A 144,179-nucleotide genomic window follows, 5' to 3' on the forward strand; every position below is an offset into this window, starting at 1 on the left:
TGTGATCCATGTCTTCTGTAATCTAAGATGGGGTCTACTCTCCTAAGCAGGTGTTGTCTCCACTATGGAGGACTGTTCCTATCATCGTCTTCAGGATCACTTGGGTCTGTCACAGAAAAATGAAAGCACAACAGGTCTGCGGCCTGTGGTGCACTGGACCAATTCTACACTAGTTATGGTAGACATGATTCTGTTTGGTATTATCGATTTGGTAACTGTTTGTCTTTAAACCATCTGCCAACATTTTGTTGGGTGAGCTCTGCCCTGAAACTCTGCAACTGGAACTTATATATATACATACATACATACATACATACATACATACATACATACATACATACAGTGAGTAAACAGTATAAAAATATATGATATGTTGATATCAATATTATAGTATATCAACAATTAATATAAAGTATAATAATAATATTGATAATATAATCTATCAATAATGATATCAATTTGATACCCAACTGTGCAGTTGATAACATGGCATACAACCGTTGGTTGATGCAATATAGTTGGCCTGGAACGAGACCTATGTTTGATGCAACACTTGGAGGATCATCCATACAAGTTGTCTTACAGGAGACAAGTATTGAATTTTTTTGTTGTAATTTATGTATTATGAGTACGTAATCTATACAGTGGCTTCAGAAAGTATTCACACCCCTTGACTTTTTCTACATTTTGTTGTGTTACAAAGTGGGATTAAAATGGATTGAATTGTCATTTTTTTGTCAACAATCTACACAAAATTCTTCTGTCAGTGGAAGAACAATTCTAACATTTGTAAAAACTTTATGAGAAAGAAAACACTAATATATCTTGGTTAGATACATATTCAACCCCCTGAGTCAATACATGTTTAGAAACACCTTTGGCAGCGATTACAGCTGTGAGTCTTTCTTGGCAAGTCTAAGAAGTTTCCACACCTGGATTGTGCAACATTAGCCCATTTATTATTTTCAAAATCTTTCAAGCTCTGTCAAATTAGTTGTTGACCATTGCTAGACAACCATTGTCAGGTGTTGCCATAGATTTTCAAGTGGATTTCAGTCAACACTGTAACTCAGCCACTTAGGAACATTCAGTGTCTTCTTGGTAAGCAACTCCAGTGTAGATTTGGCCTTGTGTTTTAGGTTATTGTCCTGCTGAAAGGTGAATTCATCTCCCAGTGTCTGGTGGAAAGCAGACTGAAACAGATTTTCCTCCAGGATTTTGCTTGTGCTTAGCTCCATTCCGTTCATTTTTTTTATCCTGAAAAACTCCCCAGTCTTTAACGATTACAAGCATACCCATAACATGATGCAGCCACCGCTATGCTTGAAAATATGGAGAGTGGTACACAGTAATGTATTGGATTTGCCCCAAACATAACGCTTTGTATTCAGGACAAAAAGTGAACTGCTTTGCCACATGGTTTGTACTTTTATTTTAGTGCTTTGTTACAAACAGGATGCATGTTTAGGAATATTTGTATTCTGTACAGGCTTCCTTCTTTTCACTCTGTTAATTAGGTTAGTATTGTGGAGTAACTACAATGTTGTTGATCCATCCTCAGTTTTCTCCTATCACAGCCATTAAACTTTGTAACTGTTTTAAAGTCACTATTGACCTCATGGTGAAATCCCTGAGCGGTTTCCTTGCTCTCCGGCAACTGAGTTAGGAAGGACACCTGTATCCTTGTAGTGACTGGGTGTATTGATACACCATCCAAACTTTCATTATTAACTTCACCATGCTCAAGGGATATTCAATCTCTGCTTTTGATTTTGTTTTTTACCCATCTACCAATAGGTGCCCTTCTTTGGGAGGCGTTTGAAAACCTTCCTGGTCTTTGTGGTTGAATCTGTGTTTGAAATTCACTGCTAGACAGATAATTATATGTGTGGGGTTCAGAGATGAGGTAGTCATTCTAAAATCATGTTAAACAGTAGTATTGCACACAGAGTGAGTTCATGCTTATTATGTGACTGGTTGAGCACATTTTTATTCCTGAACTTATTTAGGCTTGCCATAACAAAGGGGTTGAATACATAATGACTCAAGACATTTTAGCTTTTCATTTGTAAAAAATCGAAAAACATAATTTCACTTTGACATGGGATGTTGTGTGTAGGCCAATCTGAAGTTAAGTCAATACTTGCTTTGAACAAATATTACAAATAAATATTTAAAAAAGGTATTTTCCTACCCTTTAATTCTGCAATGTTGCCCTGAGTCAACAAATTACATTTTAGGCTGGGGGTACAAAAGATTATGATTGGATTATCATTTGTAAGCCCCAAACCTCAAAAAACAAGAGCTAAAAAAATGTTTTGGATGAAAAACAAAAAGGCCTGCAGTATATGGTACTGTAGTGTTTATAGCTTAATGTGATTATTTCAATAATGTCAGCAGTTTGTTAGGAAGTGTGCAATTGCATTTCTGTTAGTACATATATACATGGTACACTCTTAGGAAAAAAAGTTATATCTAGAATCTAAAAGGGTTCTTTGGCTGTCCCCATAGGAGAACACTTTGAAGAACCCTTTTTGGTTTCAGGTAGAACCATTTCCTCAGAGGGTTCCATGTAGAGCCCTTTCCACAGAGGTTTCTACCTGGAACCAAAAAGGGTTCTCCTATGGAGACAGCCAAAGAACCCTTTTGGAACCCTTTTTTCTAAGCGTGTATGTACTACCACCACTTATAGGTAACTGCCAAAATAATGGAAACACTTGAGTAAATGAGGAATACAAAGTATTTTGAAAGCAGGTGCTTTCACACAGGTGTGGTTCCTGAGTTAATTAAGCAATTAATATCCCATCACGCTTAGGGTCATGTATTAAAATACTGAGCAGGCCATTATTTTGGCTACCATGGCTATGCCCCCATAGGATGACAATGGACATTAGTAGTCACTGAATGGTTTGATGAGCATGAAAATTATGTAAACCATATGCCAAGCTGTCTCAGTCACCAGATCTCAACCCAATTGAACACTTATGGGAGATTATGAAGCGGCACATGAGACAGCATTTTACACCACCATCAATAAAACACCAAATTATATTTATTGTGGAAGAATGGTGTTGCATCCCTCCAATAGAGTTCTAGACACTTATAGAATCTATTCCAAGATGCATTTAAACTGTTCTGGCTCGTGGTGGCCCAAAGCCCTATTAAGACACTTTATGTTGGTTTTTCCTTTATTTTGGCAGTTACCTGTACATCAATTTGAATTTATTCATTTCTGATTGTCTGCAGAATGAGAAGTCCTCAACTTTCACCAGCTATGTCTTAATCTCAACAGTAAGTACAGATGCTGTTGATATTTATTCACTCCTATTTATTTCCCTTACGGTCTGTTGTAATAATAATTGATTTTCATGTACGTTTACTTTCTTAACCCCTGTATTATGTACAGGCCTGGGTGAATTACTTCATAGCTTGGGAATCAAAGGAATTTCAAAAATGATTGTTCCGAGAGAACGGGTCTGGATACCAGATATAGGTATCCAAGAAGAGTGAGTACCATTCATAAGTCTCAGCAATATTTCAGCAGTCAACACATTTTCACTATGGATAGATTTCCCCCCCCCCTTCTGTTTCCTTAAAATGAAATGACTTTGGAATAGCTTTGTAATTATACTATAACATGATAACAAAAGTGATCCTTCTCTACTTCATCATTAGCCTTTATGTACAGTCCATCAATGAAATACCGTTTATCGAAGAGTTTCCACAATTTGTATGTTTGATAAGGGGTCAAATAACACTAAAAGTGCTCATACTACACAGTATATACTACATAACATAGCATGCCAATAAAACACCTGTCGTTGCTGTATCTTTCATTGCTGTCGTAGAACAACGACGAGACAGCCTACAGGGAGGAGGTGAGAGCCCTGGTGGAGCGGTACAAGGAACATTAAACTCTCCCTCAACAAAACGAAGGAGCTGATCGTGGAGATGGCCGAGAGAGATCGCACCCATCCACATGGATGGGGCCGCAGTAGGGCGGATGAAAAGCTTCAAGTTCTTCAGCGTGGATATCACTGAGGACCTGAAATGGTCCCTCCACACCGACACTGTGGTGAAGAAGGCGCAACAGTGCCTCTTCAACCTCATGAGGCTGAAGAAATTCAGCTTGTCCCCTAAGACCCTTAAGAACTTCTACAGATGCACCATTGAGAGCATTCTGTCGGGCTGTATCACTGCCTGGTATGGCAACTTCACCACCCACAACCGCAGGGCTCTCCAGAGGGTGGTGTGGTCAGCCCAACACTTCACTGAGGGCACACTGCCTACCCTCCAGGACATCTACAACACCTGGTGTCATAGGAAGGTCAAGAGGATAATCAAGGACCTCAGCCACCCGAGCCACAACCTAGTCATCCGCTACCATCTAGCAGGCGGAGACAGTACAGGTGCATCAAAGTTGGGACCGAGAGACTAAAAAACAACTTCTTTCTCCAGGCCATCAGACTACTAAACAGTTATCACTAGACGGCCTCCGCCCAGTACCTTGCCATGCACCTAGCCGGCTACCACAGGGTACTCTACCCTGCACCTTAGAGACTGCTTCCCTAAGTACATAGTCATTGAACACTGGTCACTTAAATTATGTTTCATAATGTGTATTGGTCAAAAATTGTTTGTGGTTAGAAACAGATAAGATTAACATTCCTGCAACATTATTTTGTTAACTTAATTTCTCAGATAAAATTAACTCGCTTTATAAGTACTGTATTATCAACATAGCTCATCCATTCAACTACTGCTGTACATACATTTTCCCTACATATATTGTTCATACTGTCTACACACCAGGTCTTTATATTCCAGACTCTGACATTGCCCTTTTCGATATTGCTCGATCTGATATCTTAATTTCTTGTTTCTTTTTGTGTATTAGTTTTGTCCTGCTAGATATTTACTGCATTGCTGGAGCTAGAAACACAAGCATCTTGCAGCACTTGCTTTAACGTACTGTTCTGGAGACGCAGGTGCAGTTGGGAGTTTGATATAAACGAACATGGCGTGATACAAAACAAGCAAAGGGTCTGACATGAAAACAGAAACAATACTGCCTGGTAAGAAAAACTACAGAGTGACAGATATAGGGGAAGTAATCAGGCTAGTGATAAAGTCCAGGTGTGCCTAATGATGGGGCGCAGGTGTGCATAATAATGGTTGTCAGGTGTGCATAATGATGGGTTGCCAGGACCGGTGGTTAGTAAACTGGCAGCGTCGAGCGCCGGAGCGGGAGTAGACGTTACACGACCGCTAATCTGTGTACGGGACAAATACACTTTGGTTGGATTATATGTAGTTGATTGTCAACCATAGAAACCATGATGATATACTGATAAAATGTATCATTCACCTAGCCTTTGTAGGGAACAAACAATGAGCATTGGAGCTGAATACGAAAACCCTATGTCTCTGTGTGTTTAATGTGCTGTTTCAGGGGAACAATACAAAGCTGCTTTTATGAAAAATCTGTTTGGTGTCCTTTGAAACCGGATCTCAGTCTGGAACAGGATGAACAACATTTTTTGCCTTCGCACTGTCCCACTGAACTATATTTCTGAACTTGACTTGACCAATTTCCCCATTAGATGTTTTATATAATGTTGTAACTTTGTAAATCTTTTAATTTTGGGTCCTTCAAAGTAGCTGAAGAGGTCCATCAGCCACTCCTTGGGCTACAATACCTATTTTGCCAATTGGCCTGGACCCCTTTTACTGCCGATATGGAGTCCCGCCGATCCCTCACGACTGGTCTACCGACATAATCCGCCCGAGGGGGTTTTCAACAAGCTCCTCCATCGTGACGTCCCCTGAATGCCCATCTGCTAGCCGCGGCCCGCTAGCTGTTCAGAGCATATCGGACTGTTAGCTGAAGAGGTCCATCAGCCAATTTTCTTGGGCTACAATACCTATTTTGCCAATTGGCCTGGACCCTTTTACTACACGGAGCCCTGCCGATCCATCACGACTGGTCTGCCGACGTAACCGCCCGAGGGGACTACAACTGACTCTTCCGTCGCGATGTCCCCCTAAGGCCCTTCTGCTAGCCCCGGCTAGCTGTCTGAATCGCCGTGTCTCCAGCCCGCCTAGCTACTCCCTAGACTCCATGATCACTCGGCTACGCATACCTCTCCCTAATGTCAATATGCCTTGTCCATCACTGTTTTGGTTAGTGATTATTGTTTTGTTTCACTGTAGAGCCTCCAGCCCTGCTCAATATGCCTTAGCTAACCCTTTTGTTCCACCTCCCACACATGCAGTGACCTCACCTGGTTTAAATGGTGTCTCTAGAGACAATACCTATCTCATCGTCACTCAACGTCACTCATCCTACCATACCCTTGTCTGTACATTATGCCTTGGATCTATTCTTCCATGCCCAGAAACCTGCTCCTTTTACTCTCTGTTCCGAACGCACTAGACGACCAGTTCTTATAGCCTTTAGCCGTACCCTTATCCTACTCCTCCTCTGTTCCTCTGGTGATGTAGAGGTTAATCCATGCCCTGCAGTGCCTAGCTCCACTCCCATTCCCCAGGTGCTCTCATTTGTTGACATCTGTAACTGTAAAAGCCTTGGTTTCATGCATGTTAACATTAGAAGCCTCCTCCCTAAGTTTGTTTCATTCACTGCTTTAGCACACTCTGCCAACCCGGATGTCCTAGCCGTGTCTGAATCCTGGTTTAGGAAGGCCACCAAAAACCCTGAAATTTCCATCCCTAACTACAACATTTTCAGACAAGATAGAACTGCCAAAGGGGGCGGAGCTGCAATCTACTGTTATACTATCCAGGTCTGTGCCCAAACAATTTGAGCTTCTATTTAAAAAAATACACCTTTCCAGAAACAAGTCTCTCACCGTTGCCACTTGCTGTAGACCACCTTCTGCCCCCAGCTGTGCCCTGGACACCATATGTGAATTGATTGCCCCCCATCCATCTTCAGAGCTCGTGCTGTTAGGTGACCGAAACTGGAACATACTTAACACCCCGGCGGTCCTACAATCTAAGATAGATGCCCTCAATCTCACACAAATTATCAATGAACCTACCAGGTACAACCCCAAATCCGTAAACACGAGCACCCTCATAGATATCATCCTAACCAACCTGCCCTCCAAATACACCTCTGCTGTCTTCAACCAGGATCTCAGCGATCACTGCCTCATTGCCTGCGTCAGTAATGGGTCTGCGGTCAAACGAAAACCCCTCATCACTGTCAAACGCTCCCTAAAACACTTCAGCTAGCAGGCCTTCCTAATCGACCTGGTCTGGGTATCCTGGAAGAATATTGACCTCATTCCGTCAGTAGAGGATGCCTGGTTATTCTTTAAAAGTGCTTTCCTCACCATCTTAAATAAGCATGCCCCATTCAAAAAAAATTGAACCAGGAACAGATATAGCCCTTGGTTCACTCCAGACCTGACTGCCCTTGACCAGCCCAAAAACGTCATGTGGCGTACTGCATTAGCATCAAATAGCCCCCGCGATATGCAACTTTTCAATGAAATTAGGAACCAATATACACAGATAGTTAGGAAAGCAAAGGCTAGCTTTTTCAAACAGAAATTTGCATCCTGTAGCACAAACTCCAAAATGTTCTGGGACACTGTAAAGTCCATGGAGAATAAGAGCACCTCCTCCCAGCTGCCCACTGCACTGAGGCTAGGAAACACTGTCACCACCGATAAATCCATGATAATTGAGAATTTCAATAAAAAAAATTATACGGCTGGCCATGCTTTCCACCTGACTACCCCTACCCCGGTCAACAGCCCTGCACCCCCCCACAGCAACTTGCCCAAGCTTCCCCATTTCTCCTTCACCCAAATCCAGGTAGCCGATGTTCTGAAAGAGCTGCAAAATCTGGACGCCTACAAATCAGCCGGGCTAGACAATCTGGACCCTCTCTTTCTAAAATGAATCGCCGCAATTCTTGCAACCCCTATTACTAGCCTGTTCAACCTCTCTTTTGTATCATCTGAGATCCCCAAAGATTGGAAATCTGCCGCGGTCATCCCCCTCTTCAAAGGGGGAGACACTCTAGACCCAAACTGTTACAGACCTATATCTATCCTACCCTGCCTTTCTAAGGTCTTCGAAGGCCAAGTTAACAAACAGATCACCAACCATTTTGAATCCCACCGTACCTTTTCTACTATGCAATCTGGTTTCCGAGCTGGTCAGGGGTGCACCTCAGCCATGCTCAAGGTCCTAAACGTTATCATAACCGCCGTCGATAAGAGACAATACTGTGCAGCTGTATTCATCGACCTGGCCAAGGCTTTCGACTCTGTCAATCACCACATTCTTATCGGCAGACTCAACAGCCTTGGTTTCTCAAATGACCGCCTCGCCTGGTTCACCAACTACTTCTCAGACAGAGTTCAGTGTATCAAATCGGAGGGCCTGTTGTCCGGACCTCTGGCAGTCTCTATGTGGGTGCCACAGGGTTCATTTCTCGGGCCGACTCTTTTCTCTGTATACATCAATGATGTCGCTCTTGCTGCTGGTGATTCTCTGATCCACCTCTACGCAGATGACACCATTCTGTATACTTCTGGCCCTTCTTTGGACACTGTGTTAACTAATCTCCAGATGAGCTTCAATGCCATACAACTCTCCTTCCGTGGCCTCCAACTGCTCTTAAATGCAAGTAAAACTAAATGCATGCTCTTCAACCGATCGCTGCCCGCACCTGCCCGCCCGTCCAGCATCACTACTCTGGACGGTTCTGACTTAGAATATGTGGACAACTACAAATACCTAGGTGTCTGGTTAGATTGTAAACTCTCCTTCCAGACTCACATTAAGTATCTCCAATCCAAAATTACATCTAGAATCGGCTTCCTATTTCGCAACAAAGCATCCTTCACTCAGGCTGCCAAACATACCCTCGTAAAACTGACCATCCTACCAATCCTTGACTTCGGCGATGTCATTTACAAAATAGCCTCCAACACTCTACTCAGCAAATTGGATGCAGTCTATCACAGTGCCATCCATTTCATCACCAAAGCCCCATATACTACCCACCACTGCGACCTGTATGCTCTCGTTGGCTGGCCCTCGCTTCATATTCGTCACCAAACCCACTGGCTCCAGGTCATCTATAGGTCTTTGCTAGGTAAAGCCCCGCCTTATCGCAGCTCACTGGTCACCATAGCAGCACCCACCCATAGCACGCGCTCCAGCAGGTATATTTCACTGGTCACCCCCAATGCCAATTCCTCCTTTGGCTGCCTTTCCTTCCAGTTCTCTGCTGCCAATGACTGAAACGAATTGCGAAAATCACTGAAGCTGGAGACTTATATCTCCCTCACTAACTTTAAGCACCAGCTGTCAGAGCAGCTCACAGATCACTGCACCTGTACATAGCCCATCTGTAAATTGTATCTCTACTTGCACATTCATCTTCTGCACATCTATCATTCCAGTGTTTAATTGCTAAATTGTAATTATTTCACCACTATGGCCTATTTATTGCCTTACCTCCCTTATTTTACCTAATTTGCACACACTGTATATATACTTTTCTATTATGTTATTGACTGTAAGTTTGTTTATTCCATGTGTAACTCTGTGTTGTTGTTTGTCGCACTGCTTTGCTTTATCTTGGCCAGGTCGCAGTTGTAAATGAGAACTTGTTCTCAACTGGCCTACCTGGTTAAATAAAGGTGAAATAAAAAAAATTAAAAAACAAGCTTTGATGTTATTCAGAAGTAACATATCTTCCTTGTTAAAGAAAGTAAATTCTTACAGTGGCCAAATACTGATATATCTTTGTCTGCACTTTCAGCATCTCTGATACAAGTAGTACCGTGTTGAGCCCATATGTCCAGGTGCATAATAATTGGTTAGCTCAAGTGATTGACCAGCGCCGGCTAACCACTTCCTGCAAGATGTATCTTTATAGGTTCCCCCTTGACACCCAGAGCTGCAGCATCACCTTTAAGTCCATGATACACAGAGGTACCCCCCCCCCCCCCCTCACACGTGTCTTCGTACCTTAGCCTCTTTCATCAACTCCTTTTTCTCATCTCCTTTTCAGAGGGCTGTACTATACACACATGTAACATCAACAAAATATTTTATCTCTTCAGCATCAGAAATAAATTTGACGGCATTCGCCAGAACCACTGCAGTGAACCACATAACTACACTGGATGAATGGGACTTCCTGGGCATTGCTATGACTGAGGAAAAACTAAATTATGGTGGTGATGAAAAATGACATCAGCTAATACACAAGGTATTAATTGAGGCAAATGACAGCATGATTTTTAAATAGAATGACTGTTGTTATGTTAGGACTATTTCATAATTTACAAGAGACTAATACAAACTGAAGGGATCACACTTGTCCCTTTCATAATTATAATGAGTATTTTTGATAAGTATTTTTTTGTACAGTCGTGGCCAAAAGTTTTGAGAATGACACAAATATTAATTTTCACAAAGTCTGCTGCCTCAGTTTGTATGATGGCAATTTGCATATACTCCAGAATGTTATGAAGAGTGATCAGATGAATTGCAATTAATTGCAAATTCCCTCTTTGCCATGCAAATGAACTGAATCCCCCCCAAAAACATTTCCAATGCATTTCAGCCTTGCCACAAAAGGACCAGCTGACATCATGTCAGTGATTTTCTCGTTAACACAGGTGTGAGTGTTGACGACGACAAGGCTGGAGATCACTCTGTCACGCTGATTGAGTTCGAATAACAGACTGGAAGCTTCAAAAGGAGGGTGGTGCTTGGAATCATTGTTTCCTCTGTCAAACATGGTTACCTGCAAGGAAACACGTGCCGTCATCATTCCTTTGCACAAAAAGGGCTTCACAGGCAAGGATATTGCTGCCAGTAAGATTGCACCTAAATCAACAGTTTATCGGATCATCAAGAACTTCAAGGAGAGCGGTTCAATTGTTGTGAAGAAGGCTTCATGGCGCCCAAGAAAGTCCAGCAAGCGCCAGGACCATCTCCTAAAGTTGATTCAGCTGCGGGATCGGGGCACCACCAGTGTGTTGGAAGGTTTTCTTGCCGTTTCTGGAGTCAAATCATGTGCAGTTGCAAACCGTAATCTGGCTTTTTTTATGGCGGTTTTGGAGCAGTGGCTTCTTCCATGCTGAGCGGCCATTCAGGTTATGTCGATTATAGGACTTGTTTTACTGTGGATATAGATACTTTTGTACCTGTTTCCTCCATCTTCACAAGGTCCTTTGCTGCTGTTCTGGAATTGATTTGCACTTTTCTCACCGAAGTACGTTCATCTCTAGGAGACAGAACGAGTCTCCTTCCTGAGCGGTATGACGGCTGCATGGTCCCATGGTGTTTATACTTGCGTACTATTGTTTGTACAGATGAACGTGGTACCTTCAGGCATTTGGAAATTGCTCCCAAGGATGGCTGATTTCTTTTGGTCTTGGCTGATTTCTTTTGATTTTCCCATGATGTCAAGCAAAGAGGCACTGAGTTTGAAGGTAGGCCTTGCAATACATCCACAGGTACACCTCCAATTGACTCAAAATATGTCAATTAGCCTATCAGGAGCTTCTAAAGCCATGACATCATTTTCTGGAATTTTCCAAGCTATTTAAAGGCACAGTCAACATTACATTACATTTACATTTTAGTCATTTAGCAGACGCTCTTATCCAGAGCGATTTACAGTAGTGAATGCATACATTTCATTTCATGCATTTAAATAAAAACAACATTTGTACTGGCCCCCCGTGGGAATCTAACCCACAACCCTGGCGTTGCACACACCATGCTCTACCAACTGAGCCACAGGGAAGACCAACTTAGTCAACTTAGTGTATGTAAACTTCTGACCCACTGGAATTGTGATACAGTGAAATAATCTGTCTGTAAACAATTGTTGGAAAAATTACCTGTGTCATGCACAAAGTAGATGTCCTAACTGACTTGCCAAAACTCTAGTTTGTTAACAAGAGATTTGTGCCGTGGTTAAACTATTTTGAATGACTCTACTGGTATCCCAGAATTCATTAACAGGTATTAAGATAGATGAAAGAGAAATTAAGATATCCCAATTGGCAGATGATGCCACAACATTTTTTTAAACCATTTGCAAGTTTCTCTAGCCCTTGATGTAATTATGACTTTTTCAAAGATCTCAGGTTTAAATCTGAATTTGAAGTGACATTTTAGCATTGAAAGGTACTGATATCACCGACGCTTGCAGTATTCCAATCAAAGACACTAACTTATTAAGGGATAAAAATTACAAAAGAAAAGGAGAGAAGAACCTTAATCTTTGCCCAGTTGTCTCAGCTTTAAAAATATATGTTTAACTCATGGTTAGGCAGAGATTTGTCCATTTGAGGAAGAGTTTTGCTGACTAAGGCTTGTCTAGAGCCTCTTATGCATTCTCTTGTCCTGATAGTCCCAAATCTATTTGCTCCCAATTAGATGGAAAAAATAAACCTCACAAAGGGAAAACTATGTTCTTACAAACAATGTGTGAGGGCGTAACATGTTGGACTTCACTACTTTTAACCAAGTCTTAGAAATGTATTGGATAAAGCGTTAATTTAACGACCCAAACAGCTTTTGGTTGACAATACCAAATCTTATTTTCAATACATTTGGTGATTTAAGTTTCCTTTTGCAGTGTCCTTATGCGGTTGAAAAACGTCCTGTTAAATTGGCTGATTTCCACAAACAAATGCTTAATTGTTGGTCCCTTCTATACAAACATAATTTCCCCCCTCATTAGTATGTTATATGGAATAGTCTTGTCATAAAATATAAAAACAAGTCACTGTTTTTGGAACATTTGTTAAGGAAGGACATTTTACTTGTGGGCCAGCTGCTCAACTCCAATGGACATCTCTATATGTACAATCACTTTTTGAAAATGTATCAGCTCCCTGTCTCACCAAAGGAATATGAAATGGTGTGAAAAGCAATACCAGATGGTGATCTAACACTTGAAACAAACTAGGGTCAATACAGATCCATCACCTGTAAATTCAACCATAGTAATTAACAGTTTCTCCATTATTGATAAGAATGTTGATAATGAATTCATTATTGAAGCTTTTTACAACAGTGATTATTATTATTATTTTTTTCTTTTTTTTCTTTTCTCCCAATAGCATAATGTTGGTGGGACTTGCAATGTGTTGTAAATTGGCCAAAATAACTCGTATATATATTACCCCTCCAATGAAAGTATTTGTAAATATATGAGAAATGTCAATCTGGGACAGAATCACTTGGGCATTTATATTCCTATGTGACTATGTTCTGGGTGGATCTTCAGCTGGACTTGGTAGGGACGTCCATCTGCAAGTGATTGTCTTTTTGATGTTGATAGTCCAAGATTCTCCACTAGAAGTATGTGATGAATTTGATTCTAATTATTGCTAAATATTACATCCATAAAATGCATTTTTTTAAAGAAAAAACATATATTTTAAGGTAGATTTAAATAATTACTTTGCCACATTGAATACTATGCTCTGTAAGAATAAGAAGGTAATGAAATAAATTGATACTCGTTTAAGCTTTTCAAATTGATTTGTCTGTAAAATTTGTCTTTGTTTCTGTTTTGTGTTTATCTGTTTGTGATTTGTGTTACCATTTTTAAGAAGGATGTATAGATTTTTGTAACACATTTGTATCCTTCAAAACGTATGGAATTTCAACAAAATTATAATAATATAAAATACTAAGGTACTGTAAATCACCGGTATGGAAGTGCCATGAAAAGTCTTTCCAGAGTTTCTAAACCCAGAAGCGCAACATCGCGAGACTTCCGGGAACGCTTGCGAAACAGACCAGCCCAAGGTTTGGGGTTTGGGAAGTCAATGAGAGAAGTGAAATTGTTTTATTTTCTCGAAATCTAAAGGCACGACCTACATTCGAGCCAATGTCTTAAGTAGCTGAACGTATTACTCCAACCTCAGAGTGACAAACTGATACGTTTTCATTTTCGTTATCAAACAACTTTATATACAAGGTTATATAAAAAAGGTTGCTGTATCGAATCCCCGAGCTGACAAGGTAAAAATCTGTCGTTCTGCCCCTGAAAAAGCTAGTTGACCCACTGTTCCTAGGCCGTCATTGCAAATAAGAATGTTCTTAACTGACTTGTCTAGTTAAAAAAAATATATATATTATACATGCCTTTGATTTGACGGCTTGCACATGCGCAGTACGGCGCGAGAGACCGTTAGACCCAATGACGTGTTTCTACGCATGATCTTAGCTAACCAACTTCGCCATGACATCGCCTACAGGTGTGATCGGGAATTTCAGTTTTAGCCTATCTTTGGTGTTCCTCATAATAAGAACGTGACATCTTTGACCGGGATCTGAAGCATCCGGTATGTATTATATGACCAGAGAGGAAGCATAGAAGGCAAATCTGTCTCCCTCCAGCAGGTGGCATTTTTTCGCCTACCAATGAGTGTCGAATTTGGCCAACCTAAAAATGAATGGCTTAGTGGATCCATAAGGTTTATTTGACCGAATAGAAGTTTCGTAATGCTTAAGTTGTTACGAGTGTACTGATATAAGTGACATGACATCGCGGCAACTTTGCGAAAAATCACTTTATATAGGCGTTGTCTCGAAACAGCTATGCATATTCATAGCATGACGAGTCTAGTTTATGCCGCATTCAAAACAAATAGGAACTCGGAAAATACGAGGTCAAATCATGACGTCGGCGCTCTAGAAAGCGGCACGAGTTCGAATTCAGAGTTGGATGACCAGTCGGATTTCGTTTTTTTTCCCCAAGTTGCCAGTTCTTTTGAACGCACGGAAGTCAGAGATTTACGAGTTCCCAGTTAGTTTTGAACGCGGCAGAAGCATATCTCTCCATTTAATACAGGCATTTGACGTCAACTATAGTCATCGAATTTTAAAAATATGATTACAATAATCACATGTATCCACCAATGCAAAGAAAATAGGCCGCTAGACAGCCCACCGTGCCGCTTTATGGACATCGTCTCAATCGTTAGGGCGGAGAGACCTGTCTCTTGTCAGTATATCCATAATCTTTGATATGACTCACTGTGGCGTTCAGAATTGTCGTCTCGTGACCTAGTAAATACTAGATAAAACCCTAAAATTATTTTTAAAATGTCATTTTAACCATAACCACATGCCTAACTTTAAATTAAGACCAAAAGCACATTTTTTGTTTCATACATTTTTACGATGTATTCATTACGCCAATTCTGTTGCAAAACATTTCTTTAACGGAAGCAAACGCAACGAATCGGAGGAGGGTCCTACCTTGATTTGTCCAATAGAAACTCTCGTTTTGCAACTGTTTGGGTAATGATTACACCCCTGTTGTGCACACAGTCATTGAATGTGCATGAGATAGTATGTAAAGTGTATTGGCGGAGGATGTTTATTTTCTGCACGAGTTATTTATTATTGACATTCGCTGTCTTTTGGCTTGAAATTTAGTTTTCTGGTTTAATTACCCTGAAAAAGATTCACTGAACGCAGGTGCGTGTTGTTTACATCTTACTTTGACTTTGTTAATACTGTTGCAAGTGCTTAAACACTGTCTAGAGATGATAAACGTAACTAGATAACCAGTTCAACGCTCATACTAAATCTAGCTACAGTACACATTATCGTACTAGCTACAGTAACGTTAGGCTGGAGAATGTGTCTCTAGACAGTGCTAGCTACTTACTGCTGTAACTCAGTTAGCTCGCTAAACAACCTGCCCTATTGTTAGCCAACTAATGTTAGCTAGCGTAATTGACGTTATCTAGTGAGTGCAATACATTTATGCCACATAGCAGCAGATATAATGGCCTTACCCAACTACTCAAGACAATGCATCACTTGTGTGATGGCATGGAATAGTTAGCAGTGCTAGCTAGCTATTTGCTTTCTCACAAGGTGTTCTGCATTTTTCCTGACAGAAACTAGATTTGTATAAAAGCGGTATCTATGAAAGTGAAACATTATGTGATTGGTAGGACACATTTTTGTCAATAATTTGATTTAGGATTTGCCATTACTGTATCTTCCAGGTTGTGATCTCCAGTATTGGTGCCCATCATGGCAGGAGGCATCACAGAGACCGGGGAGCTCTACTCCCCGTATGTGAGTATCAGTATTAGACCCTGCAGTGTTATGCTCATTCTCTTGTTTCATGTCAGGTATTTGGTGTGCATTTTTTTATTTTACAATATTTTTGTAAAATGTCACTCCTAACAAATGTCACTCCATATACGAACTTATACATACAAACAACAACTTCCAGACACACACAAACAATGACTACATCTCATCTGCCCAGACCCGCATGCTCACACCCCCATCCTTAGTGCCTGTATTATTGTTTGCCACTTGGCCTGAAATTGTATCAATTTGTTTTTCTCTGTTGCCCATGCCTTTTCAATATTTACATAAATAATTCGATTTAAAAAAAAAAATGTGTTAATGATTGACGTATTGATTTGATTTACAAGTCTTCAGATAAAGTTTTTTGAAATTTGAGTGATGAGAAGAGAATTGTCCAGCCTATTGGGTGTCTCACTACATCCCCCTATGTCATGTCTTAAAATATGCAGACAGAAGGATTAAAAGTAAGTTTACATTGTAATACTTATGACAATCAACTTTCTAGCTCCGCCCACAACTTCCAGACTTTATATAATTCCCAGAAAGCATGGATTATTGAGTCATTATTAGTTTTACACTTAAGACATGACTCTGCCATTGTGCTGTAGAATTTGTGAATTTAGTCTCTAGTGTATATATATTGTATATATTAGTTTATACTGGATTAAGTGTAAATGTTAGTTAACTGTAATGTCGTTAGTGATATTCCAACTTTCCCTCCATCTTGTTCCATCATCAGTTATTTTTTACATCATTGTTCCAATATTTCTTTTTCTGAAGAGATTGTCAGTTGGATGTGGTCTCTGACAGGTTTTTATATCTTCCCTATCATATGAACATAATTTTCTTACTCAAATAAGATTCCCTCAAGGTTGCTCTGATGTCGAAAAAAAATTTCAAATCAACATTTTCTGATGTGTAACTTTTAAGTGTGCTGTAAATTCTGAAGAGAGGTTGACAAATGTATAATGGATAGCAAATGCTGAAAAATGATCTAGGCTAAATTAGTTCAAGTTACCTGTATGAGTCCAAAGTCCACACAATATGTGACAAAATTATTTAAAATAGTGATGTGCACCTACTCTCGTATAGATTACATTTTTATCCCTAAAATGTTCATGAATTCTGCCTCTTGTACAATCGGACCCATAGCACTTTCAGATCACGCCGTTGTCCGCATCCGCTTTGACCTCTGTAAAAACATCCCGAGATCAAAGAGCTGGAAATTTAACACCTCCATGCTATCAAATGAAGCATTCCATACATTTGGTCACTACATGGATAGACAACTACACACAAGACAAAGACTCCTGTTTCTCCGGCCAAATGTGAGACGCTGCCAAAGCCACCCTAAGAGGTCATCTGATTGTATATGATTCCTCAGAGAAAAAAGCAATGAAAGCACACAGGTTAGAGCTTGAGAAGGAACTGGAAGTACATAAACAAGCTCCAGTCAGCGCCTCCTGGATTCAACTTAAAGCAGCTAAAGCAAAACTAAACTTGGACTATACTCGGAGAGATATTGCATACCAATCATGGCCATCTGAACAGAAGATGACGAGGTCACATATGATCCAAATAAGATACATTTAACGTTTCATAATTTTTACTACAAATGTATATGCTTCTGAAAGGGCACATTCAGATGCAGAACTCCATTCCTTCCTAGAGGGAATCTCGCTACCAAAACTGAGACGAACCAAGAAGATCTCAACTCCCCTTTCACTCCCGAGGAGGTCTTAGCGGCAGTTATCTTCATGCCACCTAACAAATCCCCAGGCCCAAACAGATTTCCCAGAGTTCCACAAAGCTTTTTGGCCACTACAAAATAATTACCATACTGCTCGACAAGACTAAACACTCTTCTTCCCAAAATAATAAGTGTACCAAACTGGATTTATTAGAAACAGGTACTCTTCTGATAACATTCGCCGTCTTTTTGATATTATAGAGTAACTAAACGCACGGAAGACCCTTGTACTGCTGGCTTCACTGGATGCTGAGAAAGCATCGGGCTCCCGAGTGGGATATGGCACAAGACAAGGATGCTCGCTGTCCCCTCTCTCTAAGCGGGTGATGTCTTACGCTACATATCCAATCCTGAGAAATTCCTCCCTTCCATTTCAGACACAATTTCTCAGTACGGCAAGTTTTCAGGATGTAAGATCAATTTGAATAAATCCATTGTTTGCCCTCTCAATCTTACCAGCTCTATGAAGACACTCTGCCTGTTCCAATGGAAGACACAGGCTTTCAATACCTTGGAATCTTTGTAACATCAGATCTGAATTGCCTTTTCAACTACCACTCCTGGATCGAATCAAGAATGACCTCCGAACCTGGATCTCCCTCCCAATTAGCTTAGTCAGCAGAATCAATGTTATCATATCAACATACTCCCTAGATTGAACTATTTATTTCAGATGCTTCCATGCTATCTCAGTTTCATTTTTCAAAACAACCAACCAACGCATCACTATTGTTCAAAAGTTTGAACGAAAAGCACTTTTTTTTTTGTCCATTTAAAATGACATCAAATTGATCAGAAATACAGTGTAGATATTATTAATGTTGTAAATGGCTATTGTAGCTGGAAATGGCTGATTTTTAATGGAATATCTACATCGGCATACAGAGGCACATTTTTATCAGCAACCATCATTCCTGTGTTCCAATGGCACATTATTAGCTAATCCAAGTTTATAATTTTAGAAGGCTAGTTGATCATTAGAAAACCCTTTTACAATTATGTTAGCACAGCTGAAAACTGTTGTCCTGATTTAAAGAAGCAATAAAACTGGTTATCTTTAGACTAGTTGAGTATCTGGAGCATCAGCATTTGTGGGTTTGATTACAGGCTTAAAATGGCTCTAACCAGAATATAAAGAGGAGGGTGAGGCCCCGGTGCACACCTGAGCAAGAGGACAAGTACATTAGTGTGTCTAGTTTGAAAAACGGACGCCTCACAAGTCCTCAACTGGCAACTTCATTAAATGGTACCAACAAAACACCAGTCTCAACGTCAACAGTGAAGAGGCGACTCCGGGATGCTGGCCTTCGAGGCAGAAAAAATACAAGGACATTTCTAAGTGACCCAAAACATTTGAACGGTTGTGTATATGGGGCAATAAAAAACCTAGAATCAAGTTCTCCACGCTATCGAAACCTGAATCTAAGGGTGGTCTTGCCCTTCCCTGCCTTTAAATCAAATTGGATTTGTCACATGTGCCGAATACAACCTTACAGTGAAATGCTTACTTACAAGCCCTTAACCAACAATGCACTTTTAAGAAAAATACCCCCCCAAAAATAATAAATAAAAGTAACAAATAATCAAAGAGCAGCAGTAAAATAACAATAGCGAGGCTATATACAGGGGGTACCGGTTAGTCTAGGTAATTGAGATATGTACATGTAGGTATAGTTATGAAAGTGACTATGCATAGATAAGAGTAGGAGCAGTGTAAAGGGTGGGGGGGGCAGTGCAATTAGTCTGAATAGCCGTTTGAGATGTGCAGGAGTCTTATGGCTTGGGGGTAGAAGCTGTTTAGAAGCCTCTTGGACCTAGACTTGGCACTCCGGTACCACTTGCCATGCGGTAGCAGAGAAAACAGTCTATGACTAGGGTGGCTGGAGTCTTTGACAATTTTTAGGGCCTTCCTCTGACACCGCCTGGTATAGAGGTCCTGGATGGCAGGAAGCTTGGCCCCAGTGATGTACTGGGCTGTAAGCACTACCCTCTGTAGTGCCTTGCAGTCGGAGGCCGAGCAGTTGCCATACCAGGCAGTGATGCAACCTGGCAGGATGCTCTCAATGGTGCAGCTGTAGAACTTTTTGAGGATCTGAGGACCCATACCAAATCTTTTCACTCTCCTGAGGGTAGTGGTTTTGTCGTGCCCTCTTCACGACTGTCTTGGTGTGCTTGGACCATGTTAGTTTGTTGATGTGGATGCAAGGAACTTGACGCTCTCAACCTGCTCCACTACAGCCCCGTCGATGAGAAGGGGGGCGTGCTCGGTCCTCCTTTTCCTGTAGTCCACAATCATCTCCTTTGTTTTGATCATGTTGAGGGAGAGGTTGTTGTCCTTACGTTACATGGTCAGGTCTCTGACCTCCTCCCTATAGGTTGTCTCATCATTGTCGGTGATGAGGCCATACTGCTGTTGTGTCATCGGCAAACCTAATGATGGTGTTGGAGTCGTGCCTGGCCGTGCAGTCATGAGTGACCAGGGAGTACAGAGGGGACTGAGCATGCACCCCTGAAGGGCCCCCGTGTTGAGGATCAGCGTGGGGGATGTGTTGTTACATAATATTACCACCTGGGGGCGGCCCATCAGGAAGTCCAGGATCCAGTTGCAGAGGGTGGTGTTTAGTCCCAGGGTCCTTAGCTTAGTGATGCGCTTTGAGGGCACTATGGTGTTGAACGCTGAGCTGTAGTCAATGAACAGCATTCTCACATAAGTGTTCCTTTTGTCCAAGTGTGAAAGGGCAGTGTGGAGTGCAATAGAGATTGCATCATCTGTTGGAGGTATGCAAATTGGAGTGGGTCTAGGGTTTCTGGGATAATGGTGTTGACGTGAGCCATGACCAGCCTTTCAAAGCACTTCATGGCTGCAGACCTGAGGTGCTATGGGTTGGCAGTCCCGTGTGGCTCAGTTGGTAGAGCATGGTGTTTGCAACGCCAGGGTTGTGGGTTTGATTCCCACGGGGGACCAGTATGGAGAATAAAAATACAAATAAAAAGTATGCATTCACTACTGTAAGTCGCTCTGGATAAGCGCGTCTGCTAAATGACTAAAATGTAAATGTAGTCATTTAGGCAGGTTACCTTGGTGTTCTTGGGCACAGGGACTATGGTGGTCTGCTTGAAACATGTTGGTATTACAGACTCAGACAGGGAGAGGTTGAAAATGTAATTGAAGACACTTGCCAGTTGGCCAGCGCATGCTCGGCGTACACATCCTGGTAATCCGTATGGCCCTGCGGCATTGTGAATGTTGACCTGTTTAAAGGTCTTTCTCGCATCGGCTGTGAAGTGCGTGATCACACAGTCGTCCGGAACAGCTGATGCTCTCATGCATGTTTCAGTGTTTCTTGCCTCGAAGCGAGCATAGAAGTAATTTAGCTCGTCTCGTAGGTTTGTGTCACTGGGCAGCTCGGCTGTTCTTCCCTTTTTAGTCTGTAATAGTTTGCAAGCCCTGCCACATCTGATGAGCGTCGGAGCCGGTATAGTACGATTCGATCTTAGTCCTGTATTGACGCTTTGCCTGTTTGATGGTTCGTCGGAGGGCATAGCAGGATTTCTTATAAGCTTCCAGGTTAGAGTCCCGCTCCTTGAAAGCAGAAGCTCTACCCTTAGCTCAGTGCGGATGTTGCCTGTAATCCATGGCTTCTGATTGGGGTATGTACGTACAGTCACCGTGGGGATGTCATCGATGCACTTATTGATGAAGCCAGTGACTGATGTGGTGTACTCCTCAATCTCATTGGAAGAATCCCGGAACATATTCCAGTCTGTGCTAGCACAACAGTCCTGTAGTTTAGCATCTACTAAGACCACTTTTTTTTATAGACTGAGTCACTGGTGCTTCCTGCTTTTATTTTTTCTTGTAAGCAGGAATCAGGAGGATAAAATTATGGTCAGATTTTCCAAATGAAGGGCAAGAGAGAGCTTTGTATGCGTATCTGTGTGTGGATTAAAGGTGGTCTAGAGTTTATTTTTTTTATTTTTTTCTCTCTCTGGTTGCACATTTAACATGCTGGTAGAAATTAGGTAAAATGGATTTAAGTTTACCTGCATTAAAGTCCCTGGCCACTAGGAGCGCCACCTCTGGGTGAGCGTTTTCCTGTTTGCTTATGGCGGTATACAGCTCATTGAGTGCTGTCTTAGTGCCAGCATCGGTCTGTGGTGGTATGTAGACAGCTACAAAAAAATACAGATAGTGTGGTCTACAGCTTATCATGAGATACTCTACCTCAGGCAATCAAAATCTAGAGACTTCCTTAGATATCGTGCACCAGCTTTTGTTTACAAATATACATAGACCGCCACCCCTTGTCTTACCAGAGGCTTCTGTTCTATCCTGCCGATACAGTGTATAACCCACCAGCTGAATGTTATTCATGTCGTCGTTCATCCACGACTCGGTGAAACATAAGATATTACAGTTTTTAATGTCCCGTTGGTAGGATATACGTGCTTTTAGTTCGTCCAATGAATTATCCAGCAATTGTACGTTGGCCAATAGGAGGCAGATTAGCCACTCTTCGGCGGATCCTCACAAGGCACCCCGATCTCATTCCGCTATACCTCTTCTGTCTTTCTCCTGCAAATGACGGGGATGAGGGTATGTTCGGGTGTCTGGAGTAAATCCCTCTCGTCCGACTCATTAAAGAAAAATTATTCATCCAATTCAAGGCGAGTAATCACTGTACTGATGTCCAGAAGCTCTTTTTGGTCGTACGAGACGGTAGCAGCAACATTATGTACAATTGTACTACTGGTCTGACCAAATCAGCAACATGTTAACATGGATCACAGACAGAGAAGACTCAATGTGGATTCAGATAGAGGCCCAATCCCGTGGTTCATTTCTCCTAAGCTCAATTATATTCATTAATGACTTTAGTGATGTGGGGAACATACCCAAAACCTTTGCTTTACAACACCCTACTAGCATGGAAGGACTGCAAGGAATACCTTGGCATTTCCTCCCAGATATGCTCTCACTTGCCTATAGTAAACAACCCAGACTCGCCAAAGCCCAGAGTGATGCAACTTTCATCTTTGGCATACTCTCAGGACCTATTCAGACCTGTCATCAGAACGCAACTACACTGAAATCCTTTCAAGAGCTCTGCAGGGAATTCGATGTGCACATTTTTTGTTGTTGATATCTTCAAATTAGACACTTAATTTCCTCATTCTCTTCCAAGGGGAGGTTTAGAGCTCATCTCAATTAAGTTGAGACCCTTCTTGCTACAGCACAATCCATCAAAGGCAAAATCTCCAATATCTATAAATTCCTATACGAGAGTGTGGGTTCCTCCTTACTCTTAAAATAATCTGTGAAAAGGACCTTTGTCTGATTATCAGTGAGTTATGAGCAGAGGTTTGCGACAGGGTATACTGGTCCTCTACTAATATAAAAATGAAAGTATATAATTACACATTTTTGTTCAAATTGTATTACACCCCAGTGAGACTCCATAGAATGAATACAGAGTTTTCCTTATTGTAAAATATGTACCTCTGTTGGTAGAACTTATATGCATGTATTTTGGAGTTATGGAGAGATCTGGTCATCTATACATACTACTGCATGTACAGTTTGATATGAACTCGTGTCTCTATCTTAATGTTCAGCAGGACTTTGTTCTTGATCCAGACAGAGAGAATTTGTTTAAGACTATCACATACTTTGCTATAAAATGTATTCTCCTGCTGGGGGCTTCTAATTCCTCCCCTGCATTTTAAAATGTGGCTTGACCAGATTGTTGACTTTCTTCCTCTTGAAAAGCTCACTTACGACCTCCGCAAGAGACAACCCAAGTTTGATAGACTCTGGTCTCCACTACTCAACTATATTTCAAACTGGACAGAGTGAATGGGGTGATTTAAGGTGTGTGTGTGTGTGTACAGGAAGTGTAAGTTGCTCTAAAGCTAATTATTTACTTGTTGTCTCCGCTACAGCTGGAAATGTCTAACACGATTACTGATAGTGCTGCTGCAAATTTGTTTGTTTGATATTTTATTCTATAATTTGTCTGCCACATCTGTGAATATGGAATGTGCTCTTGTTTTTCAAATCAACAAACAAAACTTAATACATCTTTAAATTATACAATAGTGATGTAGAGCAGAAATGTTGTGGGGAGCACGTGCGGTGGTTACTCATCTAGTCAGGACACTGAAAAGAGGAAGAAGGAATGCTTAGGCAGTGAAAAAGGCTACCACTGATGAACTTTGATGACCCAAACCATAAATTCTGTTTAGCAAAGCATTATTGTGAGGCCTGTCTAGGTATGTCACAAGTTTCTGCAGGGACTGATATCAGCATGGCTGTGTCTGCTTCAGCTGTTTTAAGGCTAGTTGTCTTGTGGTTAAAGTGCCCCTTCTAGATGAAATATTAACGGACTGAAGGAATGGATAGGGATAAGGGCTTTTTAGTGATCTGACCTTCTGTTCACTGGTCTATCTGTATGTCACGGTGTCAGCCCTACGTCTTTACTGCTAGATGGGACTGTAATAGTCCACAGCTGAGGACAGTGTTTGAATAAGATCAAGATAATGTCTTCAGTTGACCAGTGCGTTGCAACTTGGCAATGTGAGGTCAACATGTTGTTCTTTACACCCGTGCTAAACTGTCGCATGATTTCCAGGGTTCAAACTTCACTCCGTTGACCAGAGTGTGGTGTTACGTTAAGTGAAGGGAGGATAATGTCCAGTAAACAGGATCGTCCAGACGTACTGGCCTCATGTGGACCCCCAAGACAACGACCCCCTCTAATAGAGCACTCCCTTGGTCTAACTTCTTGTTCTGTGTCTTTGCAGGTGGGCTTGGTGTACATGTTTAATCTGATCGTGGGCACGGGGGCACTGACGATGCCCAAGGCCTTTGCCCAAGCAGGTTGGGCGGTCAGCCTGGCGCTCATCTCCTTCCTGGCGTTTATGAGGCGAGTTCCTCGTAGGCTCACTGCCTTTCCATTCATTTCCACAACTGTTGCCTTTCATCCACTTCCCCAGCTCTCACTTTAGTTTAAGCACACCATAGCACAAGAGTAATTCACCATATTTAATCCTTATCCTCCACACCTTGACCTCCCTATCATATGGGATGCCACTGATGAGGCGTGTCAGTAATCTTGCAGGGAACAACCAGAACAGGAGGAGTTGCAGATGAGTTGATGCAGCGTGTCAGTCAGCAGGAGGAAGTTGATGATGTAGGATGTGTTTCATTAGGGTAGTATATGAGGAAAAAGGGGAGACAGTGGACACACAGAGATGCAGATCAGAGGTCAATACTTTAGCTTTGTGATGTGGATTTAAATATACACTGTGCCTTTTAACAGTTTCATGTTTTTATATTGCTTTGTTTTTAGATGGTTGAGATCTAGAGATCCAATTTTATCACCAAGGATAGTGTGCAGTTAGGCAAGGTCACAAACTACAACAAATACAACACAATGATATTCTATGACAGTTGTTGACAATGGATCATACAATTCTACATTTGTATAACATTGTTATGCTCAGTTCATAATATGTGTAGTCTCTTTAGGGCTAGTTTTTGTCATCTGAATATATTTTTCTGAACCCACTTTGTTTAATTTTCATCAGTTACATGACCACTACGTTTGTGATCGAGGCCATGGCAGCGGCCAACGCTCAGCTGCGCTGGAAGAGGAGGGAGCAGGAAGAGGCGAGTTAGCAGATATAAATAACCAACAGGTGGAAGTAATGGAGGAAGAGTGATAGTCGACACTCAAACATACTGTCTTTTCCAGTGACCCCCTACTCATCAAGTGAAGGCCCAGATTCACTAGTTCACTACCCCTTAAACCTCAACACCTTTACAGGAAGAGTAACCTCAAGGTGCTCAATAGACCATTAAAGAATAATATGGGGAATGGAGCGCTTGCCACTCCCACAAATCTGTGATTAAACAAGCCTTGTAGTGTCCTCTACTGACTCACTGGGGGGGCAATTTAGTTTTGAATCATTGTTACTTTAGTCATTTTAAATACTAGGGGAAAGTCATCTCGTGCAGAGATTGATGGAACTGGTGGAGTTCATTATATTTTTTACAGAAAAGCAGCAAGTCATTTTGCCTAATGCCCAAGGTTTCCACTGGAGGAGTTATGAGCGTAAGGACATTGGGTCTGGCTTTGACAGAGCCCCAAACCCCATGGCCTTGATTCATGGCTCACTTAGTCTTCCTCCAACATTTCCTCCCACATAATGGGAAGAAGGGAGGCACAGAGTGGGAATGTTTACCCTTGAACATTCTTTATTTCTTTCCGCTCGAATGAAGCACATAAAAAAAATTAAGCCGTTCCTTTAAAGTGATATACTGGCCGACATTTTCTGAGAAAGTCCCATAAAAGTGTATTAGTTTGATTTTGGGGGGGACTGACTCAGCATCTCTCGGATGTGACGGAGAAATAGGATAGATCTGCTCTTTTCACTCAGCCAAGGCCACTTCTGTCACTTTGATGATAGATGCTTCGTTTCTGTTGCTGGCATATTCTCTTCCAGTGAGCCACCCACTTCTTAGTCTCTCCCACACCCTTCCCAACCAACTGTAGCTGCTGTTGTTAATTCAACTGATAATGACATCCTCAATGTCGATTGGTAATTGAGCATTAATTAATATAAATCTGTAGTGAATTTGGTAGATGAAGAGTTATGGGAGGGTGTCAGATAGGCGCTCATATCTATTGTATATGAGGGGGAAAGCTCCCTCATCCTCCCCGGCATATTCCAGCTGTTCCAGACAATTTCCAGATGCTGCTCCCCTCCACGTCACATGTCCAGTAAATAAAACACAGTGTTAATAGGTTGTAAACTGACTGTTGTTGGCACTGAGCAATAGATTAGGAGTGAAGTCAGTGTTGGGTGGAGGCAGGCTGGTTATCCTCTTTCCATCACCCTCATCTTCAGGTCCAAGACAGCGACTCCACCTCTGATTATTCGGATGATGATGTCCAGGGACGATCAGAGCCAGAGATGAAGCCCATTTTGTCAGTCCGTGAGTATAGTGTTCCCCTCATCCCTCCTGAAGACTAGACACACTGCTTAGGTCGTGTTAAGAATGTGTTGAAAATAAGGTACACTACATGGCCAAAAGTATGTGGACATCTGCTCGTCAAACATCTCATTCAAAATCATGGGCATTAATATGGAGTTGGTCCCCCCTTTGCTGCTATAATACCCTCCACTCTTTTGGGAAGGCTTTACACTAGATGTTGGAACATTGTTACAGGGACTTGCTTCCTTTCAGCCATAAGCATTAGTGAGGTCGGGCACGGATGTTGGGAGATTAGGCCTGACTCAGTCATTCCAATTCATTTCAAAGGTGTTTGATGGGGTTGAGGTCAGGGCTCTGTGCAGGCCAGTCAAGTTCTTCCACACCGATCTCGACAAAGCATTTCTGTATGGACCTTGCTTTGTGCATTTGGGGGCATTGTCCTGCTGAAACAGGATTGGGCCTTCCCCAAACTGTTGCCACAAAGTTAGAAGCACAGAATCATCTTGAATTTTATTGTATGCTGTAGCGTCAATATTTCCCTTCACTGGAACTAAGGGGCCTAGACTACTGAACCACAGCCCCAGACCATTATTTCTCCTCCACCAAACTTTACAGTTGGCACTATGCATTCGGGCAGGTAGCGTTCTCCTGGCATCCGCCAAACCCAGATTCGTCTGTCGGACTGCCAGATGGTGAAGTGTGATTCATCACTCCAGAGAACGCGTTTCCACTGCTCCAGAGTCCAATGTCGGCAAGCTTTACACCACTCCAGCCGACGCTTGGCATTGCGCATGGTGATGTTAGGCTTGTGTGCGGCTGCTCGACCATGGAAACCCATTTCGTGAAGCTCCCAACGAACAGTTCTTGTGCTGACGTTGCTTCCAGAAGCAGTTTGGAACTCCGAAGTGAGTGTTGCCACCAAGGACGGACTATTTTTACACGCAATGAGCTTCAGCACTCGGCGGTCCTGTTCTGTGATCTTGTGTGACCTACCACTTCGTGGCTGAGCCGTTGTTGCTCCTAGACGTTTCCACTTCACAATAACAGCACTTGCAGTTGACCGGGGCAGCTCTAGAAGGGCAGAAATTTGACAAACTGACATGTTGGAAAGGTGGCATCCTATGACGGCGCCATGTTGAGAATGGACACCCTTCAAATTTGTGGATTTGGCTATTTCAGCCATGCTAACAGGTGTCTAAAATCGAGCACAAAGCTCGATTATAGAAGAGCTCAGTATGAGCCATTCTAGTGCCAATGTTTGTCTATGGCGATTGCATGGCTTTGTGCTTGATTTTAGACACCTGTTAGCATGGCTGAAATAGCCAAATCCACTAATTTGATGGGTGTCCACATACTTCTGGCCATGTAGTGTATATGTGAAAACATTGAGTCTTGTGGAGGATTCGGAATTCTCTTTTTTGTCGTCCCTCCTTTTTGAAGGTCTCAAATCTTAAGCATATGTTGATTATGACATAATCAGATCAATCATAAATTGTATGTATCCTCCATATGTCATTGGTTAATGTCAATGTTTTATAGAATGAATGACATCAGAATCACTCGGATTGGAATGACTCACCACTGCGTTCTCATGTCCATGCATTATCACAGAGCGAACAGGAGGAGGACACGTTGATCACTTTGACATTGTGGAGAGGGTAGAGATGGGTCAAATGGCCTCCATGTTCTTCAACAAAGGTAAGAGCCTATCCTCATTCAGTACTTTGAGTGAGGGGATATGATGAACCCACACTCCGTTATTGAATGAAGTGTTGCTGATGCAGCTATGTGCAGGGCATGGTAAAACCTGTCCTCCTTGTCTAACAACTATGGAGGAGTCTTGAAGGTTGTGTGGGATAATTTGGAGACAGTTTCTTAACCTTTTAAATGGGAATCATTGTTAGGTTCTAAAAGTGAGGCTGTTAGCTCTCTAATGGGGTGCAATTGTACACTGAGTGCGCAAAACATTAGGAACATCTTCCTAATAGTGAGTTGCACCCCCTTTTGTCCTACAAGGTGTTGAAAGCGTTCCACAGGGTTCCTGGCCCGTGTTGACTCCAATGCTTCCCACAGTTGTGTCAAGTTGGCTGGTAGTAGATCTCTACTAGTAGCTCGTTCCATCTCATCCCACAGATGCTCAATTGGATTGAGATCTGGTGACTGGGTAGGCCACTGCAGTAAGCTGAATTCACTGTCATGTTCGTGGAACCATTCCTGGACAATCCTAACCTTGTGCCATTGGGTATTATCCTGATAATAAAAAATTCATTTGCAGATGGGTACACTGCTGCCATGAAGGGATGCACCTGACTGGGAATAATGTTCAGATATCTTGTGGCATTCAAATGTTCCTCCATTTTTATCAAGGGGCCCAATGTATGCCATGCAACACACCCCACACCCTTATACTACCACAACCACCACCAGCCTGCAATGTTGATACACGGCATGATGGATGCATGTACTCGTGGTTTTCTCCATTCCCTAGTCTTCCCATCACCAAGAACCAGGGTTCTTCAGATCAGGCAATGTTTTTCCAATTTTCCAGTGTCCATTGTTTTTGCTCCTTAGCCCACTGCAACCGCAGTTTCTTGTTTTTTGCTGAAAGAAGTGGAACTTTAAGGTCGTTGGCTGCCATACCCCATTTATGTCAAGGTACGACTAGTTGTGCATTCTTTTATGAGTCTTTGGGCACCAATGTTGTACTGGACTAACTGTAGCCCGTCTGTTGCGCTGTACAATTTGTCAGCCTCCTTTGTCCTCTTTCATCAATGACCCGTTTTCGACCACTGGCCTACCGTTGGCTGGATGTCGTTTGGGTGGTGGATCATTCTTGACTCTCACAGGAAACTGTTGAGCATGAAAAACCCAGCAGCGTTGCAGTTCTTGATACATACCAGCTGCGCCTGGCACCTACTACCGAACCCCATTCAAAGGCACTTAAATATTTTGTCTTGCCCATTCACCCCCTGAATGGCACACATACACAATCTGTGTCTCAAGGCTTAAAAATCCTTCTTTAACCTGTCTCCTCCCCTTCATCTACACTGGTTGAAGTGGATTTACAGGTGACGTCAATAAGACTGACCAGGTGAAAGCGATGATCCCTATGTCATGGAAACGGCAGGTGTTCCTAATGTTTGGTACCCTCAGTGTATATGGCTAAATGGTTGTATTTCCCAGGCCATCACACTGCTGCTGTTTTAGTCTCCCCAGCGGTGTGTGTGGGCCTCCTGCAGGCTGCACTAGCGGCGGTGAACATGTTAAAGCCTGAGTGATGAGCTAATTGAAAGCAGAATCATGTTCACCTTGAACCAGAAACAGAACACCCTTGCTGATTTACATTACTCACCAACGTCAGAGTAGACACTCCTCGGTGTGCTGGGCCCGCTCACTACCCCCTCCCCACCCTCTCCTCCTCTGCTGGCAGGTCGGGCTGTTTCTCAAGTAGTATTAACCAGGTAGGTGACTCAACAGTCTGCAGCATACATGCCTGCAGCGCCAATACTTCAACAGCATCGCTTTTGTCATCTCTGATGATAAAAAGGTCAAACCGTTCTGCTTCACTCTGACAATGTCACCTGTGTGCAGATCTCTTCCTGTGTTGAGATCCGGCTCTGGCCACTAGGTGGTGCACTTGGCACACTCGCACACAAAATGATTCACTGACTCACACAAAGCCAGGCAGGCATGCAACATGCTGTTAGAGAAGCAGTGTGTTGTTCCCTTGTGGAACACTCTGGCTGCAGTCTCTTTTTTCCTCTTTCTCTCAGCCCTATTAAAGTTGATGTGTTAAAACACTCTTTGGTGATGACCTCTCCCTGTGTGTGTGGACTGTCTGGTGTGTTGTCCTCGGCTGCGGGTGAGGCGCCACAAGGAAGTATCGATCGGTGGCAGAGATAAGAGTCCCCTCTATCTCTCTGTGTGATGTGGGAGTGCTGCCCAGTGACTCTAATCAGAAATGAATTAGATAGGCACTGGGCCCAGCGCGCATGAGAGAGGAGTGAGAGATGCAGCTCTTTGTCTCAGCTCAATGGCACTCCAGCATAATGGAAGTCTCATTTGTCTCTCTACCCAGATCTCCGCTGATATGAACTCTTCTTTGTGTAATTAGTGCTGGGAGGTAATATAAGATTAGTGGTATGTCTGATCAGGGAGTTTTACTGGTGTGGTAAAGCTGTCATGCATTAAAACAATCTCTTGTATTTTTTTGGTTGAGGGATTGGTTAGTGGAGTGTTATTGAATGTGTTGTTGGAGTTAATGGGCTTGGTTGTGTGAGTGAAGGGCTGAGGCCTGTATTGGGGAAGGGCAGCTCACAGAGCCAATCAGCTGGCCTCTTGAATCCTTACTACCTCGGGCCGGTTTTGGTTATTGATGGGACTGTTCGACCGCACTGGGCACCACTGGCAGGAAAGGCACTTTTTCACATGATGCGCAGATTTGGTGTGGATGTGTGGGGGAATAATATTTCTTTTTCAATGTTTATTTTTTTTTCTTCTCTTTCCCGCTTCATGTATTTGAAAAATAATCACCATGAAAGGGCATTCGACTTCCTCCTGAGCTAAAATTGTCGTAGCAGCAGAGCAAGCTTGGAATAAGACCGTGGGTATCGGCCCCGCCGGTACTGACAGGAATTTTGATGGGGGCTGGTTTATCAGCGGAGCAGCGAGGAGAGTGTAGTGTTACTGTAACCTTCCCCATCCACAATTTGCAAGTTGATTAGAAGACGACTTTGGCTAAATCACAAAGGGGGGTGAACAACAGAGGCTGGTCTGTGTGTTCCTGTGCCCATCTCAGCCCACCGTCCCTCTAGGTAGAAAAGGCAGTAGAAGTGATGTATGGGGATATGGATGATGTATGGGGATATGGCAAACAGAGGGAGAAAGTACAGGCTCTATAACATGCACCACCCTTGACTTATCGAGACCATGGAGAGGAATACTAATCCAGTCTCCTTTATTACAAACCCCAGCTTTAATGAGTACCTAACACCGATGCATACATAAAAAAAAAAAAAAACTTGAATGACTTTTCTTAAATGTCATACTTGTATGCTATGAGGGGCACTGACAAACGCAAAATGGGGAGCAGCGCTGCCACTTAGAAGATAAATGGACATGTTTATGTCCGCCATTTCCCCCCCTCTCACCACCCCAATTACATAAGCCTCAACTAAAATAGTTTTCAATTCTCTATTGTATATGAACATAAAGGATGTGCTTTCCTTTTCAGAGGGCCTGCTGCTATTACTGCTCAACTCTATGATTACCCCAAGATCCCGATCAATATCCCAAGTTTTAGCACAAAGAATACATCTCACTCAATAAAAGCCCATTGGGTTTTCAAAATCAAACCTAAGGAAAGTAATTTCTGTTGCATCCAACAAACCACCTTTAGTTGTCAGGCTCTTGCATTCACATTCATGCCTGATGAAGCTCCACGATAGCAGAGCGGAGACCAGTACAGCTGTGGCTTCCAGCGTGGTTGGCATTCAACAAAATGGCTGTGGATGTTGGAAGGAAGCAACTTCCTAATGTACCTCTTCTTCTGGGAACCACTCCTTCCTCCTCCAGACCCAGCTAGAGAGGCTATCAGGGCCTCTGTCAGTCTGCAACAGTAGGGTGATGGATAGTGACGTGTGTCCGTGCCGCTAGGGGACTGAGTGGAGCTCCTAGGTGAAGAGTCATTTGCAGCAGAAGCGTGTGAGCCTCTGGCCATGGGTAATGGGGAGGTATTAATGACAGAGCCTGGCAGGGCAGCATCCTCTTGGTCATGCTGGGTCCTCACCCATCTATCGCTCACTGACAGGGGCAGCACAGGCAGCCCTGATTCCCCCTATCTGAGGCAAAAGCTCTAACAGGCTTTCTTTCCATAGCGCCAGATGGAGACATGCAGGAATGGTAGAGAGTACTGTACAGTGCTAACCTTTGAAAGTGGGGTTGTCGGAAAGGAGGTGAAAATGGAATGTGTACAATTGATGCAGAGAGAATCGAGTCCCCCCCCACCAACCTGTGAGATACTTTCATACTGTAATCAGTGTGCAGATCAATACTGATAGGTACAGTATAGTGTAATCACACACACTGGCGTCTTCTTGAGTTATCAATGTTTATTTTCCCCAGCCTGTGTTTTATGACCTCAGTGCACCACTGCACAATGATGTGATCAGATGGTCCTGGAAGAGAATAAACACAACCTGGCTACCAAAGTGCCCTTTGGTTCCCTCTCCCACAGTACTTTAGCACCACATTATCCTCAATGGAAGTAAGATGAGTGGTGGTGCTAGCTAGGTAAATGTTTGCTGTCATCGCCCTTTCCCACAGAATTTACCTGCTGTTAGATGGAGAGACTAACTCAAACAGGGCTGCAGCAACTTACTGTAGTAACTGTAATATAGCTTCATATCATAATGCAGTCTACTGTAAGTGTCCATCCAACCCTGTCATAAAACGGGTGATAACTGTTTTACAACTACATGGGCTTACCTGTCTGTTGGACCAACTAGTCCTCTTCCATGTCCCTTTTCTTGTTTCCCTCAGCTCGGCTGTGTGATGGGCAGCAGAAGGTTGCCATTCATCCCTTTACTCTCAGATCAGATGAATCAATTTAGCCCTGTAAAACTATAAACCCCTTACTTTTTATTGATTTTTAATGGACTCCACACTCTAATTTCCCTGTCAGTAATGAATTGGCTGCCAGGGCCAGTAGGACGCAGGAGCCTCCCACATGAGAACTCCAGTGTATGATGGATGCCTGGCACACCATGGCTATCGGTCTCCCGTTGTTGAAAGCTCTCAATCTCCGCTCGTTGCGCCAGCTTGGATGGGCCAGTAGTGCGAGGTGGGTGTGGGGGAGGTAATGAGGAGAATTTTCATCATGAAGTGATTACTTTCTTAATTAGTGTGATTAATATTCTTCCGGAGGAGCGGAGAAATGTGCTGCTGCAGTTGTGGCTGCCATCCCGGAGGGAGAAGCAGGAGATTGATGGAGGAGTGGAGGTGTAGAGATGGAGGAGATTGCCTCTGATGGAGACTGCACGTTCAGCTGTTGAAGTTTGACACAAGTTGCATTGACCATGTTTCATAATCAGGCATCTGACGGCTGTTAAAGATGAGGAATGTGTTAGCTAAGCTATCCCTGCATGTGTGTAGGCAGATTCTCTTGGAGATATGATGAATTGATAACAATGTCATATACACTAGAAATATATAATCTATGACATTTTATGTATAGATCCAGGTATAATCTGCTCATGTTTTAACTCTTTGGTTTTGTCTTTCAGTTGGTGTCAACATGTTCTACATCTGCATGGTAGTCTACCTGTATGGAGACCTGGCCATCTATGCTGCTGCTGTACCCATATCACTAATGGAAGTAGCCTGGTAAGACCAGCCAGCCAGCTTGCTGCTGATTCATTACATTCATGGGTTTCTTATTTGGGGGTATGATTTCAAGCAACTTTATGACTACTGTGGGTGCAGCTGACTTTCCCAAGTATTTGGAGCATTTACTTTTGGCAGGACAAAGCATATCCCTTTCTCTCAGTTCTGTTTTTGTCTCTGCACTTTGGCTGTTCCCTGATCTCCTGTCTCAGTAAAACTTTCTGATGAGGGGGCCTTTAGCCTTCCTGACCTCCCACCAGTGCTCTTGGCATTTACTTTTTGTTGACTGGCTCCCAGACAGGTTTTTATTACAAGTCCCCTCCACTGGCCCGGTGGGCTGGGTGACATCACATATTCCATATTGTTCCATTCTCAGACGGTATGACTTAGCCTGCAGATCTAAGGGAGACTCTTCTCTAGAGAAACTATTGTCCTGGTGTGAGACCACCTTAACCGTCAGGATCACAATTCAATTTGGTGTAGCTTTATGACAGAAAGATGATTGACTTTCTCATGGTGTACCAAAAAGTACAATTTCAACCAAAGACCCCCACCCCAAAAACTAAAGCGCGCTCCCATTTTGTCCAAATGACGTTAGAATATCAGTGACTTTTTTTAAGGGTTCAGTGAGACCTGGGAGTGCCATATAGGGGTTTCTTATGAACATAATGTGGTGAGGATGCGATCCTTAAACTTATAGAGATACTTAGTTTTTAAAGGTGAAGGTGAGTGAATACATTTCAATTCAAGATTACAATTTAACCACTTACCACATCAGAGGAAGTTCTATTAACATACCAACCTAATAGCATGAAAAATATACGTTTGTCCCCCTCTGACTCAGCGGGGTCGAAATGCCCCGTGGTAACTTTCTAGCTAAAATGTGAGGTGGAACAGACACTTAAAAAGGAATTACCCTATGGCACAGACCGGAGCTCCCCGCCCGACTGGCTCTGCCACTGAGGAGAGCCAGGCGATTGAGATCGCAGAGCGGTATCTCTTTGTAAAGCCTTGCCACAGCAGACTTCTCGGTGGCAGAGGCAGATTCTAATAATTATGTCCCATAATTGATGCTCAGTCTGCCGCACCTTGTTGGCAGCACTGAAAGAGTTTTGTGATTGCCTCAGAATGACAATGTGTAATTTTCCACCAGGAAGACTGGATCATCACTTCAGCTCAGTAAAGTCTTGTGCAGTGATATAACTTTTACTGATACTTTTCTTATACTCTAACCGCTCCGAGGTAGTAGGAACTGACCTCCCTGATAATCTAACCGCTCCGAGGTAGTAGGAACTGACCTCCCTGATAATCTAACCGCTCCGAGGTAGTAGGAACTGACCTCCCTGATAATCTAACCGCTCCGAGGTAGTAGGAACTGACAAGTCTGCAAAGTTTTATTAAATATGACAGGGCAGAATTACTCTTATCATTGTTTCATGTTCTTTTGCAACACTGTAAACTAGTCTTTCCTGTCGTATGTTATTCTTGGACTGATTTAATCTGATCATGAAGGGATCTGTAATGATCACCAGTCTGTCTGTTCTCTCTGTAGTGGTAACCACTCATGCAGTGCTGGCAGTGTGAAGTACGACGACACCGACTTGTGCTGGGGGCCTGTCACCAGGAAAGATGCCTACAAGGTGTTTCTGGTGAGTACGTACTGCACCCCTGTTTCTCACCCCTGTCCCAAAGGCCCCTGGAGGACACATGGTGTACCACACCTCTCTCTGTCAGCCCCTGCCATTGTGACTGAGCCCCAATGTGCCAACCCCTGTCTGTGTAAGTGTCAGCCTCAGCCCAGAGAGCCCCTTCCAGTTCGGTCTCCCTCTCACACCTCCCCTCCTGCAACCCTTAGCAAGTGTGTGTGCCCTTGAAGTCTTAAGAGAGCGAAACTCCTGTGATTTCCACTTTTGCTTTAACTTTGCCGGCCGACAGTGATAGATGTGCTGATCTCCTCCTGTATTATTTCCCCCCTCCACTGTTCTCCCTCCACCCTCACTCCTCCCTCCACCCTCACTCATTTTCAACAGAACGAGCATACCCAAACAATTCTCCAATAAATGCATTGTTGTTTTTTATCTCGTCTGGGATAAGCCTCTTACATCATGTCAACGAATTGAAATTATGCTGATTTATAATCTCCTCCTGTATTTTTTTGTTTACCTTGCAGTTTCACAAAGTTTCCTTTTAGGGAAAGGGACATTTCCACCTCTGTGTTAATTTATCTAAGTGATTGCTTCTTATTATAGTAGATGTTGAGATGATGTCTGCTTGGTAATATGTTTAAAAAAATGTACCGTATCTGACAAAGTCAACTGTTCTCTGGTGTTTCTTGAAGAAGTTGTCTCCTGTTATTAGTTTTGGTCTCTCCTGCTTACAGGCATTTGGACTTCTAGGGGCTTAGTTGTATTTTCTCCCATTTTCTTCTCCATGAAACCTTATTAGATTTCTTCCCGTGGTGGACTTGTCCTTAAATAAATGATTGGGCTTTGATAAAACATTCATCATTTTCTGTTAGCACACAGGGAGTGGAGTGTCTTCCTGCTCCTCAGCCCCCCTTTGTCTTTGATGTGCCTGGGTCAAATGCTCTGGCCCCTTAGCCACTGCCCACCACTCCCCATGATCACTTTAAATAATTGATTGACTATTCCTTTTAAGCCTAGCCACTCTCCATATACTGCTCTGTCCTGCCCAATGAAAATACCTCTCCTCTCCCACCTATGCTATGCCTGCTTATGCCCTCTGACACATCTCTGCCCCACCCCAAAGACCAAGGTGCCCTTCGTCCAAATGATGAGTCTATCTAGGCACAATGTCCGCAACATCTTTGCCATCTGAAGTCATTATGCAGCAGAGTATTTTCCTTTTTCCTTTTTCTTTACAACGTCCATATCATTTCACTGGAAGGCTTCAAGCTCCAAACTAAGTGACCTGCTTTATCAGCCTACTGCCAGTCTCTTTATGAACTGAGTGAGTCAGAGGGTGCTTTAGTATTGACTCCTATTATATGCTTAATCAGACTTTGGAAAACATTGGAACAGTTGTCAGAAAGGCTGACAATACGGCATTGGGAAATGCTTCATTATTTTGTTTTGGTTTAGCTAAAGAATTGAAATGAGCCTATTCATATATTATGCCGTCCCATTCTTTGAGTGTTTTGAAAAAGGCATTTCAAAAAGAACCATAATTACAATTCCTAATTACTTTTTTTGTTTTGGTTATGCAATTAGTTTGACTTAGTCTTGAGCCTCTAAGAGGGTGTAGGCATTAGCAAACACACTGCGTTCAATATGTTAGCATTAGTTGCTGCTCAGTTGTTGTATACCAATGGAATTGCTCAAAGCTGGTCTTTGAACTATGTTCAGGAGGTTCTCTGTGTTTCAGTGGTCATTCTATCTGTTAATGGCCTTTCTCTCCTGTCCTCATCAACCACATTTCTCTCCTCACCATCACATCTTCTCAACCTCAATCGAGTAGTCTCTCCTGGCAACAGATTGTCAGTTAATCCTCCATTTGAACCTTGACTAGGCATTTGTAGCTCCCAGTTCTATAGGTGTCATTGATAAGGGGCTTTAATCCCATGCTATGGTATTATCCGTTTCCTAAGGGATTTTACTGTGGTAACTGCTCTGTGTACCATACTTATTCATCTTAAATAATCAATAGTGTGTGTGTATGTTGTGGTTTTGTGCTAAGCACTAATGCAACCTGAACTTCCTCAGTTGGGTGCGTATTTGGTCTGCCTGGGCTGCCGTACTGTGTAGGGCACCACTGGCTGCCACAGGGGGAGTGGGATTGATGTCGGACACATTAGTCCAGCCACAGCGTTATTAGGGTTTAGAAATGGAAGCGAGGAAAGATTAAAGGGCAGCCCGATTACAGCATAGCGGCGCACAGCTGTAATCCCCGTGTGGGTGGCTGTTTGAGAGAGAAGGAAAGAGAGAGTGAAAGAAAAGGAAAGAGCATGATATAGAGAACTCAGGCTAATGTCACAGACAGAAGTAGGGTGGATGGAGCGGTTTCTCCAGGGGGCCTTCTACCCTCTGCACCCTCAAGAATGGACTGTTGTCCATACAGACAGGCTTAAGAGCTTTTTTTTCACCTGCCCTGTACTGTGTTGGTCTGAAAGTCACAACCCTGGGCGTTGCGTGTTTCGGGCCACCGGCCTCATCAGACCAGGTTTTTATAGATGCCACCCACATATCAGTGGTCTGCCCGGCCAGACCGTTCTAATCGTCATCAACTGAGCCACAAGCTAGTCTTATTCTAGATCTCATTGGTCGATTTGAATGTCCCTTTATCAGAACAAGATACAAGACACATTTCAGTTGAAGGCATTGTTGTACAACTGACTAGGTTCCCTTAAATGACAAACTGTGGACACCTGCTCGTCGAACATAATCATTCCAAAATCATGGTCTGCGGACTTCTGCACGCGGCGGTCCCATTCTGTGAACTTGTGTGGCCTACCACTTTGCGGCTGAGTAATTGTTGCTCTTAGACGTTTCCACTTCACAATAATAGCACTTACAGTTGACCAGGGCAGCACTAACAGGGCAGAATTTTGACGTACTGATTTGTTGGAAAGGTGGCATCCTATGACGGTGCCACGTTGAAAGTCGCTGAACTCTTGAGTACGGGCCATTTTACTGCCAATGTTTGTCCATGGATGTGTGCTCGATTTTATTACACCTGTCAGCAACAGGTGTGGTTGAAATAGCCGAATCGAGTAATTTGAAGGGGTGTCCACATACTTTTGTCTGTGTGTGTGTGTGTATATATATATTTACATTTAAGTCATTTAGCAGACGCTCTTATCCAGAGCGACTTACAAATTGGTGCATTCACCTTATGATATCCAGTGGAACAACCACTTTACAATAGTGCATCTAAATCTTTTAAGGGGGGGGGGGGGGGGGGTTAGAAGGATTACTTTATCCTATCCTAGGTATTCCTTAAAGAGGTTGGGTTTCAGGTGTCTCCGGAAGGTGGTGACTGACTCCGCTGTCCTGGCGTCGTGAGGGAGCTTGTTCCACCATTGGGGTGCCAGAGCAGCGAACAGTTTTGACTGGGCTGAGCGGGAACTGTGCTTCCTCAGAGGTAGGGGGGCCAGCAGGCCAGAGGTGGATGAACGCAGTGCCCTTGTTTGGGTGTAGGGCCTGATCAGAGCCTGAAGGTACGGAGGTGCCGTTCCCTTCACAGCTCCGTAGGCAATCACCATGGTCTTGTAGCGGATGCGAGCTTCAACTGGAAGCCAGTGGAGAAAGCGGAGGAGCGGGGTGACGTGAGAGAACTTGGGAAGGTTGAACACCAGACGGGCTATATATAGTGTACCTCACATTATGCTTGTAGATCTCTCATTTCATTTGACATTTTTTTTTCTCAGACAGTTGCCCCACGGTGGTTGCAGCAGTGTTTGTTGTGCTTGGACTACAGATTGTGGGTTATTTTTTGTATGTGACAGAACAGCTGTCCCAGTTCAGAAAAGTAGTTCTGCTCTACTAGCAGACCCACAAGGCTCTGAGGATCAGCACAGAGAAGGGGAGAGAGGTGAGAAAAACACTGACCAATTCAAGGATCGTCTATTATATAGGAGGGACTATTTTGATAACCGCTGTCAATAGATTTCTTCAGCTTATCTGAACAATTGTGAAGAAGCTACCGTCTTCACAGCCGGTCTAGGGCTGGGAATTTCCAGGGACCTCACGATGTTATCACGATACTTAGGTGCCGATATATGTATTTCAATTCGATAATGCTGCAGAGAGACGAGAGCATGAGAAAATGAGTTTTGATCAGTCATGGAAATAAGTGCTGAAAACATGTTGGCTCACTATTTAAAAAGATGGAGAACAAGCTGTAGGATGAAAAATACCGGAGTTTTGACTCAAGTACAGCCGACTTGCTCGAGCTAATGCTACCAAGCCACAAAAGTGTGTGTGTGTGTGAGATATATATATATATATATCACACACACAGTTGAAGTCGGAAGTTTACATACACTTTAGCCAAATACATTTAACCTCAGTTTTTCACAATTCCTGATATTTAATCCTAGTAAAAATTCCCTGTCTTAGGTCAGTTAGGATCACCACTTTATTTTAAGAATGTGAAATGTCAGGATAATATTTGAGAGAATGATATACTTCAGCTTGTATTTCTTTCATCACATTCCCAGTGGGTCAGAAGTTTGCATACACTCAATTAGTATTTGGTAGCATTGCCTTTACATTGTTTAACTTGGGTCAAATGTTTCAGGTAGCCTTCCACAGGTTTCCCACAATAAGTTGGGTGAATTTTGTCCTATTCCTCCTGACAAAGGTGGTGTAACTGAGTCAGGTTTGTAGACCTCCTTGCTCGCACACGCTTTTTCAGTTCTGCCCACAAATCTTCTTTAGGATTGAGGTCGGGGCTTTGTGATGGCCACTCCAATACCTTGACTTTGTTGTCCTTAAGCCATTTTGCCACAACTTTGGAAGTATGCTTGGGGTCATTGTCCATTTGGAAGACCCATTTGCGACCAAGCTTTAAAACCTGTTGTCTATAGCCGTTCCACTAGCGGAACGCCTAGCCAACATCCAATGGAACAGCAGGGTGCGAAATACAAAACATAAAAAATCGAATAATTTCAATTCCTCAAACATACGACTATTTTACACCATTTTAAAGATGCACTTCTCCTTAATGTAACCACATTGTACGATTTCAAAAAGGCTTTATAGCGAAAGCAAAACATTAGATTATGTTAGAGTACATAGACAAAAATAACCACACAGCCATTTTCCAAGCAAGGAGATATGTCACAAAAACCCAAAACACAGCTAACCTTTGACGATCTTCATCAGATGACACTCCTAGGACATGTTACACAATACATGTATGTTTTGTTCGATCAAGTTCATATTTATATACAAAAACAGCATTTTACATTGGCACGGGATGTTCAGAAAATGTATTCCCATCAAAACTCCTGGTGAATGTGCACATCAATTTACAAAAATACTCATGATAAACGTTGACAAAATACATAACAATTATTTTAAGAATTATAGATACAGTACTCCTTTATGCAACCGCTGTGTCAGATTTTAAAATTGCTTTTCGGCGAAAGCACATTTTTCAATATTCTGAGTACATAGCTTGCCATCAAAGCAAGCTATACAGACACCCGCCAAGTTCTGGGGTCACCTAAACTCAGAATTAGTATTATAAATAGTCTCTTACCTTTGCTGATCTTTGTCAGAATGCACTCCCAGGACTGCTACTTCCACAATAAATGTTTTTTTTGTTGTTCAAAATAATCCATATTTATGTCCAAATACCTCCGTTTTGTTCGTGCGTTCAGGTCACTATCCAAAGGCATAACGCGCAAGCGGAATTCGAGACACAAAAAGTCAAAATGTTCCATTACCGTTCTTAGAAGCATGTCAAACGTTGTTTACGATCAATCTTTATGGTATTTTTAACGTAAAAATGCGATAATATTCCAACCGGACAATATTATTCATTCAAGAAGAAAAATCAGGAAAGGCGCGCTCGCGGGATCGCGCATTACCAATCCCTTTGTCACCAGGCAGTCCACTCATTGACTGAGCTCCTTTTTTCTGCCCGGTTACAGGAGACAGATGAAAATACTTTCTGAAGGCTTTTGACAGCCAATTGAAGCCTTAGGAAGTGCAACGTGACCCCACAGACACTGTAGTTTCGATAGGGATTAGAAAGAACTACAATTCTCAGATCTCCCACTTCCTGGTTGAATTTTTCTCAGGTTTTTGCCTGCCATATGAGTTCTGTTATACTCACAGACACCATTCAAACAGTTTTAGAAACTTCAGTGTTTTCTATCCAAATCTACTAATAATATGCATATTCTAGTTTCTGGGCCAGAGTAGTAACCAGTTTAATTTGGGTACGTTTTTTTTATCCGGCCGTGAAAATACTGCCCCCTAGCCCCAACAGGTTAAGGAAGGACATTTTATTTGTGGGCCAGCTGATCAACTCCAATGGACATCTGTATATGTACAATCACTTTTTGAGAATGTATCAGCTCCCTGTCTCCCTACCAAAACTATAGTTTGTTAACAAGAAATTTGTTGAGTGGTTGAAAAACGAGTTTTAATGACTCCAACATAAGTGTCTGTGAACTTCTGATTTCAACTGTATGTATATACACTGCTCAAAAAATAAAGGGAACACTAAAATAGCACATCCTAGATCTGAATGAATGAAATAATCTTATTAACCTCTCTGGGCTAGGCGGGACGAATTCGTCCCACCTACGTAACAGCCACTTGAAGCCTGTGGCGCGATTTTCAAAACCTTAAAAATCCTATTACTTCAATTTCTCAAACATATGACTATTTTACAGCTATTTAAAGACAAGACTCTCGTTAATCTAACCACACTGTCCGATTTCAAAAAGGCTTTACAACGAAAGCAAAACATTAGATTATGTCAGCAGAGTACCAAGCCAGAAATAATCAGACACCCATTTTTCAAGCTAGCATATAATGTCACAAAAACCCAGAAGACAGCTAAATGCAGCACTCACCTTTGATGATCTTCATCAGATGACACACCTAGGACATTATGTTATACAATACATGCATGTTTTGTTCAATCAAGTTCATATTTATATCAAAAAACAGCTTTTTACATTAGCATGTGACGTTCAGAACTAGCATACCCCCCGCAAACTTCTGGGGAATTGGCTAACATTTTACTAAATTACTCACGATAAACGTTCACAAAAAGCATAACAATTATTTTAAGAATTATAGATACAGACCTCCTCTATGCACTCGATATGTCCGATTTTAAAATAGCTTTTTGGCGAAAGCACATTTTGCAATATTCTAAGTACATAGCCCAGGCATCACGGGCTAGCTATTTAGACACCCGGCAAGTTTAGCACTCACCATAATTATATTTACTATTATAAAAGTTTGATTACCTTTTGTTGTCTTCGTCAGAATGCACTCCCAGGACTGCTACTTCAATAACAAATGTTGGTTTGGTCCAAAATAATCCATCGTTATATCCGAATAGCGGCGTTTTGTTCGTGCGTTCCAGACACTATCCGAAATGGTAAAGGGTCGTGCGCATGGCGCAATTCGTGACAAAAAAAAATTCTAAATATTCCATTACCGTACTTCGAAGCATGTCAACCGCTGTTTAAAATCAATTTTTATGGCGTTTTTCTCGTAGAAAAGTGATAATATTCCGACCGGGAATCTCCTTTTCGGCAAACAGAGGAAAAAATCACAAAGACGGGGGCGATCAGGTCACGCGCCTAAGCCCAGAGTCCCTTGATCGGCCACTTGAGAAAGGCGATAATGTGTTTCAGCCTGGGGCTGGGATGACGACATTCAGGTTTTTCCCGGGCTCTGAGCGCCTATGGACGATGTAGGAAGTGTCACGTTAGAAGCAGAGATCCTTAGTAAAAGATAGAGATGGAAAAGAAGTTCAAGAAATGGTCAGACAGGCCACTTCCTGTAAAGGAATCTCTCAGGTTTTGACCTGCCATTTGAGTTCTGTTACACTCACAGACACCATTCAAACAGTTTTAGAAACTTTAGGGTGTTTTCTATCCATATGTAATAAGTATATGCATATTCTAGTTACTGGGTAGGAGTGGTAACCAGATTAAATCGGGTATGTTTTTTTTTATCCAGCCGTGTCAATACTGCCCCCTAGCCCTAACAGGTTAAAAACGTTTTTCTTTACATAGTTGGATGTGCTGACAACAAAATCACACATTTACATTACATTTACATTTAAGTCATTTAGCAGACGCTCTTATCCAGAGCGACTTACAAATTGGTGCATTCACCTTTATGATATCCAGTGGAACAACCACTTTACAATAGTGCATCTAAATCTTTTAGGTGGGGGGGGTTAGAAGGATTACTTTATCCTATCCTTGGTATTCCTTAAAGAGGTGGGGTTTCGGGTGTCTCCAGAAGGTGGTGATTGACTCCGCTGTCCTGGCGTCGTGAGGGAGCTTGTTCCACCATTGGGGTGCCAGAGCAGCGAACAGTTTTGACTGGGCTGAGCAGGAACTGTGCTTCCTCAGAGGTAAGGAGGCGAGCAGGCCAGAGGTGGATGAACGCAGTGCCCTTGTTTGGGTGTAGGGCCTGATCAGAGCCTGAAGGTACGGAGGTGCCGTTCCCCTCACAGCTCCGTAGGCAAGCACCATGGTCTTGTAGCGGATACGAGCTTCAACTGGAAGCCAGTGGAGAGAGCGGAGGAGCGGGGTGACGTGAGAGAACTTGGGAAGGTTGAACACCAGACGGGCTGCGGCGTTCTGGATGAGTTGTAGGGGTTTAATGGCACAAGCAGGGAGCCCAGCCAACAGCGAGTTGCAGTAATCCAGACGGGAGATGACAAGTGCCTGGATTAGGACCTGCGCCGCTTCCTGTGTGAGGCAGGGTCGTACTCTGCGAATGTTGTAGAGCATGAACCTACAGGATCGGGTCACCGCCTTGATGTTAGTGGAGAACGACAGGGTGTTGTCCAGGGTCACGCCAAGGTTCTTAGCACTCTGGGAGGAGGACACAATGGAGTTGTCAACCGTGATGGCGAGATCATGGAACGGGCAGTCCTTCCCCGGGAGGAAGAGCAGCTCCGTCTTGCCGAGGTTCAGCTTGAGGCGGTGATCCGTCATCCACACTGATATGTCTGCCAGACATGCAGAGATGCGATTCGCCACCTGGTTATCAGAAGGGGGAAAGGAGAAGATTAATTGTGTGTCGTCTGCATAGCAATGATAGGAGAGACCATGTGAGGATATGACAGAGCCAAGTGACTTGGTGTATAGCGAGAATAGGAGAGGGCCTAGAACAGAGCCCTGGGGGACACCAGTGGTGAGAGCACGTGGTGCGGAGACAGATTCTCGCCACGCCACCTGGTAGGAGCGACCTGTCAGGTAGGACGCAATCCAAGCGTGGGCCGCGCCGGAGATGCCCAACTCGGAGAGGGTGGAGAGGAGGCTCTGATGGTTCACAGTATCAAAGGCGTCAGATGGGTCTAGAAGGATGAGAGCAGAGGAGAGAGAGTTAGCTTTAGCAGTGCGGAGAGCCTCCGTGACACAGAGAAGAGCAGTCTCCGTTGAATGACCAGTCTTGAAACCTGACTGATTTGGATCAAGAAGGTCATTCTGAGAGAGATAGCAGGAGAGCTGGCCAAGGACGGCACGTTCAAGAGTTTGAGAGAAAAGAAAGAAGGGATACTGGTCTGTAGTTGTTGACATCGGAGGGATCGAGTGTAGGTTTTTTCAGAAGGGGTGCTACTCTCGCTCTCTTGAAGACGGAAGGGACGTAGCCAGCGGTCAAGGATGAGTTGATTAGCGAGGTGAGGTAAGGGAGAAGGGCTCCGGAAATGGTCTGGAGAAGAGAGGAGGGGATAGGGTCAAGCGGGCAGGTTGTTGGGCGGCCGGCCGTCACAAGACGCGAGATTTCATCTGGAGAGAGAGGGGAGAAAGAGGTCAAAGCACAGGGTAGGGCAGTGTGAGCAGGACCAGCGCTGTCGTTTGACTTAGAAAACGAGGATCGGATGTCGTCGACCTTCTTTTTAAAATGGTTGACAAAGTCATTCGCAGAGAGTGAGGAGGGGGGGAAGGGGAGGAGGATTCAGGAGGGAGGAGAAGGTGGTAAAGAGCTTCCTAGGGTTAGAGGCAGATGCTTGGAATTTAGAGTGGTAGAAAGTGGCTTTAGCAGCAGAGACAGAAGAGGAAAATGTAGAGAGGAGGGAGTGAAAGGATGCCAGGTCCGCAGGGAGGCGAGTTTTCCTCCATTTCCGCTCGGCTGCCCGGAGCCCTGTTCTGTGAGCTCGCAATGAGTCGTCGAGCCACGGAGCAGGAGGGGTGGACCGAGCCGGCCTGGAGGATAGGGGACATAGAGAGTCAAAGGATGCAGAAAGGGAGGAGAGGAGGGTTGAGGAGACAGAATTAGTAGATAGTTTGGAGAAGGTTTGAGCAGAGGGAAGAGATGATAGGATGGAAGAGGAGAGAGTAGCGAGTAGCAGGAGAGAGAGAGCGAAGGTTGGGACGGCGCAATACCATCCGAGTAGGGGCAGAGTGAGAAGTGTTGGATGAGAGCGAGAGGGAAAAGGATACAAGGTAGTGGTCGGAGACTTGGAGGGGAGTTGCACTGAGATTAGTGGAAGAACAGCATCTAGTAAAGATGAGGTCAAGCGTATTGCCTGCCTTGTGAGTAGGGGGGGAAGGTCAAAAGAGGAGAGGAGTGGAAAGAAGGAGGCAGAGAGGAATGAGTCAAAGGTAGACGTGGGGAGGTTAAAGTCACCCAGAAGTGTGAGAGGTGAGCCATCCTCCGGAAAGGAACTTATCAAGGCGTCAAGCTCATTGATGAACTCTCCAAGGGAACCTGGATGGCGGTAAATAAGGATGTTAAGCTTGAAAGGGCTGGTAACTGTGACAGCATGGAATTCAAAGGAGGCGATAGACAGATGGGTCAGGGGAGAAAGAGAGAATGTCCACTTGGGAGAGATGAGGATTCCAGTGCCACCACCCCTCTGGCCAGATGCTCTCGGGGTATGCGAGAACACGTGGGCCGACAAGGAGAGAGCAGTAGGAGTAGCAGTGTTATCTGTGGTAATCCATGTTTCTGTCAGCGCCAAGAAGTCGAGGGACTGGAGGGTAGCATAGGCTGAGATGAACTCTGCCTTGTTGGCCGCAGACCGGCAGTTCCAGAGGCTGCCGGAGACCTGGAACTCCACATGGGTCGTGCGCGCTGGGACCACCAGGTTAGAGTGGCAGCGGCCACGCGGTGTGAAGCGTTTGTATGGCCTGTGCAGAGGGGAGAGAACAGTGATAGACAGACACATAGTTGACAGGCTACAGAAGAGGCTACGCTAATGCAAAGGAGATTGGAATGACAAGTGGACAACACGTCTCGAATGTTCAGAAAGTTAAGCTTACGTTGCAAAAATCTTATTGACTAAATTGATTAAAATGATACAGTACTGCTGGCTGGTGAAGTAGGCTAGCTAGCAGTGGCTGCGTTGTTGACTTTGTTTGAAAGTGTAGCTGTCTAGGTAACCTCAATAGTTTCAGTACTACACCTTATCATGACAAAGGCAACTATGTAGCTAGATAACATAACACTAATCAAGACGTTCCTTTGTAATGTATTTAGTTTCTACAATGCTGCTCGTCGGTAATAGTTGGCTAGGTTTGGAAATGGCGTCGCGGGGGACGAAAATAGCTGGCCAGCTAACCTCGATAATTACTCTAAACTACACAATTATCAAACTATGACAAAGACAACTTATTGACTAAAATGACTAAAATGATACAGTACTGCTGGCTGGTGAAGTAGGCTAACTAGCAGTGGCTGCGTTGTTGACTTTGTTTGAAAGTGTAGCTGGCTAGGTAACCTCGATAGTTTCAGTGCTACACCTTATCATGATATAAAGGCAACTATGTAGCTAGCTAACACTAGCTAACCTGGCTAGCTAACCTCGATAATTACTCTAAACTACACAATTATCTTAGATACAAAGACAGCAAAGACAACTATGTAGCTAGCTAACACTAAACTAATCAAATCGTTCCGTTGTAATGTATTAGTTTCTACAGTGCTGCCAGTCGGTAGAAGTTGGCTAGCTAGCAGTGTTGACTAAGTAGGAGAACGGTGGGGCGGCGGACAAAAATAGCTGGCTAGCTAACCTCGATAATTACTCTAAACTACACAATTATCTTTGATACAAAGACCGCTAAGTAGCTAGCTAAAACATTGCTCAGATCAAACAAATCAAACAAATCAAGCCGTTGTAATGAGATGTAATATTACCTGCGGAGCGAATGCAGCACGACTACTCGCTCCAAACACGCACAAAAATAATCAATGGAAATCCAATTTATCAACCCACGGAGGTCTGGATTTGGAGTCACACTCAAAATTAAAGTGGAAAACCACACTACAAGCTGATCCAACTTTGATGTAATGTCCTTAAAACAAGTCAAAATGAGGCTCAGTAGTGTGTGTGTGGCCTCCACGTGCCTGTATGACCTCCCTACAACGCCTGGGCATGCTCCTGATGAGGTGGCGGATGGTCTCCTGAGGGATCTCCGCCCAGACCTGGACTAAAGGATCCGCCAACTCCTGGACAGTCTGTGGTGCAACGTGGCGTTGGTGGATGGAGCAATACATGATGGATTCAGGTCTGGGGAACGGGCGGGCCAGTCCATAGCATCAATGCCTTTCTCTTGCAGGAACTGCTGACACACTCCAGCCACATGAGGTCTAGCATTAGGAGGAACCCAGGGCCAACCGCACCAGCATATGGTCTCACAAGGGGTCTGAGGATCTCATCTCGGTACCTAATGGCAGTCAGGCTACCTCTGGTGAGCACATGGAGGGCTGTGCGGCCCCCCAAAGAAATGCCACCCCACACCATGACTGACCCACCGCCAAACCGGTCATGCTGGAGGATGTTGCAGGCAGCAGAACGTTCTCCATGGCGTCTCCAGACTCTGTCACGTCTGTCACGTGCTCAGTGTGAACCTGCTTTCATCTGTGAAGAGCACAGGTCGCCAGTGGCGAATTTGCCAATCTTGGTGTTCTCTGGCAAATGCCAAACGTCCTGCACGGTGTTGGGCTGTAAGCACAACCCCCACCTGTGGACGTTGGGCCCTCATACCATCCTCATGGAGTCTGTTTCTGACTGTTTGAGCAGACACATGCACATTTGTGGCCTGCTGGAGGTCATTTTGCAGGGCTCTGGCAGTGCTCCTCCTGTTCCTCCTTGCACAAAGGTGGAAGTAGCGCTCCTGTTGCTGGGTTGTCGCCCTCCTACGGCCTCCTCCATGTCTCCTGATGTACTGGCCTGTCTCCTGGTAGCGCCTCCATGCTCTGGACACAACACTGACAGACACAGCAAACCTTCTTGCCACAGCTCACATTGATGTGCCATCCTGGATGCGCTGCACTACCGGAGCCACTTGTGTGGGTTGTAGACTCCGTTTCATGCTACCACTAGAGTGAAAGCCCCGCCAGCATTCAAAAGTGACCAAAACATCAGCCAGGAAGCATAGGAACTGAGAAGTGGTCTGTGGTCCCCACCTGCAGAACCACTCCTTTATTGGGAGTGTCTTGCTGATTGCCTATAATTTCCACCTGTTGTCTATTCCATTTGCACAACAGCATGTGACATTTATTGTCAATCAGTGTTGCTTCCTAAGTGGACAGTTTGATTTCACAGAAGTGTGATTGACTTGGAGTTACATTGTGTTGTTTAAGTGTTCCCTTTATTTTTTTGAGCAGTGTATATATATTAAATACATTTTTTGTTACAAATCGATACTTGAAGTCAAAGTATCAATATAATATTGTCCAAAAATAATGTCCCGATATGTAACTGTATCGATTCCCCCCCCCCCCCCCCCGTCACTAAGCCTGTCAAACCACTCTCTCTAGGATTGAGAGGTAGTGCATACACATAGTATGAACTTTGCACCTCATACATACATGCATGCAGAGGACATGAGTGAAACTCAATAACAATATTCACTGGATTGCATGGAATTCACAATTCTGGAGGTTAGCCTCACACCTTACCCTGAGGTGTCTGGACTATTTGTCAGGTTGACTTATCGTCAATGGCCAGATCTGCGAGTTCTTTTGAAACAAAAGTCATATCAGTTCATTCAGTGACTTTGTGACTGAAATGAAAAAGGTATTCCAGGTGATCAAAGGTTTTATCATTCTGTAAACCTTCAATGAACGTCAAGCTTTTCACACAGCTCGTGCTGGGCTGTACTGCATGTCAGTTCCTTTCACATTCTTTAGTCCCTTTCAGACAGAGCACAGACGACATTGATTATAAACACACAGGCTTTTGTCATAGCAAAATGGACTAATAACAGCATACAAGCTGCACGGTGGGTGGCCTGTTTGGGTCGCTCTGACCTTTGGTTAGATCAATGGTGTCCACACAAAACACTATGTATCATGCTGTGGAGCATGGCAGCCATTTTCTCCATCACGGTCTGCAAAGCCTCTTAACCCTTTTACACTTGTAGGAATTGGCCTATATGGATAGGGCTAAATTGAAATATTTCTGACAGAAGAAATATGAAAAAGATATGCATAATCATGGTAGCAATTGAAAGGGAACAGTTTGGAGATTATTGGAAAATTATTAGACCAAAGGTGAGGACACCACAGTTCACCTAACACAAGACTGAATCCAAAAATTACACTGAATAATATGTTCATTTTACATTTATTGTACTTCTGTTGCATTTGTTTAACAAAATCTGAAAAAACTCTGGATATATTCAGTAACATAAGAATATTCCTGGAAAATGTGGGGTAGGTGCAACATAAGACAAATAATTCCAAGTGTTTGAGTGAGAGGACTAACTGGTGTATCCAAGTGGCCACAAACCTCTCCAAAGTGTGCACGTATCCTAAGTAATTTTATTGCACTTTTATTACTCAGAGAAGAGTCTTCAACTACATGGTGCTTTTTTGCCCTCTCTTGTCTGTGTCGTATCCTGCATCCCAGCCATCACACAATTACTGTTTTCACAATCCAGAAACTGTCCATTTATAAATCACAGTCTGGGTCAGGTGGGCATCATTTGAAAGCTTATATTGCCAACATGGCAAACTAAATTCTAAAGTACAATTTTACAGAGTTAGGCTTTCACAATGCAATTCAGGGAAATGGGTCATAACTTTGGTGCGCATCGGAATGAGTCATGAGTGAATTCAGGTACATGTGCCGTGGCAAATTTTCTTCCCAAAAGACAAAAATAGGCTCATTCTGTTCAGACACCCCAGTTTATGATGCCATGTCATCTTGTAACTGTACATCAAACATAGTGATCATAAACGTTGATATTGCATATGCAGGAGTTTGATCATATAGGTATGTGAAGTGCACATTTTGTACTCACTTGTATGACATAATACATAACAAACGTCATCTTCCAAAATACATAGTCCTCTTAATTTTAAAGGGTGTGTGTGTTTGTAAGTAACTGCAACAACTTGTCACACTCAAGTTCAGAACAGCGGTCAGTCAAACCCTTACAGTGACGTGAAGCGCAAAGCTCTGACGTCATGTATAGCATGTTACTCTTCAGCCACTGCGTTCCAATTTAGGCATTTATCTGTGCCCAAATCTGCCATTTTCATCCTGTACAAGGTACGAGTTTAAAGGGCTATGAAGATGATTTGGGTGAGATTTGATCTGCTGCTGATTGATTCTCGTGTCCAGTACCCAGGCTGTTTTCACTCTCCCTTAAAACTAATATACATTATCTTTTGACACTAAGAGAAATCTTACATCCTACCCACTCACTTAGGTTGGGCTTTTCCTCAGTCATGCATATCCAAGCGAAAGGTTGTAGGTCATTGTGTGCTTGACCAATCCTAGCCGTTGACCTGCCCTTTACATTGGACCGCAGTTTTAATTGTAAGGATTATGTTTCGGCGTGAAAGTGCAACAGTGGGGTCTTTCTGGGGACTGGCTTAACCCCAGCAGAGAGATTTCCTGAGACCTCAATTAAATCTTTTTGTCCGTTGTTGCTCCCTGGTGAGGTTTACCTTTTGATTTTCAATTGCAATTTGCAACACCATTGGGACTTTACTGCATAAAAAAGGCATTAGCTGTCCATTGGTTCCATAATGCGTACATATACTGTTGGATAACCCAACTGTGATTTAGATGGCTGCTTTTATATTGAGAATGTTTTTCTTGTGGTTGAGAAAGTGATGGAAATCAATACTGTATATCAGCTCAAAATTAGGTTTTGCTGACACTGCGTTCTTTCCCTGTTTGTCTTTATGCATATGTGCGTATTAAAGACTGTCTATTAGACCACTCAAAGTGAGTGGATGCCCAGTGAATTGAAATATTCTTTCAGCGGGCGCCACCCACCATGAAACGAGGCCACCTTTGTGTCAACCATCTGTTTAGATCCACTCCATTGAACTAGTCAGACTCACTCACACACTCGGAGAGAACAGACGCAGATAAGCCCAGATAATACACACAGATACAGTATTTAACCCCATGGTTTCTTTTCATGCCTCTGTCTGTATGGTGAAAAGCGAGTGACGCTTTCTTCAGATGTTTGTGTGTTTCACTTTGGAGGAGAGGGAGCGAGGGTGCTGTAGTGTAGCTGCAGCTCTGTTGTGGTGCAGCCATCCCAGAGCTGCAGTGCAGATGGTTTAATAGAGATTACCTCAGCAGGGGGAAGTGTTTGAGTTGGGCACCACACAAGGGGAGTCCACTCCACACCACCACGAGGCAGAACCCAATCAGAGCTGCAGATCAGGACACTGCAGAGGAACACAGCCGTACTGGGAGAGGACTGGAGGGACTGTTGGCAAGGGGGACTTGGAGGTCATGCAGGAGAGAGGATACAGGCTCTCTGAGTCCGAGAACAATAATGTAGGCTGAGGATCCAACTGATCATCCAGTCAAAGACTTTTGAAAGACTAGAACCTATACTTACCCTGTTTAGGAAGAGTTTGTCCCATCTGTGTTTGCTAACTACAGCATATTGCTTCCACTCCAGCAGATTGAGCAGTTGTTAACCCTTTTTGTGTGTGTGAGTTGTGCTGGTGCTGCTGTCACATTACCATAAAGAGTGGCAGTTAGCCACACGAGACAAACTGCTAACGCCATCAAATGTGCTTAAGGATCTTTTTGGCAGCTGTCACTACAGAACTCAATGTGGCTTGTGTGCCTGTGATTTGTAACCAAGGTAATACATGGTTTAATTATTGCCTTCAGCCTGTCCATTTAACTCAGTTTTTCCTCCGTCTTTTTGCTTATAGACTCTGCAGACGATCATCATTTGAGAAGTTATTTCACTCATTGGTTTTGAGAAAACAAAACAAGGGAGTAGTGTAGCCCATTGCCTTCTATTACTTTTACATTTACATTTACGTCATTTAGCAGACGCTCTTATCCAGAGCGACTTACAAATTGGTGCATTCACCATATGATATCCAGTGGAACAACCACTTTACAATAGTACATCTATATCTTTTTGGGGGGGTGACGGTATGGAGGGGGGAGGGTTAAAGGATTACTTTATCCTATCCCAGGTATTCCTTAAAGAGGTGGGGTTTCAGGTGTCTCCGGAAGGTGGTGATTGATTCCGCTGTCCTGGCGTCGTGAGGGAGCTTGTTCCACCATTGGGGTGCCAGAGCAGCGAACCGTTTTGACTGGGCTGAGCGGGAACTGTGTTTCCGCAGAGGTAGGGAGGCGAGCAGGCCAGAGGTGGATGAACGCAGTGCCCTTTGGGTGTAGGGACTGATCAGAGCCTGAAGGTACGGAGGTGCCGTTCCCCTCACAGCTCCGTAGGCAAGCACCATGGTCTTGTAGCAGATGCGAGCTTCAACTGGAAGCCAGTGGAGTGTGCGGAGGAGCGGGGTGATGTGAGAGAACTTGGGAAGGTTGAACACCAGACGGGCTACGGCGTTCTGGATGAGTTGTAGGGGTTTAATGGCACAGGCAGGGAGCCCCGCCAACAGCGAGTTGCAGTAATCCAGACGGGAGATGACAAGTGCCTGGATTAGGACCTGCGCAGCTTCCTGTGTAAGGCAGGGTCGTACTCTGCGAATGTTGTAGAGCATGAACCTACAGGATCGGGTCACCGCCTTGATGTTAGCGGAAATCGACAGGGTGTTGTCCAGGGTCACGCCAAGGCTCTTAGCACTCTGGGAGGAGGACACAATGGAGTTGTCAACCGTGATGGCGAGATCATGGAACGGGCATTGTCTGTGTCAATTGTTTATTCTTTCCTTTTCTCAGGGGAGTAAGATAAAATAGACGTATTTGGCCTGTCTAACACGTTGTTAAAGTCTGTGCCTCGTGTTTAAGGAGAAAATCTACATGCTGAGTACAATATTGTTTTCTGTTTTGAAAAGCTGGTTATCTGGTACAAGGACATTGCCGAATGATGTAAGGGTCTTGCTCGGTGGGTGGCTGAACGCTAACAAACGTGATTCTCATGAAATGAATCTGCCGCTTAAACGGAACACAGGCTCGTATTTAAAAAGGGACAGGTTTCAAGAGACTTTTTTACATTCTGACCCTGTGACCTTGGGCTGATTGCATGTATGGCTGTGTGTTGCTGTATTTGTCTGGGCCTGCTGGTTAGGCTGACCAGACCCAGCCTCCTATTGAAAGAATGACCCAACCGTTTGCACCCTTCTCCAAAGCCAGGAAATAAAAAGGGACAGTCCGCTTCCTCATATAGAGCTTGTCTTTTTCAATTACACCGTGACATGGAGCATATTCATGAAAAGGCCCCTTAGTTGATGTATTATTTAATTTATTCTTCATAAGGTCCATCGACATAATTTAATGAGACCTTGTTCTCTGTGCGATATGGCACCCCCTTCTCCCCATCCCCCACATCCCCTACTAAAAGTTATAACGATCGGGAGAGTCAAATAGCCGAGGTCCTATTAAACCACAGGCAAATTATCATTTCGAATTTCCTCACAGTTATGTCCCTTGCCTGTCATAAATCTTCCCTTTGCGGTGTTGCTCGTTATTTTTTACCTAGGTGTATAATGGTTTCTTTTGAGGAGCCAGAGATTTTAATTAGGCAAACCAACTGGAAGACAACTGCACCCCAGGACCCCATATGAGTCATAATGGTTCAGTGTAGCAGATGAATGCTTTGCTCATCATTGTTTACTTTGACAACTGACAATTGTTCCCAATTTAATGTGGCTACCCAAATAGAGGCTGCTGGCACAAATGTGTCCAACAGTTTTTCGGGAGGTCTGGTTAAGCTAAACCCATATTTCTGGGAAGTTGTGAATGATAAAGTAGGGAATAGTTTTAAATGTTGGCTAAGCGTTTAGCTCACGTCTTATCCTTGGTATCCTCTCATCTCTCCAGAGAGAAGTGAATTTTGAGATCCAGTGTAAAGGCAGAGCTTTAGATCAGCCCCTCGATTGCTCTGTTGAACTAATGACCTTTACAGGTCACACCCAAGTTCAGTATTTGTTTACGCTGATGTTATGTCTGTTCAGTGATTGTTGTATGCCACAACATTCTCTGATAGACTTCAAAGGCTTGAAACTCTGAACATCAGAGGGGTTTTGAAGCTAGGATAAATGGAGTAATCCAGTCTTATCTGTACAGTATAGAGTTTATCATCCTCATTTCCTCTCCTCATTGCTTCACAGTCTCTTTCTGTTTCAGTAATGGCTTGGTGATATCACTGAAGTTACTAACTCATATCTATCAAATGTATTTGTCATATGCGCTGAATACAAGTGTAGACCTTACCGTGAAATGCTTACTTACAAACAATTAACTAACAGTGCAGTTCAAGAAGAGTTAAGAAAATATTTACCAAATAAACTAAAGTTAAAGTTTATAAAAAATAAATAAAGTTACACAATAACGAGGCTATATACAAGGAGTACCGGTACCGATTAATTGTTCAGCAGTCTTATGGCTTGGGGGTAGAAGCTGTAAAGGAGCCTTTTGGTCCTAGACTTGGTGTTCCGGTACCACTTGCTGTGCGGTAGCAGAGAAAACAGTCTATGATTTGGGTGACTGGAGTCTCTGACAATTTTTTGGGCTTTCCTCTGACACCGCCTATTATATAGGTCTTGGATGGCAGGCAGCTTGGCCCCAGTGATGTACTGGGCCGTACGCACTACCCTTTGTAGCGCCTTATGGTCAGATGCCGAGATGTTGCCATACTAGGCAGTGATTGAACTGGTCAGGATGCTCTCACTGGTGCAGCTTTAGAACTTTTTGAGGATCTGGGGACCCATGCCAAATCTTTTCAGTCTCCTGAGGGGGAAAAAGGTTTTGTTGTGCCCTCCTCACGACTGTCTTGGTGTGTTTGGACCATGATAAGTTCCTTGGCATCCACATCATCAATGAACTAACTCTTGACCCGCTCCACTACAGCCCCGTTGATGTTAATAGGGGCCTGTTCAGCCCGCCTTTTCCTGTAGTCCACGATCAGCTCCTTTGTCTTGCGCACATTGAGGGAGAGGTTGTTGTCCTGGCACCACACTGCCAGTTCTCTGACCACCTCCCTCTATGCGGTTTCATCGTTGTCGGTGATCAGGGCTACCACTGCTGTGTCGTCAGCAAACTTAATGATAGTGTTGGAGTCGTTTGGCCACGCAGTCGTGGGTGAAAAGGTAGTACAGGAGGGGACTAGGTACACACCCCTGAGGGGCCCCAGTGTTGAGGATCAGCGTGGCAGACGTGTTGTTGCTACCCTTACCACCTGGGGGTGGCCCGTCAGGAAGTCCAGGATCCAGTTGCAGTGGGTCTAGGGTATCCGGGAGGATGCTGTTGATGTGAGCCATGACCAGCCTTTCAATGCACTTCATGGCTACCGAAGTAAGTGCTACGGGTCGGTAATAATTTAGGCAGGTTACCTTCTCTTCCTTGGACACAGGGACTATGGTGGTCTGCTTGAAGCATGTAGGTATTAGACTCAATCAGGGAGAGGTTGAAAATGTCAGTAAAGACAATTGCCAGTTGGTCCGCGCATGCTTTGAGTATACGTCCATGTAATCCATCTGGACCTGTGACTTTGTAAACGTTGACCTGTTTTAAAGGTCTTGCTTACATCGGCTACCGAGAGCGTTATCACAGTCATCCAGAACAGCTGGTGCTCTCATGCATGCTTCAGTGTTGCTTGCCTCGAAGCGAGCATAAAAGGCATTTGGCTCGTCTGGTAGGCTCGCGTCACTGGGCAGCTCGCGTCTGGGTTTCCCTTTGTAGTCCTAATAGTTTTCAAGCCCTGCCACATCCGATGAGCGTCAGAGCTGGTGTAGTAGGATTCAATCTTAATCCTTTATTGGCTTGTTTGATGGTTTGTCTGAGGGCATAGCGGGATATCTTAAGTGTCCGGATTAGTGTTCCGCTCCTTGAAAGCGGCAGCTCTAGCCTTTAGCTTGATGCGGATGTTTCCTGTAATCCATGGCTTCTGGTTGGGATATGTATGCACTGTCACTGTGGGGACAACATCGTCGATGCACTTATTGATGAAGCCGATGACTGACGGAGGTGGTATACTCCTTAATGCCATTGGATGAATCCCGGAACATATTCCAGTCTGTGCTAGCAAAACAGTCCTGTAACGTAGCATCTGCGTCATCTGACCACTTCCGTATTGAGCGAGTCACTGGTACTTCCTGCTCTAGTTTTTGCCTTGTAAGCAGGAATCAGGAGGATAGAATTATGGTCAGATTTGCCAAATGGAGGGCTGGAGAGAGCTTTGTATGCATTTCTATGTGTGGAGTAAAGGTGGTCTAGAGATTTTATTTTTTCCTTTGGTCGCAAATGTGACATGCTGGTTAACCTCTCTGGGCTAGGTGGGACGTTAGCGTCCCACTCTATTCAACAGCCAGTGGAATCGCGTGGCGCGAAATACAAATACCTCCAAAAATGCTATAACTTCAATTTCTCAAACATATGACTATTTTACACCATTTGTAAGATAAGACTCTCGTTAATCTAACCACATTGTCCGATTTCAAAAAGGCTTTACAGTGAAAGCAAAACATTAGATTATGTCAGGAGAGTACCCTGCCAAAAATAATCACACAGCCATTTTCAAAGCAAGCATGTATGTCACAAAAACCCAAACCACAGCTAAATGCAGCACTAACCTTTGATGATCTTCATCAGATGACACTCCTAGGACATTGTTATACAATACATGCATGTTTTGTTCAATCAAGTTCATATTTATATCAAAAACCAGCTTTTTACATTAGCATGTGATGTTCAGAACTAGCATACCCAACGAAAACTTCCGGTGAATGTACTAAATTACTCATGATAAACGTTGACAAAATACATAACAATTATTTTAAGAATTATAGATACAGAACTCCTTTATGCAAAAGCTATGTCAGATTTTAAAATAGCTTTTCGGCGAAAGCACATTTTGCAATATTCTGAGTACATAGCTCAGCCATCACGGCTAGCTAATTTGACACCCACCAAGTAATCCATAGTTATATCCAAATACCTCCGTTTTGTTCGTGCGTTCAGGTCACTATCCGAAGGGTAACGCGCGAGCGCATTTCGTGACAAAACATTTCAAAATATTCCTTTACCATACTTAGAAGCATGTCAAACGCTGTTTAAAATCAATTTTTATGCTATTTTTCTCGTAAAATAGCGATAATATTCCAACCGGACAACGTTGTATTCATTCAAAGAATGAAAGAAAAAAATGGAGAAGTCTCGTGAACGCCCATCTCAGTCTCACTGTCCCCAGGCAGGCCACTTACAAACTCTGCTGCTGTACTTTGCCCAGAGACAAGAGACGCGTCATTCTGCTTTCTGAGGGCTTTAGAGAGCCAATGGAAGACTTAGAAAGTGTCACGTAACAGCACAGATGCTGTAATTTCGATAGAGATGCAACAGAAGGACTACAAATTGTCACAGGCCACTTTCTGCATGGAATCTTCTCAGGTTTTTTCCTGCCATATGAGTTCTGTTATACTCAGACACCATTCAAACAGTTTTAGAAACTTTAGAGTGTTTTCTATCCAAATCTACTAATTATATGCATATTCTCGTTTCTGGGCAAGAGTAGTAACCAGTTTAAATCGGGTATGTTTTTTATCCAGCTGTGAAAATACTGCACCCTAGCCCAGACAGGTTAAAATTTGGTAAAACTGATTTAAGTTTGCCTGCAGTAAAGTCCCTAGGCCACTAGGAGCGCCGCTTCTGGATGTGCGTTTTCTTGTTTGCTTATGGCCTTATAGAGTTGGTTGAGTGCGGTCTTAGTGCCAGCATCGGTCTGTGGTGGTAAATAGACGGCTACAAATAATAAAGATGTGAACTCACTTGGTAGATAGCGTGGTCTACAGCTTATAAGGTACTAAACGTCAGGCGAGCAATACCTCAAGACTTATTTAGTTGGTCCAGCTCCTTTTTAGAGGATAAAGTGCCATTAGTAATCTTACTCTTGATTTCTAATGTTTAAAGTTGGTCCAATGTAAATGTGACACAGAAACAAATTGCGAAATAATGCCTTTTAGCCTATTAATTAATGGAAATGCCAGTCGATGGAAATGCATTTGACTGGTCATGCTTATCGGTCAATATGTTCATTTGCATAATTTAGTGGAATTAAATTGGCTCGTGTATTCGTTATGTATCTTATCATACACATATAGCATACAGAGCCTTTGAGTAAAAAATCTGTCAGACAGCGCAAGAGCTCCCTAGTGGCGTAGTGGCCTAAGGCACTGCATCTGTGCTAGAGGTCACTACAGACACGCTGGTTCGATTCCAGGCACTATCACAACCGGCCGTGATTGGGAGTCCCATAGGGCGGTGCACAATTGGTCTAGCGTCAGCCTGGTTTGGCCGGTGTAGTCCGTTATTGTAAATAAGAATTTGTTCTTAACTGACTTGTCTAGTTAAATAAAGCTTAAATAAAAACAAGAAAATAATAATAAACAGAAACTGTTTCTATCTCCTTTTACTGCTTCACTATACTCATTCAGAGGAATGAACACTTTCGTATTGGTTGTACTGTCACAATGTGCGCAGTCGCCACACTTGTAATTGCCATTGGGTGGGCCTGGTAGCCAAGTGTCATGCTTCTTAGGTAGCTTCATGCTGTGCGTCACGGAATCGGCTGTATTCTTGAATGGCTCCCCAAAAAATGTGAGGGGGTAATATTGTGGACGCTCGTAGATTGGGATTACTTTTGAGAATGTTCCAGTGTTTTAATACATTGGATTTAACGCGACCGGCACATGTGCTGTACTCCGTGGAAAAACACAAACATGGGGGCGTTTTGTCTATTTTGTTTTATTTCACCTTTATTTAACCTCTCTAGGGTATGTGGGACGAAATCGTCCCACCTAGTCAACAGCCAGTGGATTTGAGTGGCGCGATATTCAAATACCTTAGAAATGCTATTACTTCAATTTCTCAAACATATGACTATTTTACACCATTTTAAAGACAAGACTCTCGTTAATCTAACCACATTGTCCGATTTCAAAAAGGCTTTACAACGAAAGCAAAACATTAGATTATGTCAGGAGAGTACCCAGCCAGAAATAATCACTCACCGATTTTTCAAGCTAGCATATAATGTCACAAAAACCAAAACCACAGCTAAATGCAGCACTAACCTTTGATGATCTTCATCAGATGGCACTCCTAGGACATTATGTTATACAATACATGCATGTTTTGTTCAATCAAGTTCATATTTATATCAAAAAACAGCTTTTTACATTAGCATGTGACGTTCAGAACTAGCAAACATACCGAAAACTTCCGGTGAATTTACTAAATTACTCACGATAAACGTTCACAAAAAACATAATTATTTTAAGAATTATAGATACAGAACTCCTTTATGCAATCGCGGTGTCAGATTTTAAAATAGCTTTTCGGCAAAAGTACATTTTGCAATATTCTGAGTAGATAGCTCGCCATCACGGGCTAGCTAATTTGACACCCACCAAGTTTGGCGTTCACTAAACTCAGAATTACTATAAGAAAAATTGGATTACCTTTGCTGTTCTTTGTCAGAATGCACTCCCAGGACTACTTCATCCACAAATGTTGTTTTGGTTCAAAATAATCCATAGTTATGTTCAAATATCCTCTGTTTTGTTCTTGCGTTCAAGACACTATCCGAACGGTGACGCGCGGATGCGTATCGTGACAAAAAATGTCAAAATATTCCATTACCGTACTTCGAAGCATGTCAAACGCTATTTAAAATCAATTTTTATGTGTTTTTTCTCATAAAATAGCGATAATATTCCGACCGGGAGACGTCTTTTTCGTTCAAAGACTGAAAATGTAAAATGGCCTCTTCACGTGCACGCGCGGACCAGTCTCATTGTTCTCAGATGGACCACTATCCAAATGCGCTACTGTTTTTCAGCCAGGGGCTGCAAAGTCATCATTCAACGTTCTGGCGCCTTCTGAGAGCCTATGGGAGCCTTAGAAAGTGTCACGTTACAGCAGAGATCCTCTGTTTTCGATAAAGAGGGTGTAGAAGGCCAAGAAATGGTCAGAGAGGGCACTTCCTGTACAGAATCTGCTCAGGTTTTGGCCTGCCATATGAGTTCTGTTATACTCACAGACACCATTCAAACAGTTTTAGAAACTTTAGGGTGTTTTCTATCCAAATCAAACAATTATATGCATATTCTAGTTTCTGGGCAGTAGTAATAACCACGTTTTTTATCCGGATGTGAAAATACTGCCCCCTACCCTAGAGAGGTTAAGTTCTCTAGGGTAGGGGGCAGTATTTTGACATCCGGATGAAAGGCGTGCCCAAATTAAACTGCCTGCTACTCAGGATATGCATATTATTAGTAGATTTGGATAGAAAACACTCTGAAGTTTCTAAAACTGTTTGAATGATATGCATATCCTACATTCTGAGCCTGAGTAGCAGGCAGTTTACTACGGGCACGCCTTTCATCCGGACGTCAAAATACTGCCCCCTACCCCAAAGAAGTTAATCATGCTGTAAATGGTTGTTAATAGTTGAGCGATTGCCCTTTAAAAAGTTTAGGCCTACACATGGATTCTTTGTCAGACTGTCCTAAGACCGTATGCTGACCTAGGAATGCTGGCGGATTGTGAAAGTCTTGGCCTGACAAATACTAGTTGGCCATGACAAGCCCAGCCAGTGTGATTTATTAGTACTGCAGTGAAATAAATAAAGATGCATCTATATGCGTGCTTTAGTCTTCATGTGGGCTAGCCCTACAGCGGTGTGTACATTTGAAATGCCACAGGTCAAACTTGATTTTCTGCCTCAGTCATTTTACTGACGTCTGCTTCAACTTCCTTCATCAGTGTTCTGTTATCTCCTACTGAGATAGTGAAGGAATTGGGCACAACTGCATTACTGTAGTGTTGAGCAATTCTGATGTGTTAAATAGTCACAGGCAGGTGGCAAAATATCCCATCTACACTTACCTCCCCCTCCTCCATGTCCCATCCCATCCTCTGGCTGCTGTCATCCTTCCTCTCATTCCAGTCATCTTTAATTGCGTAGAGACTAGATGGTTGTCTCCTGGGTCATCTACCTAATTAACAGTATTGTGTTGAGGTTATCTCACTTCCTCTGAGAGCAGGCTGTGTATGAGAAAGATGAGGGTTGAGGTTGTTTTTATTCTTTTCACACATCTCACAGTGATGGTAGCCATGAGCTAACCATTAGCCTTATACTTCTGGACATCAGCTTGACCTTGGTGAGTGTGAAGCTAATGGAATCAAGACAATGTGTTCCTTGTAGCCTTCTCAAAGTTGCAATTTTCTAATTTAGCATTGTAAGGTCATATTTTAGACAGTTATTGAAGCAGGGTAGAGTCTGTGTGTACTGGGTGCGTCATTGAGTGTTTGTGGGACAGCTGTAACACGTGGAGGTCCAGTGGGAACCCTGTATGTCAGGCTACTTGGGTCCACACACCTCTGTATAAAGATCCTGTCAGAGACACTGACCCATTCTATCTGACAGGTTTCCAACCCGTCCATAGCCTCAGCCTGGCTCACTGACTTCCTGAAGCCTCCTCCATAGGTGGACTTTCACACACAAGCCATGTCCACGGAGAGAGACAGTGTTATTTATTCATCTCTGGTGGTTTTATATCCCTGTTTATTTTGGAAGTGTTCAGTTTACGCTTGCCTGATAGTGACCTCGGGGCCTGCAGGGCCGGTGATGCATCCACAGTTGATGCAGAGGAGATCTGACATTGATGAGTCTATGGCTGTTCGTCACACAGGGGGATGGCAAGGCTGCTGCTACCACAAGATAAGCTCTCCTTTATACCCAATAAAGCCTCTGTCTCTGTGTGTCTCTCCTACTCTCACTGAGGGGAAAATAATGAATGAGCCCAGGCCTAACATCCCTTCAAGTCATTTATGTATTTTGTGTTTGTACAGCAGAATTGCTTTTTTGGGGGGGGGGGGAATCAAAACAAGTTGTTCGATGCAGTTCTAGGAATGTATTCTTCTGAAGACTGCAGGAGTTGGAGCTCACACACATCGCACCGAATGTGGATCTAGCGTTCGTCTGCAGATCGTTCAGCACGCTGTGTTTTCGGGACCACCCGCTATAGACGTCGGACTGCCTACATTTTCCATGCAATTCTATTTATAATAACGTCTTCAACATATCTCAATCATTGTCATATCTAAATGATACAAACCTAAAAAAGTTACTTCTATTGCCATTTCTAACTATGTAAACATTGCCTATATAAAGTCACAAATAAAAACATTGCAGCATGCAGGTAGAAATATCCAGATAAAAAAACTAAAATCACATTGGCTACACATGGCCTGTCTGCAACAAACTTTAAACATGGTATCAACTATTAACTTGGGTCTGGCCCAAAGCTTGCACTAGTGAACTTGCAACATTGTATATAATATTCTGGGCCCTCAGTTCCCTGCGCCAGTGAGCTCGGTACAGACGCAGCTGTAGGTTAAGAAGCAGTGCTTGACTTGGGCTGGAGCTCACTGGAGCTGAGAGCTGTTCCTCTTATAGGATATTAGCTAAAAATGATTGTGGAGCTCCTGCACCTAAATATAAACCGTACCAACTAAGATGAGTACCGGAACCTAAGTCCAGCACTGATAAGAAGCCTGTTTTATGACTTTTCTACTGGATCAGGGCATGACATTTTTCCCTTTCACGCCGAGTGGTTATCGAAAGGGAGAGAGCTGGAAAGATTTTTCAAATGCATTGAGGAACTATTGTAATTATCAATGGATGTAAAAACAGACTTTGTTTGCTTGCTGTTTGAGGTGAAGAAAAAAACATCACTTTGAGAAGCTCCACAGGTCATTCATTAGTAGTGGTTAAGCCAATCAGAAAAACTATCAGATCCCCAAATGGGCATATTTATATGCCTACCTTTGTGCGCAGGCCAGGTAGCCTATAAGCCTACTTCTATGCGTGCGCATCCTTACTCAACATTGACAGGAGCGCCCCCAACAAAATACAATGACTAAATTCACAGAACTCGTAAATGGAATTAAACAAACCAAGAGGAGCATAGGTTGTACACTCTGCAAACAATGTGTCCACTTCGACAATGAGAACAGGAAGACTGGAATAATATTGAATGCATTAAATTAAATGACCGTAACCAAAGTAACAAACATTGTAGATTTAAAAATTATAGGAATTTACCTTAAATGTACTACTGGTGATATACAGTGCATTCAGAAACTATTCAGACCCCTTCCCTTTTTCCACATTTTGTAACGTTACAGCCTTATTCTGTGGTAAATTAAATTGATTGGACATGATTTGGAAAGGCACACACCTGTCTATACAAGGTCCCACAGTTGACAGTGCATGGCAAAGCAAAAACTAAGCTATGAGGTTGAAGGAATTGTCCGTAGAGCTCCGAGACAGGATTGTGTCGGCACAGATCTGGGGAAGGGTACCAAAACATTTCTGCAATATTGAAGGTCCCCAAGAGCACAGTGGCCTCCATTCTTGAATGATGGAGATGCTCTTGAGATAAATAAATACATTTGTTTGTTTGTTACTTCTCTACTAAAGCAATCTCGGTCAACCAACAGCTTAACGACCAAACAATCGACCAGTCGACTAATTGGGGTCGTTCCTAAAAAATAGGTGCGCACTCAGTTCGCAAATTAAGTTCAGAGGTGCTAAACCCTCTCGGCCAGCAAAAGCTATTGACGTGTCTTAGCCCTTAGTTTCAGTTTTGAAGATCGTCTGTGTGCAGTTTTACGGTGACACCAATGGGAAGCGTGCTTCTGATTTGAAAACTTTAGGCCTATCTGAATCAAACTCTGTTGTAACTGAATATCTACAACATAAAAAAAAAACGATTTTTGCTCGTCAAGAATGCAGGTTTAAACTGTCATTTTCTAATTAGAAGAAAAAATTATGTTCATGGTGTGAAAAAAATGTACTTGATACATTTTAATTCAAACATTCCCCCTCGCTGCAAATACTGAATGGTGTTTATGATATATGCCTCTTAACACTGAATTGAGCCCCCTTGGTCCATGCAGTAGAAACATCCCAATCCTCCTACACTGTGTCAGTACCCTACTACCCTTGTTGAATATGTGATCATGGATGAGCTTGAGACTTTCGTGACAGTCTTTAGTGTTCCTCTGCACACAGATTATAATGGAGAGACCTAATATTTGTATCTCTAAATCAGTTAATTCAATTTGTCTCAATAAATTGACTGAGGCAAATATAGCCTTCTTTCTTAATTGCTTTCATTTTTTTTATTAGAGCAAGGGCTGGGTGTTGGTTGTTTAGGAAATTCGGCAAGGCAATCTTTTCTATTTAAGCATCAATTTATTTGATCATTAATTTAGTTTTTTAATTATGGCTGCTTGATAGTAATGCATTTTGGTGATTAATGATGCCGGCGGTAGTCTCTCTTTCATCCTGACAGACGCAAAGCGCCAGAACTTTTGAGAGTACATGGTGCTGCTGCCCCATAGGCCCTCCTCTTTCCTTCTCATATGTGTTGCCCCTCCTTTTAATCTCACTCTTCTGCTTTCTCCTCTCATTTCTCTCCTTGTTCCCCTTGCTCTCACCATGTTCAATGAATCAATTGACTTGTTATCACCATCAGTTTGGGTTTATACATCTCTCATGGGCTTTTATGGCCAACTACATTTCAACTCAGTTTTTCACAATTCCTGACATTTAATCCCGGTAAACATTCTCCTGTTTTAGGTCAGTTAGGATCACCACTTTATTTTAAGAATGTGAAATGTCAGAATAATAGTAGAGAGAATGATTTATTTCAGCTTTTATTTATTTCATCATATTCCCAGTGGGTCAGAAGTTTACATACACTCAATTAGTATTTGGTAGCATTGCCTTTAAATTGTTTAACTTGGATCAAACATTTCAGGTAGCCTCCCTCAAGCTTCCCACAATAAGTTGGGAGAATTTTGGCCCATTCCTCCTGACAGAGCTAGTGTAACCGAGTCAGGTTTGTAGGCCTCCTTGCTCGCACATGCTTTTTCAGTTCTGCCCACACATTTTCTATAGGACTGAGGTCGGGGCTTTGTGATGGCCACTCCAATACCTTGACTTTGTTGTCCTTAAGCCATTTTGCCACAACTTTGGAAGTATGCATGGGGTCATTGTCCATTTGGAAGACCCATTTGCAACCAAGCTTTAACTTCCTGACTGATGTCTTGAGATGTTGCTTCAATATATCCACCTAATTTTACTTCCTCATCATGCCATTTATTTTGTGAAGTGCACCAGTCCCTCCTGCAGCAAAGCACCCCCACAACATGATGCTGCCACTCCCGTGCTTCACGATTGGGATGGTGTTCTTGGGCTTGCAAGCCTCCCCCTGTTTCCTCCAAACATAACGATGGTCATTATGGCCAAACAGTTCTATTTTTGTTTCATCAGACCAGGGGACATTTCTCCAGAAAGTACGATCTTTGTCCCCATGTGCAGTTGCAAACCGTAATCTGGTTTTATTATGGCGGTTTTGAAGCAGTGGCTTCTTCCTTGCTGAGCGGCCTTTCAAGTTATGTCGATATAGGACTCGTTTTATTGTGGATATATATATTCATTCTTTTGTACCTGTTTCCTCCAGCATCTTCACAAGGTCTTTTGCTGCTGTTCTGGGATTGATTTGCACTTTTCGCACCAAAGTACGTTGATCTCTAGGAGACAGAACGCGTCTTCTTCCTGAGCAGTATGACGGCTGCGTGGTCCCATGGTGTTTATACCTGCATACTATTGTTTGTACAGTTGAATGTGGTACCTTCAAGCGTTTGGAAATTGCTCCCAAGGATGAACCAGGCTTGTGGATGTCTACAATTTTTTTTCTGAGGTCTTGGCAGATTTCTTTTGATTTTCCCATGATGTCAAGCAAAGAGGCACTGAGTTTGAAGGTAGGCCTGGAAATACATCCACAGGTACACCTCCAATTGACTCAAATGATGTCAATTAGCCGAATCAGAAAGTTCTAAAGCCATGACATAATTTTCTGGAATTTTCCAAGCTGTTTAAAGGCACAGTCAATTTAGTGTATGTAAACTTCTGACCCACTGGAATTGTGATACAGTGAAATAATCTGTTTGTAAACAATTGTTGGAAAAATTACTTGTGTCATGCACAAAGTAGATGTCCTATTCGACTTGCCAAAACTATAATTTGTTAACAAGAAATTTGTGGAGTCGTTGAAAAACGAGTTTTAATGACTCCAACAGAAGTGTATGTAAACTTCCGACTTCAACTGTATACAATGTATAGGCTACCCACCAAAACCCTCATTGTACCAGCCAAACCATTGTCCACTTTTGACCCATGTTTTGGGCCTGTTTTGTGCTCAGACCCTGCTCATGTCTGGCTGTATCGAATTGGATACCAAAACAAAATGAGTTCTGTTATACTCACAGACATCATTCAAACAGTTTTAGAAACGTCAGAGTATTTTCTATCCAAATCTACTAATAATATGCATATCCTACCTTCTGAGTCTGAGTAGCAGGCAGTTTAATTTGGGCACGCCTTTCATCCGGACGTCAAAACACTGCCCCCTACCCTAGAGAAGTTAATGATGTTGTTGGAGTCGTGCCTGGCCGTGCAGTCCTGAGTGAACAGGGAGCGCTGGAGGGGACTGAACACGCACCCCGAGGGGGCCCCGTGTTGAGGATCAGTGTGGCGGATGTGTTGTTACCCACCCTTACCACCTGGGGGTGGCCCGTCAGGAAGTCCAGGATCCAGTTGCAGAGGGAGAGGTTTAGTCCCAGGGTCCTTAGCTTAGTGATGAGCTTTGAGGGCACTATGGTGTTGAACGCTGAGCTGTAGTCAATGAATAGCATTCTCACATAGGTGTTCCTTTTTGTCCAGGTGTGAAAGGGCCGTGTGGAGTGCAATAGAGATTGCATCATCTGTGTATCTGTTGGTGCGGTATGCAAATTGGAGTGGGTCTAGGGTTTCTGGGATAATGGTGTTGATGTGAGCCATGACCAGCCTTTGAAAGCATTTCATGGCTACAGACGTGAGTTCTGTGGGTCGGTAGTCATTTAGACAGGTTACCTTAGTGTTCTTGAGCACAGGGACTATGGTGGTTTGCTTGAAAGGTGTTGGTATTACAGACTCCGACAGGGAGAGGTTGAAAATGTCAGTGAAGAGACTTGCCAGTTGGTCAGCGCATGCTCGGAGTTGGGAATAACCCTATTTTTTTTTTTGTTCTCACATTCTCAATACGTCCTATTGAGGCTCATCATCAGTGTCACTTATGAGTATGAGGGAAAGCAACAGCCCAGTGATGGACAGCCTTGGCAGAGTCCACTTAGTTCTCTGAGATCAGTGGGCCCGTGCTGTCACTAGTGGATCATAGTTTCTGTGTTCGCCACCATACCTTCACACTCCTCCTGTTGTTGTTTAACATCCCTCCACTGAGTGCCAGTGGCCAGCTGGGAGAGACACTGTCGCGTCAGTGTTCATCACACGTTGACCCAGTCTCCCAGCTCGCACCCATCAGTCACTGCAGGGCCGCAACCACAGACCTGCTCTCACTGGCCTCTGAATAATGGTTCCAGTCGTACAGTCACTCCGTACGGACAAACCCTTTCTCTCTCTGAATCACAGGAAACACCACCAGAATAAGCCTTTGTTTTAGTGTAGAGATAGTGATGGTTCTGAGAATGAAAAGAGTCTGAATATTTAACAATGAATATGCGTTGAGTACGGTTGAATTTGATTGAAGGCAAATCAATGGACCTGGCGTTTTTATGTGAATGTTTGGTTTGTAGCAGTCATCCATCTTGTTAGCTTATCCATTCGCTTGTGCACATGCTGATTTTTCCATGCGAGATGCCGATATCCTGTCAAGCAGTCTTCCATAAATTACACACAACGAACACATTCTAAAAGATGGTACCTCGCTCCACTGTGCCTGTATCAATCAGTAGAACCGCATCCACCCAACCTCTCTTGTTTTCCCTTTTCTTTCGAAGGAAGTTGAAAGGAAACCGGTGACCTCAATTGAATTGTTATTAATGTATTTTATCGTTTGTCCTCATTAGTCAGAAATGAGCCGGAATGGAATCCTATCTGCCTCCCGCCCATCCATGTAAGTTTTTCCATGTGAAATCTGTCCGGAATGAAGATTAACATCTCAAACAAATGGCTGGGGATCTTGGGACTGTGGGGATTGGGAATAGTAATCCTTGTTCTGCTGTTTTGATGGTGGGTGGATTACAGTGTTCCAGGCTGCATGACCACATGGCATTCTCATGACCACGACCGTAGAGAATTCACCATGAGTGGTCTCTGGCTTCCGGGTTTTCATCCATTAACCCCCTCCGCCTCCTCCCAAACACCAGCAATAACACAATGGCCAGAACACTAAGCAATATAAAAGCAAGATTCCAAACGGCTTTGTAGCAGTCAAGTGATGCAGTACTCTATGGTTTGAATCCAATCCCAGTAACCAACCTATCCTAGAGCACCAAGACAGCTGTGTGGTGGTAGTATCTGGCTGACCCCTCCAGAATGAGGTAACCAATATAGGGATTAATTATTCAAATGGGTGCATGGATCAGAGATGTATTATGTGGGCCAACTGTAATGGCTGAAGTGCCCACGTGAAATACTCACATATGCAGTGATTAACCAGACCAACGGATTGACTCAAAGATGACGCAAGCCAAAGCTAATCAAGGCTGTTGCATACACGACTCCCTCACACACAAATCTTTAACATAAAATAGTGATTACTTGTTGACATTGTTTGTCAGCCACTTTTTCCACCATGATCTTTGGAGAGATTATGGACACAGGCAGATTAAACAACCCAATGATTTGGGTTTTTAAGTTTTATCGATATCAATGAATTTGTAGTTCCCACAACACTACTAGTATATTTCATGATCACACACCATCTCCCTTTCTATAACCAAACTGAGAGGGCGTTAGGAGCCATACTGTTGCACTTTCAACAAAAGCACCAAACCCAGAAAGTCTTCTTCTCCAGCACTTTGGTGACTCTAGTCCCATGGTGATTGAACTGACAGGTGGGTGAGTCATTCCCAGCACTCCAGTGAATGAGCTCACCTCCCCACCATGCACAGGAGGTGGCCTGCTCGGCTGGGGAGCTCATTACTGTAGCCACATGGCTGTCTGGAGTGGGATGGCCTGTTGGAGGTACCTACTGTGTGAAGAGGAAGAGAGAGAGATGGCGAATGTGAGAGAGGAGGCGGCAGGAGTTCTCCAGGCCCTCTGGTCCTGACATTGGGACATGATGAGAAACGGATGGTGTCCTTTGAGCGTTCTCTTTTTCTGGGTCACCATCAATGTTCCATCATTTTTTTCGGCACTGAGCAAATTTTAGGTCTGCTGAGCACAAACTTGAACCTTGTAGAAATTCTGTGCAACTTCCGGCGCTTTTACTGTGAACACTGGCTGTACCCGCTTTTTAAGTTAACAGTGGCCAAGTAGATTACTGTGGCTATTTGATCATAATGCAGGCCCTACAAGAGTGGCCTACCATCAAAAACAATAGAGAAATGCATCCCATAACATTTTAACATGGAAATGGCTATTGAAAGCTGTTCTATGATACAGCCTACAGTAGCAGCCAATGCGGTGTTCATTGTAAGCTTACATTCCATGAGGCTTTTGAAAACATGCAGGACCTGACATTAACCTGTTTAGCCACTGGTCCTTCAGACAAGGAGGTAACTGGAAATGTTGTATTGTGCTTAATGCAAGAAACCACTTTACAAAATAAAATGTATTATTATCCCCATACATTATTATAACGAATAATCATAAACTGTATGCTACCCTCACTATTGGCTTGATAGCTTGTACAAGCCTGTCTTAAAATACAACACTGCCCCTTCAAGACATATACAGCTCTTTACCTGACTCGCTTTTCAAAGATGGCCAGAAATATACACGTTTGGGGCAAACAAACTAGTAAAGATGAGTGAAGTTCAACTTTGTGCGTCTCTGTGCAGGCTGGCAATTGTGGGCGGCAGTCCTGGGGAGCTGCGTGCAGGAACATTGGTCACAATCTAAATTAAGGGTCTGTGTATAGTGCCAGAATTGTGGTTAAAACACAATTTTACTGTGTGTTCACTTGGCAACAAACCGCATGTTGACTAATTATTATGGCAGAAACACAACTACTACATGTTCTCCTGTCATTGTTATCAGATAGGATATTGTCCCTAGGGGTCTGTTTGCTTGTCTCTTCCTTCCAGAAGCGCTCTAATGGTCTGTGGAGAGACTGTGTACCCTTTCAGCCGGGGTAATAGAATAAATCAGTGTTTGTATCCGTCGTCAGCCTGGTCACTTTTGCCGTTTTCATCTCTGACTTATTGTTTATTGCATTTCACTCAAGTGTGTGATTGTGGCAGGTTTGGTGTTGCTCACCGTTGTCTGATATTGAGGTAAGAAATGGCTGATGTTTAAGAATGTCATTGTCGTCAAAAATGAAACGCTCCTAGTCATGATTGAGGGTGTCACGCTGCCGGAACAAAATCATCAGCACACCGCGAAGAGAGGGAAGGAACATATGGTTTTCTCCATGACAGGGTTTGTTCTCACTATAGATAGTTTTATTGCATAACTTTGAAACGTAAGCACTCTGGGTCAGGAAAGAACATGCATAGACAAAAATCAATTTCAGTGCAGTGCGGGGAAGAGTGAGATGAAAAAATCAGTAGAGCATCTTGAATGTAGAATTAAATGCATCGAAACCAAGTGCCAGTCAATCTTCCTAAGACATGGAACTCTACCTATATTGCCTTTGTTTTTCCCCTTTGCGTACTTGGCAGGGAGTGCTTTGCTTCCTGTGTCTCCTTGACAGTCCTGAATAAGTCCACCTGAGTGCTTGGCTGGCCCGTGGGCACTGACTCCGTCTACACCAAACCTTATTAATAGCAGAACCGCCTTTCAAATGAAAGATCACTGAACACAGATGGCGCTGAGGGCTAGGGATTTGAAAGGACATGTTTTCACTGTCATTGGTTCTGAGGATGATAATAGCTGGCCCAAAATGGACTTGAATTGAATCACAATCCCAACCGCTTTATTAGTGATGTTGTCCTCAAGTCTCAGTCAGAAGCCATGAATGAAATAGCCTTTGATGAATGAAGACTAATTTTATCCACATGCCATGTTAATATATCCTGTCACAACAATTTTCAAAGGTGTGTGTGGGTACTAGCTACACCACCAACCATCACAAAATGGTGTTATGCTTGCAGTCGGTATACGTATCATCTGTCAATTTAAAGCCTGGTTTATTGACTCAGTGAAGTTCATTGTTGAGGACAGGAGAGGAGATTTGTGCGTTGACCTGCCAGTGCAGTCAGCTATGGCGACATGACTCACTGACCACATGCAGACTACCTCCAGATGCCCCTCTCCATTTCCTATAGCTCTAAAAACGTCCGTCTACGGCTCTGAATTTGCAGCGTTTATTTGAATGAGCTTTCTTTTGGCCTTTTCACCTCCTTGTCCCTGTCTCTAGGCTCCTTCTCCGTCCTATAGTAAGATGGTGCAGAGTGTGTAGTTCTATGGAGATTGACTAGAGAAATGTCATCTCCTGCAGCAATGCCTCTTGTCGCTCTGTCTGTTCCTCCGTCTCTCTCTCTCTGCACCCTCCCCCTGTGCCCTCCTGCTCCTAAGGCCCTGCCAACACTGGGTCTGAGTCACCCTACAGCACATGGCACCTGATGCCCTCTCCCCTCGCCCACACTCTCTCTGTTCCTCTCCTCCCCATACTGTACACAAGCCATGCCTCTCTTGCCTCCAGCCCTGGCCCCTCTGCCAGCCTTCCCTTCCGGTCCTGGCCTTGGCATCGCTTGCCAGTGTGATGCCATCCCATTCCCCATCCCATTTGTCATTACCATCACAAAACCTTGTTGGCAAAATGGTTTCTTCCATCTCTGCTCTCTCTGTCAGAGATGAAAGGCTCTCTCCAACTTTCTGTAAGTCACTTCTGGCCTTCACCGACAAAGCCTTATCAAGATACAGTACAGAGCTGTTTTTGCTGTTCGTATTCTTTATCCATTTGAATTGTTTTGTGTTTTTGTGTTGCTTCCTCTGGCTGTTGTGCTGTGGTTAAGTGCAGTCCAGTGTCCTGAGGCCTTATTGTCTGGCTGTGGTGGGAGGTTGTAATTGGTTAGAGGGGTCTTGAGTCATGTGTGGTGCTGACTGCACAAGAAGGGTGAAATTCATCAGGCACCCCACAAACACTATGCCTCCCCACTCTTATTAAAAAAATGTATAATCAAGATCAGTTTTAAAATGATAACTTTGTTTCTTTTCTCTTTCATGAGATAGACAGACGGTTGCATCATCTCCTGTTTTCTCCTGGGCCTTAGGAGCAGGAGGGCACAGGGGGAGGGTGGAGAGAGAGAGAGAGAGAGAGACGGAGGAACAGACAGAGTGACAAGAGGCATTCACAGAACTAGCTCCTCTTCTGTAGAGACCATATGTTGCCTCCAGCTATGGCAGTGAAAAGGTCCCGTTCTAACACGCTCTTCACGTTCATGGAGAATCTCTGTTTATATGGGTATTCGTCCGGTCCAGTAGTCTCTCTGTCTCTCTCTCTCTGTCTCTCTGTCTCTCTCTCTCTGTCTCTCTGTCTCTCTGTCTCTCTCTCTCTTTTTATTTTATCTTTATTTAACTAGGCAAGTCAGTTAAGAACAAAGTCTTATTTTCAGTGACGGCCTAGGAACAGTGGGTAAACTGCCTTGTTCAGGGGCAGAACAACATATTTTTACCTTGTCAGCTCGGGGATTCGGTCTTGCCACCTTTCAGTACCAGTCCAGCGCTCTAACCACTAGGCTACCTGCTGCCCTGTTCTTGACAAGCACATATCCCCCACCTCTGAGATGGCATATACCATGTCTTCTCAGGCCAAGAGTGGTAGCAGTCCATCACTTGGTGGCAGATGGATGGGAGGTATCATCAGGCCTGTGATGGACTGTTGTCTGGCTGGAGGATGAAGTATGGCACGTTAGACTGTCTCATACCACAGGTCCAGAGGCAGACCCAGACACCGCTGACCATTCAGCGCTGAAATATGTCTCACTGTCACTCAACCGTTAACAACTTAACCTTCTTTAGGACACTCCACACTTTCCATAATGCCTCCTCCATTACACATGAATGAGTATTGCAAATATATGTCCTTCGCTCCAAGATGTAGTACATTTTCGTGAATTCTGCACTGATTTGTAGCAGTCACCTGTAGCTAGTATTAAGTACTATTCAGCACTTTCATGTCCTGACATGTGGGATTCACAATTCTCCTCCATAATTCTGGAAATAATAAGGTCTTAAATGTGTCTTGTCCCAACCTTCCCTGTCGGCTGGTCTCACTCTGTTGCGTTCTTGGCATTAGCATTCAGCTAGCACTGTACCCTTCCCTGTCCCCAGTGGATGGCCTCCTTGTGCAGGTAGAGGCTGTCTACATTCTCTGTCATGTCTCACACTTATGTCACCAACACTGACCTCTGCGTCCTGCCCTCACAGCCCATGGGCCCACCCTGTAAATACAGCACAGAGGGAAGGGGAGAGCTGAGGGTGGAGTTAGGGAGGTTCATGGGAGTGGTCAGAGGTCCTGGAGATGGAGAGTGACTGGAGCAGATCAGTTTTCTGAGTGGAACATTTCTCCATCTGTATCTTTCTGTCTTTCTGTCCCCACTTTGGTCTCCTGATTGAGCTCTCACCCCCCCCCCCCCCCCCCCCCCCCCAGGCCCTGTTAGAGATTATTGTGTCTGACTGTGTGAGTTCTACCCTGCAGGCTCCTCTTCAGATGACATGCCACTGAAGTGACTGGCCTTGAGATCACACGTCACTCAACCTCCGCTATCAGACATGGGATTGTCAGAGAGAATGGGATAGATGGGGAATAGAGAGAGGGGGCTGATGCCACTGATGATTGCAACTCTCGATAAGACCCATCTTTGTTATGAGGCAATCGGTACTATACTATGATGGCTTCAAAGAATTTCAACTTACATTTTTTATTTGGGGGTTTGGCATCTTAGTGTATATTGGGTGGAAAGGGAATAAATAGCCTCATGTTCTCATGAGACAGAGTTTTATCTCTATTTTCATCTTGGAAAAATCCAATTGTACCATTTGTCATTTATTTCCCATGCTGTGGACTTAGAAAAGTGTAAATGTGGAAGTATAAACACAACCCAAACACACACTGGTTTGTGAATATGTTGTATAAAGTGATTTCCAATGTGCTTTAAGATGATCCCTCTCTCTCTACAGAGCATCTTCACAGTGATGTTGGGCCCTTTCGTCTTCTTCGATGCTCAGAAGACCAAATACCTCCAGATCCTCACCTCACTCATGCGCTGGATCGGTAAGACTAACCTATCTTACCTTAAGGTATACAAACACCATAGGCTGATAAAGGTTGCTCTGGACAGACTCGAGGCACGCATCTTCAAATAATCACATTAAATGTGGATCTCAATTTATTTTCTAGGTAGAGCAATTCAAGCTGTGCAATTCCCTGGAACTTTATCGAAACGGTAAATCTGTCATGGGTATTTATTTAGGAAGCGCTTTAATGTGTATTATCTCTTCCAAGTTTGTCCTCATGATGGAGGGTGTCTTTCCTTCTATTAAATATAAATATCGCACTCCATTATCCCCGGTTCACGGTCTCACGCCTTCTTCCAGATTGCTCTTTGTCACTGTTGCAAATGTTTAGAAAAACAAACACTTTATTCCACCTGGCTGACGGTCTGAACCTTGGTGGGAGCAGTCCTCTTCCTCTCCCTCTTTCATTCCTCTCCTTCCCCTTCTCCTCTCTGTGGCTCCTGTGCCTGGGTTCGTCGATCATACGGCAGTCCCGCTCCATGTCCTGATTCCCATCTCCTCTCATCCCTCAGCCTGACAGGCCTGACAGCCCGTCCCAGGCCTGATTGGACCGTCACTCACAGGGCGACGGACGAAAATAAACTGCCCGTCCTGGACCTGCTGTTAAAATCACAACACTACTGAATCATGCCTCTGCCGCCACCCCCGTATGGGCATACTACTGGCACCCACAACAACACATAGGGCAGACACACACACACAGGCAAGCATGCACACCCACACACAGGCACGCATACACACACACACACACACATAGTTGCATGCACATAAATAACACACACTGTCCATTATCTGGCTATCTACAAAGCACCCTGGGATTCTGGCTACACACCTCCCACTCCCTTTTATATCCCCGCCCTCCCCTGGCTCTACCTGTGATTGATTGGCTGTGTCACCTCTGCAGGCCTCTCTACAGCACCAGCTAATGATTCAAAATGGCCGCAGTGGCAGCTCTTTGTTTCCTTACTACACCGGTGCCACAGAGCATGGGGATAGATGGCCTGCCTTCAAAGCATAGGGCACTGAAAGCTGAGGGGTTTATGCAGCCATCAAACACAGGGTTGGAGACCGTTTTAAATCTTATAAGAAAAACATTGTGGGCCGAAGTTCGGAGGAACAGACGGCTGAAGAAAAATGAATGGGCTAGACAGCATGCTTGAGTCCTAAATCTCTAGTGTCAACAATTTATTTACATTTTTTTAGGTTAGGTAAGTTTCTTATGTTTAGCTCATCTCAGAGGAATTAACACTGGAGACCAATTTAAGTACTACTTTTATTTGGATTTTTTTCATGAAAGGCAAGTGGCTGTCTAAAGATGTATTCAACTGATTTTGCCCTCTGAAATTCGTGTTGAAGAGTTTTCTGGCAATTTATGTGGTGCTGTTATCAGGACAGCGGCAGCATAGTCTGTCTGACCTCTCCACCCTGTCTCTACAGTTTCTCTAGTCTCATTTTGACACAGAAACAGCATCTGTCTGTACTAGATTTGCTGCTAAACTGTTAGGGCTTGTTTGTCTGGCTATACCAGCCTATCCAACCCTGAAAGAGAGAGCTCACTGACAAAGGTCTCAAGAGTAATTGGATGCGCAATAAAAAATACAACCGGCAAATGGAAAAATGTTACTCCATTCGGTAACGCATAAATACACTGAACAAAGATATAAACGCAACATGCAGCAATTTCAAAGATTTCACTTAGTTACAGTTTAAGGAAATCAGTCAATTGAAATCAATTCATTAGGCCCTAATCTATAGACTTCACATGACACGGACTACAGCTGTGCATTTGTTGGTCATAGATACCTTAAAAAAAAAAGGTAGGGAAGTTGTCAGAAAACCAGTCCGTATCTGGTGTGACCACCATTTGCCTCATGCAGCGCGACGCATAGAGTTGATCAGATTGTTGATTGTAGCCTGTGGAATTTTGTTCCGCTTTTTGAAGTTGCTGGATACTGGCGGAAACTGGAACATGCTGTCGTATCCAGAGCATCCCAAACATGTTCAATGGGTGTCATGTCTGGTGAGTATGCAGGCTATGGATGAACTGGGACATTTTCAGCTTCCAGGAATTGTGTACAAATCCTTGCGACATGGGGCTGTGCATTATGCTGAAACATGAGGGGATGGCGGCAGATGAATGGCATGACAATGGGCATTAGGATCTCGTCACGGTATCTCAGTGCATTCAAAATGTGATTGTGTTTGTTGTCTGTAGCTTATGCCTGCTCCTACCATAACCCCACCGCCACCATGGGGTACTCTGTTCACAATGTTGACATCAGCAAACCGCTTGCCCACACATCTGCCCAGTACAGTTAAAATCGGGTTTCATCTGGTCTCAGAAGATCTGCAGGTGAAGAAGCCAGATGTGGAGGTGCTGGGCTAGCATGGTTACAGGCCAGTTGGACGTACTGTCAAATTCTCTACACTGACAGCTTATGGTAGAGAAATTAACAGTCAGTTCTCTGGCAACAGATCTGGAGGATTTACTGTAGTCAGCATGCCAATTCATGCACCCTCAACTTGAGACATCTGTGGCATTGTGACAAAACATCTGTGACAAAACTGCACATTTTAGTGGCCTTTTATTGTCCCCAGGGATGTAAACAAATTTGTACACAGCATTTTACCGAAATATGCTATTTGTGCATATGGGACATTTTTGGGATCTTTTATTTCAGCTCATGAAACATGGGACCAGTACTTTACATGTTGCGTATATATTTTTGTTCAGTGTATATATATGTTTTTTTATGGCATGATGCTCTGGCCATAAACTTAAAGAGAGCGAGTGGGTTCAGCACAAAGGGTACCACTTCAAGGCAAATAATTGATTACCGAGCCAATGCATCGTCAGCCAGAATGTATTCTGGGTCTTTTTGTCCATGACTGTTATTGGGTCATTTATACAATCTTTAGCTGTCCTTCTCTCAAAGTTACAGCCTCTGGCACCAGTTCAATGTTTGCGAGGTAACCTATGTTTTCCAATTCCTCAAACGTTTCCCATTTTAAAGCGATTTTGATTATGTATGTGGTCATTTCGAGGGCCTTGTGGTAAATGAGGATGTGTTATGCTCTCAAGGCATTGATTGTCTGTCCTGTTAACCTCTATGGGCTAGGTGGGACGCAGGCGTCCCCCCCCGTGGTGCACTCCATCAACAGCAGGTGCATTTCAAGAGCGGCAAATTTGAATCCAAATAAATGTCAAAATTCAAATTTTTCAAACATACAACTATTTTACACCCTTTGAAAGATAAACATCTCCTTAATCTAACCACGTTTTACGATTTCAAAAAGGTTTTACGGCGAAAGCATAAATTTAGAGTATGTTAGGACAGTACATTTACAAGAGTTGTGTGTAATGTTTTGTCAATTCAAAGACAGGGTCACCAAAACCATAAAACCAGCTAAAATGATGCACTAACCTTTTACAATCTCCATCAGATGACACTCCTAGGACATTATGTTAGACAATGCATGCATTTTTTGTTCTATCATGTTCATATTTATATCCAAAAACAGCGTTTTACTATGGCATTGATGTTGAGGAAATCATTTCCCTCCAATAACCGGCAGTCAAGTCAGCATCACAAATTAAATAATTAAAATTAGAAAACATTGGTAAAATATTATATTGTCATTTAAAGAATTATAGATTTACATCTCTTGAACACAATCAACTTGCCAGATTTAAAAATAACCTTACTGGGAAATCACACTTTGCAATAATCTGAGCACTGCGCCCAGAAAAATACGCGTTGCGATAGACTAGTCGTCATGTTGGGGAGATCTAAAATCGAAAATACTATGTAAATAATCCATTACCTTTTGATTCTCTTCATCAGATGTCACTTCCAGGTATCACAGGTCCATAACGAATGTAGTTTTGTTCAAAAAAGCTCATCATTTATGTCCAAAAATCTCCGTCTTGTTAGCACATGATCTAAGCCCGCCGGACTTCACTTCATGAACGAGGGGAAAAAATATATTTACGTTCGTTCAAACATGTCAAACGTTGTATAGCATAAATCATTAGGGCCTTTTTTAACCAGAACATGAATAATATTCAAGGTGGACGAATGCATACTCTTTTATAACGTATTGGAACGAGGGTACCCAACATGAACTCGCGCGCCAGGTGTCTAATGGGCCATCATCGTTCCATGGCTCTTGTTCGGTCAGATCTCCCTCCAGAAGACTCAAAACACTTTGTAAAGGCTGGTGACATCTAGTGGAAGCAATTGGAAGTGCCAAAATATTCCTCAGCCCCTGTGTTTTTCAATGGCATAGGTTTAAAGGTAATATAACACATCAGGTATCCACTTCCTGTCAGAAAATGTCTCAGGGTTTTGCCTGCCAAATGAGTTCTGTTATACTCACAGACACCATTCAAACAGTTTTAGAAACTTTAGAGTGTTTTCTATCCATATATAATAAGTATATGCATATTCTAGTTACTGGGTAGGATTAGTAACCAGATTAAATCGGGTAAAAAAAATTATCCAGCCGTGCAAATACTGCCCCCTAGCCCTAACAGGTTAAAGATACTGTACTTTATCGTTGCCCTGCAGCAAGAAAATGGGACTCGGGAGTGATTTCATTTAACCTGTTATCCATTTTATCACGTGTCCTCTGACTCCTCTCCTCACTCTGATTTAGCTCCACTCTTTTCACCCACTGAAGCTGCTGAATTGGACACGTTGTTGGACTTGAATGCATACGCGTGTACTGTAGCATAGCTTATGACTTGGCAAAGGTTGTGACTTACCAAAGCTTTGGTCTCAAGGGAGGAATTTAATACCTAATTAACGATATAATGAAACTAATAGTAAACCTCTTATTTCTGTCACAATGATGGGATTCATGATTGTTTTAAGAATGTCATTAGTATGCACTGTGAATACGTCTCTGGATTAGGCCCATGGTTTTACACCTTCATGTAGCAGGTATCTTCGACTCATCCTATGATTCCTTCTCTGCACCTTAAAGCCCCCAAATAAGCATGAACAGCAGATCATCATTAATGTTAATGAAGCGTCACTAACAAAACAAAACCCTCAAGTGTAAGAATATTTATTTTTATGAGACTGCTTATGAGAAGACTGAGAATGTCTTAAGATATGTTTGAAACTCATAACAAGTCCTCCAGGGTTTTTTGTTTTCAGTCAAATGATTTCGATAATGACACTGATGTAGTACAGTATGATTCGTTTTTAGACAGCAATTATATTCATGTTCTCGTCACTCTGAAACCATATCACAACATCGAACCACATTATTCACATTTTTCACAGGATTCTCACCTATTGACAACACATATTTTAATAAGCAATTAGTACTACTGAGCTTTTTCCTTTTTTTCTAGTGCCAACCAGTATGCAGTAATCCTTAAAATATAACTGCATTATAGCAAACTGTCTTACAAAACTGACAGTGCATGTTAGTCACCTTTTTCTTCACTTCTACATTAACCTGCATTTGCCGGATTTAATGACTTTCCACCACTATCAGATCCTTTCTTGTCTTCTAAGATACCAGATATTGATACCTGCGTAGTTATGTCCCCCGTTCAGCCACTTCCATCTCCATTCTTTTCTCATGGCCCTTCTCTTTCATACTCATTACTCACCCTAGACAAGGGGCCAGGTGACCAGGCTCCCCTGCCTACCTCTCCAGTCACCCATGATGCCCTATGGGGGAGTGCAGGGTGATGATGGTGGTGGATGAGGAGTGCAGAGCAGTGTGGGGAATGTTAGGCGAGATGTGTTGAAGCCCTGTGCCCTGCTCACTGCCTGTGGCCTTGTCAGTGTCACTCAGCTGAGCCCCCCTGTCCAACCAAGCTCACTACACACTTTTTGTCTTCCCCACTGAGGACATGACTTACATAGTGGACATAGTAGTCCATATGTGTAGCCCTCTCCATCTCCTGTCCCGGTTGTGATCCCATCACTCTGCTTGTAGCTGCTTCTGTCCATGGTCCCACTTCGCTGGAGCCATTAAACTATTTGTGTTGCCCTGATTCCAGACCCATTTGCGTTTCCCATTTGTGTTCCTGTTTATTATTCTACCTACTCTATACTCGGTTCACGACCCATCTTTTAATGTCACAGTTCTGTTGCCCTGATGACTTCATAGGCTCTTAGTTGAATGACTATATCGCTCACATACTGCACCCAGTCTCTATGAACTCCTGTAGGTGCTCACACGCTTGTTTGTTGAAACCCATTTCCATTGGGTGAGTTATGTGAATAGATAAAGCTTGCTGCCTTGTTACCTTGTCCCCATCCTCTCTAGCAGCACACTGAAGAGAGAGAGGGGGATCATTATCTGCACTCGACAGCAGACCGGGAGAAGGGTTAAGAGCCGACACTTTAATTGATATTGAGTAGAGAGGAATGGATGGAAAGACACCTAGCTCGGTAAATGAGTATTAATCACCCCGCTTCTGTCTCCACAGGGATGGATGGATGGATGGATAGGTGAAGAGCCTCTGTGGCGCTATTTATTACCCTTACAGCCATGGCATATAGATCCTACTGTATGCTGGGAGTGGAGAAATCATGCATTCTGAGAACACTGTCCTCCCACTGTCACATTTGTTTTTCTAGACATGGTGAACTATACCACCACCCCAGCCAGCTTTGTGTGGAGTAACCTCCAGCTCAATAGGAAAAGAGGTTACGAAATTAACTAGGGCTGTTACTCTCTCTGGAGAAATGAATAGCTGAAACCACAGGCCCCAGCCCACAGTGATCTGTGGATCCCTATCCAGTCCATCCCATTGTCTTGGTTTAGGGAGTAACCAGGGAGCGTTACAGCTACCTATTGCCATTTCAAGCCGAGAGAGAGGGTAGTATTTGTTTTTGAAGGTCAGGGAGGGAATTCTACTAGTGGCTGATTGAGCGGAACCTAAGAGTTTGCCCAGAGAGGCTAATGTAGAGTGCGTCTCACAGGGAATGTTGAAATATGGCTGGGCGTTCATGAACTTTCCAACATCAGCACAGTTCAGAAGTCCTGAAAATTGCATTGGAATGCATCATTCCTTTTCTTGTCACAACGGACATTACTTCTAGTCAACACTGACCACGGAGTTGTTCAGATAGAAAATATGTCTTCAATCAAATGTATTTATAATGCCCTTTTGACATCAGCCGATGTCACAAAGTGCTGTACAGAAAACCCAGTCAAAACCCCAAACAGCAAGCAATGCAGGTGTAGAAGTCTTAGTTTGACACTTCTCTTTCAGAAACAAAACATAAACAGAGCTCAGATCCTAGGTCCGCTTTACTCACATCTCTGTTGAGTTTTGATATATAGAGAAATACATGTGGGCAGCTTTTTTCCCTATTTGTTTTTGGGCACCTCTCCTTGATCCTTTTTAGTATTGGTGTTTGGTGTTTCATTTTGTAATGAGAACTTTGTTTTGATAGTGAACACAATTTCTAGGAGGTGATTAGGGGAAAACTTGTAGGATGTCTTCTGCTGTGGTGTTGCCCGGGGTCAGTTGAAGCTCAATATCCTGATAACTAAGCCCTTAATCATGACTGTTGACTTCCGTCCCCCGCTCACCTCACCGTGTTGTCGTCGTCGCCTCCATTTCCTTGTCTGAGAGGGAGGTGAGGGAGGAATGAGAAGACACAGTGCTTCTAGAATGTAGTTTTAACCGCAGTCTGGTGTTGTAGTTTACTCTCTTTCTTAGGGTTTCGTCATTGATCGGCAGGGATACCAGATGCACAACTTGCTTTGAACATTTTACGTTTGTCTCATTTGAAAAAAAATGTCAGACCTGAACAGGATTTGATATTGAAGACAGAAGCAGACGAGAATTTGCTTGATTCATATCTTGTCTGCCTTGTACGTTCATTGCATCATGAACCAAGCTTTCTAGGCTCAATAAATTATTTGAAATGGTCAGAAGAAAAAAGACATTTATATTCTGCACTCACTGAATGTTTAATTACTGTTGGATGGGTGTTTTAGCTAGCCTGGTGCAACCACCCACTGAATGTTTATTTGCTGTTGGATGGGTGTTTTAGCTAACCTGGTGCAACCACCCACTGAATGTTTAATTACTGTTGGATGGGTGTTTTAGCTAACCTGGTGCAACCACCCACTGAATGTTTAATTACTGTTGGATGGGTGTTTTAGCTAGCCTGGTGCAACCACCCACTGAATGTTTAATTACTGTTGGATGGGTGTTTTAGCTAACCTGGTGCAACCACCCACTGAATGTTTAATTACTGTTGATGGGTGTTTTAGCTAACCTGGTGCAACCACCCACTGAATTTACATAAACATTTGACTCCTCTATTAGTTTGTTATACAATTTAAAAAATGTCAGCAGTAGCACAGAACAGGTTGTTTGTTGGTTTTAAACGTTTGTGGTTGAGGGGGAAACCTGACCTCAAGGCAGCGTCAAGCGGATGTGTTTTCAAGATCCCAGCGTTTGGAGTGTGGCTTAGCTCAGCCTTATGGTAAAGAAGGTAGGTGCATTTTGTTTCTTATCTTTGGCCTGATGTGCAATTTGCAGCGGCACGGCTGAGTGATTGGACTAATTGATGTTTTCTTGAACACTGTAGATAATGTCATGGAGTTGAACTCTGCTCTGCCCTGTGGAGTTGATCTGCTGTATGGGGTGCTAAATGGCAGCCCTGCTGCGGTACAGCAGGCCATTATCACCAGCTGTCACACACGCCGTGGCTGTCCTGTCCCCCTGCTTCTGATATCCAAGACTATGCCATTGTAGGATATTGCCAAAAAACATCTGAAGTAAACAATTCTGCAAACCTAGAAATCAGGCAAACTGCCAGAGCTGCTCATTACCACTGAGACTCAACCAAGTGGTCTCATCATGGAGCACCTCGTTTAAAGGGCAACTCCACCACTTTTCAAACTCATTTTCATTATCTCCAGCACAATACCAGTGTCTACATATGTGAAAACTGTGCATTTCTCTATTTTATTGAAAAAAAGAATGTTAAAAATGTTTTAAACACTATGAGATTTGTGGTGACGTGGGGAGCAAGAAAATACCCTCCTTCTGGCTAGACACTTGTTGCAGGTTTTGAAAATCCGTTTTTTTTTTTTTACTTTTGATCCTACCCTGTGATGAGAGAATGTCCTTTCTTATTGTTTTAACCACAGATCATAGAAACACTGTTTTCACAAATTATGTAAACACTGGTTTGGTACTGGAGGTAATGAATGTGAGGTTGAAAAGTGGTGGAATTGCCCTTTAATGATGGGATGATTGCTGCAAAGGAGTGCTGCTGGAGTTGGACTTGGAATGTAATCTATTAGGGAATGGAAGTAGCAAGAGGCCAGTTTGTATACCAGTAGAGAGTAATGTTCCTATCTACTGTCAAAGCCTTTGCTAGAATAATATCCCGTATGGCTTTTAATGTCAGTAAGATGAAAGCACATGAAAAGCCCTTGATCTGTCAACTGTTAATATAGACTCTTCTTCCCACATCAAGTGCAAAAGCATTGATACAGGGAGTGTACCATTGGTACAGGGAGTGTACCAACCTCTGTGGAAGAGGAGTCCCTCTTCCACAGATACTGTATTCTACAGCTCCTTGGGGGGTTGAGAGTGCCGGCCAACCTTGGCTTAACCGCAAACGCTTTGTTTGCTACCACTGGAGATACAACTGTAAGTGCCTCCTCTGGGGGGTGTTTACGTTGAAGCATTCCCCACAAGGTCATTGCCATCCCCATTGAAGTGCTATATATCACCGGTAGCAGTTATATGGATGTAATATGTGACTGTTTGACACCTATACAATGCACTCAGTCCCTCCCCTATGCCGTGTGATGATTGCAACCCGCAGAGAGTGTTAATGTAAAAGTCCAGGTAATCACCATATCGTCAGAGATATCTCTGCAAAGAAAATGGCTCATCCCATCTGAATTAATTAGTTTTTCACCTGAGTGTCCATCGATGAAGAGGCAAGAAGGAGTGTCCATTGTTGATTGAGGATTACCAGGAGGATGAAATGAGTGCTTCAGAGTAGACTCCATCAGGAAGTCAATGACACTGCCCTTTAGAGAGAGGAGAGCAATATGGCCGCAAGAAGGAATGTAAAATGTATTATTTTTTTTAAATCATTACGGCGGTTGAAAAATATTTAATTTGCTGTGAATTTATGATGCAATGACTTATTTAATGCTGGCTATACGCTATTACCAATGGCTTGTAATCTGACTAACTGCGTTGGATTTTCTCTCCAGACACACTGTCCCCGTGCCTCTAAAGCACTCCTAGTGATCAAAGATTTCCTCCTATTCTTCGCCGTTAGACAGATAAAACAGTGAGATTCATAGCTAAGGCTGCACCAAGTACTATAAAACCCACACATGGTTGCCCTATCTCGTGTAGCATGATCCAGTTGCAAAGGAATGATGAATGAGTACATTATCAAAATGTACTTTGTTCTACTTAGTGTCCAGTTCTTTCATCTGATCGACTTTCAATCTCTTTCAAAGATAAGAGGAGTTAGTTCAGTGCCTTAAGTAAGACAAATGAGGCCTTGTCTTTAATGAGCACTAAAGCATGATAGTTGGGATCAGAGCCATAGAGAAACTCTGTCACTCCAACTTCTCTACCATAGGAGAGAAATTCTCTGTCACTCCAACTTCTCTGCCATAGGAGAGAAATTCTCTGTCACTCCAACTTTAGGGGACAGAACTACAGTAGAAGGGTCGACTATGCTTTTTTACAGATCGTTGTTTACCTTTGAACCTCACTTGTTCTCTGTCACAGACGTGTGTTCGTCAAGCAGGTGCCAAAGTAATTATTTAAGTTGTGACCTGGCTATGGCTTCCCGATCTATAACCCAGAAGGTAGCACCAGTTATTTGGGTGGGTTCCATTCAGCCGCTTCAGTACACCTGCTCAAAATGGAGCCGTGTCAAAGGTTGCTGCCAATGTCATTCCACTCTAATACCATGTGATGCATCCTGACCTGAAGAAAGTCATGATTAAAAAAAGATCTTTCCCCCAAACTCTCCCTGCCCTTCACACTGTCTGATCAGCCTGTGTTGATACCCGCGGAGCCGCAATGCCTTTTTGCCATTCATTATCAATTTGAGGCGCGATGCCGAGCCTCCTTGTCCCAACCTTAGCCTGTGCCGCCGTACGGTGGGAAAAGAGCAAAGTTCTCTATCAGCTTTTTAAAGCGTGGCCCTTCCCTCATAAAGGAGACAGTCACTGACCGTGTCACCAGGGGTTTTACAGTTCAAACCCTGCCGAGCGGAGCACACTGGGCTGCGGCATCAGAGGCAGATCTATCAAGATGAAGAAGACTGTAACATAAATACCAGTGCCATTTTCCTCCAGGCTTCCATGGGCCTCACCGAGGGGATAGGAGGGGATTGTGATGAATCACTGTGCTTGTTGCACCACGACAAACTCACATTTCAGCCTTGTTGGCAGAGAAAAGACGTGTTGCTCTGGTGAAGGTTAAGCATCTGTACACTAGCCGTGCGTGGCGTCCCGTCCTATAAGACTCTCTTAATTAAACGCCCTCCGCCCATGTTCCTTCCTGTATAGCCTGTTACCGTTAATGTCAGGGAATAGAGGAGAAGCGTCTCCCGCTGTCCGTCCTCTGTCATGACCAGCGGGACGGCTCCTTTTGATGGCTGTTTCACACACAGCGGATGTACATTACTTCTCTGGGAGAGAGAGGGAGAGTACAGCAGGCAGACTGTCATACAGCACATTGTGTTCGATGCCTGAAGTGAGAGGGACAGCTGATAACTATCCCCACTGACAGTCTCTCATGTCCAGTCAGATGAAGATACAAAGTCACTACAGTACATGCTGTATTCTCAGAGCTGAGTCCCAATGTGGCCCATGTTAGCACATTGAGTGTTGACTTCATCTGCATAGTTTTTCCATATGCTTTGACGTGATGTCTTTGGGGATTATACTTGTTGTGATGGTGTTATTTGCTCTTATTTGCCGATGTCCTTGAGTGCTGGTCCACTGCCCACTGTCCCATGTTCTACATAGGCTGTGTTAAAACAGGATTCTGCTCTGGCCTGCTTCTCCTGTCTTGAGCCAATGTTGACACTGGTTGTAGGCCAGATATCCACTAAATCTTGACTCTCTGAGCTTTAATCCTCAACAGGTCTGGGGCTTTGGCCACTGCTGGGCATCTTTATCTCAGTGTCCACCCCAAACTAAGTCCACACAAAGCACAAGGGAAAACTTGTTTTTAAGAGTATCCTGTCCTATTTTAAGATGAGTAAGTAATCACATTAGTCAAATTAAGATGTTTGCATTTAGCCTGTTAGTTAACAACTCTTGTCTTATTTCTGCTTGTTCTCTCCAAAGGCATAATCCCACTACTTGTTAGCTATCCTACTACCTCTGTCATTGGTAGTTTTCCCCCACCCCCTCCTCGGAACATTTTGTCCTTGTAATTGGAATGAATCATTTCATCCCCCTGACATACATTAAAGTGCCACGGCAGAAGCACACAGTACCTGATTAATAGGGGCAGATTAAAACTCCACGTTCCCAGCCCCTTTCCCTCCTTGCTAGCTCTGGAATATTTCACCTGTGCCCTGAAGAGTGTAAAAACCCCTAAAATAGTGGAGGATTAGAGCAGAGGACTACACTCCTGTCCCGACCACACCTGATGCTAGTGAGAGACCTTGAAGGAGGATGAAGCTGCCAGTGGCACCCCTCTCCCCCGTCTCCTCCCTATACCCCCTCACACCGCCCCAGTAGCTGCAGATGAATTGGTAATCCGCTGGCCCCTCACTCAGGCCCTATCTAAAGAGCCAATCCATCCTCCCCCCTGACACTGATGGGTTGCCTCTCCTGGCAATTGGGCCCAGATGGATGCTGAGATATTGCTGGCAGGTACAAGAGAGCTTTGGCTCTACTCTAACCTGCATAGCTACACAGGGGTGTGTTTTGAAGTGGGATACTAGTGGTGCGTTGTAGTGGGGTGAGTAGTGAAGCAATGTGCGTTCTGAACGTCACCCCGTGTGAGTGTGATGAAAGCTGAGGAGTGGGCCGTGGAATGCGTCTGTGACTGATTCCCTGTTTAATGGCCTGATTGGGGGGGGGACAGGGGGACAGGCAGAACTCTGAGCCTTTAACAAGACTGGCATCCATGCTTAAAGCTCTCATTTAGTAACGCCCAGCCCAACAGCCAGAGAGGCAGTCGCAGCAATCGATTTGGGGATGGCCTTTGCGCAAACAGTATGAGGTGGAGACGCTGACGCCTTTTGTACCACCCAGCCTCCAACCTCTGCTGACTTTGGGTTGGATGAACTGAGAGTCAGAGAGCCTTCACATACTGTATATAATCCATAGCATAGCATTCCTATAGGCTGTAGACTTTGCCTGCGGGATAGTTTCTGGATCAGGCAGCTGGAAGGCAATATCTTACTAAGTGGTTTCAGTATTATCCTCTTGATGCATAAAGCCTCCTGCCCTTTGATGGGTGGGAGTTTAGTTCATAACTAGATGGACTGCATATTGTTTCTGCAGTCAGCTGACTGATGCTGGCTTGTGTTTCTACCTGGATGGCCATGCTCAGGCATTAGCAGCATGGAGGACTGAGGAGGAAGCTGAGTTATGTGTCCGTCCTGTCCAGCTCAGCACTCTCCCACAGCCCATTAGGGCCTAAACAATCTTGCCTTGTCAACATTAACCGCTTTCAGATTAGCAATGGTAGAAGGCTTACCCTTTCAAAGGTATTTTTTAAAACAGTGGTGCTATAATGAAAGGTAGGGGTGGATTAGGGGAGTGCTACATAAAGGGATCATTCCAGAGGTTTGGCCCTAATCTGACCTCGGATGTTGCAATATCTGAACCCATCAAAAGCATTCTGGGACTAAGCAGTGTGAAGCTTTGCCTAGTTGGCATGCACCGGATCACAATTTGGCAATAATGTGAACTCGGTGACCCGAAGTCGAATGTTATAAAAATGTATATTTATTATCTGTATCCTTAAATGCCTCGTCATGTCATTTCTTTACTCGGCCAATCCTATTACAGTTGTCATGAGATGATGTTGGTGTATTATAGATTTGGCCAATATTTAGCTTACAATTTAATTAACTTTTTACATTAAATATTATACTTTACTCTGAGGATTTTTGTCTTTTAGTTTGCATGCAACCAAGTAAAATATGGGTTTGATTTGGTCTAAATTGTCAAATGAAAGGACATTTGAGCTTAATCTTACCGTAAAAGCTTCCCTTTAAACTCTCCTAGTAGATAGCCTTGATTTAAACAGTCCCTCTGTGGGAGCTGATGTCACCTTTTGGAATGTCGTACACACACACTACTTGTTTGTTTTGGTGTTGTCACATCACTTAACTCCAGTACCCGCTGTTTTTCTGTGTCTTTTTCAGCGTTCACCATGATGATTATCCTGGCTCTGATCCGTATTGGTAAAGACCGGGGCGAAGGCCACCCCCGTATGGCCCAGATCTCTGGGGTGCCAAACCTGTTTGGAGTGTGTGTCTACTCCTTCATGTGCCAGCACTCCCTGCCCTCCCTGGTGACGCCCATCTCTGATAAGAGGCGTGTGGGAACCCTGGTGGTGTGTGACTATGTCCTCATCCTTGGCTTCTACGGCCTGCTCTCCTTCACAGCCATCTTCTGCTTTGACAGCTCCCTGCTGCACGACATGTACACCCTCAACTTCACTGACAACTGTGACGTGCTGGACATCCCCGCGTTGCGCTACTTCCTGGGCCTCTTCCCCGTCTTCACCATCAGCACCAACTTCCCCATCATCGCAGTCACGCTGCGCAACAACTGGAAGACCCTCTTCCACCGCGACGGGGGAACCTACCCCTGGGTGGTTGACCGCATCGTCTTCCCCCTCATCACCCTGGTGCCGCCCATCATCGTGGCCTTCTGCACCCACAACCTGGAGTCCCTGGTGGGCATCACGGGCGCCTACGCTGGCACGGGCATCCAGTACGTCATCCCCGCCCTGCTGGTGTACTACGGCCGGCGCCACCTGGTGCCTATGCTGGGCACGGACGAGGTCAACAAGCACCGGTCCCCGTTCCGCCACACCTTTTGGGTATGGTTCGTAGTGGTGTGGGCTACCTTCTGTCTCATGTTTGTCACAGCCAACATCATCCTAGAGGACACCAAGAAATGAGGACACTGACTGACTGTGAAAGACCGGTTTCTCTGTGTGGGTGTCTTGTATTTCTACATTCTCTCTACCTGAGGCCTTCCAGAACTTGGTACAGGTCGGACGGTGTGCCTTTTTATGCTGCTCTTGTAGCATGGGAAACCCTTTTTTAATTACAGCGGTAATCAGCAGTTGAAACAATTATAAAGTGTCCTCCCCACCCCTGTTTCAGTAAAAAGCTTGAGGATGGTACTGGAGAAATGTAACCATTATCAAGTTCATAGACCAAGATATGCATGCAAGGACTAGCCATCCATGATATCGAAATGATAGTTTTAACAATGTTTTAAAGCTATATAGTGTTTATTTACATTTACTTTGTTTACAAACAGTCCCTGTTTCGGTAAAAAGCTTGAGGTTGGAGCTGGAGATGTAAACCATTATCAAATTCATAGACCGAGCTATGCATGCAAGGACTAGCCTTCCATGATATTATAATTTTTACCATGTTTTGAGGCTATATAGTGTTTATTTACATTTACTTTGTTTACAACATTGCAGTACAACAAGCTTATATTATAGGTACTGATCAGTTGTGAGAGTTGAACTAAGCGGATGAGGCATTTAGAAGCTATATTCTTCAAGAATCAATGGGCACATTTATTAATTATATCAACTGCAGATCACCCCTTTTAAGAGTAATCTATACAATATGCGGAAGGGACCAAATATCTAGTGATTGTATGAAAGCTGCTACCGTATGTAGGAACACATGGAAGAGGGCCTTGTTCACTCTGTTCCAGTGTCCCTCTGTAGATAAATACAAGCTGAACAATCAGACTGTATTAGCAAGGCATTGCACTACACAACAGCACTGTTTTTAAGCATATACAAAGAGCTGGTCAACTTGTTTCCAAATGCCTAAAATAACTGAAGGAAGGATAGAGAAGGGAGGTGTCAGTGTTCCTCTGGACCTTCAGAAACAGTGTTGTGGCTAAAGAAAAATAGAACCTGACAACTAACTCAGCGCTCCTGTTGCTAATGGCAATGCAGAGAGACTTTAATGCGGCTTTAAAATGAACTTGGGATGGTGAAAAAAGCAAGCTAAATTAATCTGCGATAATCAGTTTATTATGGCTGGCATTTCTACATTCCTCACTGGTGGCTCTGCCTCAGTTCTCCTTGTCTTCCCTGTGAACAATGAACCTTTGTCCATGACAGATCCCTGACTGATGGGCCTGATGGAAGAGCTCCGTCCCTGGTCATCAGGAGACCGATCTTGAGTTCAAACTCTGTACACATACCACCATCATGTTTTACTGTTCACCACCAAATCATCAGCTTCATGTCAGCACCCGACTGCTCTCTGTTGAACTTTGACCCCAGAAAGTTATCAATGGACACAGGAAGGTTTATGTTGGCTACATGGGGAGCCAGGTGGTACGGTGCCTACTGTGCCCACAAAGACACCTCTACAGTAGTCCCAGTATATCTCTTTTTGCAATCACTGGTTTGCTCATACCATGAACTGTACTGTTGGTTAAGGTCTTGTAAGTAAGCATTTCATGGCAAAGTCTACACTTGTTGTATTCGGCGCATGTGGCAAATAAAGTTTGATTTGATTTTAACCATCTGTCTTGTGCTCGCACGTAACGAGAATTTCTCAGCTGGCTAATTTGTTGTCAGCTCTTTACTTGAGGTTTTATTACAGTTTCCTGTTAGCTCAGTTTGATCGACTAATTAGATTTTACTTCCAGACGTGGGAACAGCCTCTTCGCCCCGAGCTCTGCTCATGCTAATGTCCACATTATACGCTTCTGTCTCCTCATTGTCATGTCCTCTGGTTCTCTCTCTCTCTCATATATATATATATATAGCACACTCCTGGTCAAAAAGGGAAATGCTTATTATGTTGCACCTGCAACATTGCACAAGTTTGCACATAATTGCCTTGGGTTTGACCTTTTCTGTGTTTTACATAGACTTTTGCAAATGGTTTATCATGAAGAGGTTTATAAGGGTTGATAACTATGGTATTTATCTAACAGTCTTCAATGGTATTCTTAACCCATCAATATATACAGCTTGACACTATTTAAAATGCATTAGACTAATAGTCATGCATTGTAGCATATTACATTTTAGTCATTTAGCAGACGCTTTTATCCAGAGCGACTTACAGTAGTGAATGCATACATTTCAATTCATTTCATAATTCTTATTTTTTTTCCGTACTTATTGATGGCAGTACAGTATTGTTGAGGACTATTGAATGAGAGACATCTCAATGTGGTTGGTATTGTGTGTGTTAGGACAGAACAAGAGTGCTCACTATTTCTGTAACACTGCTTCTCTCAATATTGGGTTCCTTCTCTTCAATCTTGGGTTCCTTCTGGTAATTATTGTAAACATTACATTTCTGCATGCAGCTCCTTCCAAAATGATGTAGTCAGCTGTTCCTTTAAGGCTTCCAGGTTGTGATGGGTGGGATGGTTACTCCTCTTCTTATCTTCTTTTCAATACAAATGTGCAATATGCTTTGAACTGGGTTGGGGAAGTAAGATTTCAAGCGAATATTAACTGTTTCTGAGAGTGTTTGTCTGTGTGTGTGTGTCAGTGTATGTGTCACTTTGAAAAGATTTTAAATGCAAATGTCTGACTCTTATTTGGAGTTGTGAAATGTGCCTTTTTCCCGGGGTTATTGTTTCCATTCATTTGTTGACTGTTGTTTTTCCTGGCACGTCTTTGTTTTAAGCAGCCTGTCAGATAAGATCTGCATGTAAGCCACTTAATTTAACTGACAACCAATGTCTCCTAAAATAAACTGGGATATCCTTGTCTTCTAAAGTGTGGGTTCGCCTCGTCTTTGACAGTTTTGTGATTATTAAAGAGATATATGTAATATTAACATTGTAATTTCAGAACATTTCCTTAATATATTAACATTTAATAGTGGAATGATAGTTTTTCACAATATTTTTTCCAAAATTATTTTTTTGGGGCCCACTCAAAATGTGCATTCTAATGGTGCAACCTTATTGGCCAACAAAAGATGGACTGGCTCTTGTCAAATTAGTTCTGAGTGTTTTTTTTTGGCTTTTTGAGGTTGGTTAGGTTTTGCAAATTTTTAAAACAAATGCACTACGGTATGCATTATGTGGGTTGAATGCTGTAACACAGAATAAAACAATGAATAAAAGTCCCATGATGTTAGACTGCCCCTTACTACATATAATCTTTTAACCATCATTTATTCACATTACTTTAATAAAATATTTCAGTCGTGTATATTACATAAGCTCAATTTGATGACTTTATTTCATACCAAGTCATCTCATCTATATAGAGCTGCTGTCTGACAAAATCACTATTTTTAGTGATTCTTCAAAGTAAATAAGGTACTTTTAGGGCTCCCGAGTGGTGCAGCAGTCTAAGGCACTGCATCTCAGTGCTAGAGGTGTCATTACAGACCCTGGTTCGATTTCAGGCTGTATCACAACCGGCTGTGATTGGGAGTCCCATAGGGCAGCGCACAATTGGCACAGCGTTGATAGGGTTTGGCCAGGGTAGGCTGTCATTGTAAATAAGAATTTGTTAACTGACTTAAATACATTTTAAGATTGCTGATACCAATACACATTTTGTCACGTGCCGAATACAAGCAGTGTAGACCTTACAGTGAAATGCTTACTTACAAGCCCTTAACCAACAATGCAGTTTTAAGAAAAATACCCCCCCAAAAAAGAAATAAAAGTAACAAATAATTAAAGAGCAGCAGTAAAACAACAATAGCGAGGCTATATACAGGGGGTACCGGTACAGAGTCAATGTGCGGGGGCACCATTTAGTTGAGGTAATTGAGGTAATATATACATGTGGGTAGAGTTATTTTAGTGACTTATGCATAGATAATAACAGAGTAGCAGCTTCACTTAGATCATGTATTTTCAGGTAGAGATACCTCACGCAACTGCTCTCTATCACGTGTTTTTCTGTCTCTTCTCTCCCTCTCTGTGTATGTCCCACACAGACTGGACAAGTAGGATTTTCTGGCTCCAGTCGATTTGACAATGAGATTTGCTGGCCCCAGTCAATTTGACAATGAGATTTGCTGGCCCCAGTCATTTTGACAACAAGAGATTTGCTGGCCCCAGTCAATTTGACAACAAGAGATTTGCTGGCCCCAGTCAATTTGACAAGAGACGGTTCGTTGTTGAGTTGTTACACGTAGTACCTTTAATTCACTGTGTTGCACAAGTTCAACCATTGTTCTTTTTTCAATGGTTTTCAGAATGGTTTTGAATGATTTTGCCTGTATGTGAATTCAATCAATGCTCAGTCTAAATGTTTTCAGTTGTATAATTCCTATGTTTCTGTTTCAAAAAGGAAATAAAAGCATTTTGTTTGTCTGGACCTTTTGAACCTTAATTAAAGAACAGATGTTTGAAATTAACTCTTTGATGGTGAAGTTTTGTTCTCATTAAACATTTACTTGAACTTACATTTCACTTCCTGTTTCAAAAGACCAATAATGTTCCGTTAGAAACCCTTTGAGGGTTTGAAACATTTCCAATTTGAACGGCCTGGTTTTGACAAAATACAACTGTCAAACTATCCCTCACAATGCTATTAAGCAGTTTATCTGTTTACTTTTTCATATTCAGATGACTGTTTAGAATGCATGAATCACTAGTTAAATGTTAATTTGCTGTAACTTGTGTCATTTTTATCGCTGTCATCTATCTCCTGTCATCAGGTGGCGGAGTTTGGGAAGAAAGTGTCATTGGAGGGTGTGTGTGGTCTCCTGGCATCACTTCATGTTTTTCCACTCCCTGTCTCGCGTGAAGATCCTCCATAGTCTTTTGCCAGTGACAACAGATCCCTCTTTTTATGGTCATAAAACTTCCTGCTGAATTTCAATCTTGACAGGGCTGCGGCACTGTCATTTAATTCACCCTCTGGCCTTTTATGTACAATACCTTCAGAAAGTATTCACACCCCTTGACTTCTTCCACGTATTGTTGTGTTACAACCTGAATTTAAAATGGATTAAATTGAGATGTTTTGTCACTGGTCTACACACAATACCCCATAATGTAAAAATGGAATTATCTTAATTTTTATAAATGAAAGCTCAAATGTCTTGAGTCAGTATTCAACCCCTTTGTTATGGCAAGCCTAAATAAGTTCAGCAGAAAATATTGCTTAACAAGTCACATTAGTTGCAAAAATTGTGTTTAGTAGTGTTTAATATGATTTTTGAATGACTACCTCATCTTTGTACCCCACACACAATTGTCTGTAAGGTCCCTCAGTCAAGCGGTGAATTTCAAACACAAATTCAACCACAAAGACCATGGAGATTTTCCAATGCCCCACATTAAAAAAGCAGACATAGATTATACCTTTGAGCGTAGTGAAGTTATTAATTACACTTTGGATGGTGTCTCAATACACCCAGTTAACTCAAAAAACGCTCAGGGATTTCACCATGAGGCCAATGACACGTGGTTAGTTAGAAAGTAAACCATTCCCAATACCTTGGTTGGCTCACTTAACAATATAATGACTCATCCTCAGACACATGCAATAGGCCTACAGAAGAGTTGTCTGTATTTGCCACTACTCATTATGTGATCTGCATTAGTGATTGTTCAACTGGCTGGCTCAAGCTGATCCCCTGATCCATGCTGATTGACCATGTCTATTCCGCTGTGCTGACCACACAGTACCCTTTGCTGTGCACTGATTCCACCGTGTTTTCATCCACAACACAATCTTTATCACTGAACTTAATTTTGTGCTGTAGTCTTTGATCATGATGTTATTGATGTGGGAGAGGAGCCTATTGATCATGTATCTGCTGTCTTAACCAGCGTTGATAGAGAGCAGCAGGCATCTGCATGATTCTGGGTGCCAGGTAGGTTGCACAGGGAAGCATGAGGCAGGGCTCTCTGCTACTGGAACTGCTGCAGCTCTGAGTCACAGAGGAGGGTACCACCTGCTCCTTATCAGTGGACACCTTCTGATCTCCCTCCACTCCTTCATTCTCTCCTCCACACCCTGGGGGAAGAGAGGATGTGATCAACTTGGCAATGCCAGGCTAGAGAGGCTTATTCTAGGTGTTGTATTAGGAGAGGTGCCCAAACCGACATAGCAGAGGAAGTCATTAAAGAGAAAGCAGTAGTAGCAGTTGGATAGAAGATCCCCTTATTCAAACAAGAGGGTGCTGGAGGCTAGAAGATCCCCTTATTCAAACAAGAGGGTGCTGAAGGTATTGATGGTGAATGTAAAGGCACTGGCGCAACGAACCGCCTTTGCTGTCTCTGCCTGGCCGGTTCCCTTCTCTCCACCGGGATTCTCTGCCTCTAACCCTATTACGGGGGCTGAGTTACTGGCTTACTGGTGCTCTTCCATCCCGTCCCTACGAGGGGTGCGTCACTTGAGTGGGTTGAGTCACTGACGTGATCTTCCTGTCCGGGTTTGGGGCCCCCCTCGGGCTCGTGCCGTGGGGGAGATCTTCATGGGCTATACTCAGCCTTTTCTCAGGGTAGTAAGTTGGTGATTAGAAGATATCCCTCTAGTGGTGTGGGGGCTGTGCTTTGGCAAAGTGGGTGGGGTTATATCCTGCCTGGTTGGCCCCGTCCGGGAGTATCGTTGTACAGGTCCACAGTGTCTCCCGACCCCTCCTGTCTCAGTCTCCAGTATTTATGCTGCAATAGTTTATGTGTCAGGGGGCTAGGGTCAGTCTATGTCTGGAGTATTTCTCCTGTCTTATCCGGTGTCCTGTGTGAATTTAAGTATGCTCGCTCTAATTCTGAGCGCTGGGACCATGCCTCAGGATTACCTGGCCTGATGACTCCTTGCTGTCCCCAGTCCACCTGGCCGTGCTGCTGCTCCAGTTTCAACTGTTCTGCCTGGGGCTATGGAACCCTGACCTGTTCACTGAACATGCTACCTTGTCCCGGACCTGCTGTTTTCAACTCTCTCTTTCTACCGCACCTGCTGTCTCTAACTCTGAATGCTCGGCTATGAAAGCCAACTGACATTTACTACTGAGTTGCTGACCTGTTGCAGATGTTTCTGCATTGCTTGCTGTTTAGGGTTTTAGGCTGGGCTTCTGTATAGAACTTTGTGACATCAGCTGATGTAAAAAGTGCTTTATAAATACATTTGATTTGATTTGAAGGCTAGAAGGTCCCCTTATTCTAACAAGAGGGTGCTGGAGGCTAGAAGATCCCCTTATTCTAACAAGAGGGTGCTGGAGGCTAGAAGGTTCCCTTATTCTCAAAATGCTACACTCTTGTTATTCTGACCATAGGTTATTAGGTATTAGAACCTGTTCCGGTGTCGACCCAGCCTATATGATAGTCTAGTTTTGAATACAGACAGTTTAATTGCTAAAGTGGATATTCATTAGTAGAGTAATATATTTTTCATGGCATGCAGTATGTATCATGTATTTGAGCCTCCTTAGCAGTCGGTGGGTTTAATGGAAGTCTGTGGGAGAGATTCAAGTCACACTGAAAGAAGGGTTTTAGGGACGATGGCCAAGCCCTGCATGGTGAAAAGCTCTTAGCATCTTATTGGCTAGCATCGGGAAGGGAATAGACAGGCATCAATAGTAGGGATAATAGGTTCCAACTAAATTACCCCTCCTCTCCAGCTACCTGTCTTAAATTGTTTTTAAATTGCTCTCCCTTTTTCTCTCTCCATCGATAGGTAGGAAGCCAGCACTGGTTGAATATTCTAGAGGAGCCACTGTCTGGAAAACATTTCAGTGGTTGATTTATGACCATTACAGGACTCACAGTGGAACACAAATACCATTTACTTAAGTCTATATTGTTTACGTTTTAGGGATGTTAAGGAGTCTGTGTGATCTGCCTTACCCTTCAGCTGTTCATCATCAATCAACTTTATCAGCCTACTGTCCCAGTACTCAATATTCATTCGGTCTGCACTGGTTCCTCAAAAGCAGCATCGTAACAGACTATAGATGGAATACCAAAATGTGTGAATAGCTTATCTCATGCTAGGCTGTAGAGAGTTTCAAATTGATGTTAAATCCATGCCTGGAATACTGCATATACATGTAGAGGAATATCTGATGTTTGGGAAAATTGAAAGTAGAAAGCGTGTTCTGTATCATGACAGACAGACCACCTGATGGTATCTTTATGTACCATTACACCCGTTCAGGATTCTGGACACAGGTGGCTAGAACAGGTTAATCCTATCTGCTGTCTCCTATCTCACTGCTGTCTACTGGGGGAGGGCTTGACACCTGTCTGGTTAACACTTTCAATGGCATGAAATCGCCTGTGACATGGCATGGGTTTCTCCAGTCCATACACACCTCTTACTCTTTCTCCGCCCCCTACAGTACAACACTGACAGGGTCCACTCAGGGGTGTCCTAGTAGAAGATGATCATGTCTGGTTAGCTATCAGTCACCTGGAGGTCAGTGTTTAGGTGGGGTAGCACTAGGAAAGGTCCCAGTCAGGATGCAGACATGCACTCATACTGTAGGCCTGCTACACGGAGCCTTACTCTCTGTCTTGTTGCGTGTTTGCATAGCTCCATGTTGACAGCATGGCGGCCCAGCCTCAGACCGGACCGGGCTCTCAATCTGCCGTATTTACCCAGGATTCACAAGGGTTTCTCGCTGAGGATCACAGTGAGCAGTGAGTGAGCAAACACCATGGACGGGGTTGTCTCGCTGGCTGGCTGCTGTTTACTCTCGCTACTGTGTCAGGAGTGACCTTGGGACAGTGTGCAAACAGTCAGTTATCAATCCGCAGACGCTGGCAAACCCATATTATTTCAACATAATTCTCTCATGTCCCGGATTTACCCCAATGTGTGTTTTTGATGTTTTTAAAATGTTTTTGAATCGGTTTATCTTGGCCAGCCCATGTGACAACGTAACGCTTAGTCAAGATGATTTATATGGGAGTCTTAGTTACTGTCTGATTGCATCAATATTTTCTTTAGAATAAAGGTTTATCTTAAACCCCTATTCCCTCACTCTTAAGCCATTGCTGACCACAAACTGCTGTGGTTTTGGTTTAGACATTTGACCAATCGACTGGCTCCTTACAGGGAGTGCGGTCCTCTCCCTCTCCAAAAAAACTGATAATAGATTTTAGATGATAGGAGGGGAGGAGGAGGAGGGGGTGGGCGCTGGTAAGAGGGGGTGGAGGTGTGTGAATTTGATCTGGGCAATAAGGCTCTCTCTCTCTCTATCAGTGCCCAGAGCTGTTTGAGCCCTGCCTCGTCATCCATCACTGGCCTGGGGAGCCGCCACCACCACCATCGCACCGCCGCAATGTGTGCTGCATAGCAGATGGGGCAGAGTGCAGCAGTCCACCCCCCCCCACACACACACCAGACACATTGCAGCATAGGTCCAGAGCCTGGTTTCTTATGTTTCTCAAATGTCATGTTAGTTACAGTCCCTATACACGTTTTGGCTCAACAGCAGTGCAGCACAGGGACTGAAACATTCACTGCCTCTGACACACCTGTAGGCAAACCCGTGGCAAGGTTAATAGTGTTAATTACCACAGTACTACACAGTCTCTTTGAGGATGACAGTGGCAGTTGCTAATCATGCATTCTCTCAATATCCTGCTCTCTCATTATTTATAAGCTACTTTTCCCAAGTAGGTAATCAGTATGGGGGAAGGTATAGGGATATTTCACACAGGGCCTGAACATTTAAATGGGCCATCACTCAACTTCTGGACAGCACTGAGTCTATGTGATCACATTCCCCAGATATGGAGAAGGTCATGGGTGGTAATATGACAGGCATGCTACATCTGTGTGTGGGCAGGATGGGTAATTGGCATGAATGAGTGATCTAAGACTAGCAGTCCAAAGCTTCTCAGACAGGATGCAGTCCATGGACTTCCCCTGGGCTAGCTAGCTCGTCTGACAAAAACGGTGAGAATTTAAGCTCTGTGTGTATGTGTGATTGTGTAAGTATGTGAGTGTGTGGATGTGGTTGAGTAAGTGTGAGTGTGTGTACCCACCCGTCGACCATCCCTTCCCCAAGGGCTCTGATCGTCAGCAGGAGGGAGGCAGGCTAGCGTGCGCCTGGCAGGAGAGGATTAAGAGACAAAGTTTGGATTGATGCGGTCCGAAAGTGTCAGACAGTCAGCTCCATGCCTCTCATTAGGATACGCCAGTGGAATGTAAAATGTCTGTCGCTGATGGCAGCTTAAGCCCCGTAGAATGATGATGCTGAAACAGCCGCAGAGGGACTTGAGAGAGACACGCGGCAGCCAGGCAGCAGCTTTGGTCACTGTCACCTCTCCTGTCCCTGTCAGTGTCTTTGTCCTCATCCTGTCTCTGTCTCTGTCCCCCTGCCTGTCCCCGTCCATCTCTGCCCCTGTCTCTTTACCTGTCCCTGTCTCTGTCCCTGTCTCTGTCCCTGTCTCTGTCCCTGTCCCTGTCCCTGTCTCTGTCCCTGTCCCTGTCTCTGTCCCTGTCCCTGTCTCTGTCACTTACACACTGACAATTTATCTCTTTGTCAACTGCAGTGTGTATCAACTAGAGTGTGTTTCAACTAAAGTGTGTATCAACTGGAGTGTGTATCAACTAAAGTGTGTATCAACTAGAGTGTGTTTCAACTAAAGTGTGTATCAACTAGAGTGTGTATCAACTAAAGTGTGTATCAACTAGAGTGTGCATCAACTAGTGTGTATCAACTAGAGTGTATATCAACTAGAGTGTATATCAACTAGAATGTATATCAACTAGAGTGTATGTCTACTAGAGTGTATGTCTACTAGAATGTGTCAACTAGAGTGTATATCAACTAGAGTGTATATCAACTAGAATGTGTATCAACTAGAGTGTATATCAACTAGAGTGTGTGTCTACTAGAATGTGTGTCTACTAGAGTGTATGACTACTAGAATGTGTCAACTAGAGTGTATATCAACTAGAGTGTATATCAACTAGAGTGTATGTCTACTAGAGTGTATGACTACTAGAATGTGTCAACTAGAGTGTATATCAACTAGAGTGTATATCAACTAGAGTGTATGACTACTAGAATGTGTGTCTACTAGAATGTGTCAACTAGAGTGTATATCAACTAGAGTGTATATCAACTAGAGTGTGTATCAACTAGAGTGTATATCAACTAGAGTGTATATCAACTAGAATGTGTATCAACTAGAGTGTATATCAACTAGAATGTGTATCAACTAGAATGTGTATCAACTAGAGTGTATATCAACTAGAGTGTGTATCAACTAGAGTGTATATCAACTAGAGTGTATATCAACTAGAATGTATATCAACTAGAATGTGTATCAACTAGAGTGTATATCAACTAGAGTGTGTATCAACTAGAATGTGTATCAACTAGAGTGTATATCAACTACAGTGTATATCAACTAGAGTGTATATCAACTAGAATGTATATCAACTAGAGTGTATATCAACTAGAGTGTATATCAACTAGAATGTATATCAACTAGAATGTGTATCAACTAGAGTGTATATCAACTAGAGTGTGTATCAACTAGAATGTGTATCAACTAGAGTGTATATCAACTAGAGTGTATATCAACTAGAATGTATATCAACTAGAGTGTATATCAACTAGAGTGTATATCAAGTAGAATGTGTATCAACTAGTGTGTGTCTACTAGAATGTGTCAACTAGAGTGTATATCAACTAGAGTGTATATCAACTAGAGTGTGTATCAACTAGTGTGTGTCTACTAGAGTGTATATCAACTAGAGTGTATATCAACTAGAGTGTATATCAACTAGAGTGTGTATCAACTAGTGTGTGTCTACTAGAATGTGTCAACTAGAGTGTATATCAACTAGAGTGTATATCAACTAGAATGTGTATCAACTAGAGTGTATATCAACTAGAGTGTATATCAACTAGAATGTATATCAACTAGAATGTGTATCAACTAGAGTGTATATCAACTAGAGTGTATATCAACTAGAATGTGTATCAACTAGAGTGTATATCAACTAGAGTGTATATCAACTAGAATGTATATCAACTAGAATGTGTATCAACTAGAGTGTATATCAACTAGAGTGTATATCAACTAGAATGTGTATCAACTAGAGTGTATATCAACTAGAGTGTATATCAACTAGAGTGTATGTCTACTAGAGTGTATGTCTACTAGAATGTGTATCAACTAGAATGTGTGTCAACTAGAATGTGTCTACTAGATTGTGTATCAACTAGAATGTGTATTAACTAGAGTGTATATCAACTAGAGTGTATATCAACTAGAGTGTATATCAACTAGAATGTGTATCAACTAGAGTGTATATCAACTAGAGTGTATATCAACTAGAGTGTATATCAACTAGAGTGTATATCAACTAGAGTGTGTGTCTACTAGATTGTGTCAACTAGAGTGTGTGTCTACTAGAATGTGTCAACTAGAGTGTATATCAACTAGAGTGTATATCAACTAGAGTGTGTCAACTAGAGTGTATATCAACTAGAGTGTATATCAACTAGAGTGTATATCAACTAGAGTGTGTCAACTAGAGTGTATATCAACTAGAGTGTATATCAACTAGAGTGTATATCAACTAGAGTGTGTCAACTAGAGTGTATATCAACTAGAGTGTATATCAACTAGAGTGTATATCAACTAGAGTGTATATCAACTAGAATGTATATCAACTAGAGTGTATGTCTACTAGAATGTGTCAACTAGAGTGTATATCAACTAGAGTGTATATCAACTAGAGTGTATGTCTACTAGAGTGTATGTCTACTAGAATGTGTCAACTAGAGTGTATATCAACTAGAGTGTATATCAACTAGAGTGTGTGTCTACTAGAGTGTGTCAACTAGAGTGTACTTATATCAACTGTATTTATGTTTAGGGACAGAGATAAACACTTTGTTTCAGCATGTGTGAACATGTTCATGTAGTATGAATGTGAGATGTGTTGTGCACTACATGTGTGTCAAAGTGTGACATTGATCGTGTGTGTCTTCATGCTTACTGTAAGGGTGTGATAAAGAACAGGGAGGTCATTTAGCTCATCTGTCTCACAGCGCTTGATGAACATGCAATGTTCCAGTTTGACTTTCCTACAGTCCTCTATGCAGCCATCTAGTGAACAGTCCTCTGTCCCTGGGACCCGGGCCCTGCCTGCATGTTCTGAATGGACTAGTATTGATTCACAAGATCTCTATCACATTCCTGACAAGGACACCTGCATTTAGACAACCTTTATTTTACACAGTTGTTAATTACGATGATGTTTGTTGAAAGTGTCTTTAATCTACAGTATAGTGCTGAGCGATTAGTGCTTTTTGAGGTTGGTTCGGTTTTGGTTTGATTATAAAATAAAAATCACGGTCTTATCATTTTGAAAATGTTAAATGCATTATGAAATAATGACATTAAAATGAAAACATGCTGATGACACAATAATGACATTAAAATAATTTTAGGGCTTTCCTCAGCCATCAGCTGCCTTTCCCATGACCCTGACAGTGGGTTGAATTCTGTAACAAAACCAAATAAAACTATATTAACCATCATGTATTCACATTACTTATTTTAGGATTATTTTTCCTTGAAGTCATCATCAAATCTCTGCTCAGGCAGTATCAGCCAGCCAGCCATTGTGCTCCCCATTGATGGAGTCATCCTATTTAGCTAAGCTAGTAGTAGTACCTAGTTGGCTGACAAAGTAATTTCACAAAATAATTTCACTAGTTCATACTTTCAAGACTGCTTATTACCAACTAACCCCAACTGTCAATCAAGTAGAGCTACCTCACAAACTGTCTCTATCTGCGGCATGTAGCCTAGCGGTTAAGAGCGTTGGCCCAGTATAAGACATCCAGCTATGCCCTCCGACGAACCATCAAACAGGCAAAGCGTCAATACAGGACTAAGATTGAATCGTACTATACCGGCTCCGACGCTCGTCAGATGTGGCAGGGCTTGCAAACTACACTGCTCAAAAAAATAAAGGGAACACTTAAACAACACAATGTAACTCCAAGTCAATCTCACTTCTGTGAAATCAAACTGTCCACTTAGGAAGCAACACTGATTGACAATAAATTTCACATGCTGTTGTGCAAATGGAATAGACAACAGGTGGAAATTATAGGCAATTAGCAAGACACCCCCAATAAAGGAGTGGTTCTGCAGGTGGGGACCACAGACCACTTCTCAGTTCCTATGCTTCCTGGCTGATGTTTTGGTCACTTTTGAATGCTGGCGGTGCTTTCACTCTAGTGGTAGCATGAGACGGAGTCTACAACCCACACAAGTGGCTCAGGGAGTGCAGCTCATCCAGGATGGCACATCAATGCGAGCTGTGGCAAGACGGTTTGCTGTGTCTGTCAGCGTAGTGTCCAGAGCATGGAGGCGCTACCAGGAGACAGGCCAGTACATCAGGAGACGTGGAGGAGGCCGTAGGAGGGCAACAACCCAGCAGCAGGACCGCTACCTCCGCCTTTGTGCAAGGAGGAGCAGGAGAAGCACTGCCAGAGCCCTGCAAAATGACCTCCAGCAGGCCACAAATGTGCATGTGTCTGCTCAAACGGTCAGAAACAGACTCCATGAGGGTGGTATGAGGGCCCGACGTCCACAGGTGGGGGTTGTGCTTACAGCCCAACACCGTGCAGGACGTTTGGCATTTGCCAGAGAACACCAAGATTGGCAAATTCGCCACTGGCGCCCTGTGCTCTTCACAGATGAAAGCAGGTTCACACTGAGCACATGTGACAGACGTGACAGAGTCTGGAGACGCCGTGGAGAACGTTCTGCTGCCTGCAACATCCTCCAGCATGACCGGTTTGGCGGTGGGTCAGTCATGGTGTGGGGTGGCATTTCTTTGGGAGGCCACACAGCCCTCCATGTGCTCGCCAGAGGTAGCCTGACTGCCATTAGGTACCGAGATGAGATCCTCAGACCCCTTGTGAGACCATATGCTGGTGCGGTTGGCCCTGGGTTCCTCCTAATGCAAGACAATGCTAGACCTCATGTGGCTGGAGTGTGTCAGCAGTTCCTGCAAGAGGAAGGCATTGATGATATGGACTGGCCCGCCCGTTCCCCAGACCTGAATCCAATTGAGCACATCTGGGACATCATGTCTCGCTCCATCCACCAACGCCACGTTGCACCACAGACTGTCCAGGAGTTGGCGGATGCTTTAGTCCAGGTCTGGGAGGAGATCCCTCAGGAGACCATCCGCCACCTCATCAGGAGCATGCCCAGGCGTTGTAGGGAGGTCATACAGGCACGTGGAGGCCACACACTACTGAGCCTCATTTTGACTTGTTTTAAGGACATTACATCAAAGTTGGATCAGCCTGTAGTGTGGTTTTCCACTTTAATTTTGAGTGTGACTCCAAATCCAGATCTCCATGGGTTGATAAATTGGATTTCCATTGATTATTTTTGTGTGATTTTGTTGTCAGCACATTCAACTATGTAAAGAAAAAAGTATTTAATAAGATTATTTCTTTCATTCAGATCTAGGATGTGTTGTTTAAGTGTTCCCTTTATTTTTTTGAGCAGTATATTACAGACTACAAAGGGAAGCACAGCCGCGAGCAGCCCAGTGACATGAGCCTACCAGACGAGCTAAATTACTTCTATGCCCGCTTCGAGGCAAGCAACACTGAAGCATACATGAGAGCATCAGCTGTTCCAGACGACGGTATGATCGCTCTCTCCATAGCCGATGTGAGTAAGACCTTTAAACAGGTCAACATTCACAAGGCCGTAGGGCCTGACGGATTACCAGGACGTGTATTCCGAGCATGCGCTGACCAACTGGCAAGTGTCTTCACTGACATTTTCAACCTGTCCCTGACCGAGTCTGTAATACCAACATGTTTCAAGCAGACCACCATAGTCCTTGTGCCCAAGAACACCAAGGTAACCTGTCTAAATGACTACCGACCCGTAGCACTCAGGTCTGTAGCCATGAAGTGCTTTGAAAGGCTGGTCATGGCTCAAGTCAACACCATTATCCCCGAAACCCTAGACCCACTCCAATTTGCATACCGCCCCAACAGATCCACAGATGATGCAATCTCTATTGCACTCCACACTGCCCTTTCACACCTGGACAAAAGGAACACCTACGAGGCATGCGTCCTCAAAAAGTTCTACAGCTGTACCATCAAGAGCATCCTGACTGGTTGCATCACCGCCTGGTATGGCAAGTGCTTGACCTCTGACCACAAGGCACTACAGAGGCTAGTGCGTACGGCCCAGTACATCACTGGCGCCAAGCTTCCTGCCATCCAGGACCTCCATACTAGGCGACATCAGAGGAAGGCCCTAAAAATTGCCAAATTCTCCAGCCACCCAAGTCATAGACTGTTCTCTCTGCTACCGCATGGCAAGCAGTACCGGACCGCCAAGTCTAGGTCCAAAAGGCTTCTTAACAGCTTCTCTCTCCAAGCCGTAAAACTCCTGAACAGCTAATCAAATGGCTATCTGGACTATTTGCATTGTCCCCAACCCCCATTTTTATGATGCTACTTCTCTCTGTTTATTATCTATGCATAGTCACTTTACCTACATGTACATATTACCTCAATTATCTTGACTAACCTGTGCCCCCGCACATTGACTTTGTACCGTGACCCCCTATATATAGCCTCCTTACTGTTATTTTATTGTTGCTCTTTAATTGTTAGTTATTTTTCTATTTTCTTCTTATTTGTTTTTACTTCAGTTTATTTTAGTAAATACTATCTTCACACTTATTTTTCTTAAAACGGACTTGTTGGTTAACGGCTTTTCACTGTAAGGACTACACCTGTTGTATTTGGAGCATGTGACAAATACAATTTGATTTGATTAAACCGAAAGGTCGCTGGTTCAAATCCCTGAGCTGACTGACTAGGTGAAAAATCTGGCGATCTAACCTTGAGCAAGACACTTAACCCTAAATGCTCCTGTAAGTCGCTCTGCACAAGTGTCTGCTAAATTTTAAATGTAATCCCTCTTGTCTTTGTGTCATTCCGCTCTCATGCAGTCTCATATAGTCTGTGCAGTGTTGCCAACTCCTCAGTAAGGAAAGTAGCTATTGGCTGTCCTAAAAGTCGCTAAATGACGTCATCACCTAATTTGCATAATTGGCCATGTGCATGTAATTGTGATGGGGCCCATGGCAGCACCCGCTGCTCGTTGAGAAGAGTAAGAACGATACGTGCTTTCACGTCAGAGTCTCCAATAACACCAGAAAAATTCGCTAGATTTGTCGCTAGTCGCTTTTTTAAAAATGTGTCGCTAGAGGGGTCTGAATACTCGGTAAATATAGCGACAAAGTCGCTAAATTGGCAACACTGGATACGCCTCTGTCCGTGGCTGGAAGGAACAGGTGCAATGGTTTATGGTCATTGTAGTTAATTACTATGTTTCTGCACTGAACTAGGTTGAATATTTGCCTAATAAAAACTACAACTTCCTATTAGCCCAGCGTCCCACATAGTTCTTGACTTAATTTCTCAAGTGAACGATTTGATTTCTTTCTAGAGAAACGGTATGTTGAGCTCACAAAAAACCTAACTAAATCGAATTCAGTGAATTGAACCAACGTCAGTCAATTAGTTCTTCGGGATCGATATCCCTACCACGGGATGGTTGAGCTAACGTAGGCTAATGCGATTAGCATGAGGTTGTAAGTAACAAGAACATTTCCCAGGACATAGAAATATCTGATATTGGCAGAAAGCTTAAATTCTTGTTAATCTAACTGTACTGTCCAATTTACAGTAGCTATTACAGTGAAAGAATACCATGGTATTGTTTGAGGAGAGTGCACAGTTTTGAACATGAAAAGTTATTGATAACCCCCCAAAATTAAACTGACATTTTGGTGAATCGTTCATTACTTTTATGCTATCTCAGCCCTATATGATTAAATTAGGTAAGCTAGTGAGGGTTGATCATGATGCGTACAGTACAAATGCAATGTAGTTGCAGTACAAAATAGGAAGCAGTCTTTATGCTGCAATGGATTTGCACCTCCTCGCTCCCAATTAAACCCTAATTTCAGGATTTCCATACACGCCCAGGGTTCAATCTGTTCCTTCATCTTTGAAATTTTATGGAGGCACCAGTTGGGATTTGGGTTCCATTGCAAATGAATTGATGGCATACTGTACCCCTGCCCATTCCTCTGAAGCCATCTGTCCCTCTCCCGTATCGGCCCTGTCCCTCCTCCTCTTCCTCCTCCTCCTTCTCGACTACCAAGCTGGAGGTATGGCCAGCTGGGCAGATGTGCAGTGACACTATCACGCAGCAGTCTGCAGTCACACAGTGTTCTGCAGCCAGGGCGGTGCAGGGCAAAAAGCTCACAAAGAACCCCTGCGTCGTCACTTCATCACCCTGTCATTAAGCCAGAGAGATAGAAGAGGCTGAGAGGGGGGAGAGAGATAGAGAGCAGAGTGGGGAGGGGGTACGGGTCAAGGTCATTCTTCATCTTTATCCTCTTATCGAGGAGCAGAGGAGGCAACAACAGCCCTCATTGAAATACACTTCACAGAACATATAGAAAATGTTTTAAAGGTCTAATCTTTTCTCCAAAAAGTGGTTTTATACACGGAAAATGGGCATTTGAATGTTAGGATTTACTACGAATGTTGGGGTTTATTACTCTATATAGTGAGACAGGCACAGTGAAATACCATCCACATTCCTCAATCGGTAGAGGTCTATTGCTGTCTTACTACCTTCTTTACAGGGAGGAGAGGTGGGGGTTAGGAAGGAGGGAGTTCAGTGATGAGAGGGTCTTAATTGCATTCCCCTGGGGACATCACCTTCCCATTGATAGGTAGAGTAAATGGCTGAAAGTCTAAATTCATTGTTAAGCTGTCGCCACAGTGATATCTGCCTGTGACCAATCGCAGGAATCCTCTTCATTTACTTTCCCCGAAAGCACTTCCCTGTGATGTCCTGATGAAATGTGAGAGCATTGGTGATGCGGGGGCCTCATAAAACAGGCCAGGGTTCAATTTAAGTCAACCCGCTTCAGTATATAATGGCCAGCCTTAATTGCATTCAGCAAGGTGTTGTTAAAGGAGAAGTTTGCTTTTTTCAACCAAATCTCTATTTTTGATGGGATTTTGCTTGTTTTTGAAAAACTTACCCCAACCATCGATTCACTTCCTCATCCTCGTTGTGCAGTACATTGTGCAGTACTCTGAAAAAGCATGAAAAACGCTCCAAAAACACCCAAATACATCCTTTTAAAATCTGAAACGCCTTCAGTATAGTGATGCATGTCTTTAGATGTTGTACACCTTAAATTGTGTCATCCCGAACTTTATTCGCAATGTTATATTCCGTTTTGTGCAACTCGAGCTGTTTCCCTTATCCAGCTGTTCCATTCTCAGTGTAGCCTGCTGCTAGAATGGATGGAGAGGTATCACTTGAGTCGCAACCAAATGGAATATAACTCATCTTGAAAAAACGTATACTAAAAACTTGGATATCAATCCGGCATCGGTTAATACAATGGAAAAATGGAATGATTTATTATGTAAATATTGAAATAGCATGGGCGACCGAGAAAAACAAATTGATACAATTTCAAGCAAACAATAATGCAGGCACTAGGGATGGGGTTATGAGTATGCAGGTCTGGGCAGATAATAGTAGTCATTGTTTGTGTGCGTCTGTAAATAGTTTTTCTTATGTATAAATGTGTATCTGGTGTGGGGGAAAAAATTGAAGAAAATGAAAAAGTTCCAAATAAAGTTCCGAATGACACAATTTCATGTGTACAACTTCTAAAGACCTGCGTCACTGTACTGAGAGCTTAGTTGGGTGTTTTTGGAGCCATTGTTCTTGTTTTTTCAGAGCCCCGTACTGCACAACGAGGATGAGGAAGTGAATCGCTGCTTGGGATACGTTTTTCAAAATCAAGTGAAATTGCAAAAGAAAAGTGTCTGGACCCTTCCATAACATGCCATTTACATGAAAAAATAGAGATTTGGTTGTAAAAAAGGAAAATTCTACTTTAAGGCCTACTCTGTCTAAGTCATCATCGACTTACTTTACATATCTCTTTCAAGCATACAGTAATAGATGGTCAATGTTAATTTCCACAGCCATGGCTTTCTTCAAATGTTGAAAGTGGTTCTGCAGTTGTGGCTCGTGACATATCAACAAGGTGTATGTTTTTTTCCCTCCTACCTTGCCCTTCCTCTAGGTCAGTCTGTGTGTGGGGTATAAATTGATAGCAGGCTTTGGATGTCATATCTAATTAGTCTCAGTGTGCCCCCCCACTCCATCCCCCCCCCCCCCCCCCCCCCATCCTCTCCCCCACCCCATCCTCTCTCCCCCCACCCATCCTCTCTCCCCTACCCCACCCCATCCTCTCCCCACACCTCATCCTCTCTCCCCACACCACATCCTCTCTCCCCACACCACATCCTCTCTCCCCACACCCCATCCTCTCTCCCCACACCTCATCCTCTCCCCCACCTCATCCTTTCTCCCAAAAACCTCATCCTGTCTCCCCACACCCCATCCTCTCTCCCCACACCCCATCCTCTCTCCCCACACCCTATCCTCTCTCCCCACACCTCATCCTCTCTCTCCCCCACCCCATCCTCTCTCCCCACACCCCATCCTCTCTCCCCCCACCTCATCCTCTTTTCCCCCACACATCATCCTCTCTCTCCCCACACCCCATCCCCTCTCTCCCCACACCTCATCCTCTCTCTGTCACCCCACCCTTTCTCTTTCTCCATGACTTTGTTTTATTAATGTCAGCCTGAAACTCCAATTTGTTTTCACCCAAATTACTTGTCAATAGGCCTGCTTAAGCACGCCCCATTTGGCCGCCAAGTATAAGGAATCAGCCAATCGGTCACATTGCAGTTCTTGGAGTTTGTCCACTCACGACTCTGCCTACTGAAGTTGAGAAGCTTTGGAGAGAAGCTTCAGTGTCATTTTCAGACTTAATTCAGCAGAAGTTTTATTAATCGATTTAACGATTGAAGTCACGGTGTGGTGACCCCTGCCTCTCCATCTCTCTCTCTCTTCTTTTGTCTCTGCAGCTGTAAACTTCACGAAAGGTCCAAATGGAAGACAATATAACACCTTCATAAACCTCCTTTACACGCTCCTAGTTAGGTCTATATCGCCTTCTAACAGACAGCAGCACTTACCTTTAAAAGGGCTCGTTTTATAAGAGAATGGCAGTGGACTTATAACACACTCATTCTGGAAATGGAATAGGTTCAATGACTCTGCAAAGTTGTAAATATCAGTATGGGCTACATATTGTTGTCATTTCCTACCTTGCTTTCAATTGCCTCATGTGGCAAACACACCAGAGATACAAGTTGATACACATGGACACATGGGGCCCTTGTTGTCTCAGTATTCTGGGTTGATTTGCTGAGAGCTCTAGGAGGTCCTGAGGATTCTTCTGTTTTTACAGTCACTATTTATGGTGCCGATGCGTAATGTTTGTCTGCTTCTTTGCTACTTCTTCCCCCCGAAATGCTGTGGAGATTTACACTAGTCCTTTTCACCACCTTCCTCCTCGCCCTCTCTTTTCCCAGGAGCCCCAGCACTCTGTTTCCCTCCCCAGGGACACAGTGGACACCACAACTAAATCACTACTAATGCACCTTGGCACGTGCCAGACACAGGTCGTTTTGTGGACCTGGGAATGGTACTATTTCACCCAGCAGGGCTTTGGTTTAGGCGTCCTCCTGACTGCCTGTGAGCCTCCCTAAAGCCTCTGGTCCTCATTGTCTCTTAATTGGTGTTAGATTCCCACCACTTTTGTTCCACTTAGAATTAGAAGCAGCCAATTAGAATGGGAGACAGCAGAGTAAATCTGGGTGGCTGGAGGTTTGTGGGAAGGTTTCCCAGTAGTATCAAACAGTGTTTGCTTCACATCTAATGTCTATCAACAGAATGTAACTGAGTTTACATTGCTGAAGAGAGAAGGGCTTAGTTGGTGAAATGGCAGCAACATGATTAAAAGGAAATGTTGAAGTGTCTTTTCTTTTGACCATATCCAATTGGTAGTTCCAGTCTTGGCCCATCGCTGCAACTCCCGTATAGACTCGGGAGAGGCGAAGTTCGAGAGCCGTGCGTCCTCCAAAACACAACCCCGCCAAGCCGCTTGACACAATATCCACTTAACCAGCCGCACCAATGTGTCGGAGGAAACACCGTACACCTGGCGACTGTGTCAGCGTGTGTATATGCCCGGCCCGCCACAGGAGTCACTAGAGAGCGATGGGACAAGGACATCCCGGCCGGCCGAACCCTCCCCTAACCTGGACGACGCTGGGCCAATTGTATGTCACCTCATGGTTGCGGCCGGCTGCGACACAGCCGGTATTGAACCAGGATCTGTAGTAATGCAGCTAGCACTACGATGCAGTGCCTTAGACCACTGCGCCACTCGGGAGGCCTTCCACACTGTATTTGTCTTTCTCCCAAATCCCCTCCCCCCTTTCCTCTGACCCCCTCCTTCCATCCCTGAATCCCTCTGCCCCCGCTTTTTCCATCCCTCCCTGTGGATAATGTTAATCCATAACATGTCTTTTACAGCAACTCTGACAAACACACCGACACCCATAAATCCACAGGCTTGTTCCTGTAGTAGCTTGGGGAAGCAAGTCGTTAGGGCACAGTGCAATGGCTCATCGCTTTGCTAAGTGACCAAAGTCATTTGAAAATCGAACTATTTCCCCATTTACTTTTTCTTAAAGCCCAACTGAGAAAACCTCCCAATGGGTTGTATATACCTCAAACTATTACTTTCTGAAAATTACTTTTAAAGCACTTTCAAGGTCTGCTTATGGCCAGTAGTTTGTCATTGTGGTTCTGCGGAACTAGAAATATAAAGAATTTGCCACATCCACAGCCCTTAAATTGGTTCATGGTAATTGCTGATGTACAAGAAAGCATAGCTTTTGCATCATATGGTGACAGATGTGTTAATTCACAACTAAACTAATCACTGTCATGCAAACTAGCCAGTCAAGCTAAATGGGTTTTATTATGCCAGTGATTTGTTGGCTCAGGTGGTTCAAACAGGTAGCATTGCGCTGTAATGATCAATGCTAATGTATCTGTGGACTCTAATGTGTTCTGTAATTATGGGATATTCGCCCAGCAAGTTATGGATGAGTACATTATTGCTCCTCTTACCAGTGTTTCCCCCATTCAATCTCAATCCTGTATGCATTAACTCATGGTTAGACCAATGACCTCAGCACTTTGGTTACGGCTTAAGAGACAACTATAGCACTGGCAGAAGCTCACAAATCCCTCCAACAAGCTGTTCAGCTCCAAACAAATTAGAAAAAAGAAACGCACACCTTTAAAGGCGAGGTGCTGGCTAGCGGAGAAGAACACTAGAAAATAAAGGAAAGCCGCACACTCTAAGAGCTCAGATGCAAAAATTTAATCACCAACGTTTCGACAGCGAAGCTGTCTTCATCAGGGTATCATCAAACACTGCGAGATGAGTCATTTATATAGTGTCAAGAGACACACAGGTGTTTGTAATCATGGCCAAGTATGGCCTAATATCATTGGTTAACTCAAATATTTAAAAAAATGGCATACAAAAAACGTGTTCCACTAAGGCAGTTATTTATCTTATAACTTGTCCTTGTGGTAAAAATTATGTGGGTAAAACAAAGCGTGAATTAAAAGTACGTATCTCAGAGCATCGTAGCACCATTAGGTGCAAAAACTTAACTTACCCAGTTGCGGCCCACTTTTTGGAAGCAAACCATCCGATTTCGTCTCTGCGTTATATTGGCATCGAACATGTCACCCTCCCGAGGAGAGGGGGTGACCTTGATCATTTATTGTTAAAACGAGAGGCTGCCTGGATCTTTAATTTAAAGACCCTTGCTCCCTTCGGTCTCAACATAGACTTTGATCTGAAGCCATTCTTGTGATAATTGTGATTTTGCCATTGTAATTGTTTGTTAGATACATTTTAGACTACAAATGCTATGATCGTATGCTATCCATTTGTTTGTCTTTTTGTATGTTTTTTGTATGCCATTTTTTTAAATATTTGAGTTAACCAATGATATTAGGCCATACTTGGCCATGATTACAAACACCTGTGTGTCTCTTGACACTATATAAATGACTCATCTCGCAGTGTTTGATGATAGCCTGATGAAGACAGCTTCGCTGTCGAAACGTTGGTGATTACATTTTTGCATCTGAGCTCTTAGAGTGTGCGGCTTTCCTTTATTTTCTACAGCTCCAAACAAATACCAAACAAATTGAACATGACATTGAATCAGGAGCAACCTTGATGTCAGCGCGTCTGTCTCTACAAGTTGCACAAATTAGAATGCTGATTTAGCCACGTAGTTAGCATAGACACAGTCGAGTAGACGCTGGGGTACTGAAGGATCACCTGAGGCTCTGCTACTGATTAGTGGAGCAATCTGAACGCTGCTGCTCTACTTATCAGGGAGACCTCTCTGTGGACCGACGCCCTCTGAAGGTCACTCCTGGTGAAGGTCGCCCTCCTCCTCACGCTGATCTGACGTCAGCCATTAGCGTCTCGTTCCACTCCCTCCGAGTCCAAAGCCTGACACAATTAAGATGAATTAGCATGAACACAACCTTAGATGTCTCTCAGACAGCCTAGAGAGCAAAATAGAGAGAGCGAGAGAGAGGAGGGAGATTGAGTTTATTGGAAAGTTTAAAAGGGAGAGAAAGCAATAAAAACACACCACAGTGTGACTTTCAGCCTGGAGGGTAAGCTTGTTAGAGTGTATTGCTACTTTATAGGGTGGAAAATTGCACTGTGACATCCTGACACAGGTCAGGTGGTAGCAGCAGGCAGTGAGTATGAGGAGTACTGGACATTAGGGTGGGAGGACGGCCTGTGTGGAGAAACAAACTGGTCCAGTTGATTCCAGCTGAAATGCATAATGGACTTTATAGTAATATTGAACACTGCATCCTAATTCCCCTTCAAAACAGTAAATGCGTTAGGTTTTAAAAGCTTTGTAGCGCTGTATAATAGCATCCTGTCCGGTGACCTCCTTTCCATTGCCACAACACATACCCGGTGTATATTACCAATCATTCCCTCCAGTAGCAGACAGTCCACCTGCAGAGCGTACCTGAATCTTCTAATAGCTTTTCTAATGCGTCCAAAATATCCAGTTACATCAGCTGCTAATAACAGCCCACACTGTCTGTAATACCAGAGCCTGATGTTCATTGAGACATGCTCTATGTGGTCTTACAGAGCCTGGATCCTGGTATCCATGGCACTCACCTCACCCTGTCAGCAATGTTCATTTAAAACCAAACAGGTGGCTTCACCACACACACACACAGACACATGGTGTGGTGGTAAATTTCTGTCTTATCAAATGAGGAGAGACAAACCTTTCACACAAGTCAGAGTTATACTTAAACTACATCTCTAATAATAAGAGCTTTGCAATAGCAATGACTTTCAACGATTCACCATTTTCTAATGATCCGTTGAGAGTCATAAAGCAAAAGTACAAAGGTATTTTATAGCCAAGATACACCCCTCTCAACCTACATGACGAACAACAGATATATAGAATGGGTCACAAGGTTAAGATTTGTATGAAAGATACCTATAATACATAGCAGACACTATCTGCTGTGTCAACAGTTTTCATTGTATAGACCAGTGTCTGGTCCTGCTACTCCAAACTGGAACCATCTCACCCTGGTACAGTATAGAACAGAAACATTACCTCATGTTCTCTGGAAATCACCCAAAGACATCGTAAATCTCCTCTGTCAGTGTTATCTCATAGAGGCCCATCCTCACTAGAACACACACACAATAGTTAACAGAATACTCTATTCTGTCGAATAAAACAACCATTATAATGCAATACAAGCATTATAACATAATCTTGCAATTTCCATGACAATAGACACACACACATACACTGTGTGGGGGTTTAATTTCAAAGTGGGCTGTATAATAACCCATCCCTTTTAATCATTTAATAAAAGTTTAGTGTTATTTTCTAATTAATTTAGTGTTAAGAAATTAGCCTACTTCTCTTTGGGCTGTCAAAGTAAAAACAAAAAAAGTGATCATGCATTTGAGTGATGACAGGGATGTTGCATATTTAAAAAATAAATACCCTATGGGAAGTCCTTCCAAGCTTCACTGTGCTATGTTAGAGTTATTTAATGTTTTTGAGTTTGGATTTCTGGCACCTAAATACTCACATTCTTTACTCACAACGGTCCACCATTTTGGCATCCACAAATGATGTGCCTGTTTGGTAGAAACAAGTGACTAGAAGCAACCTTCCATAACACAGTATACGGTGCTGATCTGAGGGGACTGGGAGACTGAGTGGAGAAGGGGCAAAGGCAGCTCTGCTGGTCTGGTTGGGCAACTCCAGGGACTTTGGCACTAATTGACTGAGGGAAGAGGATGGGTTTTGGCTAAAGGAAGGATCTGTTTGTTAACCCATCGACCCTCATAATTTCAGACAGGGAATTTATCCATTCATTGTCTGCCAGTTGAATGTTGTTGTTCTGAGTCCCTGGAGGCTATACAGTGGTTCTATGCATCTCAAAATGACTATCGGCCTAAAATTAAGCTCACTGTAAAAACATTATTTTAGTGTTTGTCATTCATAAAAAATGAATGACTCCTGTACAAACAGGTGTTAGCCTATTGGGAGGTGGGAGATGAGAAAGAACTCTTATTCGCTGACAGTAAATGCATTCAGTGACTGAGTTAGTGTTTTGTTGTAAATGAGAACAACATCAATCAGAGTCGAGTTTACAGTAGTTGCTGCCATGATATTTAAATTGTTGCCAAGTGCACCTGTATCAAATCTTGAACAAAAGATTGCCTCGTTGAAAAAACCCTAACAACTATGGAAATGGATGACAAACAACATCAATGTAATGTGCCCTAGTGAAATTAAAATAGGAAATAACCTCTCAAGAAAATAAATGATTGACTGCATGCGTCCCGTTTAAACGTGTTTTTCTCTACGGTGGGAATATGTTCATGTGTTTTTGGATAGCAAATGCAATGTTTAATTGTACAGAAATGACTTTTATTGTATGAGTTTTCATCACTGTTAGCTTGATAAATAGTGTTTGAGATAGATTACTCCTTCTATGATAGAGAGGAGCATATTGAAAACAGCACCAAGATGATTCCTAAAACTTGGCCTCAGTTCTGCCACATTCCTATCATGGCCATCAAGTTCACAGGCAATACTGTGGGATGGTTATTCAGACCAACTTATCACACTTTTGGTATTTTGGTATTAAGCCATGGCCTGAGGTATAAGTCAGGCTAATTCAACAAATAGAGGTATTTTTTTATTTAACCCAGTAAGATGACTGAGAACACATTCTCATTTACAGCAACAACCTGGGGAATAGTTACAGGGGAGAGGGATGAATGAGCCAATTGTAAGCTGGGGATGATTCGGTGGCCAAGATGGTACAAAGGCCAGATTGGGAATTTAGCCAGGACACCAGGGTTTTTATTATTTATTATCATTATTATTATTTTTTTAACCTTTATTTAACTAGTTAAGAACACATTTTTATTTTTTTAACACCCCTACTCTTACAATAAGTGCCATGGGATCTTTAGTGACCACAGAGAGTCAGGACACCTGTTTAACATCCCAGCCGAAAGACAACACCCTACACAGGGCAATGTCCCCAATCACTGCTCTCTGGCGTTGGGATATTTTTTTAGACCAGAGGAAAGGGTGCCTCCTACTGGCCCTCCAACACCATCTGGTCTCTTATCCAGGGACTGACCAGGACCAACCCTGCTTAGCTTCAGAAGCAAGCCAGCAGTGGTATTCTCCTGCCCATATTTGATATAGATAGATGTTAGGAAGGATGATGAAACAAACTGGCCTGACCCTGACATGCATTCACCAGCACTAGCCTCCCAGACCCCACCCAGTAACACCTCCTCCCCAGCCCAGTAACACCTCTGGTAAATCATGAAGGACCCCAGAGGAGAGAGGCCTGCTGGAATTGGAATTGGAAGAAGTGTGTAAATCCGATCTATAGGACTAATTGAGTCCACTGTGAATGGCAAACATGCTGCCACAGGTCTGTGAGGACAGCAGTAGCAGGCGTATCAGGAGCAGAAGTGACGGGAGTCTTAAGGTGAGAGACAAGACTCATTTCCGACTGATGAAATAGCCATTGCCTCCCTTTCCCATTTCAGCTGTCCTGTTTATTGCATCACCCAAAATGCTGGAAAAAATGTATTTCGGAAAGCAGGAGGAAAGTCTCATTTTTATAGGACGTCACATCATTTTCCTCCAGACAGTTGAAATGTAGAGGTACTTTCTCCTTCACCTAACCCTCCCTCCCTCCCTCCCTCCCTCCCTCCCTCCCTCCCTCCCTCCCTCTGCTCAAAGTTGTTCTAGGAATTACATTGGATCAATATAATGTTATTTGTCTGTCCATGTTCCTCAAGGTGTGAAATAAAACCTATCAGTAAGCAGGTTTCCATCCAGTCATTTCAGGCGGATGAATTACTTGATGCATAAAAACCACTCACACCAGGCCTTATGGAAAGAGCTAATTTGTTGGTAAAATGTCCCAATGTCGACAAAACAAAATACACAAGACAAGGTGGGATTTTTTGGGGTCTGTGAAATAGATTATGAAAAAATTCCAGTGGAAATGCTTTTATGGACAAATATTGATATTAAAAGCATAATTTCGCAGTAAACTTGGAGTCACACGATAATATGTTTAGATTGAGGGTAGGCTATCATTTAAATGGGGACATGATGATTGGTGCTTGGCTGCAATTATCAAATAAAAATGATCTGGCTTTTATCCATATCTCATCATATAACCTACCCTGTCCAATTTATCAGCGAACTGTCTATAGAGCATGCACCAAAACCAGATTGGGCAAGTTTGCAATATTATCGCAATAGGTTTTGTGACAAAACCATTGGTAGAGTTGAAAATGCCATGGAAACCCATTTAACTTATATTCTTTATTCGGTACATGCAAACTTAACCACAAAATGTGCACTATGTCGTCATTCACAGCCTTTTATAACAAGTCAGTTTGATGGAAACACCCCTCTGGTGGTAATGTGCATATTGTTTTTAATGCAGATTTTAGAATGTTCGCATCAAAATCTGTCGCCAATTGAATGGAAACCTAGCTACTCCTGCCTTTTACACAACAGGAAGACACCTCCCCCTTTGTCTGTCTCTGTTTGGACTTTAATGGCTTCATTTAAGCCAATAATATGAACCCAGTACCCATGCATTATTTCCATGTTCTTTACGATAGAGGAGTTCCTTTGAAAAGAGATATAGTAAATACAACACATTCATCAAACAATCAGTTTGGAATTGCTATAGCACACACAACAATGTATGTAATCCCAGTGGTATTTGCATGTACTATAGATTAGGTAACATTGGATGTGTTTCTAAAGTGGTTGATTCCTTATACGACTTGAAGGTAATATTGTCTTCTTTAATAGCAATGCATCAATACACTTTACCGTACATTTATATCTCATGTGGTACAATACAGCAATTACGTTTCAATGTGCTCAAAACTCTTCTCAACCTGTGACTTATCTTCATTGTGTTTCATACATTTATGCTTCTCTCAGACAAACCACTTTTTCATAACGTCACACTCCCCTACGCACGCACGCACGCACACACACACGCACACACACACACACACACACACACACACACACACACACACACACACCACACACACACACACACACACACACACACACACACACACACACACACACACACACACACACACAAACGTTTCCCGTAATTGCATCCTTAATCAAATTCATGTTTTATTATTCTTCATATAAGGAACTATTATCTGAATACTCAGCCTGTAATGAATCCGTAGCACAGTGCATTGATAATGTAATTCAGGAGAGAAAATATCAATATTTATTCATCACCGTAATTACACTATGAGGAGCATTTAGTGGCCAAAAAATTGTGTAATTGATTGATGCAGTACACTGAGTTTTTATCTCCAGAAACGTAATGTAGCACTCCATTTCCATTCTTAATTGGATCAACATACACTGCGTGCACAATTATTAGGCAACTTGTATTCCTCAGGATTAATTTTATTGTTGAACAAACACAATGCTTTCAGTCAATCCAAAATGTTATTGAACCTCAAACCTGAATGTTTAACTAAGAAAATGTGAGTTTTGTCTTTCTCAGGGGAATATATATAGTTGAAGTCAGAAGTTTAAATACACTTAAGTTGGAGTCATTAAAACTCGTTTTTCAACCACTCCACAAATATCTTGATATTTAACAAACTATAGTTTTGGCAAGTGGGTTAGGACATCTACTTTGTGCATGACACAAGTCATTTTTCCAACAATTGTTTACAGACAGATTATTTCACTTATAATTCGCTGTATTACAATTCCAGTGGGTCAGAAGTTTACATACACAAAGTTGACTGTGCCTTTAAACAGCTTGTAAAATTACAGAAAATTATGTCATGGCTTTAGAAGCTCCTGATAGGCTAATTGACATCATTTGAGTCAATTGGAGGTGTACCTGTGGATGTATTTCAAGGCCTAGCTTCAAACCCAGTGCCTCTTTGCTTGACATCATGGGAAAATCTAAAGAAATAAGCCAAGACCTCAGAAAAAAATTGTAGACCTCCACAAGTCTGGTTCATCCTTGGGAGCAATTTGCAAACGCCTGAAGGTACCACGTTCATCTGTACAAACAATAGTACGCAAGTATAAACACCATGGGACCACACAGCCGTCATACCGCTCAGGAAGGAGACGCATTCTGTCTCCTAGAGATGAACGTACTTTGGTGCGAAAAGTGCAAATCAATCCCAGAACAACAGCAAAAGACCTTGTGAAGATGCTGGAGGAAAAAGGTACAAAATGTTCTATATCCACAGTAAAACGAGTCCTATATCGACATTACCTGAAAGGCCGCTCAGCAAGGAAGAAGCCACTGCTCCAAAACGGCCATAAAAAAGCCAGACTACCATTTGCAACTGCATATGGGGACAAAGATCGTACTTTTTGGAGAAATGTCCTCTTGTCTGATGAAACAAAAATAGAACTGTTTGGCCATAATGACCATCGTTATGTTTGGAGGAAAATAGATGAGGCTTTAAGCTGAAGAACACCATCCCAACCATGAAGCATGGGGGTGGCAGCATCATGTTGTGGGGGTGCTTTGCTGCAGGAGGGACTGGTGCACTTCACAAATAGATGGCATCATGAGGATGGAAAATTATGTGGATATATTGAAGCAACATCTCAAGACATCAGTCAGGAAGTTAAAGCTTGGTCGCAAATGGGACTCCCAAATGGACAATGACCCCAAGCATACTTCCAAAGTTGTGGCAAAATGGCTTAAGGACAACAAAGTCAAGGTATTGGAGTGGCCATCAAAAAGTTCTGTGGGAGCAAGGAGGCCTACAAGGAGGCCTACAAATCTGACTCAGTTACACCAGCTCTGTCAGGAGGAACGAGCCAAAATTCGGCCAACTTATTGTAGGAAGCTTGTGGAAGGCTACCCGAAATGTTTGACCCATGTTAAATAATTTAAAGGCAATGCTAACAAATACTAATTGAGTGTATGTAAACTTCTGACCCACTGGGAATATGATGAAATAAATAAAAGCTGAAATAAATCATTCTCTCTACTATTATTCTGACATTTCACATTCTTAAAATAAAGTGGGGATCCTAACTGACCTAAAACAGGGAATTTTTATTAGGATTAAATGTCAGGAATTGCGACAAACTGAGTTTAAATGTATTTGGCTAAGGTGTATGTAAACTTCCGACTTCAACTGTAAGAGTGCACAATTATTAGGTAACTATTAGTGTGCAGAATTATTAGGAAACTAAATTACAAAAATAATTTCTCCCGACTCACTTGCTTATTCTCAATTTGTAGAGTAAGTGTAACAAATAAGTAACACAAAATGACAATTAAATAACATTTTTGGCCTTTCAAAAATATTCACTGACCAATATAGCCACCCTTATTTTAAATAACTGCCGTGAGCCTTCCATCCATGGAGTCTGTCAGTTTCTTGATCTGTTCACGATCAACTTTCGCTGAAGCAGCAACCACAGCCTCCCAAATGCTGTTCAAAGAGGTGTATTGTCTTCCCTCACTGTAAATCACACATTTGAGAAGGGCCCACAAGTTCTCAATAACATTATAGTCAGGTGAGGAAGGGCGCCAGGTCATTATTTGGGCATCTTTGAGCCCCTTGCTGGCTATCCAAGCAGTGGAATACTTGGATGCATATGATGGAGCATTGTCCTGCATAAAGATCATGGCCTTCTTGAATGCTGAGGACTTCTTCCTGTACCACTGCTTAAAGAAAGTATCTTCCAGTTTCAGTCCATCTTCAACCCAAAAAGGTCCAACTACCTCATCCTTAATGATAGCAGCCCATACCAGTACCCCTCCTTCACCTTGCCTGACTCGAAGTGGTGCCCTGTGTCCATTATTGATCCAGCCATGGGCCCATCCATCTCGTCCATCAAGAGTCACTCTCATTTCATCTGTCCATAAAACCATTGAAAAATCTGTTTTCAGGAATTTCTTTGCCCAATCTTGACGCTTCAACTGTTGAATCTTATTCAGTGGTGGTTGTGTTTCAGCCTTCTTGACCTTGGCCATGTCTCTGAGCACTTGACACCTTGTAAATCTGGACACTCCAGGTAGGTTGCAGTTCTGGATTATGGTGGCACTGAAGGATAATGGGTTCCTGGTACCTTGACGGTTAATTAAGTCTTTTGCAGTTAGTTTGCGCCTTTTCTTCTCCATGCATTTTTTGTGCCCCAGTTGACTATTCGCAACAAAACGTTTGATTGTCCGGTGGTCACGCCTCAATAGTTTAGCTATTTCAAGAGTGTTGCATCTGTCTGAAAGGCATTTGACAATTTTTGACTTTTCGGTGTCAGTTAAATCTATTTTTTGGCCCATTTTACCTGAGGTAATGAAGCTGCCTAATAATTATGCACACCTTGATATAAGGTGTTATTCACTTTCGCCACACCCTCCCTCATTACACAAATACATATCACCTGAAAATGATTCAATCCAATAAGCATTCAAGTTTATATGGTTTGGAGTTGGAAAATGTGCATAGAAATAATGAGAAGATCAGAATACTCACTTGCCTAATAATTGTACATGCATTGCAGAAACAAATTGAAAGCATAAAATGTTGACTCATTGGGAGGTATGCTTTAGGCACTGTACTTGTTTTGGGAGATTGTTAATACATGCACTTTGACATTTTCATTAGTGTACCTCTTGGGCATGTGGATTTTCATTTGGTGGTGTTTGATGATTTCAAACCCAAAGGTCACGGGCAGTCCAGTCAGATCAACTTTGATCAGTTGAATCAATGTGTTGTCCCAGGTAAAACACGTAGGAGGAAGGAACTTGTCAAACCTTGTTAGAGCTTCTTTCCACTGAGATAATTAGACAGCCAGGACTGAGTCGAGTTTGTTTGCAACGGTGCATGAAGATGCAATTGTGTGGTGGCAGGATAAACAGGAGAACAATTTCCTGTCTGAGAGACTCTTAGTTGCTCCCTCTTAGACTGAATACTTCAGCCGCTGTGAGTTATCAAATTGATAAGTGCCTATAACAGTAGCAGGAGAGAGAGAGAGAGACCTACTTGTTGTTGAGCATATCCTGTGCACCAGTAATATGTCTATAGTTCCACATCTGATACAAACATACCCGCAATTAATGATGAAACTGACATGAAATGACCTGTCACTCATTCCATCTCTAGCAGCTGTCCTAATTTAGCTGCCTTTGGGATGCCTGTGATGTGTTCGTGTTACTGGGTCAGAGAATAAGTCACATGATCTGGTCTCTGAGTCTGGACAGTCTGCCATATAGACCAGTCCGCTCATCCCCTGACCCCCTTCGTTCCCTCTTACCAGCCCTGCTAGCCTCCCATATCCTCTAGTCAGGCTTCCAGTCACGTGGGCCCAAGGAGGCCCAGTCAGAGAGGCCCCATCACAGGCTCTCATCAGGGACAAGATAGCGGTCTGTGTTCTCTTCATAATCAAAGCAACAGATGCCATTAGTCTGTGGTGGGTTGGCACAGTTTGGCCTACCCCTGGGTAATCAATTTGCAATGGCAGATGCTCACAGGGGTACACATTTCCATGCCTCGCAGCAGCTGTTCCCAAATAAATATCAAGGATCGTTCTTTTTCCGTCTCCCTCTCTTTTCCAATCTACTTATATCTCCCTGAACTATGTTGTTTGGTATGCCAGCAGTAATCCCAACGCATGTTTGCATCTGTATTGAAAAGGTTTGATCATATGCTTTTGTTTCTTTATCTTGTGCAAACAAGTCCGTCTGCAAATCACCTCCTCCTTTTTCTCTCTATTCTCCTGTCTCTTCAGTCCACTCTTTCCCTCTCTCAGGGATACGTGGTGCATCTGAGATCGATATCTCTCTCTGACCTGCCAGCAGAGGATGGGTGGAGACAGATGGGATAACTTTGGCAGCCGCTCAAAAAAGTTTCCTCCAACATCAACACTGATTAATGGCAATTAAAACATCTGCAGGTCAATGGATGAATTTATGAACCCACCAGTGGAGCAAAGTGGCAAAGCAAAGGCACTCATAAAACAAACTCAAGTCATTCATGTAAAGTCCGGGTTTGTTCAGCACAACTATGATAAATGTTACATCAACATCAGCATACCTACCTGTCTTTACCTCCATGACTCTGCAGAACACTGGATTCATCAAGCCCTCCCTGTATAGCATACAGCCCCAATCTGGCAACCATGATGGTGGGCTATTCTCTGAACCTTACGCATAGTCCACCTTCAATGACTCTAAATGTCTCGTTATTGTGATGAAAAGGCAATTATTTCCATTGTGCTTGTCACACACCCGAGGAATTTTGACAGATGGCGGTGTGTCGCCTGGCAGCCGTATCAATCCATTCTAATTAAGTGGTTGTGTTGGTGTGGTACCGGCACAGCGGGGAGCAGGCCGCAAGGAGAGGGCTGGGGGAGTGGTGGGTCAGGGATTGGGGAGGAGTGGTCAGGAGAACAGCGCCACCAAACAGGAGGTGCCAAACCTGGCATTCCAGCTGGTACACTGGCTGTGGTGAGACCTACTGTACACAAACCACCCAGACGAGAATTACTGAAGGTCTGGCTAGGATGGGACGTCTGCTCAACTTTTCTGGTGAAACATTCGTTAACTTTGTTAAACATGATTGGAACACCTCCAATATCCTTTGAGTGCAGAGTGAGAGAGGGACCATGGCAAACAGACAAGGTCGTTGCATGATCCCTGCCCTTTTCTGCTCACTGCAGAAACTCTGGTGTCAGGGGGCCAACCAAGGAGTGGGCAAATTTGTGTTGTCCTTGACTCATTAACTCCAGGAGTCAAGACCTGTGGGAATTGAGACACACAACAGAGGGCTAAAAGTAGCTGAGAGAAAGGAACACACTCAGCTCTTGTTACTGTCACAGAGCAGCAAACACTGGTGCAAGTTCTTCACCTAGTTCCTTTCTCTCTTTCTCTTCTTCTCTCATTCTCTCACACTCTTTCAAATTAGTGATCTATTAAAGTGTGATTAAATGGAGATTAAATGGCCTTTCTTCTGTTGCTGATAAAGAGGGCCTTACTACCAATCTCTCTCTCTCTCTCTCTCTCTCTCTCTCTCTCTCTCTCTCTCTCTCTCTCTCTCTCTCTCTCAAGCTCTAACCTCTGTGAGTAGGAAAATATAGAAGGTAGTGCTGAAGGGTATGCTCATTGAGCTGTCTGGACTGTTTTGCCTTACCGCTGTGTGAATTGCACTCAGAGGAAATTGGAATGGTGTCCCTGGTCTCACCGGGCGTGTCTTCCCTTCCTCACCAGACTCAGTGTTGTAGCTAGTGGAGTCACACAGACCCATTACTGCTGTCTCAGTGGGTGCTGTGGACTAACTGTCAAAGCACTCTCACACCTGGGGCTTCTCTCTTGCTGCCGCCTCACACTACACTAGTAGAGGTTTACTGCTGTTTGGTGGTTACTGAAGTCTGAAGTCATTGACACAAGTAATATCTGCTGTGTTTTTTGGGGTAAAATACATTAGATGAGGTACAGCAAACACATTTGTAGCAGAACCCTGATTTGTTTCCTTGAGTCTATTTATATCATTGTGATAAGATGACATTGATGTAGTCATTCATGTTGTATCTCATTCTCTGGTGGTTACACTATATTTCCACTCTTCATCTCAGACTGAAATACGCTGATAGGAGATCAGAAATAGAGGGGTGTTGCGTAACAACCACGTGGGGCAAAGAGTAGCTCTTAGCCCAGGGGTCAAAGTCGATGTGGCCCTGCTTCCGGAGATGTGGGGCTCGTATGGGATCGTTTGCCAGTGATAGGGAGGACCGAACACATAAATGAATTTGGCTTCCCAGCTGATTTCCTCTGGGGAAACTTTCGTCCGCCGCTCCAAAAAGCAGCATCCAGGGCACTGTAAACCCACCCTGTAATCTTTCCACCCCTCTCTCTCTCTCTCTCTCTCTCTCTCTCTCTCTCTCGCAAAACACTCTCTTGATCCCCCTCTCTCACCCTCCTCCTCCCTTTCATCCCACTGTGTCTCCACAGTCCTGCTTTTTATTAGCTCATTTTCAGTCTCCAATTGAACGGGTAAAGAGCAGTACAGAGGAAAAAGAGTTGATCCTACAACGCAAACAATGACATTTCCCTCCCTCTCTCCTTCCTTCTCCTCTATCTGGGAGTGGAGAGGAGATTAATGAGACTCAAGCACTTCCTAATTAGACAGCCATTTGTTTCCGAGCGCTCCCCAGTAGGGTTGTGAAGTAGTGCCTCGCTCCTCAATGGGACCCTGCAGTGCTACGTCCTGGGGTTGGGTAATTCACTACTTACAAAGAGCCAAGCCTACCGCTGGGGCCCTGTACTCCACACAGGACAGGGAGAGGAGCTGGAAGGGAGACAGAGGTGGAGTTTAGGCTGCTTGCTAGCTTGCCTTATCAGCAGACTGGTGTCAGTCAGAGTGATGTGGTGAGGCGCTAGCTAAAACTGCTGCAGAGTCATTGACAGAGGTTGAGTTGGACTGGCCTCCATCCATGTCCTTCAACCTCTACTTAATGTATACTGCAGTGACAATTACATTATGGGTGGCGAACAACAATACATGGCTGTTTGATGATGATGCTAGGGGGTTTTAAGCAGAGGGTGCTTAAAACCACGGTGTTGTGTACGTATAAAGCCATAAAACCTTCCTACTGCATAGGAAACTTTACCGGGCTAAATAAAGCGTGTTTGGCACTGAACACATTGTTTGAGAGAGAGAGAGAGTTAACTTTGTGGAGTGGAACCTCCACTGTGCTGTACATATCACAGTAGATTAATGTGGTAATTTCTCCCGAGGTGTCACAGGCCACATTTGGCCTTGTGAGGAAAATCAATAACAAAAATGATCAGGAGTCAACCATCTGGAATGTGTGTGATAGTGAAATCCATAGGAGCATATGAGGATGAGTCGATTCCATGTAGCCAGACTACAGGCTCATTGACTGCAGGGCAGAAAACAATAAATGTATCAACCAGCGCTGATGGATCGTGCTGCCTACAGAGAGAAAGGGAACTTGGAATGTGTTCTCGATGACACGGCTAACTGCATTTCCCTCTTTGCGGAAGGGATTTGAGATTTTAAAACCAGTGTTGGGATGGGAAATATGGACATTTATGGATCAACAGTTGTTAATTGAAGATTGATAATTCAGGGCTGCTGTTCATGATTTCACAGTACATTTTGTTCATCTAGACTAGTCTGCCACAATTGTGAATAGTAAGGTTGTGATGAATCCATATTCAAATAGGAAATAAATATTTGATAACGTTTATTATTTTCTAAGTTGTCTCTATTCTTTATCAGACCAGATTGATTGACATGTTGAGAAGTGGGACATTCATCCACTGGTAGGGATCATTCAGATGCCATTGGTTCCACTTTGATCTCTTTGACTTGGTATTACCAACACAATCTCTGGCATGCATACAAACACTGAACACAGTCCACCATAATCAACTCTGCTTTCACAAATGAAAAGTAAAAAGGTGAATGAACGAGGGAAAGGGAATGTTCTCCTTTTCTCCTAACCTTGACACAGGCAGTCTCATTATGAGAAAGGCAATAGCATTAGGTAATGAGGGGCCTGTCCGCCCTCCATGTCTCTCTGCTATGCATGTGAGTTGAAAAGTCAGGGGGGAAAGTAGGAACGGAGTGAGGGAGGGAGGGGAAGGAGGGTCCAAGTCCCATTAGGGCACTCCCTTTGCCCTTGTCTTGGGCACTGCCAAAGGCATGCTCGACAGGGGATTACAGTCAGTAGTAAAGCTAGCAGCCAGCGGTAGAGCCAGCAGTGGAGCCAGCAGCCAGCCTTAGAGCCAGCCAGCAGTAGAGCCAGCCAGCAGTAGAGCCAGCTGGCAGCCGTAGAGCTAGCAGCTAGCAGTAGAGCCAGCCAGCAGTGGATTCAGCAGCCAGCCGTAGAGCCAGACAGCAGTAGAGCCAGCCAGCAGTAGAGCCAGCCAGCAGTGGAGCCAGCAGCCAGTTTTAGAGCCAGCTAGCAGTAGAACCAGCCAGCAGTGGAGCCAGCAGCCAACTTTAGAGCCAGCCAGCAGTAGAGCCAGCCAGCAGTAGAGCCAGCAGGCTGCCGTAGAGCTAGCAGCTAGCAGTAGAGCCAGCCGGCAGTGGATTCAGCAGCCAGCCGTAGAGCCAGACAGCAGTAGAGCCAGCCAGCAGTAGAGCCAGCAGTGGAGCCAGCATCCAGCCATAGAGCCAGCCAGCAGTAGAGCCAGCCAGCCGTAGAGCTAGCAGCCAGCAGTGGAGCCAGCAGCCAGCGGTAGAGCCAGAAAGCAGAATAGCCAGCCAGCAGTAGAGCCAGCAGGCAACCGTAGAGCTAGCAGCTAGCAGTAGAGCCAGCCTTCAGTGGAGCCAGCAGCCAGCTTTAGAGCCAGCCAGCAGTAGAGCCAGCCAACAGTAGAACCAGCAGGCAGCCGTAGAGCTAGCAGCTAGCAGTAGAGCCAGCCAGCAGTGGAGCCAGCAGCCAGCTTTAGAGCCAGCCAGCAGTAGAGCCAGCTAGCAGTAGCCAGCCAGCAGTAGAGCCTGCAGGCAGCCGTAGAGCTAGCAGGTAGCAGTAGAGCCAACCAGCAGTGGAGCCAGCGGCCAGCCGTAGAGCCAGCCAGCAGTAGAGCCAGCCAGCCGTAGAGCCAGCAACCAGCAGTAAAGCTAGCAACCAGCAGTAGAGCCAGCAGTAGAGCCAGCCATAGAGCCAGCCAGCAGTAGAGCCAGCCAGGAGTAGAACCAGCAGTAGAGCCAGCCAGCAGTAGAGCCAGCAGTGGAGCCAGCAGCCAGCCGTAGAGCCAGCCAGCAGTAGAGCCAGCCAGCAGTAGAGCCAGCAGTAGAGCCAGCCAGCAGTGGAGCCAGCAGCCAGCCATAGATCCAGCAAGCAGTAGAGCCAGCCAGCCGGAGAGCCAGCAGTGGAGCCAGCAGTCAGCCGTAGAGCCAGCCAGCAGTAGAGCCAGCAGGCAACCATAGAGCTAGCAGCTAGCAGTAGAGCCAGCCAGCAGTGGATTCAGCAGCCAGCCGTAGAGCCAGCCAGCAGTGGAGCCAGCAGCCAGCTTTAGAGCCAGCCAGCAGTAGAACCAGCCAGCAGTGGAGCCAGCAGCCAGCTTTAGAGCCAGCCAGCAGTAGAACCAGCCAGCAGTGGAGCCAGCAGCCAACTTTAGAGCCAGCCAGCAGTAGAGCCAGCCAGCAGTAGAGCCAGCAGGCTGCCGTAGAGCTAGCAGCTAGCAGTAGAGCCAGCCGGCAGTGGATTCAGCAGCCAGCCGTAGAGCCAGACAGCAGTAGAGCCAGCCAGCAGTAGAGCCAGCAGTGGAGCCAGCATCCAGCCATAGAGCCAGCCAGCAGTAGAGCCAGCCAGCCGTAGAGCTAGCAGCCAGCAGTGGAGCCAGCAGCCAGCCGTAGAGCCAGAAAGCAGAATAGCCAGCCAGCAGTAGAGCCAGCAGGCAACCGTAGAGCTAGCAGCTAGCAGTAGAGCCAGCCAGCAGTGGATTCAGCAGCCAGCCGTAGAGCCAGACAGCAGTAGAGCCAGCCAGCAGTAGAGCCAGCCAGCAGTGGAGCCAGCAGCCAGCTTTAGAGCCAGCCAGCAGTAGAACCAGCCAGCAGTGGAGCCAGCAGCCAACTTTAGAGCCAGCCAGCAGTAGAGCCAGCCAGCAGTAGAGCCAGCAGGCTGCCGTAGAGCTAGCAGCTAGCAGTAGAGCCAGCCGGCAGTGGATTCAGCAGCCAGCCGTAGAGCCAGACAGCAGTAGAGCCAGCCAGCAGTAGAGCCAGCAGTGGAGCCAGCATCCAGCCATAGAGCCAGCCAGCAGTAGAGCCAGCCAGCCGTAGAGCTAGCAGCCAGCAGTGGAGCCAGCAGCCAGCCGTAGAGCCAGAAAGCAGAATAGCCAGCCAGCAGTAGAGCCAGCAGGCAACCGTAGAGCTAGCAGCTAGCAGTAGAGCCAGCCTTCAGTGGAGCCAGCAGCCAGCTTTAGAGCCAGCCAGCAGTAGAGCCAGCCAGCAGTAGAACCAGCAGGCAGCCGTAGAGCTAGCAGCTAGCAGTAGAGCCAGCCAGCAGTGGAGCCAGCAGCCAGCTTTAGAGCCAGCCAGCAGTAGAGCCAGCTAGCAGTAGCCAGCCAGCAGTAGAGCCTGCAGGCAGCCGTAGAGCTAGCAGGTAGCAGTAGAGCCAACCAGCAGTGGAGCCAGCAGACAGCCGTAGAGCCAGCAGTGGAGCCAGCAGTCAGCCATAGAGCCAGCCAGCAGTAGAGCCAGCAGGCAACCGTAGAGCTAGCAGCTAGCAGTAGAGCCAGCCTTCAGTGGAGCCAGCAGCCAGCTTTAGAGCCAGCCAGCAGTAGAGCCAGCCAGCAGTAGAACCAGCAGGCAGCCGTAGAGCTAGCAGCTAGCAGTAGAGCCAGCCAGCAGTGGAGCCAGCGGCCAGCCGTAGAGCCAGCCAGCAGTAGAGCCAGCCAGCCGTAGAGCCAGCAACCAGCAGTAAAGCTAGCAACCAGCAGTAGAGCCAGCAGTAGAGCCAGCCATAGAGCCAGCCAGCAGTAGAGCCAGCCAGGAGTAGAACCAGCAGTAGAGCCAGCCAGCAGTAGAGCCAGCAGTGGAGCCAGCAGCCAGCCGTAGAGCCAGCCAGCAGTAGAGCCAGCCAGCAGTAGAGCCAGCAGTAGAGCCAGCCAGCAGTGGAGCCAGCAGCCAGCCATAGATCCAGCAAGCAGTAGAGCCAGCCAGCCGGAGAGCCAGCAGTGGAGCCAGCAGTCAGCCGTAGAGCCAGCCAGCAGTAGAGCCAGCAGGCAACCATAGAGCTAGCAGCTAGCAGTAGAGCCAGCCAGCAGTGGATTCAGCAGCCAGCCGTAGAGCCAGCCAGCAGTGGAGCCAGCAGCCAGCTTTAGAGCCAGCCAGCAGTAGAACCAGCCAGCAGTGGAGCCAGCAGCCAGCTTTAGAGCCAGCCAGCAGTAGAACCAGCCAGCAGTGGAGCCAGCAGCCAACTTTAGAGCCAGCCAGCAGTAGAGCCAGCCAGCAGTAGAGCCAGCAGGCTGCCGTAGAGCTAGCAGCTAGCAGTAGAGCCAGCCGGCAGTGGATTCAGCAGCCAGCCGTAGAGCCAGACAGCAGTAGAGCCAGCCAGCAGTAGAGCCAGCAGTGGAGCCAGCATCCAGCCATAGAGCCAGCCAGCAGTAGAGCCAGCCAGCCGTAGAGCTAGCAGCCAGCATTGGAGCCAGCAGCCAGCCGTAGAGCCAGAAAGCAGAATAGCCAGCCAGCAGTAGAGCCAGCAGGCAACCGTAGAGCTAGCAGCTAGCAGTAGAGCCAGCCAGCAGTGGATTCAGCAGCCAGCCGTAGAGCCAGACAGCAGTAGAGCCAGCCAGCAGTAGAGCCAGCCAGCAGTGGAGCCAGCAGCCAGCTTTAGAGCCAGCCAGCAGTAGAACCAGCCAGCAGTGGAGCCAGCAGCCAACTTTAGAGCCAGCCAGCAGTAGAGCCAGCCAGCAGTAGAGCCAGCAGGCTGCCGTAGAGCTAGCAGCTAGCAGTAGAGCCAGCCGGCAGTGGATTCAGCAGCCAGCCGTAGAGCCAGACAGCAGTAGAGCCAGCCAGCAGTAGAGCCAGCAGTGGAGCCAGCATCCAGCCATAGAGCCAGCCAGCAGTAGAGCCAGCCAGCTGTAGAGCTAGCAGCCAGCAGTGGAGCCAGCAGCCAGCCGTAGAGCCAGAAAGCAGAATAGCCAGCCAGCAGTAGAGCCAGCAGGCAACCGTAGAGCTAGCAGCTAGCAGTAGAGCCAGCCTTCAGTGGAGCCAGCAGCCAGCTTTAGAGCCAGCCAGCAGTAGAGCCAGCCAGCAGTAGAACCAGCAGGCAGCCGTAGAGCTAGCAGCTAGCAGTAGAGCCAGCCAGCAGTGGAGCCAGCAGCCAGCTTTAGAGCCAGCCAGCAGTAGAGCCAGCTAGCAGTAGCCAGCCAGCAGTAGAGCCAGCAGGCAGCCATAGAGCTAGCAGCTAGCAGTAGAGCCAGCCTGCAGTGGAGCCAGCGGCCAGCCGTAGAGCCAGCCAGCAGTAGAGCCAGCCAGCCGTAGAGCCAGCAACCAGCAGTAAAGCTAGCAACCAGCAGTAGAGCCAGCAGTAGAGCCAGACATAGAGCCAGCCAGCAGTAGAGCCAGCCAGGAGTAGAACCAGCAGTAGAGCCAGCCAGCAGTAGAGCCAGCAGTGGAGCCAGCAGCCAGCCGTAGAGCCAGCCAGCAGTAGAGCCAGCCAGCAGTAGAGCCAGCAGTGGAGCCAGCCAGCAGTGGAGCCAGCAGCCAGCCATAGATATTGCAAGCAGTAGAGCCAGCCAGCCGGAGAGCCAGCAGTGGAGCCAGCAGTCAGCCGTAGAGCCAGCCAGCAGTAGAGCCAGCAGGCAACCATAGAGCTAGCAGCTAGCAGTAGAGCCAGCCTGCAGTGGAGCCAGCAGCCAGCTTTAGAGCCAGCCAGCAGAAGAGCCAGCCAGCAGTAGAGCCAGCAGGCAGCCGTAGAGCTAGCAGCTGGCAGTAGAGCCAACCAGCAGTGGAGCCATCAGACAGCCGTAGAGCCAACCAGCAGTAGAGCCAGCCAGCAGTAGAGCCAGCAGTGGAGCCAGCATACAGCCATAGAGCCAGCCAGCAGTAGAGCCAGCCAGCCGTAGAGCTAGCAGCCAGCAGTGGAGCCAGCAGCCAGCCGTAGAGCCAGAAAGCAGTATAGCCAGCCAGCAGTAGAGCCAGCAGGCAACCGTAGAGCTAGCAGCTAGCAGTAGAGCCAGCCTTCAGTGGAGCCAGCAGCCAGCTTTAGAGCCAGCCAGCAGTAGAGCCAGCCAGCAGTAGAACCAGCAGGCAGCCGTAGAGCTAGCAGCTAGCAGTAGAGCCAGCCAGCAGTGGAGCCAGCAGCCAGCTTTAGAGCCAGCCAACAGTAGAGCCAGGTAGCAGTAGCCAGTCAGCAGAAGAGCCAGCATGCAGCCGTAGAGCTAGCAGTTAGCAGTAGAACCAACCAGCAGTGGAGCCAGCAGCAGTAGAGCCAGCCAGCAGTAGAGCCAGCAGTAGAGCAAGCCAGCAGTAGAGCGAGCCAGCAGTGGAGCGAGCCAGCAGTGGAGCCAGCAGCCAGCCGTAGAGCCAGCAAGCAGTAGAGCCAGCCAGCCGTAGAGCCAGCAGCCAGCAGTAAAGCTAGCAACCAGCAGTAGAGCCAGCAGTGGAGCCAGCAGCCAGCCGTAGAGCCAGACAGCGGTAGAGCCAGCAGGCAACCATAGGGCTAGCAGCTAGCAGTAGAGCCAGCCTGCAGTGTAGCCAGCAGCCAGCTTTAGAGCCAGCCAGCAGTAGAGCCAACCAGCAGGCAGCCGTGGAGCTAGCAGCTAGCAGTAGAGCCAGCCAGCAGTGGAGCCAGCAGCCAGCTTTAGAGCCAGCCAGCAGTAGAGCCAGCTAGCAGTAGCCAGCCAGCAGTAGAGCCAGCAGGCAGCCGTAGAGCTAGCAGCTAGCAGTAGAGCCAGCCAGCAGTAGAGCCAGCCAGCCGTAGAGCCAGCAACCAGCAGTAAAGCTAGCAACCAGCAGTAGAGCCAGCAGTAGAGCCAGCCATAGAGCCAGCCAGCAGTAGAGCCAGCCAGGAGTAGAGCCAGCAGTAGAGCCAGCCAGCAGTAGAGCCAGCAGTGGAGCCAGCAGCCAGCCGTAGAGCCAGCCAGCAGTAGAGCCAGCCAGCAGTAGAGCCAGCAGTAGAGCCAGCCAGCAGTGGAGCCAGCAGCCAGCCATAGATCCAGCAAGCAGTAGAGCCAGCCAGCCGGAGAGCCAGCAGTGGAGCCAGCAGTCAGCCATAGAGCCAGCCAGCAGTAGAGCCAGCAGGCAACCATAGAGCTAGCAGCTAGCAGTAGAGCCAGCCTGCAGTGGAGCCAGCAGCCAGCTTTAGAGCCAGCCAGCAAAAGAGCCAGCCAGCAGTAGAGCCAGCAGGCAGCCGTAGAGCTAGCAGCTGGCAGTAGAGCCAACCAGCAGTGGAGCCATCAGCCAGCCGTAGAGCCAACCAGCAGTAGAGCCAGCCAGCAGTAGAGCCAGCCGTAGAGCCAGCAGTGGAGCCAGCAGCCAGCCGTAGAGCCAGCCAGCAGTAGAGCTAGCTAGCAGTAGAGCCAGCAGGCAGCCGTAGAGCTAGCAGCTAGCAGTAGAGCCAGCCTGCAGTGGAGCCAGCAGCCAGCTTTAGAGCCAGCTAGCAATAGAGCCAGCCAGCAGTAGAACCAGCAGGCAGCAGTAGAGCTAGCAGCAAGCAGTAGAGCCAGCCAGCAGTGGATTCAGCAGCCAGCCGTAGAGCCAGACAGCAGTAGAGCCAGCCAGCAGTAGAGCCAGCAGTGGAGCCAGCATCCAGCCATAGAGCCAGCCAGCAGTAGAGCCAGCCAGCCGTAGAGCTAGCAGCCAGCAGTGGAGCCAGCAGCCAGCCGTAGAGCCAGCCAGCAGAATAGCCAGCCAGCAGTAGAGCCAGCAGGCAACCGTAGAGCTAGCAGCTAGCAGTAGAGCCAGCCAGCAGTGGAGCCAGCAGCCAGCTTTAGAGCCAGCCAGCAGTAGAGCCAGGTAGCAGTAGCCAGTCAGCAGAAGAGCCAGCATGCAGCCGTAGAGCTAGCAGCTAGCAGTAGAGCCAACCAGCAGTGGAGCCAGCAGACAGCCGTAGAGCCAGCCAGCAGTAGAGCCAGCCAGCAGTAGAGCCAGCAGTAGAGCGAGCCAGCAGTAGAGCGAGCCAGCAGTGGAGCCAGCAGCCAGCCGTAGAGCCAGCAAGCAGTAGAGCCAGCCAGCCGTAGAGCCAGCAGCCAGCAGTAAAGCTAGCAACCAGCAGTAGAGCCAGCAGTGGAGCCAGCAGCCAGCCGTAGAGCCAGACAGCGGTAGAGCCAGCAGGCAACCATAGGGCTAGCAGCTAGCAGTAGAGCCAGCCTGCAGTGTAGCCAGCAGCCAGCTTTAGAGCCAGCCAGCAGTAGAGCCAACCAGCAGGCAGCCGTGGAGCTAGCAGCTAGCAGTAGAGCCAGCCAGCAGTGGAGCCAGCAGCCAGCTTTAGAGCCAGCCAGCAGTAGAGCCAGCTAGCAGTAGCCAGCCAGCAGTAGAGCCAGCAGGCAGCCGTAGAGCTAGCAGGTAGCAGTAGAGCCAACCAGCAGTGGAGCTAGCGGCCAGCCGTAGAGCCAGCCAGCAGTAGAGCCAGCCAGCCGTAGAGCCAGCAACCAGCAGTAAAGCTAGCAACCAGCAGTAGAGCCAGCAGTAGAGCCAGCCATAGAGCCAGCCAGCAGTAGAGCCAGCCAGGAGTAGAGCCAGCAGTAGAGCCAGCCAGCAGTAGAGCCAGCAGAGGAGCCAGCAGCCAGCAGTAGAGCCAGCCAGCAGTGGAGCCAGCAGCCAGCCATAGATCCAGCAAGCAGTAGAGCCAGCCAGCCGGAGAGCCAGCAATGGAGCCAGCAGTCAGCCGTAGAGCCAGCCAGCAGTAGAGCCAGCAGGCAACCATAGAGCTAGCAGCTAGCAGTAGAGCCAGCCTGCAGTGGATTCAGCAGCCAGCTTTAGAGCCAGCCAGCAGAAGAGCCAGCCAGCAGTAGAGCCAGCAGGCAGCCGTAGAGCTAGCAGCTAGCAGTAGAGCCAGCCTTCAGTGGAGCCAGCAGCCAGCTTTAGAGCCAGCCAGCAGTAGAGCCAGCCAGCAGTAGAACCAGCAGGCAGCCATAGAGCTAGCAGCTAGCAGTAGAGCCAGCCAGCAGTGGAGCCAGCAGCCAGCTTTAGAGCCAGCCAGCAGTAGAGCCAGCTAGCAGTAGCCAGCCAGCAGTAGAGCCAGCAGGCAGCCATAGAGCTAGCAGCTAGCAGTAGAGCCAGCCTGCAGTGGAGCCAGCAGCCAGCTTTAGAGCCAGCCAGCAGAAGAGCCAGCCAGCAGTAGAGCCAGCAGGCAGCCGTAGAGCTAGCAGCTGACAGTAGAGCCAACCAGCAGTGGAGCCATCAGACAGCCGTAGAGCCAACCAGCAGTAGAGCCAGCCAGCAGTAGAGCCAGCAGTGGAGCCAGCATCCAGCCATAGAGCCAGCCAGCAGTAGAGCCAGCCAGCCGTAGAGCTAGCAGCCAGCAGTGGAGCCAGCAGCCAGCCGTAGAGCCAGAAACCAGTATAGCCAGCCAGCAGTAGAGCCAGCAGGCAACCGTAGAGCTAGCAGCTAGCAGTAGAGCCAGCCTTCAGTGGAGCCAGCAGCCAGCTTTAGAGCCAGCCAGCAGTAGAGCCAGCCAGCAGTAGAACCAGCAGGCAGCCGTAGAGCTAGCAGCTAGCAGTAGAGCCAGCCAGCAGTGGAACCAGCAGCCAGCTTTAGAGCCAGCCAACAGTAGAGCCAGGTAGCAGTAGCCAGTCAGCAGAAGAGCCAGCATGCAGCCGTAGAGCTAGCAGCTAGCAGTAGAGCCAACCAGCAGTGGAGCCAGCAGCAGTAGAGCCAGCCAGCAGTAGAGCCAGCAGTAGAGCAAGCCAGCAGTAGAGCGAGCCAGCATTGGAGCGAGCCAGCAGTGGAGCCAGCAGCGGAGCCAGCAGCCAGCCGTAGAGCCAGCAAGCAGTAGAGCCAGCCAGCCGTAGAGCCAGCAGCCAGCAGTAAAGCTAGCAACCAGCAGTAGAGCCAGCAGTGGAGCCAGCAGCCAGCCGTAGAGCCAGACAGCGGTAGAGCCAGCAGGCAACCATAGGGCTAGCAGCTAGCAGTAGAGCCAGCCTGCAGTGTAGCCAGCAGCCAGCTTTAGAGCCAGCCAGCAGTAGAGCCAACCAGCAGGCAGCCGTGGAGCTAGCAGCTAGCAGTAGAGCCAGCCAGCAGTGGAGCCAGCAGCCAGCTTTAGAGCCAGCCAGCAGTAGAGCCAGCTAGCAGTAGCCAGCCAGCAGTAGAGCCAGCAGGCAGCCGTAGAGCTAGCAGCTAGCAGTAGAGCCAGCCAGCAGTAGAGCCAGCCAGCCGTAGAGCCAGCAACCAGCAGTAAAGCTAGCAACCAGCAGTAGAGCCAGCAGTAGAGCCAGCCATAGAGCCAGCCAGCAGTAGAGCCAGCCAGGAGTAGAGCCAGCAGTAGAGCCAGCCAGCAGTAGAGCCAGCAGTGGAGCCAGCAGCCAGCCGTAGAGCCAGCCAGCAGTAGAGCCAGCCAGCAGTAGAGCCAGCAGTAGAGCCAGCCAGCAGTGGAGCCAGCAGCCAGCCATAGATCCAGCAAGCAGTAGAGCCAGCCAGCCGGAGAGCCAGCAGTGGAGCCAGCAGTCAGCCATAGAGCCAGCCAGCAGTAGAGCCAGCAGGCAACCATAGAGCTAGCAGCTAGCAGTAGAGCCAGCCTGCAGTGGAGCCAGCAGCCAGCTTTAGAGCCAGCCAGCAAAAGAGCCAGCCAGCAGTAGAGCCAGCAGGCAGCCGTAGAGCTAGCAGCTGGCAGTAGAGCCAACCAGCAGTGGAGCCATCAGCCAGCCGTAGAGCCAACCAGCAGTAGAGCCAGCCAGCAGTAGAGCCAGCCGTAGAGCCAGCAGTGGAGCCAGCAGCCAGCCGTAGAGCCAGCCAGCAGTAGAGCTAGCTAGCAGTAGAGCCAGCAGGCAGCCGTAGAGCTAGCAGCTAGCAGTAGAGCCAGCCTGCAGTGGAGCCAGCAGCCAGCTTTAGAGCCAGCTAGCAATAGAGCCAGCCAGCAGTAGAACCAGCAGGCAGCAGTAGAGCTAGCAGCAAGCAGTAGAGCCAGCCGGCAGTGGATTCAGCAGCCAGCCGTAGAGCCAGACAGCAGTAAAGCCAGCCAGCAGTAGAGCCAGCAGTGGAGCCAGCATCCAGCCATAGAGCCAGCCAGCAGTAGAGCCAGCCAGCCGTAGAGCTAGCAGCCAGCAGTGGAGCCAGCAGCCAGCCGTAGAGCCAGCCAGCAGAATAGCCAGCCAGCAGTAGAGCCAGCAGGCAACCGTAGAGCTAGCAGCTAGCAGTAGAGCCAGCCAGCAGTGGAGCCAGCAGCCAGCTTTAGAGCCAGCCAGCAGTAGAGCCAGGTAGCAGTAGCCAGTCAGCAGAAGAGCCAGCATGCAGCCGTAGAGCTAGCAGCTAGCAGTAGAGCCAACCAGCAGTGGAGCCAGCAGACAGCCGTAGAGCCAGCCAGCAGTAGAGCCAGCCAGCAGTAGAGCCAGCAGTAGAGCGAGCCAGCAGTAGAGCGAGCCAGCAGTGGAGCCAGCAGCCAGCCGTAGAGCCAGCAAGCAGTAGAGCCAGCCAGCCGTAGAGCCAGCAGCCAGCAGTAAAGCTAGCAACCAGCAGTAGAGCCAGCAGTGGAGCCAGCAGCCAGCCGTAGAGCCAGACAGCGGTAGAGCCAGCAGGCAACCATAGGGCTAGCAGCTAGCAGTAGAGCCAGCCTGCAGTGTAGCCAGCAGCCAGCTTTAGAGCCAGCCAGCAGTAGAGCCAACCAGCAGGCAGCCGTGGAGCTAGCAGCTAGCAGTAGAGCCAGCCAGCAGTGGAGCCAGCAGCCAGCTTTAGAGCCAGCCAGCAGTAGAGCCAGCTAGCAGTAGCCAGCCAGCAGTAGAGCCAGCAGGCAGCCGTAGAGCTAGCAGGTAGCAGTAGAGCCAACCAGCAGTGGAGCCAGCGGCCAGCCGTAGAGCCAGCCAGCAGTAGAGCCAGCCAGCCGTAGAGCCAGCAACCAGCAGTAAAGCTAGCAACCAGCAGTAGAGCCAGCAGTAGAGCCAGCCATAGAGCCAGCCAGCAGTAGAGCCAGCCAGGAGTAGAGCCAGCAGTAGAGCCAGCCAGCAGTAGAGCCAGCCAGCAGTAGAGCCAGCAGTAGAGCCAGCCAGCAGTGGAGCCAGCAGCCAGCCATAGATCCAGCAAGCAGTAGAGCCAGCCAGCCGGAGAGCCAGCAGTGGAGCCAGCAGTCAGCCGTAGAGCCAGCCAGCAGTAGAGCCAGCAGGCAACCATAGAGCTAGCAGCTAGCAGTAGAGCCAGCCTGCAGTGGATTCAGCAGCCAGCTTTAGAGCCAGCCAGCAGAAGAGCCAGCCAGCAGTAGAGCCAGCAGGCAGCCGTAGAGCTAGCAGCTGGCAGTAGAGCCAACCAGCAGTGGAGCCATCAGACAGCCGTAGAGCCAACCAGCAGTAGAGCCAGCCAGCAGTAGAGCCAGCAGTGGAGCCAGCATCCAGCCATAGAGCCAGCCAGCAGTAGAGCCAGCCAGCCGTAGAGCTAGCAGCCAGCAGTGGAGCCAGCAGCCAGCCGTAGAGCCAGAAAGCAGTATAGCCAGCCAGCAGTAGAGCCAGCCGTGGAGCAAGCAGCAAGCCGTCGAGACAGCCAGCAGTAGAGCCAGCTAGCCAGCCGTAGAGCTAGCAGCCAGCAGTAAAGCTAGCAGGCAACAGTAGAGCCAGCAGTGGAGCCAGCAGCCAGCCGTAGAGCCAGCCAGCAGTAGAGCCAGCAGGCAGCCGTAGAGCTAGCGGCTAGAAGTAGAGCCAGCCTGCAGTGGAGCCAGCAGCCAGCTTTAGAGCTAGCTAGCAGTAGAGCCAGCCAACAGTAGAGCCAGCAGGCAGCCCTAGAGCTAGCAGCTGGCAGTAGAGCCAACCAGCAGTGGAGCCATCAGCCAGCCGTAGAGCCAACCAGCAGTAGAGACAGCAGTGGAGCCAGCAGCCAGACGTAGAGCCAGCCAACAGTAGAGCAAGCAGCCAGCCAAAGAGCTAGCAGCCAGCAGTAAAGCTAGCAGCCAGCAGTAAAGCTAGCAGCCAGCAGTAAAGCTAGCAGCAAGGAATAGAGCCAGCAGTGGAGCCAGCATCCAGCAGTAGAGCCAGCCAGCAGTAGAGCCAGCTAGCAGTAGAGCCAGCAGGCAGCCGTAGAGCTAGCCGCTAGCAGTAGAACCAGCCAGCAGTGGAGCCAGCAGTAAGCTTTAGAGCCAGCCAGCAGTAGAGCCAGCCAGCAGTAGAACCAGCAGGCAGCCGTAGAGCCAGCCAGCAGTAGATCCAGCCAGCCGTAGAACTAGCAGCCAGCAGTAAAGCTAGCAGCCAACAGTAGAGCCAGCAGTGGAGCGAGCAGCCAGCCGTAGAGCCAGCCAGCAGTAGAGCCAGCTAGCAGTAGAGCCAGCAGGCAGCCGTAGTGCAAGCAGTTAGCAGTAGAGCCAGCCTGCAGTGGAGCCAGCAGACAGCTTTAGAGCCAGCTAGCTGTAGAGCCAGCCAGCAGTAGAGCCAGCAGGCAGCCATAGAGCTAGCAGCTGGAAGTAGAGCCAACAAGCAGTAGAGCCAGCCAGCAGTAAAGCCTTCCGTAGAGCCAGCAGTGCAGCCAGCAGCCAGCCGTAGAGCCATCCAGAAGTAGAGCTAGCAGCCAGCCAAAGAGCTAGCAGCCAGCAGTAAAGCTAGCAGCCAGCAGTAAAGCTAGCAGCAAGGAGTAGAGCCAGCAGTGGTGCCAGCAGCCAGCCGTAGAGCCATCCAGCAGTAGAGCCAGCCAGCAGTTGAGCCAGCCATAGAGCCAGCCAGCCGTAGAGCCAGCAGTCAGCAGTAAAGCTAGCAACAAGCAGTAGAGCCAGCAGTGGAGCCAACAGCCAGCCGTAGTGCCAGCTAGCAGTAGAGCCAGCCAGCAGTAGAGCCAGCCGTATCTAGGCTTTATGAAGGGAATTCCCACCTGAGTTAAGCACACATAAACGGAGCCTGAGAGGATGGTTGCCGTTTTACGGGCTCCTAACCAACTGTGCTATTTTGTTTGTTTTTTCACATTGTTTGTAACTCATTTTGTACATGATGTTGCTGTCAAACTGGATCATATTTTTTTCTTTAATGAGTCCAATGCAAAGGATACACTGCTTTATCAAGACAAGGCCCAAATCCCTGTCATCAACGTGAAGAAAAGACGGACAAAAAGAGGGAAGAGGGTGGGGTGCCTTGTAAGACTTTGCCGACGAGTAGGTAAACCACCATCACCCTCCGTATTATTGGCTAACGTGCAATGATTGGAAAACAAACTGGACGATCTACGATTAAGACTGTCCTACCAACGGGATGTGGCTGAACGACGACACGGATAATATAGAACTGACTGGCTTCTCCGTGCATCGGCAGGACAGAGCAGCTACGTCTGGTAAGATGAGGGGCGGGGGTGTGTGTCTATTTGTCAATAAATGCTGGTGCACGATGTCTAATATTAAAGAAGTCTCAAGGTATTGCTCGCCTAAGGTAGAATACCTCATGATAAGCTGTAGACACTGAAGCAACACTGAAGCATGCATGAGAGCATCAGCAGTTCCAGATGACTGTGTGATCACGCTCTCCGTAGCCGATGTGAGCCAGACCTTTAAACAGGTCAACATTCACAAAGCCACGGGGCCAGCCGTATTACCAGGATGTGTACTCAAAGCATGGGTGGCAAGTGTCTTCACTGACATTTCAACCTCTCCCTGACGAGTCTGTAATACCTACATGTTTCAAACAGACCACCATAGTCCTTGTGCCCAAGAAAGTGAAGGTAACCTTCCTAAATGATTAACGCCCCGTAGCACTCATGTCGGTAGCCTTGAAGTGCTTTGAAAGGCTGGTCATGGCTCACGTCAACACCATCATGCCATAACCCCTAGACCCACTCCAATTTGCATACCGCCCCAACAGATCCACAAATGACACATTCTCAATCGCACTCCACACCGCCCTTTCCCACCTGGACAAATGGAACACCTATGTGAGAATGCTGTTCATTGACTACAGCTCAGCGTTCAACACCATAGTGCCCACAAAGCTCATCACTAAGGTAAGGACCCTGGGATTAAACACCTTCCTCTGCAACTGGATCCTGGACTTCCTGATGGGCCGCTCCCAGGTGGTAAGGGTAGGCATCAACACATCTGCCACGCTGATCCTCAACACTGGGGGCTCAGGAGTGCGTGCTCAGTCCCCTCCTGTACTCCCTGTTCACCCAGGACTGCGTGGCCAAGCATGACTCCAACATCATCATTAAGTTTGCTGACGACACAACAGTGGTAGGCCTGATCACCAACAACGATGAGACAGCCTTTAGGGAGGAGGTCAGAGACGTGGCAGTGTGATACCAGGACAACAACCTCTCCCTCAATGTGAGCAAGACAAAGGAGTTGATTGTGGATTATAGGAAAAGGAGGGCCGAACAGGCCCCCATTAACATAGACGGGGCTGAAGTGGAGCGGGTCAAGAGTTTCAAGTTCCTTGGTGTCCACATCACCAACAAACTATCATGGTCCAAACACAACAAGACAGTTGTGAAGAGGGCACGACAACACCATTTCCCCCTCAGGAGACTGAAAAGATTTGGCATGGGTCTCCAGATCCTCAAAACTTCTACAGCTGCACCATCGAGAGCATCCTGACCGTTTGTGTCACCGCCTGGTATGGCCACTGCTCAGCATCTGACTGTAAGGCGCTACAGAGGGTAGTGCGTACGGCTCAGTACATCACTGGGGCCAAGCTTCCTGGAATCCAGGACCTATATACTAGGCGGTATCAGATGAAGGCCCAAAAAATTGTTAAAGACTCCAGTTTTTACACCGCTGCTACTCGCTGTCTATTATCTATGCATAGTCACTTTATAAATTACCTCGACTAACCTGTACCCCTGCACATTGACTAGGTACTGGTACCCCCTGTATATAGCCTCGTTATTGTTATGTAATTTTATTGTTTTACCTTTAGATTTTTTTACTTTAGTTTATTTAGTAAATATTTCCTTAACTATATTAGCTGAACTGCATTGTTGGTTAAGGGCTTGTAAGTAAGCATTTCAAGGTAAGGTCTACACCTGTTGTATTAGGGGCATGTGACAAATACAATTTGATTTGATTTGAAATGGAATGTAATTCCCTTTTTAATCACTTTTCTCTCTACTATGCTATTCACCT

General features: G+C 44.9%; 2 protein-coding genes across 5 annotated transcripts in view; both read left to right on the forward strand.

Annotated features, from left to right (window-relative positions):
- Positions 1-729, forward strand: part of LOC106602603 (tRNA-splicing endonuclease subunit Sen54-like) — a 6,405-nt gene extending 5,676 nt beyond the window's left edge. For all 3 annotated transcript variants that reach the window (XM_014195341.3, XM_014195340.3, XM_014195342.2), the window contains one exon: positions 1-729. This exon is cut by the window's left edge and continues 1,436 nt beyond it. The gene's annotated coding sequence lies outside the window, so the exon portion shown is untranslated.
- A 13,517-nt stretch (positions 730-14,246) lies between these two features.
- LOC106601442 (putative sodium-coupled neutral amino acid transporter 12) lies at positions 14,247-93,634 on the forward strand. Of its 2 annotated transcripts, none has more exons than XM_045720271.2 (10): positions 14,247-14,372; positions 16,053-16,125; positions 24,701-24,822; positions 25,487-25,568; positions 26,810-26,897; positions 28,509-28,595; positions 34,181-34,280; positions 35,833-35,929; positions 75,556-75,649; positions 90,048-93,634. In XM_045720271.2, the coding sequence occupies exons 2-10, from the start codon at positions 16,081-16,083 to the stop codon at positions 90,809-90,811; spliced, it is 1,479 nt and encodes a 492-aa protein (XP_045576227.1). In that variant the 5' UTR covers positions 14,247-14,372; positions 16,053-16,080; the 3' UTR covers positions 90,812-93,634. The 2 variants fall into 2 exon arrangements, with proteins under 2 accessions (XP_045576227.1, XP_045576226.1); XM_045720270.2 differs by lacking the exon at positions 14,247-14,372 and adding an exon at positions 15,327-15,513.
- Positions 93,635-144,179: the final 50,545 nt, after the last annotated feature.

Source organism: Salmo salar, chromosome 03, assembly GCF_965601325.2.
Source record: "Salmo salar chromosome 03, fSalSal1, whole genome shotgun sequence".
Lineage (NCBI taxonomy): Eukaryota > Metazoa > Chordata > Actinopteri > Salmoniformes > Salmonidae > Salmo > Salmo salar.

What these genes read in the sequence shown, in the direction of transcription:
- LOC106601442 (XM_045720271.2), top strand. Translation starts at nt 16,081, where the DNA reads ATGGCAGGAGGCATCACAGAGACCGGGGAGCTCTACTCCCCGTAT. An exon ending in AGAGGAGGGAGCAGGAAGAG is followed by an intron (nt 25,569 to 26,809) that starts GCGAGTTAGCAG and finishes CCTCATCTTCAG; the next exon opens with GTCCAAGACAGCGACTCCAC. An exon ending in GAAGCCCATTTTGTCAGTCC is followed by an intron (nt 26,898 to 28,508) that starts GTGAGTATAGTG and finishes GCATTATCACAG; the next exon opens with AGCGAACAGGAGGAGGACAC.